General features: G+C 36.9%; 2 protein-coding genes across 2 annotated transcripts; both read right to left on the reverse strand.

Moving 5' to 3' along the window:
* Window positions 1-39,607: 39,607 nt before the first annotated feature.
* On the reverse strand, window positions 39,608-55,478 carry LOC142624372 (15-cis-phytoene desaturase, chloroplastic/chromoplastic). Its single transcript, XM_075797933.1, has 15 exons — window positions 55,260-55,478; window positions 54,490-54,807; window positions 54,268-54,400; window positions 53,316-53,404; window positions 49,934-49,991; window positions 49,282-49,437; window positions 48,501-48,649; window positions 47,443-47,562; window positions 43,115-43,328; window positions 42,926-43,028; window positions 42,435-42,482; window positions 41,676-41,721; window positions 41,146-41,333; window positions 40,704-40,866; window positions 39,608-39,968 (listed from the first exon to the last, which is right to left on the reverse strand). The coding sequence occupies exons 2-15, from the start codon at window positions 54,697-54,699 to the stop codon at window positions 39,909-39,911; spliced, it is 1,737 nt and encodes a 578-aa protein (XP_075654048.1). The 5' UTR covers window positions 54,700-54,807; window positions 55,260-55,478; the 3' UTR covers window positions 39,608-39,908.
* Window positions 55,479-83,488: 28,010 nt separating this feature from the next.
* On the reverse strand, window positions 83,489-92,565 carry LOC142624448 (coatomer subunit beta-1). Its single transcript, XM_075798016.1, has 6 exons — window positions 92,391-92,565; window positions 88,169-90,221; window positions 86,438-86,947; window positions 85,517-85,602; window positions 83,850-84,093; window positions 83,489-83,757 (listed from the first exon to the last, which is right to left on the reverse strand). Exons 2-5 carry the CDS (start codon window positions 90,212-90,214, stop codon window positions 83,889-83,891), a joined length of 2,847 nt encoding a protein of 948 aa, XP_075654131.1. The 5' UTR covers window positions 90,215-90,221; window positions 92,391-92,565; the 3' UTR covers window positions 83,489-83,757; window positions 83,850-83,888.
* Between the last annotated feature and the right edge of the window lie 40,271 nt (window positions 92,566-132,836).

The following is a 132,836-nucleotide window of genomic DNA, read 5'->3' on the forward strand; positions in this document are numbered from 1 at the left end:
AAATATGTTCCTATTCTTTCTTCTTTTTTCTTTCTCCAGACCAAATCAAGGAATCAGAAAATGCCCAAACCCAAAGGCTTGGCCATGGAAATTCAAAGAGCAGAGGTTGAGATTGGACCATCGTCGATGGTGGCGATGATTGTAAAATGAAGAGCCAATGAGGCTCAACCCTATAAGTTCACAGAGCAGAGGGAATGGAAGTTTAGCCGAGCCGATTTCCCTCACCTAGAGCCTTCACCACCGCTGCCTGGAGTCTTCACCAACGTCCAAATCGAGGGATTTGGGTTATGGAAATCTAGGTTCATGGGGGTTGCAGATATGGGTTTGTTGTTGCTTTGTTGTTTCTGGGTTGGTTGTTGCTTCATTGTTTTTCTTGCATTGTTGTTTTTGTGTTTTTGGGTTGTTGGTTTGCTTCGTTCTTTAGTTTTCTAGTTTGCTTTCTTGCTTTGTTCTTCAGGGAAATTTACGTTGTTAAGGAACTCGTGTCTGTAAGACTCGAGCTCTCGAGTTTGAGAAACTCGAGTTTTGACAATGAACTCAAGTATAAAAACTCGAAATGCTATTTTCTTAAATAAATTGAAAACCTTACTAACTAACGAAATTGTTTAAAAATTGGTGTTATTTTGAAAAAAGAAAAGAAAAAAAAAGGCAGTTAACTTATACTCAGTCACAGTATTCTTTGTGTATTTTATTAATGGTTGGAGCTCAAGGTTCCAAACATATTTAGATCCAAACATTTTCCATTATATATATATATATATATATATATATAATGCGTTTGAGTCATGTCATATTGGATCATTACCGAGATGTAACCCTTAAAATATTTAATTGAGAATGCCCGCCCTGAGTGGAAGATTGTCAAGATAGTTTGTTTTATTAGCTTAATTCAATTTGAAGAATGTGGCTAGGAAAACTATAAAATAAAAAAAAAATAAAAAAATAAAAAAAAAAGTGTTATATTAGATTTTTGTGTTGAAAACCCTGTAGAAGGTGGGTATTGTAAGAAAGAGTTCCCTGATTTGGATGTTTGAATATAGGGCAAGGAGGAGGATGTATTTCAATGTGGTGGTGGATTAATTCGAAACAACATAGGGATATTTTTTTATTACCCTTGACGGATCTCACATACGAACAATATGACCGAGTGTGAGGTTTTTATCACAAGATTAAAAGCTCTATGCACACTAGGGGCGAGAGAAGTAGAAGTTTATGGGGATTTAGCATTGGTTATTTCTCAAGCTGAGAAATTGTGGAAAATAAAAGAACATTTTAAGCCATACCAACAATATTGATACCATAGTTTGTCCATCCTTGATTAGCATGCCAAAATACCAGTTTAAGTCTTAAAAAGCAAAAATATTGTCTTTATATATAAGAAAATAAGGAATTTCATGGAAAAATTCCATTTATTCTAATAGGATGTTGGATAAACCATTTTAATGATCCAAGAGTTCAAAATCCCAAACTTGCCATTTTTGGCTAAGTTTAACCATTTTTTTTTTTTTGAGAAACAAGTTTAACCAACATTGACTAACCTTTACTGGGATTTGTCAAAAATTTGACCAAAAAATTCACTTCTCTAGGCACAAAAATTCCCTACCTTACCCAACCTCTCTAGGCCTCCGTTCTCTCTATTCTCTCTCTATAGTAGCTCTACACCCAGAAAATTTCACTTCTATTTTTCTCCTCTTCCACTCTAAAATCCATATATAAGCCTCCAAAGTTCTTCCTAGAGCTAGAGTAGAGTAGCTACTACCCTAGTTCCATCCCCCTTTTTTATTTTTGCATTATAAATACATTTTAAATATATAAAGCTTAATTTTTTCCCATGCTCTTTATCTTTAAATCATTTAATTTTTTCCTTCACATTATGTCATTTAATTTATGCACTTTACATTATATCATTTTTTTCTATTCTCTTTAAGGTTGTGTTTTCCTTTATACTATATGGGTATATATGCTATATGTGAACGTTTTCACCTTCTTTTGCACATAGACATACTAAATATCATGGTTTTAAAGGAAAAACTAACCTCACACCTTGGTAAATCTTCATATCCTAAACTAATACGGTGAGTGGAGGCTTGTCTGTGAGAGGCCGTGAAAATTGGGAGCTCTAAAAAAAGAGATTTGGGTGCTTTTTCAGGGCACCTTTCTTTTTGGGTAAGTGGTGTGGAGTTACTACTTATTTTTTATACAAAAAAAAGAAAAGAAAAAATAAGTACAAGTTACATGCTCAAAATATTTCATTGTCATTGATTGAATAAAGAAAAGTACAATCTTGGTAAATTAAACCTTACAAGGCTTTGAGTCCTAGTTACAATCTATGCAAAAAAATACAAAGCTTTTGGTCCTAGTTACAATCTACCCAAAATTAAAAAAGACAAAACACTAATCTTTCTATCCAAAAATCCTAAGCTCAGGGGCTAGATTACGAAATGGGAAAGTATTAGGCACTCATTCCGATCAAACAGAGTCCGATCTTCTAGACTCTAATGACCAATATACCTTTTTTTGCATGATGTGAATGATATGTTGTATATACATGACAGACACTTGACTAAAATTAATTCAAATAAATTTACCTTATGAATATGTCCTCTTTTTTTTTAAAAAAAAAAAATTCAGGTATGTTTTGAGGATAAAGAAAATTGGGTTTGGTTTGGAAAAAAAAAAAAAAAAGATCTATTTTTGTGTAGATAAAAAAATTAGATTTGTAAAGAAAATCATATATGTTTTGAAAAGTTTTTTAAAAAAAAGATTTTATTTAGAAAAATCAGATCTGTTTTTTAGTATAGTAAAAAAAAATAAAAAGTGATTTTATCCAGAAAAATCAAATCTATTTTGAAAAGTTAAAAAAAAGATTGATTTTTGGTTTTATAAAAAAAATCAGATCTGTGGTTCGAAACAAATAAAAAAAGACCTTTTGAAAGAGGATTCACACTCATGAGATAAATTTATTTTACATGCATCACATGTTAAGAAAAAGAAAAGACTTCAACCTAATTTTTAATTTCTTCTTTTAAATTTCAAAATCTGCAAATGTGTCACAAAGAAAACTTTTTCTAAAAAAATCATATCTGTATTTAATGAAAATAAAGATAAGTTTTTTGAATTAAAAAACTAGATCTGCATTTAATGAAAATACATATTAGTTTTAGAGTTAAAAAAAAAAATCAGATCTACATTTAATAAAAATACAGATCAAACCACCGCGCACCCTTGGTGCGATGGTCACTCCACAAGTATAAATGCTTGTGGAGTGTGGGAGGCAGGGGCCAGGGTTCAAGTCTCCAGGAGGAAGCTTTACACACATATACACTTAGATTAGGCTAGGCTAGAAATTCTATCTTGTATAAAAAAAAATACAGATCAATTTTTTTGGTTTAAAAAATCATATCTGAAAATTCAAATAAGTTTTTAGTTTAGAAAATCAGATCTGAAAAATTTAGATCAATTTTTTGAGTTTAAAGAAAATCAGATCTGAAAAATTTAGATCAGTTTTGAGTTTAAAGAAAATCAGATCTGAAAAATTCAGATCAGTTTTGTGTGTTTAAAGAAATCTATAATAGTCAGCAAATTTTGAAATTTAGGAAAGAAATCACAACAACAAAAAAATCATCTAAGAACATATTTAAAGAAAAAATTTAAACAAAACATGGCAATTATATCAAGAATCATTAATAATTAAACATCTTGAACCTATTCATGCATCATTAAACAAAATTAATAGAGAAGACTAGAAAAAATAAAAGAAATAGACTACCTCTTGCATGAGTGTACTCTTCTTAGTGAAAAGATATTTTAGGATTCAAAAAAATTTATTCAACTCTTTGAAACCTAAAATATTTCGCTTAAAGAAAAGAAATTCCTAAGACAAGAGCCTCTAGAATCTCTTTAACGTAAGGGGAAATTGAAGAGAAGAGAAGAGCCAGCAAGAGAGGGGTCAGAAAGAGTGAAAAAGTGTACTGAATTTTAAGAGGGATCCTCTATTTATAGAGGCTGGAATGTTTCGAAAAATTAGCTGAATGATTAGAAAACGAACTGGGATGCGTCATTATCTCTAAAAAATTGAAAAGGATAAGATTTATCTCAATTCAGGAGCTCTCGGGCCGAGTCTCGCATTTATGCCAATTGGCACTTGAAAAGTGCTAATTGGCACTCCAAGAGTGCCGAATGGCCCTCTTGGATGCTAGACCCACGTTTGAGTTTTGGTCCACTTTGGACTCCTTTTTTGAGGTTTTTTAAGTTGGGACTTGCACTTAGACGCATTTCTAATCAGTATTCTAAAAATTAAACCCCTTTTATGATGATTTAGGTCTTTACTGTAATGATTATCTTGTAGATAAACACTTCAAAAAGTTTTGATTATCCACAATTTTGTTGTTATCTGATTATCCTCTTTATTCCCATGTAAACAAGCCTATTTTTGACACTAACTAACAACCAACCACGAAATTATTCAATTAATTTTAATTGTCTAGCCAATCAGAATTAATTTAAATTAATCATGTGTGGTTGGTTCCACCTAAACAAAATGCATGCAAACTGTGCAAATTTGATCATGTGATATCTTTCAATCCGACGGTCTGATTTGAAAATCGGGCATATCGACGCGACTATTAAAACTTCAAAATCATTTTTATGATATGCAATGAATGAATTAATATATGTATTGGGATCATGAATTTTGGGTATATGAATGGTCACTCTAGCCATCTTCCTTGATTAAATTATGAGTGCAAAATTGAGTGTTTACATTGTCCTTGTGCACAACCATTTTTAGTTTACCATGGGTATAAAGATTTAACTAAGGTGAGTCTTCCTAGTCTAAACCCTATACCCTAAATCAATATGGTGAGTGAAGGATTAACCTTGTGCAGGATCATATTTGATTTCCATGAGTATAGTGGTTCACTCAAGGAAGATTTCATTTACTTTATATCTTTAAATTCATGTATTGCCTTTAGTCTTTTATATATATACCTATTCTCTTGTCTTTACATTCTTTTGTTGCTTTAAGTCTTTAATTTATTCCTTCACTTTCCATTTGCTTTAAAGTCTTTACTTTATGCATTTACATTTAGATTAATTTATCCCCCTTGTTTCCTTCTCATGGGTGCAAAGGTTCATAGGTGCACTAGCACCATGAACCCTAAGCGGTAAGAAGCTAGATTTAAGCAAGCCCCTTAAAAATATGTGTTGTTAAGATTTTTTTTTTAAATGGATCCAATGGCCTTCCCTTTTAAAATGAGTCTTTCTAAGTAAATAAAGAATGCAAACTTTCAAGTTTATCCTCAATCAAAAAGCCTTCCAATGGAGTATTTTTCAATCTTCAGTAAATGCCTTTTTCAAACCCCTTTTTCAAATTAAGTCTTAAGAAGTTCAAATATAACATTTTTTTTCTTTAAAAGATGAAACAAAAAAACCATGACTTTCACTTCCAAAACCATCATTCTTTTTACTAAAACCTTGAAAATCATTTTCATAAAATAAAACCCTCTTCTTACATAGTTTTGGTTTTAATCTTGAATATGGTTTTCTAGGGTGCATAAAATCCATTTTTCTCAAAATTGCTTTCTTTATGTGTTCCCCTCATTACCCCTTTTCATAAAAATCCAAGAGAAAAGTCTTTTTCAAAACTCTTCTCCCGAAAGTTTAAAGCCTTTATTTTAAGATGAGCCTTTTCCCAAAGGAAATTTTAAGAATCTAATGGAAAGTAGAGAAATTTGAATAGGTTACTTCAAGGGAACCCAAGCCTTCATAGCAAATGAGATATAAAGAGAGACTGAGAGAGAGAGAGAGAGAGAGTTACAAAGCAATGTTATTCACCACTGGTGCAGTTACAGATTGTTCATCTCTATTTATACAAGTCATTAGATGTGCTAACCAATAACCGATTCCCAAACTATCAGCTAACTAACCTTAATTGACTAACAGTGCCAACTATCACTATGGCTATGTAAACAATTTTGGTAATGGCTAAAATTGAGTAATGTATTTATAGGTGTCTATCATTATCCCCTTCTCTACATTCAAAACACCTTGCCCACAAGGTGAGGGAAAAAAGCTCAACTAATGCAAAGATTCTCAAGTGGTATCTTTTGGAGGAGAACCTATCCACTAAACTCATTGATATTTCGAGACCTCAAAGCCTTTTGTTCTGGTCTGCAAAACAACAACATGTTTATGAATTACTTGCCCTGCATCATCAATTGGTGACAGTGTGGGAAGAGGTGTGACACGTTGAGCCAACTTCAACTTTAAACAAGAAACTGTTAGAATCCCAATTCTAACTCCAAGCTATGTGACTGATTCAAGGCAGCTAGGCCTTATAGTGAGAGAAAGGTAGAGAAATAGGGGAAACAAGAGAGAGAGAGAGAGAGAGAGAGAGAGAAGATTAAAAGGGCATAAGTTGGTTATTCTCATTCATGTCTCTACTCATTGCTTGATTACACTTATATCCATATTCCAACTATTAATGCAATCACACTAACCAACAGGTCTAACAACTTAACAACTTGTTGTACCTGTAACTAATTTCTAACAACTATCTCTAACTATCTAAAGCACATACAACAATTCTAATATGTTACAATGAGCTAATTACACTTGTTGTTGACAAGGCTAGTGACTTGGACTCTTAAAATACTCTCCTCCTTTAAAGAACCTTGCACACAAGGTGAGGGTATAGATTCTGTAACGGGTGTAGTGATTCCCAAGTAGAATCTTCAGTGGCGATTCCATGCCATTGAACCAAAACTTCAGTTATAACCCTATTCCTTAGCTGCTTAGATCTCTGCTGCAACATAGCTATAGGCTCAGGTGACAAAAGACCTTCTGCATCAATAGGAGGAAGAGTAGGCACAAGAGAAGTATGTTAGCCCAATTTGGGTTTGAGCAATGAAACATGGAATACAAAATACAACTTAGACTCTAAAGGAAGGTCCAATTGATAAGCAACTTGGCCAATCTTCTTAATCACCTTAAAAGGGCCATAGAATTTGGGAGACAACTTCCAACTCTTTTGATGGGCAAAGACTATTGCCTATAAGGCTGAAGTTTTAAGAAAACACAATCCGCCACTTCAAATGACCTCTCACTTCTGTGTTTATTAGCCTTAAATGTCATTCTCTCTTGAGCAATGATTAGGTTCTGCTTCAACACTTCTAGAACTCGAGCTCTAGTGCTCATGTAAGACTCCACAGCCTCAGCCTTAGTTAAGTCAAGAATGTAATCAATGAGCTTAGGAGGAGGAATGCCATAAAGAGCCTTATAAGGTGTAAGTTTGATGGTAGTGTGAAAATTGGTATTAAACCAAAATTCTGCTAAAGCCAACCATTCACTCCACCTATGTGGTTTGTCACTAACAAAGGATCTTAAATATTGTTCCAGGAATCTATTTACAACTTCTGTTTGATTATCGGATTGAGGGTGGTAGGTAAAGGACATAGCCGACGTAATACCTTGTAATTTGAACAGCTTAGTCTAGAAAGTGGAAGTAAATGTAGCATCTCTGTCACTCACTATGCTTTCTGGCATACTATAAAACTTAAACACTTGCTGCATAAATACATTGGCAACTTTGCTGGCAATATAAGGATGTGTCAAAGGTAGGAAATGAACATACTTATGGTCTGTTTAGATACCGCTTATTTTACTGAAACTGAAAACTTATTGCTGAAAATATTGTGGATAAAGGTAAAAGTTAGTTGAAATAGTACAGTGGGGCCCATGAATAGTGACAAAAAGTGCAGTGAGATCCATGAATAGTAGTAAAAATAAGTTGAATAGTTAAACAATATATAATTTTAATCCACATCTAAACGCACACTTAATTAGGCAATCTACCACCACCAAAATGACATCAAATCCTTTAGATTTTGGTAACCCCTTTATGAAATCCAAACTAATATCAGACCAAGGCTTGGATGGTATTGATAGAAGTTGTAGCAAACCTGCAGGAGAGATGGTTTTAGCTTTCATCCTTTGACACACCTCACATTCTTGAATATGTCTCTTAAGATATCCCTCATACCATGCCAATGGAAATCTTGTTTCAGTCTACATAATGACTTCAAATACCCTGAGTGTCCAGCAGAAGGGCTATTATGACTGTGGTTAAGGATTAGAGATTTAATTTGAGGATTATCACCCATAAAAACTCTTCCTTTATAGAGAATTACACCATTTTGCAGTCGAAACTTGTTGTCACTAAGACTATTATCTTGCAAGGACTGCAATAGGAGCTGCAATTTAGGATCTTGAGTGTAACTAGCTTTTATGTCATCATGCCAGCTAGGCACAGGAAAAGAGATTAAACACAAGATGCCTTACTTCTCTTCTCCCCGTATAGAAAGAGCATCAGCAACCCTATTGTCTTTACCTTTCTTGTATTCAACCACAAAAGAATAACCTATAAGCTTGGATATCCACTTCTACTGAGCTAGTGTACCAACCCTTTGTTCTAATAAAAACTTGAGAGCTTGTTGATCAGTCTTTATCACAAAAGCTCTTCCTACCAATTAAGCTCTCAATTTTTTGACTACTGCCACCTAGGCTAGAAGTTCTCTTTCATATGTAGAAAGATGCAAAGCTCTACCCTTCAATACTTGACTATGAAAAACAATCAGCCTTTGATCTTGCATCAATACAACACCTAAACCAACCCCTGATTCTATCACAAAATCTTTAGTAAAGTCAGGCAAGGCTAAGACTAGAAGCTTAGTCACTGCAGATTTAAGTGAATCAACGGCTAGCTAAGCCTTGTCATGCCAACTGAAGGCATCTATTTTAAGCAAATCAGTGAGTGGGGCTGCAATTTGACCATATCCCTTTATGAATTTCCTATAGTATCTTGTAAGACCTAAAAATCCCCTTAAGGCCTTAACTGAAGTAGGTACAAGCCATTGTACTATAGCTGCAGTCTTCTTTGGATTAGCTTTAACCCTTTGACCAGAAATCAAATGGCCTAAATATTCTACCTCAACACACCCAAAACTATATTTAGATCTCTTTGCATATTAGTGTTTGTTTTGCAGCACCTTTAAGACCTTCCTCAAATGTTGTAAATGAGTATTAAGATCCTTACCAAAGACTAGAATGTCATCAAAGAAGACAAGCACAAATTTCCTCAAATAAGGTCTAAACACTTCATTCATTAAAATTTGGAATGTAGATGGTGCATTAGTTAATCCAAAGGGCATTACTAAAAACTCATAATGTCCCTCATGAGTTCGAAATGTTGTTTTATGCACATCAAATTCTTTCATCCTGATTTGATGATAGCCTGACTTTAAATCAAGCTTAGAAAAAATGGTAGAACCACTTAATTCATCTAACAGTTCATCCACCACAGGAATAGGATACTTATCTTTGATTATTTCTCTATTAAGGCTCTATAATTGACACATATACGCCAACTACCATTTGCCTTTCGCACCAATAAAACAGGAAAAGAGAAAGGACTTTGACTAGGCCTAACAGAACCTACTTCAAGTAGTTCCTTAACTATATTTTCTATTTCAGAGTTTTGATAGTAAGGGTACATGTATGGTCTGTTGGAAAAATACATATTTGTATCTCATACAAAGCATACACAGCGGAAAATAACAGATTTAGTTCATTCGCAATTGATAACATGCACTATGTAAGTTTCAAAATTTAAGAATAAGAGAGTGTATCTTGGTGCGGTGAATTTCAAAAACGAAGATCAGAAGCACTTGGGAACACTTTTAATCTTCACTCCAATTCCACTAACGCCCAAAAAGTGTGGTCTCTCAATCAGTTTCCAAGGGAGAATTAGAGAGAGTGGCATGCATTCATACATACACCATTTCACAAGAGAGTTGTTCCTTAATAAAAATTTTGTATGTTTCTCCCTTTATATCTAACTGATTATCTAATTGGGCTAGCCTCTTGGGCCTTTCCAATTGAGTTTAAGTGTGTAGCTTGAAGTGGGACCAAAAGGGACCAATAAGACACTAGCTCCAATGGGCCTTGGGCTTTTCTGTCAACTTTTGACAAGTCCAAAGTTATCATTAACTATATTTAATACCACTATATAAATATAGTTGCACTCTAGGCCTTATTTATAAATTATACCCCAAGACTTTATTATACATGCAACCCCTTCATAAAATATTCATAGTAATACAAAGTCATGAATATAGAATGCTACTTTGAAGATTACTACATCTTAATTCCTTGAATACCAAATTTAATCATTTAAGTTATTTATCATATATTTATGAAATCCAATTCAATAAATATATACTTTAGTAATTCCTTACTAAAGTGGTTAGGCCTAACACTCTGAATTATCAAACCCATTAAACTTATCTCAAGGGAATATTTTGTATCTCCATGAAGAAATTATGAATTCTATCTTGAGAATATATATTCCATTAACACTAAATATGGTTGCCCAACATATTGAGGTTTTGATCGTGACTTTAGACCTCACTCTTGATACATCAAAGCAACCTATACTTCATGATCAAGTCCATTATCCTTTCAGAATTAAGAGTTCATGTAAATAGAAGTCGTGAGTTTATTATCCATTTGACAGTCGTTAAGAGAATAATAAATCTCACAGCAGTCCAGTTCAATATGTTTTAACTCTTAAAACATATCAACATACCAATTAGAAGTCTCCACTTCCATGATTAATACAAATCATCTTAGTTGATATGCTATAGTTTTCGCAGATGAAATGCCCAATTTCATCACCGACTATGAACTAAAATTCTGAATTTACAAAGAACTTGTGATTTATATCTTCTGTGACTGAATCACATAAATCACATACTATGCATCTCATGAACTATATGATAATGTCCAAATATTCATGTTACCATTATTTTTTGATAATAATAAAACAACTTTATTAATCACAACATAATGTCATTCATAATGTTATACATGGTATCATACAATAGGATTTAAGGGTACACATCCTAACATGGCCTTTCACAGATGGGTTGCGTCTCATCCTTCAAATTGATTTGATGCTTAAGCCCTCTAGAAGGTGGCAATTCCATTGGAGTCTCAAAAACTTGTGCAAATTCTTGCAGTAGATGAGTAATGTTTGCAAACTGATGGTCTTGATTAGCTGCAGTATCTAGTACAGTAATCTGTATAACCAAGCCTTTCCTAATTGAAGACTTGAGGAACTTATTACTCTCTTGCAGGGAAGAGCTAGGGGGTCTTAACCCTTGTAAAAGAACCTGTTTGCCTATATACACAAATTGCATTGTCAAGGATTTGAAGTCCCATTGAATGAGGCCAAGGGAGCTAAGCCATTGAGTACCAAGTACTATATCACAACCTCCCAAGGAAATTAAATGCAACTCCAAGACAAAAGAATTTCCTTGCATCTTGATTGGCACATCAACACAAGTTCCTTGAGTCATGATCACATCTCCATTTGCAACCTTGACAGCAAACCCTGTTCTTGATGACACTGGAAGCTACAAAGCTTCCAAGAGTGAGGAATCAAGGAAATTGTGGGTACTTCCAGTATCAATAAGGATGGCGACCTAATGATTGTTGATTCGAGCAAGGACTCTCATGGTCTTTGGTGATGGTTGACCAATTAATGCATACAAAGTGATTTCTATTGTTTGGCTAGTAATTCTTGAATCAATATTAGACACAGAATTATCAGCTGCATCGAACTCAATTATTTCTTTGAGATGACACCCTTGCAAATGCTCTAGACAAGGTTGCAAACACTCCATTAGAAAGAGCTTAGGAGATGTACACTTATGCCCTGGCTTCCACTATTCATCACAATTATAACACAATCCTTTTTTCCTTCTTTCATCCATCTACACTAAGGTAATCTTGTGAATTTGAATCTTGGGTTTATGCTGCTCTGATAGAAAATCTCCCTTGGGCATTCCTAAAATTGATGGAGGTGATCCCAGAATTGAAGGTCTTCCAACTTCTTGGATCCTTTAAGACTTTTCTTCCTAGTTAAGAGATACTCTTCATGTATTTTGGCTAACCCAAATGCTGCATTAAGATTCATTGGATTAAACATTCAAATAGGGAGTCTCACTTCATCTTTCAATCCACTTAAGAAATAGATTAACTTGTGCTTTTCAGATAAACCTTTGATTAGATTTGAGAGTGATTCAAATTGACCCTTGTAAGCTACAATTGAACTATTCTTCCTTAACATAGTGAGAGCTTCAATGGGATCATCATATGTTGTATTGCCAAATATGATCTGCAATGCTTTCACAACACTTCCCAACTTGTGAACAACCTTGCCTCCTCTGCATCCTAGAACCATATCAAGGTTCGCCATCCATATGGTACAAAGCCATTAAGATTTTTTGATGTGCTGGCGTATTACAAAAGCTAAAGAATTAATTAGCTTTATACACCCAGCAAGAAGGCTCTCCACCTGCAAATTTGGGAAATTCCAATTTCACAGGTTTATGAGGGTTGTTGAAAAAAGATTCCCTATTTGCCATATCTGCTTGGTGCTCCCTAGAACTCTGTACTGATAGGTCTTTATCTTCAGATTCAAAAAGCTTCTTTAAGACTTCAAAGACCTACCCCATTTGCTCATTGATACGATTCATTTGTTGATTCAGAACCTCCAAGGCTTTGGCATGTTGATCTTTATCCTCCTGCAATTGGTGAATTGATTTGTCCACTTGAGCACTATGATTTGATCCCACCATCTCAAGATTAGATTGCTTCTGATACCAAAGGTTAGAATCCCAATTCTAACTCTAAGCTATGTGACTGATTAAAGGTAGCTATACCTTAAAGTGAGAGAATGGTAGAGAAATAGGGGGAAACAAAGGAAATAATTAGAGAGAGAGAGAGAGAGAGAGAGAGAGAGAGAACAATTTTAAGAGGGTTTAGCATAAGCTGGTTATTCTCATTCATGTCTCTACTCATTGCTTGATTACACTTATATTCATATTCCAACTGTTAATGCAATCACACTAACTAACAGGTCTAACAGCTTAACAACTTGTTGTACTCGTAACTAACTTCTAACAACTATCTCTAACTGTCTAAAGCACATACAACAATTCTAATCTGTTACAATGAGCTAATTACGCTTGTTGCTGACAAGGCCAGTAACTTGGACTCTTAACAAAAACATGAAAGACAGGGTAAAGCTTGTGTTAGGATGTGTGCCCTTAAATCCTATTGTATGATGCTAAATATGACATTATGTATGACTTAATGTTATGATTAATAAAATTGTTTTATTATTATCTAAAATAATGGTAACATGAATATTTGGACATTATCATATAGTCCATGAGATGCATAGTTTATAATTTATGTGAAAAGTCACAGAAGATATAAATCACAAGTTCTTTGTAAACTCAGAATTATAGTTCGTAGTCGGTGATGAAATTGGGCATTTCATCTGCGAAGACTATAACATATTAACTAAGATGATTTATCTTGATCATGAAAGTGAAGACTTCTAGTTGATATGTTGATATGTTTAAGGAGTTAAGACATATTGAACTGGACCACTGTGAGATTTATTATTCTCCTAATAACTGTCAAATGAATAATAAATCTCACGACTTCTATTTGCATGAACTTTTAATCCTGAGAAAATAATGGACCTGATCATGAGGTGTAGATTGCTTTGATATATCAGGAGTGAGATCTAAAATTACGATCAAAATTTCAGTACGTTGGGTAGTTACATTTAGTGTTGATTAGACATATATTCTCAAAATGGAATTCATAATTTCTTAACGGAGATATAAAATATTCCCTTGAGATAAGTTTAATGGATTTTGTTATTCAGAGTGTTAGGCTTAACCGCTTTAGTAAAGAGATACTAAAGTATATATTTATGAAATTGGATTTCATAAATATATGATGAATAACTTAGAGGATTAAACTGGGTACTCAAGGATTAAGATGTAGTAATCTTCAAAGTGGCAGTCTACATTCATGACTTTGTATTACTACAAATATTTTATGAAGGGGTTGCATGTATAATAAAGTCTTGAGATATAATTTATTAATAAGACCTAAAGTGCAATTATATTTATATAGTGGTATTAAATATCATTAATGGTAACTTTGGACTTGTCAAGAGTTGACAGAAAAGCCCAAGGCCCATTGGAGCTAGTGCCTTATTGGTCCGTTTTGGTCCCACTCCGAGCCACACACTAAAGCCCAATTGGAAATGCCCAATAGGCCAATCTAATTAGATAATCAATTAAATATAAATGGATAAACATACATAATTTTATTATTAGAAAGACGCATCATTGTAAAATGGTGTGTGTGTGTATGTGTGTGTGTGTGTGTGTGTGTGTGTGTGTGTTTGAGTGAAGCCACTCAATTATTCTCCCTTGGAAATTAATTAAGAGACCACACTTCTTGGGTGTAAAGTAGAATTGGAGTGAAGATTAAAAGTGTTCCCAAGTACTTCTAATCTTTTGTTTTGAATTTTACCACACCAAGGTACGCTATCTTGTTCTTAAATTCTGAAATTTACATAGTGCATGTTATCAATCATGAATGAAATAGATTCATTTTTGTTACTTCCGTTGTATGTTTTGTATGAGATACAAAACAAGATTTTCCAACAGCTTGGACTCAAGAGGCAATGCCAACTTATAAGAGACTTGACCAATCTGCTGTAGCACTTGGAAAAGATTAAAATACCTCGGTGAATGCTTCCACTTTCCTTTATAAGCTAAAGTCCTAAGTCTTTATGGTTGCAACTATTAGGTTCTAAGAAATTAGGAAATAATGTATTAGAACTTCAATATGCATATGTTGACAAATCATAATCAAAACGTTTAGTCTAGATTTAGGCTATTTAAAGTATGTGTTTATATAAAGTTGGAATCGAGTAATTGCAGAAAATTACTATTCAATTTCTGTAAGGCTCGATCGATCGAAGCTCATGAAGATTGTTTTTTTGCAGAATTTTCCAACTCAACCCAATCTCGTTTGACGTGTAGTGTTTTATGTTTTATGTCTCATATAGATAGAAAAACCCTAGCCACATTTTAGTTGTTGTTGATATGTTGTATGTGTGAGTCTCTTGTGAGATCTAGATGTGTTCACCTTCATCCATACTTAGGGTTATCAAGATCAAGATTGATGTCAAGAGCTTGATGATTACTTCAATTGCTTCATAAAGAGCTTAATGAAAAACAAGTGGTATACTTGTGGATATAAGAAAGGAGTAGTCCGTGGACTCAGAGCTGTCACGTGATCATGGTTGTAAGTTTTCTACTCGAGGTAGCAATAGGATGTTAGTGGTCTAAATCGCTATTGTAAAATTTCAATTCTTTCATAGCGGATCTTGTTTTACTTTGAGGATAGCTAAGTTAAATCCTCCTCAGGTTTTTTACCGGTTTGGTTTTCCTAGGTTATTATATCATTGTGTTCTTTAATTTCCGCATTATTTACTTGATATGATTTACTTGTGTTAGCCTAGATCTGAATAATTTACCTAAGTAATCACTTGGCTAAATAACTAGGTTAAACAACTGGTTTTTAAGGGGTTTAAAACGTACAGCAACTTTAGATAAACCTAATCTCCAATTAGAAAAGACTTGGTAACTCAATGATTATCTGCTAGAAGCTTCATCCTTTCCTATGCAGCCACAAGGTGACTCTTTAGAGTGGTTAGAACCTCCTATCCTTGATTAAGTAAGAAGTCTAAAGCATCCACTCTAGTAGTACCAAGGACATAAGCTTGAAGCTTAGGAGGGGAAAACCCATAGAGTGCCTCAGAGGGGGTAAGCCTCGAGCTAGTGTGATAGTTGGTGTTAAACCAAAACTTAGCCAATGGAAGTCATTCAGCCCACTGATGAGGTCTATCACTAGCGAATGCTCTTAAGTACTGCTCTAAGCTTTTATTCACAATATTAGTTTGTCTAAGCTGTGGACATGACCAAATAAGTTCCTTGTAGTCTAAACAACTCAGTCCAAAACAGAGAGGTAAATGTTGCATCTTTATCTCTTACCATAGACACAAGCATGCCATGCAATTTAAAGATGAATTGCATGTATAAAGAAGCAATCTTAGTAGCTAGTATAAGGATGTGAGATAGGAATAAAATGAACACACTTTGTTAACCTATCCACCACCACCAATATTACCTCCAATCCTGGTGACTTAGGTAGCTCCTCCACAAAATCAAGGTTGACATTAGTCTAGGGAGTAGTTAGAATGGGCAAAGGCTGAAGCAAACCAACAGGAGTAGTACTTTTTGACTTCACTCTCTTACACACATCACATTCCTTAATGAGGTGCTTAAGATCAATTTTCATGCTATGCCAAAGGAATTTCCTCTTAGCCCTCTGATAGGATTTGAGAAATCCGAAATGACCAACCAAAGGGCTACTATGCACATGATGCAAAATTGGGTTTTCAAAGGACACATGGAACCAAGGTAAAATCTACCTTTGTATCAAAGCAAATCATTTTGGAAGGTTAAGCCTTTAGGGGATGCACTAGATTGATTAGAGTGGATAATCTGTAGGATCACAACATCTTGAGAACAACTATCCTTGAGAATTGACACCCAAGTAGGGTCTGGGACTAATGAAAGGCACAAACAACCAGTAATGGCAGTATTGTCAATCAATTGGTCAAAAAGAATCTTAGGAGTAGAATCAATTTTTTTGGAAAGGGCATCAATAACTTTGTTATCCACCCCATTCTTATATTCAACCACAAAGACATATCCCAAAAATTTGGCTAACCATTTCTGCTACGTTGGTGTGGCAATCCTCTGCTTGAGCAAGAATTTTGGACTTTGATGGTTAGTCTTCACTATAAAAGGTCTCCCTAACAAGTAAGAGCTAGTAACTCAATTTCATAAGTAGACATATGAAGATTCTTGCCCTTCAAAGCTTGGCTGTGGAATGCAATTAATCAATTGTGTTGCATCAAAACTACCTTTAACTCATTACTAGAGGCATCACTCAATAGCAAAGTGTTGTGAAAAATCTTGAAGAACTAGAACTGGTGGATGAGCCACAACATCCTTGAGATGGTTAAAAGCCTATAGAGCCTAATCACTCCATTAACAAGAATCTTTTCTTAAAAAGTCAGTTGAAGATTGAGAAATAGAGCCATAACCTTTGATAAACTTTCTATAATATCCTGTAAAGCCTAAAAAGCCCTTTAGAGCCATAATAGTTGTAGGAGTAGGCCACAACTGCATAGCAGCAATCTTTTTTTTGTCAGCTTTAATATTATTCGCTAAGATGATATGACCAAGGTATTCAATCTCAATGCAACTAAACACACATTTGGACTTTTTTTGCATATAACTGATGAGTAAATAATGTATTCAAAACAATTTTCAAATGAGCCAAATGAGCAATTAAGCAAAGGGCTAAAGACCAAGAAATCATAAATAAATAAAAAAACTAATACAAACTTTCTCAAATAGGGTTTGAAGATAGAGTTCATTAGTGCTTAAAATGTAGATGGAACATTGATTGAATCAATGGACATCACTAGGAACTCATAGTGGCCCTCGTGGGTCCTAAAGGCTATCTTGGGAATATCTTTGGTCCTCAATCTTATTTGGTGATATCCAGATCTTAAGTCCAACTTAGAAAATATTGAAGCATTTGCCAATTCATCTAATAGCTCATCCACAATAGGAATTGGAAACTTGTCTTTAATAGTAGCTTTATTTAAAGCATTATAATATATGCACATTCTCCAACTATCATCAGCATTCCTTACTAACAAGATAGGTGAAGAGAAAGGGCTCTAGCTTGGTTGAATAGACCCAACCTCAAGTAATTCATTGACTAGTTTTTCAATTTCAGATTTTTGGAAGTGGGGGTACTTGTAAGGTCTTTCACACACTAGTTGAGAACCCTCCTTTAAGGGTAATGTTATAGTCATGCCCTCTAAATGGTGGTAAGCTAGAAGGAATCTCAAAGACTTTGTCTTACTCCTCCAATAAGTTAGATAAGATTGCTGGGATCTGTGACTAGGTTGCTGTAGCAAAATTGACAGAGGAGATTTGAAGGACCAGTCCCTTTCTAGCTAAGATTTTACATAATTTTTGTTGGTGATGGAGTAGAATAAGCCGTCTTACACAAGAATCCGACTATTTTTACTATCATTATGATCACGATAATAGAGTACTTCCCTCACACGCTGACGTTGGGTTAGCAAGCTCTGAAGGTATCTTTTTCAGGCACACGATATCACTGTGTTGGATTTACTTTTGACTAATTAAACTATTGTTTGGTTACTAAACAGAGAAAGGAAAATAATTTGGGTTCATTTTTTTGCAATATTTGAAATTGACTGCTAAATGTTTTGAAAGTCATTGCACATTCAAGCAATGGTTTATTTATCAAGTTGTAACTCAAAAGACAAGTGCAATTCGTGCAATTAATGGTATAATTTCATAATCAATTTAAGATTTTATAAAATTCTTTTAATCTATTACTAAATAAGTAGGTTTCTGTGTATTGCACGGTTTTTCTAACTAATTTTTTTTGTATAGCATAGTTATTTATTATTTTAATGTACTCCATGTTAAACCGCCATCATTTATAGTTCTTTAAGACCATTTAGAATACGATAAGCTCTCTCTCTAAATTAAAAAAAAAATGATATGATGCTCTTTGACTTCTAATAACCTATTGTTGAAATCTTTTGGCTTGTAATCATCTTATGAGATTCTAATTTATTATTTGGATTTGGAGATGTACACTTCGTATCGATAACTTGAATTCATAGACTTACTAGGACATTTTTATGCATTTTAACGGAGAGTAGGAATTGAACTTGGGTCTTGGGAGTTCGATTTGTTGAATATTGCAGCTTGATATGTTTTTGAGAGCTGTTGTAGTTCTCACACTATCTCGCAGGATAAAATATTCTAAATACGTAAAGAGTCGATATTGTTTTGAATGTTAGACTTTTTTGAAATGAGACAAGAAGCATCACAAATCTATGTGAATGTGAATATTATTTTTTGAATTTATTTAACAATTTCAATCCCAATTTTGGAATTTGAATTTTGGATTGAATATTGATATATAACTCTGAGTCCCCTTTAGAAAACACCAAACTAGTCAAAAGAATAAAAAGGCATTTGTATATAATAATAAAAAAAAAAGGCACATACTAAGTGAATCAACATTAAATTTTTTTTATTACTAACATATCGGAAATAACATTTCAATCCATATTATCTGCTCCCAGATGATTGTGTTTCACCATCTAAGCAAAACATCTGTTGTCAACTACAAGTTTTTGACTGAAACTTGTTAAATGATAATATAAACTCTTAATTTCACGAAAGAAAAAAAGAGTGCAGCAACTTTTATTTATCAACTCCTTTTTCCTTCAAGATTTACAAGTATATCAAGAGTACAAATTAGATGCTGACCCTTTATTAAATACAAGAAAAGATTAGATAAACACATTATTTTGGATGATGCTTTTTGTAACAAATAAGGAAATGATTATTTAATCATGATTTTCAGACTTTGACCATTCAAAGAACCGGTAAAGAGAGAGATTTAAAGTTTTAATAGTTCGACCGAGGTTCGAACCATGATGATATCATAATTAATTTAATAATTAATTAAAATTAAAATTAAGGTATTAAACTTGTAAAATATTAGCAAAAAATTGACTAAAATATCTTACAACTTTGAAACACAAACTTTCAAATAAAAGATTATTACTTATTCTTATTATACCTAAATTATATAAATTAATGAATTACCTATAATGTTTTTTAAAAATTCCAAATAAGACTAGAAATGGTGAGATTTATAAAAAAAGAATAAAGTAAAAACTCAATTATAGACTGTTAAAGCATTCGCATCCGGTTTTTTCAAAAACTTCCATTTTATCATCTCAAAAGCTATTTTATTTATTATATATAATATACTATTTTACAATACACCCAACATTTCAACTTTTATTTTCCTATTCAACTCATTAAAATAATATATATACTACCCAATAAAATAATATAATCAAATCTCTTTCTCACTCTTCTCCCTCACCTGTTTATCTTTTCCTCACTATTTCTCTCTCAACCACCCCTCACCACCACCTCTGTCACAAGAATCCCACCACCACCACCATGAAAAAACCCATCAGATACACCACCATGGCAACAAACCACCCCACCACCACCATGCATAGAAACCCACAAAAAAATCAAAGCAAAAATCCACACAAATGAAACCCACATCTGCAACCATGAAACCCACATCTGCCACCACAACTAGAGACAACTCCACGAAAACAACACACCCACCACCACCATGCACAGAAACTCATAAAAAATCAAAGAAAAATCCATTCAGAACCCCATCAAAACCCATTGAAAGCTGATCTCCACTCTTCCACCGGCGTTGTCTCCATAACCATGGCCCTACGCCACCACAACAACCCAAAACCCACTCCCACATAAATTAAAACCCCACACCCACACCACCGAACCACATTACAGACCACCCCACAACTCAGATCAACCCAGACCAAGCAAACCCATGTAAGCCCAAATTAACCCACCATCATAGACCACCACAAAACCACCAACCTAGACCCACGCCGCCATTGACCATCGACCCAGACCCATTCCGCCACGATCGATACCACTCCACGACGCTAACCACCCCACAACCCAAATCAACCGAGACCAAGCAAACCCACACAAACCCAAATTAACTCACCATCATAGACCACCCGAAAACCACCAACCTAGACCCATGCCGCCATTGACCATCGACCCAGACCCATTCCGCCACGATCGATACCACTCCATGTCACTGCATCGCTCATCAACCTAGACCCACACCGCCAATATCAAGACCAACCCACGCTGCCACCATTGATCACCAACCCAAACCACGCCTACCTCTGCCGCTACCACCACCACACAAGGGTTTCAAGTTTAAGGAGAGGAGAGAACAAAACAAGAGAGAGAGAAGAGAAGGAAAACAAAAGAAAATGTGTGTGTGTGTGAGAGAGAGAGAGAGAGAGAGAGAGAGAGAGAGAGAGGTAATGAATATGAGAGAGAATAAAATATAATTTAAAATTATACAATCCTGCTATAGTGCCATCTTAGATATAAAATGGCACTGCAGCAAGATTGTAAAATTTTTTACAATTACAAGATCAGGTAAAGTAGGTTTTTTGTTTTTTGATGCTAAAATATACCAACATATGGCATATAGTGTTGGAAAAATACATGTTTGTATCGTATACAAAACATACGTAGCGGAAAATTAATAGATCTACTTCATTTGTAATTGATAACATGTGCTATGTAAGTTTCAGAATTTAATAACAAGAAAGTGTACCTTGGTGCAGTGAAATTCAAAACAAAATATTAGAAGTACTTGGGAATACTCTTAATCTTCACTCTAATTCCACCTAATGCCCAAGAAGTGTGGTCTCTCAATCAGTTTCCAAGGAGAAAATAAGAGAGTGTCCAACACCCACATACAAACCATTTCATTCCTTATATGATTTTAATGAAAGACCCTTATAAAAAGTCTTATAAAATTCTGTATGTTTCTCTTCTTATATATAGCTGATTATTTAATTGGGCTAACCTTTTGGACTATTCCAATTAGGCACTAGTATGTGGCTTGGAGTAGGACCAAAAGGGAACAAATAAAACTCTAGCTCCAATGGGCCTTGGGCTTTTCTGTCAACTCTTGACAAGTCAAAACTGGATTGAACATGGAACTGAAGGAAAATATGGTTTTGCCCTCGGTTCGGTTTTTAAAACCATGATATTTTCATCCACCCGAATTTTTTAGGTCAAGTCCGAGTTAAGCACAAACGACTCAACCTGTGGACAATCCACTTACACTACTTAGAGATAAAATCCTGAAATACCTTTTTCCATTTTAGTGGTTGATTTGGTCAACTAGCTAGCCAGATTGTCAACTAACCGCCATTTACTTCCCAAAGCTTATAAATAAGACACTCTACCTTCATTTCAAGGGATCAAGAAATCCCTATACCTAAACTATTGGTTAAACTATAGGCCTAATCCCAAAGTGGTAAGGAAGGACTTTTAAGAGCTTGGCTGATATTTCTTGTTAGGGTTGTCCATGGGTCGGTTTAGATCGGATGGGGAAAATCAAAACCAGTAGCCGATTTGGAAGGAGCATTGGATCAGCTAAGTCGGGTCTCATCGAGTGTCGGGTGAGTATCGGTCTGAGTCGGGTTGCAGACAAGGGCCAATATGTTGTTGGATCTGGTTGAAATCTAGCTAGATTTGGTCAAGATCTTGCTGGATCTAGCTAAGATTCTAGTGAATCTGGCCGAGATCTCCATATATCAATGGAGATAAAGTTCAAGCCTATTGGATTTTTAGCCGAAATTCACAATTTGTGACGAGGAGAGAACCAATTTTAGGGCGAGTTGGATTTGTCAATTTTTTAGACGGCCAAATCACAACTCGAAACAAAGGGATTGGGTCCTAACATCAACGATCCACAATCTATCTAATTACCACTCGAATCGGGTAGTTATCAGGTCAGAGAGCATCGAATGCAGGTTGGTGGTGGACAGCCCTAGTTCTTCTCTCTTCGAAAATGCTAACCCTATTTGGCCCTCTCTAGATTCCATTCCCACCACGTCAATAACTTTCTGTAATTCAAAGTTCTGCCTTATTAATTGTCTTTCTTAAGCAAAGAAATGAACTGTTTTTTAAATTTCTTGGATCACAAAAAAGCTTTCCAATGAAATTTTGGAATAAGAATGTTGTCCGAGGAAGACAGTGTATTGTCGTGTTTTCCATTTCATTATTCTTCCTGCTCCAAAAAAGAAAAGAGATTAGTCCCTTTCCTATTTTTCATCTGTTTTTATTTTATTTATGATAACATTTTCATTTTTTTATTAAGTTAGAAAAGAAACTCTTAACCCTTAAAAAAAAAAAAAGTATTTGAAAAATGCAAACACGACTGAAAGGCTTAGGCAAAATAATTAACAACAGAAGAAATTTTTTCAACAACAAAATCTTACCGCATTTTCATTACACTATTGTTTCTAATTATAATAAATTTAATCTAGTGTTTTATTATTTTATCTTGACCTAAGAAAAGTTAACACGGTAATTGTTGTGAAAATATTGTAACAGTTATGTCTCTGGCAGTACTCAACATCACTGGCATCATTGAAAGATTAATCCTATAATGCACGCACGCACGCACCTGGCTTAAACCGAACAATTGGTTTAACTGTTTAATTAAGGTTGTACATCAAGTTCGACAAAACAAATTCCACGTGCACTGCCCTTTAAAAAAAAATTAACTGTTTAATTATGGTAGTACATCAAGTACGACAAAACAAATTCCACGTGCACTCCCCCCTAAAAAAAAAAAAGTAAGAATTATCCCAGAAAACCTGTGCTGAATCTACGTACAGCTTAATTTCCAAGAAATTGTCTTTCCCGATTTTCAACTTGGCCATGTTCAGTCCCTGACTTCAAAAGCAAGCCAACCTTTCTCGTTTTCAGTAAAGTAAGTTAGATTACAACCCTATTTTTTATATTGACCATGTTCATTCCCCCACTTTCTGAAGCCAGCTAATTAATCTTGGATAATAATATATAATAGTTGTATAAATACACCAGATCTTAGCTTATTCCCACATAAATTTTTTTTTTTTCCTTAGCTGGTTGTGAGCTAGGTAGCTCTCTTGGTATACTTTCAAAATTAATTTTCCTCTCTATCATTATTATTATTATTATAAACCATGGTTGAGGTTCAGTTAAGCAATAAGATCATGGCTAGTAGAAATAGAATCCCTTCATCAAAGAGCTTCACGAGAAAGTGTTCCTCCTTGGTTAAGGAACAACGAGCCAGAATTTACGTTCTCCGACGCTGTGCCACCATGCTGTTGTGCTGGTATATTCATGGAGATGACTAGCTTCGCATTCGTTACTTTCTCTTTTTCTTTTTCTTTTTCTTTTCTTCCCCCCAAAATATAAAATTAAAAAAAAAAAAAAAAAAAAAACCCTTCCTACGGACACAACTTTTTCTGCAACAATTTCACAGTTGTCAACTGTGAGCGGTGGATACTCCCCAACACTTATAAATCCACCGCTTTTTATTCATCGCTTACTATTGATCACTATTTGTGAAATTTGTCTCGGAAAACAAAAGTTGTGTACGTAGATAGCATATTATTGTTTCGTTTCAGCTTTGTCCATGCCAGTTCGGTTTGCTTTGGTTTTATTGGCAGTGGGCGTGGCCTTAATTACCCTCGATCATGTGCTATTCACTTTTTGACCCAAATGGTGACATCCCAATGGGTTTACATTACAGGGCACAAGAGATCTCTGGGTCTCGCTGCATTCTTGCTTTTTAATCAAACCATTCAATTCATAAATTACGAGGATATATATATATATATATATATATATTTGGTGAAGCTGACGCAGTGGGCTTAATTTTTGTGTCTTCAAAGTTTCAAGTCGTGGTGGAATGTGTCACAGAGTATGTAAAGGTTGATTATATGTAAACTTGTTCTTCACTCTTTTTATTCCTCTCCACTTCCGGGACTAAAATAAAACCGATTCATGTGCTCGGTTATATGTGGTGTACTTAATTGAATGTTAAATTTTTCTTTTTCTTTTTCTTTTTTTGGAGAAAAAATGTCGTTTGTATGTAAAGTTTCTTCAAGTCGTGATTCATAATAAATAAAATGGTATTGGACATATTAATTGTCCCAACTGAGATTGGATCTGGCCTCCTTTCTTCGTCATTTTAATTATTTTGTTATTTTCCAAATATTTTTTGGTTATATTAATTACTATCCAGCTATATTTGTAGATGAACTTGTGTTTTGTTGTACCCGACGTTTATTACTGTTAAGCGTTTTAACTATTTATTTTGATCATTGGACTTGATCAGGTAAACTCACAAAATAGTCAATCAACCTTTTTCTTGTAGTAACTTGGCTATTGAATTGACCTACATCTACCGACTGTTTTAAAGGGAGGGGCAAATTGCCTTTCATGTTAGGAGCAATGCTCTGTTTCTTGGTCCAGAAACAGAGTGTTTTTTAAGCCAGTCAAAACGTTTTGTTAGATGATATTCCTCTCAGGTTAATGAATTTAGTTTAAGCTAATATATGTCCAATACTCGTAATGCCAGCAATCAAGGAGTACACCACGCGTCAGTTCAAAGTTAACATGCAATGGGATTAATGTGGCCACGTTGAAAGGGTTCTTACTAATTCATATACTTAGAGTTTCTCAACCAAAAAAAAAAAATTCATATACTTATTGTACCATTATTATTAAGCTAACAATGAACTGAAAATTTTCAGATTAAAAAAATATACTATTATCTATTAAAATTTATAAAGTGTTTTCTGTATTTAAGAAAATAGATACATAAAAATTGACTCACAACACTTGATCTTTCACAATAATTAAAATTGATTTTTCTCATATCACTTCATTTCTTAATTAAGTCATTTTTTAATTAACATAATCTTCTACTAAACCAAGTTTAAAATTTCTCACCACTTCAGCTTAAAGTAGTAGGTCTATAGCCGCTGCCCCAATGAGTCATTATACAACATTTTAAATATATTGTTATACATTTGATACTTTTATATTGAGTTAATCCCGTAGTTTATTTTGAGTACATTGATTATTTTCTTGAATTGTAGATAAATACATTGATTAATCTCTTCAATTAAATTTTATTTAATATTAATTTATTATCTTTAAATATTATATAGTTATTTATTTATTTTTATTAATGCAGACTAATATTTTTTAGATTAATTTTGTTTTCAATCATAACCTTGCCACCCCTAAACTAAAATCTTGGTTTCGCCACTGATTTCGATAGTTCAAAGGATAAAATATAAAATGGGGTATAGTTTAGGGTAAAAAAATATAATTTTTTTCTATAAACTCTTAATAAGATTAATTAGAACAAACATATGAGAAATAATAAAGTATTACAACATCAACAATACATCATGTAATTATTATTTTTTTTAAATTAAAAATGACATTATGTAAGTTACGAGTATTAGTAAACAAAAAGGTTCCAAGTAATAACCACAATCATTAATCATTAAGGTAACAAAAATAATATCAAAACATTTCTATTAAAAGATTACAGCAATAATATAAGGCAAAATTGATAAAGGCGAAAATACTCTTTTGATCCTTACATTTTTAGTCAATTTTTGTTTTGGTCCCTACTATTTTGAAGCACCCTATTATAGTCCCTGAAAATTAATTGAAAACCGTTACTAATTTGGTCTCTGTCATTATCTCTGTAAGGGGACAAATTGACCCAAAGCCCAACGAATATGAACAGTGGCCCAATAAGTCCACGACAATAGATTTGTTAGAGAATGAGTTTGATAAATGAATACTTAACGAGTCAAATGTGAATCATAGTGAGTTGGTTTAGTATGGAAATGCTTAAGAAGAACAATTTGAAGAGAAAAACAATCCTTGGTCAAGTTCGAGGATGGTACGTTCTAATATATATCTCAGATTTATACAAAATATACCGAGTTCTGTGTTTCCAGTAGTTCCTCTTTTTCCTCAGATGATCCCCTGTGTAATGGAATCCTTTCCCTTTTATACTCTGTCTCCTTCCCTTATCTTAGCCTTCCACTTGTTAATTAAATAACTAATCTTCTTGATACTTGTCCCATCAGAACCTTCTTGAAGTTTTTGTGAGTAGCTGTAAGGCTAAAAGTCACTGTTCAAGCATCACCTCTACATTAATGTAGTCAGTTGGTTAGGTGCAAAGCATTCAATGTGGTGGTAGCAGTTTTCTTCCCAGATACTTCTCAATCTTCTGTTGACTTATCTCTTTGAAGCTTATCCTCCCTAGCACGGTGGCCCCTTGCGCAGTATTGATTGGGTGGTTAGACTTTAGACCTCCATTCTGTTTTTCGAGGAAGTTTGGATCCTCGGACAACATCACCTACTTGTTGTGATCAACCCTCGTTCTCGGCCCAGTAACCTACTTGCTTTTATTAATACTTGTTTGTCCTCAGGCTCTTTGGCATCCTCGGGTGTGGCCCATGGCCCAATATTCTTATCCAAGCCCTTTATACCCACAATAGCCCCTTGAAAGTCTGTTCTTTCTTTCCCTTGAGAAAAATGGAGTTTCGATTTTATGTTACTGTACTTCCCACACTTATGACGTTTCCTCATGTGTGAGTGTCTTTTCACCTACAATGAGCACACTCCTGATGCTTTGGCATCTGGGACGCTTCAGCAATTACTTCGCACAGAGCCCTATACCCCATGTTCTACGATGTGATGAAAATCTTGTGGTAGAGGTTTTCCATAAGGATTCGAGTGGAAACTTTCTTGCTCCCTCTCTCGCCCTATATAAAACGCTCGAAGACCCATATCTCCCATTTTTTGAATCTTCAACTTTCAAGAAACTGTCCGAGGTGATCTTTTCCTATTCTTTTGTAAGTAACCTTTAGCCTACCTACTGATTATTAGGACATTTTCTTCCTCGGCCCTTTATTTTTCACTTTACTCTTCTAACATCTCTTGTTCACTTCCAAAAATGGGTAGATTTGCTAGCTTGGTAGATACCCCTAAGGGTATAGAGAACTTTAAGGCCCGATATAACATACCAGCTAGGGTTTCTATTTGGCATTGCCTTCAAGGAGAGTGGCATGCCTTAAGATCAAAGGGAGAAGTGGTGATCCCTATATATGATTGCCTTTATAGAAAGAGGGATGAGGATCCCTATGGGTAGAGTAACTAGGGATTTCTTAATTGCCCACTAACTTTGCTCGACCCAGTGTTCTCCAAACGTATTTAGGATATTAGGTAGTGTAGACGCCCTCAACGAAAAGATAGGTGTAAATCTCACCCATTACGATGGTAACTGGGTATATAAACTGCCAGCTTCTTAAAAGTACAGGGTACTATCTTAAGACTAGGGTCCCTGAAGTCAAACTCATTTTGTGTCTCCCCGAATCTAACAAGGGCATGGACCAAGATTTTCTAATTATCTCAGGTGCATGGCATGATGGACTTCATTGCCCGACGCAAGAGGGGAAACCAAGTGGGGTACTTAGATTTAGGTTCCTTATTATAACCATACACATTCTAAACTCATAATCTTTTGTTCTTCTTTTTGTAATTCAAAATTTGGTTTTTCTTTATTTAACGAACTTCTTTTCTAACGATGCTTTTATTTTTGAGATTTTTGCAAATAAGAACTTCACAACCCCCAACCTCAACTTTGTCAACGAACCAGATTTGACAAGGATTCTTAAATCCGAAATCTTTCTTCATACCAACGAGCAATTACGGGCTGCTCATGTCATCCTTGGGTACAAGCCAATTTCCACCAGCTTTCAAACCCCTAAATACGTCATAAAGGCAAAAGATCCTCAGCTACATCAAATCAATATCGCCATACTCGGCTTCCTCAGCGGTCTTCCACCCAAGGGCACTCATCCAATTAAACTACTTGCCCAACGAGCTTCCAAAGAAGAAGCAGCTCCTTCAAGTCCAACCCCTGAAGAAGAAGCAACCAAAGTAATAGAGGTCTTAGATTCCAACGAGGATTCCTACGAAGACTTTGGAGTTTTTGACCAATCCTTTCCTATAGAGTCCTCACCCACTACCTTTTCCCATTTACCCTCTACATAAGTGAGTAGTAGTCAGGAGCCATCCAGTATCCCCGAAGTCATGGTACTCCATTGCAAGCAAAAGACTAACCTCCCCGAGCTTCTCGAATCACATGCTAGGGGATCCACTCCCGAGGTGGCTATCCAAACTCGACCTCGAACTCCCATCCCTGCCCACACTTCCTCTTTTGAGCCAGCAGATAGGAAGAGGAAACGAGACAAAAAAAGGCAAAGAGGTGCTTGAGGACGGTGAAGTGATTCCTAACAAAGACCTTGAGCCCCAAAAAGGGGCCAAAATTGCCAAAGGGGTACAAAGGAAGTTCTCGGCTGAAGGGACGATCATTGAAAAGGTGCCTAATCATTGCCCTAGGGTTTAGATCTAGAACCCTCCCCTAGAGTTGGATGGAGCCCCACTCCCTCTAGATTCCTCCATTAAAGACTTTCAAAAGGGGAAAGCTGGCTACGTGGCCAATGCACTAGAGCAGCCCCTACTTTTGCCTCAAGACATGGTTGACTTTAGGACACTAAAGAAGCACGAAGTTTTTCTAACTTTGAAAGAGATTTGGCCATGGTAAGCTTTTCAACCTGTCACCTTTCCCAAGTATACATGTTCTTTTTGCTCCTAGAGGATTCATTTTAATACTTTTTTTTAAAGGTAATCCAAACAACAAATATTGCCAAACAATGGATAGATGATGCCCATAAACAATGGAAGGACAAGGAGGGACTACGTATAGTTGCTGTCAAAACTCTCGTTGTGGCCAAAAAAAGAATCAAAGACCTCAACACTAAATTAATTGAGGCAGATAAGGATAGGAAGAGTGCCAAAGCTGCACTGGCTGGGGCTAAGAAGCAAGTTGAGGATCAATGCTAACAACTGCATAGAACCAAGGATCAATTTGCCATTGCCAAGGAGTAGATAGAGGCTCAAAAGAAAAAGTTGGAGAAGGCAGAAGAGGTTGCAGTGCGAGCCGAGCAGGAAGGCTATGACATAAGGGTGAAAGAAATGGAAGAAAATCTAAGAGCCCAAGTCACTGGAGTTTGCTGAGGTTATTGCCTCTAGGAATGGACTGAGGCACTGAACTTGGCCGGGGTAGATGCGTCTTCAGAGCTTAGAAAGACAGAGAACATTTTCTATCCTCCAGCTCTACACATAACATCCCCTTCTAGCTCCCGAGCAAACACTGTTTCCAAATCGCCTGAGTCTAGCTAGGCTACCCCTGCTAGTACTCTTCCAGCCACTTCCGAGACCTCTAAAGAGGCTGACCAAGCAAGCACCATGGATAAGGAGAAGGAGCCAACCAAAGAGAAAGTATCTAAGCTAGCTAAACCTCCATCTGTGCCTAAAGAAAATTCAAAGGAAAAGGGAGCAACCCAAGGCCAAACACTTGGGCAAGCCAAACTTCCTTCAACAACCTAGGAGATGTCCAAGGAGAAAGGTGCAGCTCAAGTCAAAGAGCCTAAACCTTTTGCACTACTAGCAGTGAAGACCAACCCCTCTCCATCCAAAACCAATTAGGATTTTATCCCCCTTCTGCATGTATCTCTTCTTTTTTTTTTTTTTTTTAAATATGTATCTCCCTTGCCTTTCCAAGGCTTTATGTAACGGATGATGCCAATTATCTTTATATCACTAATGTTTCTTTGTAAATTATGATAGTATTTATTTATTATTAAACATGGTCTAATTGTCTAACTATAAAACCAAATTACGAGTTTCTCCAATTGAAGCACCACGTTACCATTAACATTGATAAACATCTACCTAAGTAATAATCAAACAAATTAACTCATAAATAGGATTAGTGTACCTTAGGTGTTCAGTTCAAAAGGCCACATATGATTAAGGCTCCATTCACAATTTCAAATAGATGTGGAGCATTAGTTAGAGATACCAGACATGGTTAGGGCTTTGTTCACCACTTAGCTATGTAATGTGGTCCGAGGAACCAAACATGACCAAGATTTTGTTTAACACTTAGAGAAATAAAAAAGTATTAATTTACCTAAGAAATGTGGTCCGAGGAACTAGGCATGACCGAGGTTCCGTTTAACACTTAGAGAAATAAAAAGTATTAAATTAACCAAGGAATGTGGTCTGAGGAACCAAGCATAAACGAGGTTTTGTTTAACACTTAGAGAAATAAAAAGTATTAATTTACACAAGGTATGTAGTCTGAGGAACCAGACATGACCGAGGTTTTGTATAACACTTAGAGAAATAAAAAAAGTATTAATTTACCTAATGAATGTGGTCCAAGGAGGAACCAGGCATGACCGAGATTCTGTTTAACACTTAGAAAAATAAAAAGTACTAATTTACCCAAGGTATATGATCTGAGGAACCAAACATGACCGAGATTCTGTATAACAGTTAGAGAAATAAAAAAGTATTAATTTACCCAATGAATGTGGTCCGAGGAGGAACCAAACATGACCGAGATTCTGTTTAACACTTAAAAAAATAAAAAGTATTAATTTACCTAAAGTATGTGGTCCGAGGAACTAGACATAACCGAGATTTTGTTTAACACTTAGAAAAATAAAAAGTATTAATTTAGCCAAGGTATGTGGTCCGAGAAACCAGACATGACCGAGGTTCTATTTAACACTTAGAGAAATAAAAAGTATTAAATTAACCAAGGAATGTGGAGGAACCAAGCATAATCGAGGTTCTGTTTAACACTTAGAGAAATAAAAAGTATTAATTTACCCAAGGAATGTGGTCTGAGGAACTAGACATGACCGAGATTTTGTTTAACACTTAGAGAAATAAAAAGTATTAATTTACCTAAGGTATGTGGTCTGAGGAACCAAATATAACCGAGGTTCTGTATAACACTTAGATGAATAAAAAGTATTAATTTACCCAAGGAATGTGGTTCGAGGAACTAGGCATGACCGAGATTTTGTTTAACATTTAGAGAAATAAAAAGTATTAATTTACCCAAGGTATGTGGTCCGAGGAACCAAACATGACCGAGGTTCTGTTTAACACTTAAATGAATAAGAATAAAACACATAATAGCAAAACAGAAGATGGCAAGATTGCTTTTCATTAATAATAATACCTTTGTAGATTGTTTACATTCCACTTGTTTACATTCCATGGACGTGGTACAACATTTTCATCTAAATCTTCTAGGAAATAAGCTTCTATACCAGCTATCGAGGTGATGCGATATGGCCCCTCCCAATTGGGCCTTAGTTTTCCCCAAGATGGGTTCTTTGCAATACCCACTACTTTTCTTAACGCCAAGTCACCTGGTACTAATGGTCTGGCCCTCACATGTATCATACCCGTGCTTAAGCTTATGCTGATAATGCGCCAATTGTACCATAGCTACTTCTCTTCGTTCATCAACCAAATTGAAACTTATTTCCAAAAATTGATCATTATTGTCTAGGGTGAACAAGCTTGTCCTTAGAGTCGGAAATCCAGTCTCTAAAGGGATCACAGCCTCGGACCCATATGTCATTGAAAAAGGTGTTTCCCTCGTTGATCAACGAGGAGTTGTCCGATATGTCCAAAGACCATATGGTAACTCTTCAACCCATTTACCCTTTGCTTCTTCTAACCTCTTCTTAAGCCCATTAACAATGACTTTGTTGACTGCTTCAGCCTGCCCATTCTATGTTCCTAATACCCAGCTCATAGCAATATCTCCTAAAGACATTACTATCAAACTGAAGCCCATTATAAAAAATGAGGGTATGAGGAATCCCAAATCGGGTAACAATCTTCTTCGAAACGAACTTCTTTCCATCTACATCCCTAATATTAGACAATGGTTCAGCCTCAACCCACTTTGTGAAGTAATCGGTTTCGATCAAAAGCCATCTTCAGTTTCCCATAGCCCTAAGGAATGGTCCTACAATATCCAGGCCCCACTAAGCAAATGGCCATGGACTAGACAAAGGATTGAGCACACCCCCAGGTTGACGAATGTTTGGAGCAAATCTTAAACACTGATCACACTTTTTAACATACTCTTGCGCTTCTTTTTGCATGTTGGGCCACCAGTAACCTTGAGTGAGAGCTCTGTGAGACAATGATTTGCCCCCTGTATGACTTCCACATATCCCTTCATGCAATTCTTCCAAAAGTGGCTCCACTGCCTCAGGATGGACGCAAAGCAAGTATGGTTTTGAGAATGAACGTTTGTACAACTTATGCTCCTCGGACAACCAGAAACGAGGAGCTTTCCTCCGTATTTTCTCTACTTCCCCAGTCCAACCTTGATTTGGAGTGCCTAGACCTTTACCACCTCCTTCTCAGCAAGTCTATTTAGATCTTTAATGAGGACGACTCGAGGAAAGTCTTGTCCAGAAGAAGTTGCCAGAGTTGCCAAAGAGTCTACATGTGCATTTCTACCCCTCGGGATTTGCTGTATGGAGAAGAATTTAAAATTTAATCACAAACTCTGAGCTTTGTTCAAATCCCCTTGCGTTCTTAGATCCCTAGCCTCCACCTCCCTCTTCACTTGCCAAACGACCAGCCTTGAATCTGAAAAAAAAAAAAAAAAAAAAAAAACTTCAACAGTTTTTCTTCCCATCTTCCTAACCATAGTTATCTTGGCCAACAAAGCTTTATACTCTGCCTCATTGTTCGTGGCCGAGAAACCCAACCTCAAGGATTTCTCAATGGTGATTCTGTTTAGAGACATTATTACCACTCCTACCCTAGATCCTTTTTGATTTGCCGCTCCATCAACGTATAGCCTCCAGGGTGAGTGCCCATGTATAGAAATTGTTGAAACTTGTTTTTCCCCAAATTTATACTCCTCGGCCTCAACTTCTATTGGGGACTTGGTAAATCCTGCCACCAGATCCGAAAGAAATTGCCCTTTAATTAAGGTACGAGGCAAGTACTTTATATCATATGCTCCCAAAATCGTCCCTCATTTGACGATTCTCCCCATATAATCAGACTTTCGAAGCAATAACTGCAAAGGAAGTTGAGTTAAAACCACCACTGTATATGCCTGGAAGTAATGAGGGAGTTTCCGTGTAGCATGCACTACCGCCAAAATGGTTTTTTCCAAGGGCAAGTATTGAACTTCAGCTTTTTGCAGCGATTTTCTCACATAATAGACTGGTCTCTGTATCCCATCATCTACTCTTATCAAAACCAAACTGACAGTATAAGAGGCCACAATAATATAGGCAAAAAGTACCTATTCCTTTTCAGGTCTAGATATAATGGGTGGCCGAGAAAGGTAATCCTTCAATTGTTGGAAAGCAAGAGCACATTCCTCATTCCACTCAAACCTTTTCCACTTGTGCAACAGTTGGAAGAATGGCCTACATATGTCTGCTGACCGAGAGATAAGTCTATTTAAGGCTGTAGTCATCCCGGTTAACTTTTGCACCTCTTTAGGATTCCGAGGAGGTTGTAAATCATTGATCTTTTTAATCTAATCAGGATTAACTTCAATTCCACGATGGGTGACCATGTAACCTAAAAACTTGCCTGAACTAATGCCAAAAGAATATTTAGAAGCATTGAGACACAATTTATGTTTCCTTAATACTTCAAAGACACTTTTGAGGTCCCTCAAATGCTCGACCACCACCTTACTTTTCACAACCATATCATCCAGTGGCGACTCTAGGAATTTTGTTCAGGGTGTTCCTATTCCACTTTGAAAAAAATTTGGGTCATTTCGGTTTATTTTGGGTGTTTCAGGACATTTTGGTAAATACCGGCCAAAATTCAAAATTTGGCAAGTATGAAGTTTGTACTTTAAAAAACAAATTCTTAAAACCAAAACAAATTTGCATTTTGTACACCGAAAAACCTCAAAAGGAAAAAAAAAATAAAAAGAAAAGAAATTAATGAACAAAGGTACCGGTACAATAAACTATAAGTTCATTTGAAATATTAATAAAATTATTAATTATTGTTGTTTAGTTGTTTCATAAATTTGTTTGTCTTTTATAAACTATAATTTGTTGTATTGTTGTTTCATTAATTATTAAATTATTAATTGTTGTTTAGCCTAACATAATTTAATTTGTTTGTCTTTTATAATGTATTAGTTAATTAAATTATTAATTATTGGTGTTTAGTTGCTTCATTCATTTTTTTTACTAATTATTAAAAGTCTAGCACACACCCCACTGTGCGTTAGCACACACCTCATGTGTGCACACACCCCTACCTTTGCATGCCTTTTAGCTCAAAATTTGTTTGGCATAAAAATTTTGAGGGTGTTCCCGATATTGTTTGAGGGTGTTCCTATTTTTTTTAAAGGGTAAACAAATAAAAAAAAATTTAAATTATTATATATAAATAAATAAAAAAATTCAAGCCAGGGTGTTCCCAGGAACACCCTGGCTTCTGAGTGGCATCGCCACTGATATCATCAATGTAGACCTTAATATTCTTACCAAGCTAGGATTCAAACATTCTTATCATCATCCTTTGGTAAGTAGACCCTGCATTCTTCAATTCAAAAGGCATCACTCGGTAATGATAGTTCCCCGTTGGCGTTACAAAAACACTTTTCTCTTGGTCAGCTAGAGCTAATGGTATCTAGTGGTATCTGGTAGTATCCTTGAAATGCATCCAAAAAACTCATCCAAGGGTGACACATCCACTAATTGATCTATTCGAGGTATCGGGAAAAGGTCCTTGGGGCAAGATTTGTTTAAATCCGTAAAATCTACACAAACTCCCCACTTTCTTTTCTTTTTTTTTCACCACCACCGTGTTAGCCAACCAATCGGGATAGAAAACCTCCTTAATTGCCCCTGCATGCTTAAGCTTTATCACTTCTTCTTTAACTGCCTCGACATGTTCCTTAGAAGAGCGTCGAGGTGGTTACTTCTTCGGGACAATGTTTGGGTTGACATTCAAATGATGGTAGATGAAATCTGGATCCACTCCGGGAGCTTCATAAGCACTCCAAGCAAAGACGTCCACATTCTTTCGAAGGAAGGTAGCAATTCCTCTCTCTCCTGAAGAGGCAACTGTACTCCAATTTGGAAATATTTTTCTTCATCAACATCTATTATGACTCTCTCTAACTCTTCACACTTCACTCTTTCATCCATGACATCCAAGGGTACCTCCACCTCCATTAATTGCTACAAGGCCTTGTCTGAGGATCTCACGAACCGCAGCAACCAAGCACTGCCTTGCCATAACCTGGCTTTTGATCAATTCTTTAACGTGATCCCCAGAGGGATACTTCACCTTCAAATACAGAGTTGAAGATACAACTTCTATAGCATGAAGCCACTGTCTCACCAAAATGGTAGTATAAGGTGAATACGCGTCCACTACGATGAAATTGACCTCTACTACCCTAGAGCCAACGTAAATGGGTAGTCTAATCATACCCTTTGGGACAACAATCTTCCCATCAAATCCTACCAGAGGGGAATCATAACTATCCAAATCCTCAGGCCTTAGCTTGAGTCCCATATACAGATCAGGGTACATGATTTCAACACCACTACCTTGATCTACCAGAACCCTCCTCACATCATAACCTCCTATCTGAATGGTAACTACTAAAGCATCACCATGTGACTGATGGGTTCCGACCTTATCCTCATAAAAAAAACTCAAAACTGGTTAGGCTTACATCTTCATCCACTTGATCGCAAGAGCTGGATCCTCGGTGTGTGAATTTGACACAGACATCACCTCGGATTGATGTAAGCTTATCCGACCTGGGGCTGCCAGAATAACATTAATTGTTCCCAATGATGGTCTTAAAGAATTCTCTTGCAAGGAACTGACCCAGCTTGGCCTCCCTAAGAAGATGATTGGAATAGAAATTGCTTCAATTTTTTTGGGTTTCAGTGTTTTGATCATTTGATGGGTTTGGTTGCTAAGAAAATACAAGAATAAAAAAAAATCTTGATTTTTAAATTTTCTAAGCAACCAAACATGTTATTTGGATAAGAACATGAAGAACATGAACAGTGAAAAGTCATGTTGGGGAAGAACATGAAATCTTCCCAAAAAATAATGAAAATAATTTTATTTTTCTAATTTCATTATTTTATTTTATTTTATTTGTTAAAAAATCAGAAGTTTATAATTATGTTTTTATTATTTTTCGGACATTTATTTTTCATTAATTAAAATGCTAATGTGGCATTTTTAAATACCCAAATAAATTTTTTAATATTTTTTATTAGCCACGTCTGGGTTATGTTAGCGAGCAAGGCACTCCGTCTGTCACGTAAGATATTTCCATTACTGAGATGACGACATGGACTAAAATGGTAACAGTTTTCAATTTTCAAGGACTAAAATAGGTGTTTCAAAAAGTAGGAACCAAAACAAGAATTTATCCAAAATGTAAGGACCAAAAGTGGATTTTTGCCATTAATAAAAGAATAGTTATATATATTTACACTTCGTTTGTTTTGATAGAAACCTATTGTGAAGATAGTTTTCTGTGTTTTTTTTGTGTTTTATAACACTAGAAAAAAAAAAGTAAAAAAAAAAAATATCATTGTTTAACAAAAAATTATACTAAAAATATAAATTATTTTTAGAGGTTAATTTCTACTAATTTTTTTCAAAAAACAATTCTATTTAATGTCACGCTCTATAAAGAAAGATAAGAAGAAATACGTAAATTATTAATAACAACTACTCTCCCCTCAAAATTTTTTTTTTTTAATAACAACTACTCTGTCCCATTTTAAGCTTACTACTAAATATGGAAAATAAGATAATTTTAAAATATATATATACTTTAAGAAATCAATAAAATTTTTTTTAAAATAAATTAATGTGAAAACAAACTGATCATAAAAAAAACATAGAAAGTATCAAAGTACTAAAGCTAAACCAATACCATTAACCATGGATGACAATTATAAAAAGTAAAAGGCAGAAGAATCATGGATTACACTACTAACTAAACGACCCTATAATTGATAGTGATATATCAAAGTGGAGCAATGGAACTTGAGTTTCAGCAAGCCAACCTAAGTTCGAGTGAGGAGGAAGCAGAGTTAGAGAGGAGCATGAAGAAGTTCAAAGATAACCTCAAAGAAAAACCTTTCATGCCACCTCGTTCACAGGTGAGCTATAAGGATATTTTACTTAGGGACATCCCTGGAGCATATGCTCAAGCATTTAGGTTTGATAGGGTGGAAGAGTTGGAGGTGGAGTCAGACACAGCTTGACGACTTAGTTGAAGGTATGGTGGATGTTAAGCTCTCTAAGAAGACTAAGTCTCGGATCAGGGCACTTTGGACTAAGGCCTTGATAGTATGGGGAAACTGTGGGATACAGTTACCTCACTTTTAAAATCAATACCTTATGAAAGCCTGTGGCAAAAATGGATTGTGTTGACCTTGGGAAAGATTTTTTTCTCATCAAGTTTAGTGATGATACAGACTATGAAAAAGTACTACGCGGAAGACCCTAGTTCATCGGGGAACATTTCCTAGCGATTAAGCCGTGGGAACCGTATTTTAAAGCATTCGAAGCTACTTTTTCTTCTGTTGCTGTTTGGGTCAGGTTTCCTGAGCTCCCAATAGAGTTTTATGACCCCTCGGTGCTCCGTGAAATCGGTTCAGCCATTGGGCCCGTGCTGAGAATTGACTTGTATACAGCCTTCAGGTCAAGAGCTAGTTATGCACGGTTATGTTTACAAATTGATCTCACCTAGCCACTGATCAACACGATTAGAGTGGGACGCCTCAGACAAAAAGTGATGTACGAGGGCATTTTGTCAACGTGTTTTTGTTGTGGTAGAATCGGACATAAACAAGAAAATTGCTGCCATCATATCAGACCTTTTGAGAAGGCATCTAATGAAGAACCTTCCCAGAGGCAAGAGACGCAGCAAGCTAGGCAAACTGAACCAAACTTTGGAGGATGGATGTTAGTTACAAGGAAGAAAAATTAAGTCAGAACTAGACAAAACCGTGGGGCCAAATTACCTGAACTCTACTCCGTTAGGTTCCGTAACCCAACTCTTCATTTGTAGTTAGAAAAACACATTTTAAGGAAAAACCATGAATGTTTAAGTTAATCATTTTGGACGTAGAATGTGTTAGTCCTCCAATACATCTAATATATAGACCCCAGTAAAACGGAAATATTGTGGTTGGGAAAATCTTTTCATTTTGTGGGGGCACCACATCCACATGGGTAATTATTTAATGGTGCTCTTGGAATGAAAGATTTTTTAGGGATCATTTGGTACGGATCTTCACCTACCCAATTCTCGCTAACTTTTATATTATTTTGATGACCTTATTGATCAAAATTTTAATGTATGCACTCGGTAATAGAAGCAAAATCAATGAAATTTTTTCCCAAGAGAGATTCTATAGGGCATGCATTAAGTTTTGAAAAAAAAATTGTATACCATGATATCTATGATTTATACTGCTGCAAGTTTGTAAATCTGATTAATCTGCTGCAGAATGGAATGGTCTCCATGGCAGTGTGGCTGAAGGAAGAACTGTGGGATATGGCAGGTTCCGCGGTACTGCCAAGAGGCCTAAAAGAAATCTTTCAATGACAACCGAGGGTTGTAATACAATCATGGTTTCATCAATGAAGAATTCTTGATGGTTTCATGAAATGAAGAATTCCTGATTTATAATAAACACAAGTACTCCCATAATTTCCAAGGAGATCATAATATTCAATGGAACCGGGACAGATGAAAATCTAGCTAACTACCAATGTTTCTACTGTTCCAAGCCTTGGCCACTATAAAGGTGGTTCAATTGGATCCATTAACCCTTATAAAACAAACTAGCTTAAGAAGATTTTTTTCATTTTTTAGTTTACCTTTAACAACTGGCCTGAAAATAGTCACAGCCAAAAATTTTACATCTATCACAAAAAATGTTCCAATATTCCACCTCTTTTTACTGAAGGTTCTCAGTTCAGTTGAAGTTTCTTTTTCTTTTCCATCAAGAAAGGTCATTTTTCATATTGACTCATATACAGTGCATTACATTGCACATAAGGTACACCAGTTTAAGTACACAAACTGAATCGAATTTATTTACTCTCCTTAATTTCTTTGTCTTTTAGATAGTGGAGAAAATTATGTACACTTACAGCAAGATGAGCATCATATGAGGAACAAAAAGAAGATCCTATATCCAGAAAAGCTATAGAAATAGACAGCTCAATATGCTATCATCAGGTATAGTACCCCAAGGGCTGAAAATATATCCTTAGTGTCGATATATCATTGATCCATGAGCCATAACTATTATTTAAATGATCCTCTCGAACCAAGGAAAAATTTACCTCCATTTGCGAAGATTTTTGTCAATAAACACTTGCTTGAGCCAACCTTGTTTGCCCCCGAGCTATAAGCAACTCATAATCCTGAGTATTTCAACATGAGGATGAAGTAGTTCATATAAGAACATTTAAAAAAAAAAAACAATTTTGTATTAATCCTTCCTTTTCTTTTAATTGTAAATGCATTTTCCTGGTTTTTAATATTTACTTTTTTGCGTACAGGGTGGGGGGGGGGGGTGTTGAGGGACCAATGTGAAAATAAAGTTTTAGCATTATGGAGAAGGTTTGAAAGAAACCCTTCAAACTCTTCATATATTTTTTTATTCGATGTGAATTTTGAAAATCTAATTGTTAGATTACATGTTCTTAACAGGCATGTCGAATTTCGTTCAAATCGGATGTCATTTATTGTTCGATCAATAAATTTATTTTTTATGTTAGTTTTAAACCGCAAAAACTTGAAATCTAAACATTTGATTGATGACATAACTATTGATCTTTGATCTTCTTGAAATTTTGCAAGCATGATAGATGTAATAAAAACATGCAATCCAATGTTTTTCAAAATTTACATCCAATAAAATGATATAGGAGGAGTTTGAAGGGTTTCTCTCCAAACTAGTTTAGAGAAAAACCTTTTCCATTATAATGAAGTCTAGCTATACAGCTGGGTCTTGTTAGGAAAACATGGTTCATGAACCCCACCCCACCCCCACCCCCCTCTTTTTTCTAACTACTATCATAATAAGCTAAAATCACCATTTCTCCATGAAGGATAACTAGAACACATTACCTCAAATCATACATATAAGAAATTACCTGTACAATAGCCTGTGCACAAAGCTTTCCTGACAGAACAGCACCTTCCATTGAAGCCAAATATTTTTGTTTAGTGTAGTCACCAGCTAAGTAAAACCCCTCAATAGGAGATCTTTGTAAGGGACGGCAAGGTTCACAGTCTGGGACAATTTTGTAAACAGACCTGAGACAATTATCATTTAGGTTACAGAAGGGAATGACTTATAGGTAATAATGAATATCATACTAAAAAATTCAAATAAATAGTCTTTAGAAAACATGTCAAAAATTCAAATAAAATATTCTTTATACAACATGTCACATACAACATGTCACTAGTTTAATAATATTACTAGGTGCATTGCTTTAACCATATAAAAGGTACTGAATTCTCACTTCTATAATTTTCCATTACTTGTTTAAGAGAACCAAAAGATTCAAGTGTCAGGCCATGTATTCAAACCTTGGTGTTTTAACAACATGGTACTTCACAATCTTTGCTTTGCTTTGATCCGTGGAAATTTCATCGGGAAAGAGTCTTGCAAGTTCATTCATTGTAGCGTCAATAATGTCTGAGTCACTGCATGAAATCCATTCTTCTGCAGGTGCAAAAACCAACTCCAGCATAGATTGGTTTGGGTTGTAATATTCCTATATACAACTAAAAATCATGAACTACAGAGTTTCCACATAGTAATGGAGGAGAATCAAAGAAATCACAAAGCTTATAATTATGTCTCTGTCTGATCAATTCAGTGAAGGATACTGGTGAATTTTGAAAATTTTAAGATACATATAGAGACCTATTTAATTGTTTTAATGGCCACTATGCCATATAGGCATGCTCATGTACTTCATTCATGTGGTACAAATTAACCAACCCAACACTTGACAGAAGCTAACCGACTGTCCCATAATTTACCAAATATTCAAGGACATAAAAATCAGAGAAATAAGGGGGGGGCGGGGGAGAACAAAAGTACCAGCTTTTACCTTACATGTTAGTGACATGTCAGCATACACACTGAGAAGTGGACTTCTGCAAGGGGAAAAAGAAAAGAAAATAGACAGAAATGAGATGCAGAAGAAACAATGACAAAATAATTAGCCTAATGGAAGTCTGAGTATGTTTTGGAGGGGCAGAGCGCTGCCCCAGGGGGGACCCTCCTCTCCCAACTCAGGCAACAGGGTAAAAGAGGGAAAACAAGATATCTATATCTAAATTATTATAAACAGTTTATCCAATTACAGAATATTTTGCAAGTCCTATCATAACTAAGCAATCCTACCAAATTTTAAATTACCCAATGATAAATGTCCACCATACCAAAAAAAAATTAAATAATTAAATGAAAAAGATATTTTAGCTCTGGTAGTCAAGAATAACAGTAATACTGATTCCACATTTCTATGAGGAAAAAGAAACTTTTCATTATGCAACCTATATTAAATATTCTGAATTCCTCTATATTTTCTTTTCTCCATTTTGATCAGGAACATGCACTCAATAGTTCTTGAAGCCACGGCCTTATCATTCACAGTTTGTGTATATGGGAAGGTGTGATTTGAGCTTGAGAACATTAGCAATATTCTAAAACCTCAAAAGAACGATTCAAAGAGATTGCACAAATCATTGTAAGACTAAGCTGTTCAGTAGAAAGGCCGGCAAAATCTGTGAGAGAAAAATTAAGCAGAAAAGAAAGTATTCTCTCCACTAGACAACAAAATTGATGTAACAAGTATGAGCAGGACCTGCTAAACAGTAGGTGATCATAGGTGTTCTTCAGTTTTCTGTCAAACCTGCAATTGGTGAAACCATTGAGATAACACATTAATTATTACTGGCTGTGACATAAAGAGGATATGAATTGTCTCCAACCCAAAAAGCAACAGATTCATAGCATAACAAGGATTAATACATTTGTTAAACTTATTAAAAGAAAGTATAAAAATATCCAATTCAAATAATTTCATTATTGCAGTAAAATTCATAAATAAAATACAATATTTCCTTACCCAGCCGCATCAAACAACATCTTCAAAAATTGAGAAATAAATCCCATTTCAGGAATTTGTTTCCCAAATCAGTTTTATATAAAACCAAATATACACTATATTTTCAACTGGGACCTTCTAACTCTAACCATGCATTATAGGGACTCAACACTTTTTAAGTGAATAAAATGGAATTGGAGAGAGCAACCTTTTTCTTTTAATTGACAATGGTAGAATCTGTCACTAACCATATGTGGACATTAATAACTGGAACTCCAACTAATTTCTTTAATCTCTGAAAATATGGAATCTCTTTCCAGTTTTCCGGCAAAAGAAGCTTCAGGATATCAACTGATTGGAACGAATAACAATATTAGGGAAGCTGGTATTAAAGCATGACAAAAATTATACGACTCAATATGAAGTTAGTAGTATACCTGGAGTAGCAAATACATAAGCATCTCCTTCAATCATGTTCCCATTATTCAGTAAAAAGCTTTTCACTGTTCCATCATTATTTAGCTCGATTTTTTGTATTCTCGAATTCAGTCTTACTTCACCACCGAGTGATTGAATATGATCAACAATTGGCATACAGAGTCTCTCTGGGGGATTACCATCCAAGAAAGCCATCTTGGAACCATTCTTCTCCTATAAATGCGTTTTTATAATTCATGAAGCAGCTAGTGTCAAGTTGTAAGTTGTTTATTTCAATATCTACTACTTGTATTTTTAACATTATATATATTGATAGTACTCACCCAAATGATTACAATTCATCTATAAAATGCTAATAAATATTGCCTCTAATATATCAGAATTAGCATTTCCCAATAAAGTCTAAGATTTATGTCCCAAAGCAGTTAGTGTATGTTCACTTAAAAAGCCATTGGATTGATCTTTCTAAAATTGAAAAGGAAATGAAAATGAATTGTTCACTGCATCCAGGCCATGAGAAGATAAGTTTAGAGGTTTCCATAATGGTTTTGGAATCTTATTTTGATTTGAAGAATAATAAAAAGGTGTCATAATTCCCATTACGAGTGGTAATCCCACATTGATAAGAAAAGAAGTAGACAGGTGTAATTAGTCCCTATAAATCAAGGATGAAGCTAGGATTTTTTATTTGGGGGGGCCAAATTGTGCTAGTAATATTCGTCAAAACAAACTCCCACGCACATGCGTAAGCACAAATAAAAATAAACCTTAATATTTTAGTACTAGAGTATGTCATAATTTATAAATACGTTGTGTACAAACTTTTCATCTTCAAAACTTTAATGAGTATACAAAAGTTGTTTAGTTTGATATTAGACAAAAAAATACCAACAAAAAGAACTTAGTATCTCCAATAAAAATTATGCTCATTGTTGATCTTCCATGTAATAAAATTATTATACCATTTTCATAGTTAAATGTTTAAAATTTTCATTTTCAATAAAGATTACAAAATTGTCTAGCAAAATTAATAAAAAAAATTTATTGGCCCCCCAAATGGTGGCTGTAGCTCCGCCCCTGCTATAAATAGTGATGATATAGCTTTTGTTGTGAGAGTGGGAGCAAGAAGAAAAAATTTTTGTCTACTGTATTTGTGTGAGGGTGTGGGAGTAAGAAGAAAAAGTTTTTGTCTACTGTATTTGTGTGAGAATGCCTATGGGTGTATTAGGGATTTGGGTTGGTTTGCATTTGAGAGAGTTTGTGTGTGTAATTGTAATGCATATTGTTACTAGTGGACTTTGATTGGTTTTGTCCATAGATGTAAGTATAAAATTTGCCAAACTAGATGAAATTATGTTCCTCATGGTGTTTACCTTTTATTGTTTTTGATATTTTTTTTCACAACATATTGGTATTAGAACTATTGTTTAAGGATCCTAGAGATGAAAAGCACAAAGTTTGTGGTGGATCTCTTTAATGGGGATAATAAATTTAGTTTGGCAAAGCAATGTCCATGATACCTGTGTGCAGCAAGGATTGATTATGGAGTTATATGAAAAGTCAAAGAAGCTACAATACTTTGTCAGATAATGAATGAGAAGAAACTAAATGAAAGCACTGTGCAACATATTTTGAGACTTCCTACAGGTGAAGTATGACTTCTTCATTGAGATTTTTCCCTAAGAATCATGGAAAAAGATAGAAAATGTACATATTTCAAAGTCATACGAAACTGATTGTACTTGAATAAAGAGCCATATCACTTGTATATGGAAGAAAGTACAGATGTTAAGAATCATCTTAACGATTTTAATAAAATCACTTCTTAGTTACCAAGCATGGAAGCCAAGATTGAGGAGAATCAACTCCTTTTTTTTGTAACCTCACTTCCACCTTTGTATAATACCATGGTGATTACTGTGTTAGTTGGAAAGGAGACACTCAAGTTAGAAGAGGCACAACAATTATGTTGGAACCAGAGAAGTTCAAGAAGACAACGAAAATTCTAAAGTTGAGATATTTGTGGTGAAGTATGAATCAAGTCACAATAGGAATACATCAAATCTCTCTCTCTCTCTCTCTCTCTCTCTCTCTCTCTCTCTCTATATATATATATATATATATATATATATATATATAAATTGGAATTGAACTCTTGACTTTCCACTTCCATATACTTCCAAAAATAACCCTATAATCTAATTAAAAATGATTTTATAATAAGGAAAATTAAGGATATAATGATAAATTGAGATATTTAAAATTCAAATTCCATAAAAATAGAACACATTTTACACTTAAACTATAACTAAATAACTAATTGGCAATATAACTTAAAATTGTCCTCTCTCTCTCTCTCTCTCTCTCTCTCTCTCTCTCTCTCAATATATATATATATATATATATAATAAACATATAAGAGCCTACGAACAAGCGCATAGCATGTGCAAAAGGCTAGTAGGAAGAATTTGAAAGGGAGAAGTCCATAACAAAGTCTAGACCAAGGAAAAATATTAATGATGTAGAGTATTATTAGTGCCATGAGATAGGATGTTATCTGTACTAATGCAAGAAGTTGAGACCTATGTTAAAAGAGTTTATGACATGAACTAATTGCCATAAATATGCAAATGCAATGATTGTTAATTTGTTACAACAAAAAGTGGAGCAAGATAGTGTTGATGTTTTTTTTGGTTAGAAAAGTTACATATTCGATTAAAAGTTCATGGATTTTAGAAATAAAGATTGGTTTGACACGTAAAAAAAGTTTAGATGTTTGATGGGTGTTAGAATTATGGTTAATTGATTAAATCTACCGTTTCCTAATTTACACTTTTGGGACAATCGACAATCTATCATGGTATCATAATAGGTGGTTGAGTTCGAACCTGGTCTTCACTCTAATTCCCATTTAAAAGTAAAAATCCTATGTGTGGGACCTCATTTATTAAGGGAGATTTTTGGCCCACACGTCAAAGGGAGTGTTAAGAGTATAAATTATTAAATTCACCCTTTCCAATCGGCTAAAGCATTTGGGACAATCAGTAATTTATCAATGGGATAGTGAAGATTTTAGGTATTGTGAAACTTGTACCAAAGTTGGAAAAAATTTCATGTCTTTAGGTCAGTTGGATTCTTTGGACTTTTACAAGAGGCAGAGTTATGAAAGTTAGCAAAATTTCTTTGATGGTAAAGAAGGGGGAGAAAAACTCCAAGAATTTGTATCGGTGACATGGTCAAAGATGGAGCACATGGTGAAGAAAACAACAGAGGTGAAGCAAAAGACAGAGAGGAGTCTTTGATCAAAACACCGTAGAGAGAAAGATAATCATGGATGGAAGAAATTGAAATTTATGGATAGTATAAAAGATATTCTTTCTTTTTGACAAGTAGATAGTATAACAGATATATTAATGAATCCAAGTTCGACCAAGAAGTTCACAAATTGCTTGAATTCAATTGATCGCATCACTCGTTGACATGGTGAAGCACCCCTACCCATAAAAGGCTCCTGCAAAGGAAGTAGCCAAAAAGGTACTAGTGAAGACATCTCATGAGTTGGATGTGGAGATTTATGTTTGGAGCTTCCATGTTGGTTTTTGAATCCCACATCAACTAGAAAGGATAATGAGTTACGAGAATTCCTACTAGCTTCCTCAGAGAGGCATTCCTCTTCATTTTTTAAGAGAGACATTGTTTCCCTCTTGAAAAATGAAAAAGAATGATTAAAAATTATTTTAAAAAGCAATTCTTGAAACCACTGGTAATCACAAGTAGTTATGTAGTTAGTATATAGAATGTTGTTGCAAATTTTGTTGTAAATGTAAGAGTTAGAAGACAGTTTTGTCTAGTATGTTAATGTGATAGCACCTTAGATGTAGTGAGGATTTGAGTTAATTCTTGTTTATGAGAGTTTGTAAGCATGATTGTAATCTCTGTCATTAATAGTAGAATTTGGTTGGCATTGTATGTAGATTTAGACAAAGTTTGCCAAACTACATTAAATTTAATGTCCTGCAATGTTTACATTCTATTGTTTTGCGTAATTTCACAACATGAAGGAAACAGAAAATAACAGTTCTAGCATGCTTGGAGAAAAGAAAATGTTTCATTAGAAAGAGCTAACATATACATTTATATGTATGCACCTAAGTGATACCACTATCACTTCAATCAGGGAAAATTTATATACAATTTTGGATCTGGCAAAGGATGTATGAGTATGCCAAGAGTATTAACGCATGAATGCATGTGCATACCTATCTTGCATCTAATAAGATATTATAGTTTTGCAGTACCTAATTAAGAGTAAAAAAAATGTGAATACCTGAAGAAACCTATTCAAAGCAATCAATATGCATTGCATTGAAAGTTCATCAGGGTTAATGAAGTTTAGCGCCTTTGACATGGCTACAAACACCTCATCAGTTACACGATCAGGTACTCCCTGAAATTAGGAAAAAACCATTACATAGGCTTCTTTTTTAAGAAGCTCTTGCCCCATGGAGAGAAAAGAAAGATTCAAAACAATGATTCTAATTTTTCTTATTCCCCATTTTAAAGAAAAATTTATATGATTTTCTTTGGGTTTGAATTTTCTAGAAGCTTAGGGCACTCTATTATTTTGTCACCAACCAGTATCTCCTATCCTAAGATTTCATTTCAGTATAAACAAATGGAACATCAAGCTAAAATTTGCAGACAGACATATAACATATATGTGAATATAGATATGGGGTACTGAACACAGCAGCTCCAAAAATGTCTAGCATAACATTTACCGGCATCAAAATGGTTCATATACATGTTACTTTTCAGAGTAATGGAAGTTTCAACTTTTAAACCTATGTGTGTGTGTGTGTTAAAAATAAAAAATAAATAAAAGACAACAGGTAGTAAAAGTCCCGCCTATAATAGTCTCAGCATTGATTTGCAGACCCAAAAACAACACTGCCTACAATTATTCTTCTCAGTAGTATATATTTAATTGTCCATTTGGGAACAATTTATTTAGCTTTTTGCTGAAATTTTTTTGCTCAAAGTGTGCTAAAGTGAACTTGTACTTTAAAAAAGTGAGATTTTAAAAAGCTGTATATAAAAGCTAAAAAGCAAAAAGCTAGCTTATAAGCTAGTCTCAAACACATATTCATAATAGCATTGAGATTAATCCACTTGTCTCAGTTCAATCCTTTGCAATTAAAGGACCATAGACTAGGTTTGGTCTAAGGAAGCTGATAAGAGATGAACGAAACAACATCAGCATTGACATGTGAAATTGTGTTGAGGAATGAGGAGATGAAAGGAAGTCCAGCATAGTTACGGGAGAGAGTCCAGAAAAATGTGGACTACAGTCATTAACCCCAAAACAGTGTAAGATTTGTATACCTGCTTTCTCATCCACTCTTTAACAGTTAAACCATCTTGTGCTTCAACATAAGCCTGTCCACCAAGCATTGCTGGCAAGAGTCCAATTGCAAACTTGACTTTATCTGGCCAAGTCAGCATCTCATTGTTCTTCAAAATAGCCCATATTCCTGGCCATTACATTCAGAATAAATATTCAACAAACTTATAGTTGATATGACATAGATTATTACAGAAAATACTTTTAGCAACTAATTAAGAGAATAAATAATTTCTTACTATTTGGGGTCATCTCACAACAATGTGGGTCCCATGCAACAAAATCAAGAAATGAGATTCACCATCCAATGAGCGATCATTATTGCATATATTCGCCACCAAAATATGTAATAATTATTGCACAATATTTTAAGTCCTCTTATGTGAAAAATACGTGGAGTCCAACGGTTGCATCAGAGCATCATTTTAATTTACAAACTCCAAATATGAATTAGACTTCATAATTTTTAATCCTCATATACAAAGTAGAATGCATTGCTTGAATATCCTAATGGTTGTTCATCACCTCTGAACTTCATTACACTCAAGTTGTAAGTTAGTGATATATCAGGGATTAATATAATAACAGCTGAAATACGTGCTATGTTTCCAATTATGAGTTTACCAAACTAACTGACATTTGCATTACATATATGGGAATACAAGCTTTTTGATTAATTCAAAAGCATGGGGTAATCATCATATAATGAAAACAACAATTTTTCATGACCTAAACCCTTATAAATGGAAATAAAATGCTTACCATTTAATGGTGCAGGAAGAACTTCAGGAAAATCAAATCGGCTGAACTCTCCCGGCTTATTTGGCATTGCAAAAATCATAGAATGTTCCTTCCATTGCAACCGATCATCAATACCAAGTTCTCCAAAAAGATTCTGCACATTTGGGTAAGCCCCAACTAGCCCACAAGGAAAAATAAAAAACCTAATTTTGTAATGATATATAAGGTTAATTTTAGAACATCTAAGTGGAAGATGGACAAAATGAGTTAAATAATTGAAAAATTATCATAAAGGCAAACATCTAAAAAATCATAACGATGATACTGAAGTAATAACTTATTACTACTTCACATCATTAATTATGATGTTTGTTGTTACAAATGATATTTTTACTACCTATAAAAAAATTGATATTGAAGTAAGAACCAACAACAACAACAGGCATTAATCCCAACTTTTGGGGTTAGCTATGGATCCTCAACAAATAGTTAGGATTGGCCCCATGTATTCTTTTCCTCCATTTTATTTTATCCAAAGTAAGAACTATAAAGTAAAAATGCAGAAACACTCAGGAAAGCATTCAAACTTGGTGGTTTCCTCCTAGTTAAAAAGTATTGAAACAAAAATAGATTTACAGTCACAAATTGCAAACTAAAAAGTACTAGAACTTACAGAATATATGTAATCCAGTCTCATACCAGTCTCCATCGTCATCTTTCCATGCAGCCACCTATAGGAAAAAGGTCAAACTTTGATACGCTAAAGCATATCCTTAAACTAGAGATGAACAGTCAAGTTGGAAGCTATAAATTATTTTATAGCAACCCTGCAAATTAGTTCTGATTGCTTATACCTAAGAATTAATAACAACAATCTACTTCAGTAAGAGTTTTATTACTAAATTTAGACATAAAAAATAACTTGTTAAACCCAATAACATTTTAATCTTGAGAGAGAGAGAGAGAGGAGTAGGGAGTGGACGAAGAGGAGAGAAGAGGTTAAAATAATTGGTTAATATAATTATATAACCTTTACTTATTTAATGGTCTATGTTACATGCCAACCAAAGATAATGAAGCCAAGATTTGGTGTAAGCCTTTGTACAGAATATATGGCAAGCAATGCATAACTTTTCAGATTTCATAAATTAGACAGAATTGCCAGATGTCAAAAGCAATGCTAATTTTTCATATTTCAATAATGAACTTAAGCGCCGGATTTTCCATTGCAAAGATGTTCTTATACATGGCCATAGTCAAGATCAGCCAGCTATCTTGCATGTTGATCAATTTTTAGCCTCAACGCAGTGGGAAGTGCATTAACCTCATGTAATCCAAAGGGTACTACCACAAAGTGGTTTCAGACCACCATCATATTTTTCTGGACTATGGGAGATTACAAAAGGAAAATCCCCATTCCAATTTGAAAATATTTGGCAAAAGGGTCCAGCCTTCATTGATAGGGTGAGGGATTAGTGGAGCAGTTATAGGATGATGGGGCCAACCAGCTTTATAACGGCCAAGGATCACATCAGTTGAAGGAAGAATAGAAGAAATGGATCAAGGAGAGTTTTGGTTACATAAGGATACAAAAAAGTAGAGCCTCGGCTGACTTATCAAAACTAGATACGAAGGAGGAGGAAGGTAGCTTAAGTATGAAGGATAGGAGGAGAAGAGAGCCAGATCAAAAAAAATAAATAAATAATAAAAATTGCACTTTTGGAGAAACTAGCTGGAGACAAAAATCTAGGGCAATATGGCTTAAGAGGGAGGCGAGAATACAAAGTTTTCACTGGGCACTAGGCATTCAAACTTTAATGTGAATGTTAAACTGGATGGAAGATGCTAAGGGAGGATAATGAGATTAAAGATGGCATCATCATAGTCTACCATTTTAGTGCGAGAAATCTGCTGACTGGAGATTGTGTGGATGGTGTTGAGTTTGCTACATTTGAGGGGAAGATAGAGAGTAGCACAAGACTCAAGTCGTAGTTTGACTAAGCAGTTCTTTTTGCTATAAAGAATATGAACAAGGCTAAGGCGGGGGTACCAGGTGGCATCACCATAGCTTTCTATCAAAGATGTTGGAACATGGTTAAAGAGGATGTGCTCAAATATGCTCAATTGAGTTAGCAATCTTCATTTGTTAGAAAAATGTTGGACATGGATAGAATTATTCATTTCTTCAGTCAAACGCTTCATTCTCATAAATGGCAGCCTCGGTAGAAGGGGCAGTTTAAGCCAAGGAGATTCATGATGACCATGTTTGTTCATTCTTGTTGTGGAGGTGCTTAACGATAAAAAGAATAGTTATGAGAGGGCATTTGTTGGGGTTTACCAAAGATAGGAGCAATGGAGATACTTTAACGATATATTATTAATTATTTATAAATGATAGGATTATTTTTTGTGGTGAAGATATGGAGAAATTAGAATGTGAGGGCATACTGTTACTTTTTTTAAGCAATGACAGGGTTAAGGGTGAATTTGACTAAGAATGAGTTAGTATTGACAGAGATGATATCTACAATGGAAGGTTAACATTGGCTATGGGATTCAAACTCATTACCTAAGACTTATCTGGGCTTTTAGGATCTCACGTTAAGGCCACAGTTTGTGTGGAATGGCATTAGAAAGAAAATGGAGAGATGTTTAGCAGGATGGAAAAGATTATACCTCTCAAAAGGGGGCAAATTACTCTAGCAAAAAGTGCTTCGTCAAAGTTGCCTATTTATTTTTATGTCACTTTTCACTATGTCAATGAATGTTGCTAGTAGACTGGTGAAATTACAGTGGAGTTTCTCTAGGGGAGGAAGGGGGAGGAGGAAAAAAAAACCATCCTGTAGAATTGGAAAATTTCTACTACCCCATTATGTGCAGGGGGGTTGGGTATCAAGTTGTCTACTTTCAATCAAGCATCATTAGGAAAGTGGTTATAGAGATTCACTCAAGAGAAGAAGCATTTTTGGAGGAAATTGGTGAGAGCGAAATATGGGAAATGTGTGGGGAGATGTTCTTCATAGCCTATTCAGCACTCATATGGGTTAGAATTTTTGAAAGGCAATTAAAGCTGGATGAGACTCATTCATTAGATTAGTTGGATATGTTGTTGGCAATAATAAAAGGATAAGGTTCTGGTGTGATTCTTGGTGTGCAGATAGGGACCTGGCAACATTATTTCCATAGCTATTTTAGTTAGCTATTAATAAAAGATGATATGGTCTTGAGACACATGATGGGGAAGTCACTGAATCCTCTTTTTTTGAGGTTAGCCCAAGACTGGGAGCTGGAAGCATTTGCAATTTTTTTAATTGCTTTATGCAACCCAGATCCAAGAGGCCACAGGTGTTAAGAGGCCACAGGTGCTGCCTGTACAAATATTCCTTAAAAGGCTTTTTGGAGGGTAAAGAAAAGGTAGCTTTGTTTGAGTGGAGTGCAACACGCAGGAAATTTTTTACAATAGATAATCTAATTAGAAGAGGTATGGTGTTGGAAAACATGTGTATTATGTGAAACACTAGTAAAAACGTGGATCAGTTGCTATCACATTGTCCAGCAGCATTGGAGTTATGGAATTTTATATTTGTAGCTTTGGGTGATACCAACGATGGCAGAAAGATTGCTTCAGCATCGGCATTGAAATTCCAAGACTTTCAAGAAAAGAGATTGGAACATTACATCTGGTGCTTAACATGGGATGCATGGAGGGACAGGAATGGGAGTACATTTGAAGAGTAAGAACCATATAAAGGGATTTCAATCTCAGTTTGTAGGATCTTTATTGTATTGGCTATTCTTGGATGCAAGTAGACCACCAACTGTTTATGATTTTTTTGATACATTGCATTTGTAATTTTTAGTATGGAAACTTTGGGTATGCATCCTTTACCAATTGTTTCCATCAATATTTCTCTCATAATTTAATGAAATTTTTATTACCTATCAAAAAATATTCTCGTTTTTGAAAGTGACAATCAAGGCAAAAATGAAGAACAAGCACCAGTTTGGTGTCAGCTGATTGAAAAAGTGGGACAAAAACAGAGCAGCATGAAAACCTTTCCTCCTAGCACATCTCTTGACTCCAATAGTATAGGTTTGTGACCAGCATCTGCCAAATACTTTGCAGTAGACAAACCAGCCAAACCTGCAATAATTTGTAAAATTATAGTCTACAGTGCACCAATTAAGGGAAATTAAAAAAAGAATTCTAATCATTTATTAAGCTAGCATTATTGATCTCCCAAGAGTAATGTAACTATATTTATGAAAGCTTACCAATCACAGAAAAATGTCAAAAAGGAGGAAAACATTTTGCAGAAAAAGAGGAAAACTTTTATAACTTTAGACAAAACTCAACCCTAATCAAATAAGGTTGAAATAATATATCCCAACCAGCCAGAAATTCAGCATGCAAAGACTCACACTTATGTCAACCCAAAAGGTATTTCCACACCTGACAGCTTTTACTACAAAACATTCCAGATATCAAGCTCGAAACAATCAGAATCTATTTCTACAAATATTTTGTGAGGTGTTCTAGAGGCTACCCTTAAAAAAATAATAATAATAAATAAATAAAACACAAATGATATCACAGGCATAAAATTAATCACTTGATAACATGAAAATTTATTATCCATGTACTATGGATTTACATCAAGATAGCAAGCAACAACATAAGCCCAACAACCCCCTTTAGCACATACATGTTCATGTGCCTGAGTAAAAGAAGGAGAGAGCATTAATTCAGGATGACAACAAACAACCAAAATCTGAAAGATGAAAATAAAAACAAAATCCATTCACTACCAAAAAGACAAGAACGTGTTATGATGATTGAACACCGATAATATAAGATATTGCAAAACCTAGATCAATAAAAGCAAAAATTAGGTAGATTCAACTAGAATAAGAACAAAGAGTATTCCAATTTAACAGATACAAGTTTGATATTCTAAACTAAAGTGTCAAAAAGAATATATCCAGACCAATATATATATTCCTCACCTGCACCAGCAATTACAACTGTTAGGGGTTTAGATGGACGAGCAGATGCACGGAGGGAAGAAGACAAATAAGCAGCCTCTAAGAAATTAACAGTATTCTCAAGCTCTGGTCTTGGAAAGTCCATACATACTACCTGCATCATTAACAAATAACTAATTTTCTCTGGCAACTTAGTGAGGTGAGAAGTATTTTGAAACCAAACCTCCGAATCACAAAACGAACCTGCAAAGGAGAGACACCCTTCCTCGGCCTCAATCTAATAGCCTTTGTATGTGGAATTCTCAAAATATGACCCATGGATTCACAACCTCCAAATGCTAATGCATTGGTTTTCACCGAATTATTAAGAAACCCACATCTCAGAGTTTGATTTCCTGTCAAAGTACTTTGGCAGCTCAAGTTTGCAGCCGAAACAAACCCACCAATGGTCATTTCACCAAACCCAATTTCCGAATTAGTTTTTTTTTTTTTTTTTTTTTAATAATGTATTTAACACAAAATTCAACAAACAAATAGTTTCCAACTTCAACTGTGAAGACCCTGCAAAATAACCATACCAAGGAATTAAATTTCACGCAAATAAAATATTCAAATAATCTAGTAAAAGCGATGAAGGCAACCCATAATCATTATCAATGTTTAGTATATATATCAAGTACTGTTTGGATAGAATTTTCAAAGACGCTTAATTAAGCATCATTTCTCAGCAAACCAAATACCCAAAAAGAGAAAACAAACAAACAAGTATTGCATACGAAGAAGACCCAAAAAAGAAAATAATAATAATTCAAGTACTAGATAAATAAAAAACCACAATCAAAATTTTAGAAGTTATGCTCAGGCTCTTTCTGATTGGCCAGAGTTTTGAAAAAGTACTTTATTTATTTTTTCTTGACTTGACAAGTTCAACCAATTGAAGATAATTAACAATCCAATGAAAGAAAGTGAAAGAAGAATGGAAATGAAGATTAAATAAAGTGAGCTTCGGTTACCTTGAACAAAAGGGATAGTACTAGTGTCTAGTAGCCCAGAAGGGAGAGAGAGAGAGAGTAGTTAGTTTGTGGTGATAAGTAGTGATAACTGGTGAATTAGAGTGCTTTAGGACATAAGTTAAGTTCACACATGGTCCACTAGGTAAGTGGAATTTGCACTTCTTTTGTATCGGGAGGTGGAGGTTTGGCTGTTTCCATTTTCATTTGGATTTGGTCACCATTAAGAATATTCTTCAATGGACAAATTATAGATGCATCAGTCCATGTGTCAAACACTCAGCGCTCTTGCTTCTTGTCCTACCGTAATAATCTTTCTAAGAAAATGGACCGGTCAATTACTATAACTTTTTATATTTTCTAGGCTAACGCTTTACCCACTAAGTACGAACAATAATTAGTCTCTCTAGTTAAAAATTTTGAGGAAACACGGTAGGAAATAAAATAAAAAACTTTTTATTAAAAATAATTAGGAAATACATATATTTTGAAAATCTAACTATTGTATTGCATGCTCTTTATATCCCTAACACGCATTTTAAATTTTGTATTAATCAAATGTTATTTACTATTTAATCCATACACTTATTTTTTATGCATAATATTAGCCTACAAAAACTTGAAATTTAAATATTTTATTGATAACAAAATTATTTGTTTTTTTATCTTCTAAAAATTTTGCCAAGTATAAAGAATATAAAAAAAAATGAAATCTAATAGTAGATGTGGGGAGTAAAAGAACCCAAGCGGGCATTTGCTTGGAGCTCTAACAGAAGGAGGGCGAATCATTCTTGGCTAAGAATTTGTTAGTACCGCGAATCGGCCCATACGCCGAGGTCAGGGGACATATCCGAGTGTGAGTTTCTCCTCGAACGGACAAGAAAACTCGTAGATTCACTACGAAGGTCGAGAGAACTGGAAAGACCGTTGGTTAAGAGGGGAAACCACGAACCTTCTAGATACACCAATGTTAGAAAAATATCATAAGCAAAGGTACCTCCAGCATTAAAGGCTACGCACCTACCTCCTGTGGCATTAATGGGGAAGTGACACTTGAAGCAGTAGTGAAACTTCGTCCTTATTCAGCGCACTAAGGGAAGAAATATCCAGGGGGAGGGGGTTTGAGCGACACGTAGATAAAGCATCAGGAAAAGAAGTATTTAGGGGGGGCCCCGTTTGTAACAAAGGGAGGAAAAAAAAGAATTGTAATCTTTAAGAAAGAAAGAGAAATAATATAGCAGTAGTCCTCGGCTCACGTCCGAGGAGGTCCATCAGCAATTAAAATTCATTATTTACAAGTGTTTGCACGCGAAGTACATTATCGAAGTTCTCGGTACCTTTGGGCCTGATTTGCCACGCTCTACAAATTTCATTGTTTAAGGCTCGTTGGGCCCGAGCCCGTAATTCTTTTTGGGTCCCGAGGCACGGTTGTGCACTTACAATTGGCGCCGTCTGTGGGAATCTAGTCGAGAGGAGCTAGGATACTATGGCGAGGCCTAGGCTCGCACCATGCGGAGTCTCAAGGGATCACAACCGGAGGATCTTTTCGAGCGTCTTGAGCGTCGAAGGGATCGTGAGGGAAGTATCCATACGAGAATACCCTAGGGCTAGCCATACTCACGGCGGGCGGCGCCACCCCGAGGATGGTGCTAAAGCCATGCGAAGGAGATTAATCGTTTGAAAAGAAAGCGCCGCGCCGAAACGTAAGCCTTCACCATCCTCGTCTAATCCTTCTTCGGTGGAGGTCGGAGAGGTAGTTACGGCTCGAGGTCATGCTCGCCCCCCGGCCGCAATGTCCCCTTGTGAGGAGGACGACCCGCGGCTCAGACACGAGAAACTTCCTTCTAAGGGCTTGGGGAACGATGCTATGAGTCGGGCATTGCACCAACTCTCCAAATCTCCATTTTCGAGAGGATTGAGAAAGGGAGGCTTCCCGGGGAGGTTTACCCGGCCCACCTTTACCATCACAATGGCGGACCGATCCGGTGGAGCACGTGAGTCACTTTAACTAGAGGATGGCGGTGCTGCTCTCATAACGAGACCACGATGTGTAAAGTTTTCCCTACAGCTTGGGACTGTTGCTATGAGGTGGTTCAACGGCCTTAAATCGGGGTACGTAGGTTCGTTCGGGGAGCTTACTAGAGCATTCGCTTCGCGGTTTATCACGTGTAGCGAGTGCCTCGGCCATTGGACTTCTTTGTTATCCATGACCATGAGGGAAGGGGAGACGTTAAAAGCATACTCCGGCCGTGCGGGAGATGTTTAACGAGATAGATGGTGATTTTGATGAGGTGGCGCTCGATACCTTTAAGGTAGGTCTTCCTACGATCACGATTTGAGGAAGTCCTTGACCAAAAGTCCGTCCGCCGGCGTACGTCGCCTCATGGATCGTATTGATGAATACAAAGAGTAGAGGAAGACCGGCGACAAGGAAAGGGTAAGGAGAAGGTTATCCGCCGGGGAGAGAAGGGATTTCGTGTCGGACAGATACCACAACAACAAGCCGAGGAGAGATTACATTGGGCAGTCCGGCTCGGCAGTACCTCAGGCCATGAACACTGTGTTCCAAGAACCAGTATACCAATTATTGGAGAAAGTTCGTAATGAGCCCTTCTTTAGATGGCCTAGTAAGATGGCAGGAGACCTCGCGAAGAGGAATCAAAACCTCTTTTGTCGGTACCATCAGGACGTGGGCCACACTACCGAGAACTGTCGGACCCTTTGGAACCACTTGGAGCAGCTTGTCAGTGAAGGAAAACTGAAGCAGCACCTATGTCAACCTAATGGGCAGGGTAGTCAATCTGGCTCAAACAATCAGAAGAATAATCCATCTCGGCCGGCATTGGGAACAATTAATGTTATCTTTGCTGCACTTGGCAGGACCAGCTCAGGTCCCACTAGGGTGATGGCGGTTTCCCATTCTCAGGCCGAAGAGGCAGGCTCCAGGCCGAAGAGGTTGAAGGTGAATTTACCCGTCTTAGGATTTTCGGAGGAGGATAAGGTTGGTACCATTCAACCCCATGACGATGCTCTTGTGGTCACTCTCAAGATAGGGAATTATGACGTGAAGAGAGTGATGATTGATCAGGGCAGTGGTGCAGATATCATGTACCCTAATTTATTTAAGAGGCTAAGGTTGAAGCTGGAAGATCTTACTCCTTATGACTCGCCACTCATAAGCTTTGAAGGAAAGGTCGTTGTGCCGAAGGGACAGATTCATTTGCTCGTTCAATCCGGCTCGGAAATGGTTGAGGTGGATTTCATTGTGGTTGACGCGTACTCCCCATATACAGCCATCCTCGCTAGGCCATGGCTGCACGCTCTGGGAGCCGTCTCCTCTACCTTTCATGTTAAGGTTAAGTTCCCCTCTGGGGAATATGTTGAAGAGATCCTCGGTAGCCAATCGGTGGCCAGGCAATGCATATCGGCAGCAGTGCTTCATCAGACAGAAGCCGAGTCATCGGCTTTGCTCATCCAAGACTCATAGCAATTAACAGCTCCGGATGCACCTAGAGCGGTGACAGGAGAGGAGGCTGTTTGTGAGGAGTTAGAGAAGTTTTTGATAGCGGATGACCCAGAGAGGTTCTTCCAATTCGGCATACGTTTGCCGCACCAGGAGAAGATGGAGTTGTTGGAATTTCTGAAAGGCAATATTGATGTTTTTGCGTGGGACCCTTATGAGGCTCCCGGCGTAGATCCGAGCTTTATTTGTCATCATTTAAATGTCAACCCCGCCATTGTTCCGAGAAGGCAGCCACCTCGGCGTTCTTCCAAGGAACATTCCGATGCTGTCAAGGAAGAGGTGCTCAAACTCAAGAGGGTTGGGGCTATTAAAGAGGTTTTCTACCCCGAATGGTTGGCGCATACGGTCGTGGTCAAAAAGAAGAATGGAACGTGGAGAGTATGTGTGGACTTCACGGATTTGAATAAGGCCTGCCCCAAGGATTTGTTCCCAATGTCGCGTATTGACCAGCTTGTGGACGCCACTGTCGGACATCCTCGTATGAGTTTTTTGGATGCCTTCCAGGGTTACCATCAGATTCCATTGGCATTGGAGGATCAAGAGAAGACTGCTTTCATTACTCCAACAGGGAACTACCACTATATAAGGTCATGCCGTTTGGGTTGAAGAATCTTTGGGCTACCTACCAAAGAATGATGACGGAATGTTCGAACAAAGAACTAGAGAAGACCATTGAGGTATATGTGGATGATATGGTGGTGAAGAGTAAAACAATACCTTCACATGTTAAAGATTTGAGTGACACCTTCCGGAGTGCTAAGAAAGTACAAGTTGCGCCTTAATGCCTCAAAGTGCTCTTTTGGCGTGGGATCTGGAAAGTTCTTGGGATATATGATTACTCATAGAGACATAGAGGTAAACCCAGCGCAGGTCAAGGCTATTCAGGATTTGCAGCCACCTCGGAACCCAAAACAAATCCAGAAATTGACCGGAATGATTGCCGCACTGAGCAGATTTATCTCTCGGTCAGCTGACCGGTGCCGTCCTTTCTTCCAATTGTTGAATAAATGGAAGGGGTTTCAATGGACCGAGGACTGCGTGTTAGCCTTCCAACAGCTTAAGCATTATCTTTCTCGGCCACCCATTTTGTCTCGCCCTGAAGCGGACGAGGTGTTGTTTGCTTATCTGGCAGTGGCCGTCCACGCGGTCAGCCTGGTCCTCATAAGGGATGAAAGCGGGGTGCAAAGACCGGTCTACTACGTTAGTAAGTCTTTGAGTGAGGCCGAGGTGCGCTATCTACTCTTGGAGAAAGCACTTCTGGCCATAGTTCATGCCACGCGGAAACTTCCTCATTATTTCCAGTCTCACACTGTGGTGGTTCTGACCCAATTGCCTCTCAAGGCGGTGTTACGCAGCGCCGATTACTCTGGTAGGGTGGCAAAATGGGGAACCATTTTGGGAGCCTTTGACGTTAAATACAAGCCTCGCACCTCCGTGAAGGGCCAGGTCCTTGCTGACTTGGTGGCAGAGTTTACCGAACCATTGCTAGAAGAAACTCTGAAAGAAGCACACATGGATGGAAAATCAGTTGGTGTGATCACAGCCGCAGCACCTCCAACTTGGAAAATGTATGTGGATGTGGCAGCTAATCAGAGAGGGTCTAGTGTCGGACTTGTCCTGATATCCCCTGAGGGAATTATCTTCGAAAAATCTCTAAGGTTGTCATTCTCGGCTACTAATAATGAAGCCGAGTACGAAGCAGTCTTGGTGGCATGAACATGGTACATAGGATGGGTGGAAAGGAAGTCCATGCATTCTCGGACTCTCAGTTAGTGGTCGGCCAGGTCACGGGGACCATGGAGGCTAGGGACCCAAGAATGCAGGAATATTTGGCCCAGGTCAAGCGTCAGCAAGCCGAATTTGACTCCTTCGTCTTAGCTCACAATTCTAGGAGTGGAAACACCCACGCAGATTCTTTGGCCACATTGGCAACGTCTTCGGCTCAGGATTTGCCCAGGATTATCCTCGTAGAGGATTTGCTAGAGCCAACTCTTACCGCTGTCAATGCGGCTCGCATCCATCTAATAAGGCCTGGACCTAGTTGGATTGACTCGGTCATATCTTTTCTTAAGAACGACATTCTTCCTAAAGACGAGTCTGAAGCAGATAAGATACGTCGAAAGGCGTCACGTTCGGTTGTCGAGGGATCGAAGCTGTATAAACGATCCTTCTCGGGACCGTACTTGTTATGTGTACACCGGAATCAACGGAAACGCTTTTGGAAGAACTGCATGAAGGGATTTGTGGAAGCCACACTGGGGGAAGGTCCTTAGCCCATAGAGCTCTGACTCAGGGTTATTGGTGGCCCAATATGCAAAGGGAGGCTCAGGACTATGCCAGAAAGTGCGACCAATGCCAGAGGTTCGCCCTTAATATTCATCAACCTGGAGGGGTTCTAAATCCTCTCTCCAGTCCCTGGCCTTTTGCACAATGGGGATTAATCATCGTGGGGCCATTTCCGAGGGCTGCAAGAAACAAAAGATGGCTGCTCGTAGGGACGGACTACTTCAGTAAATGGGTTGAGGCCGAGCCCTTAGCAAATATCATGGACGTTGATTCCAAGACGTTTATCTGGAAAAACATCATCACTAGATTTGGTATACCACACACGCTTATTTCGGACAATGGCGTTCAATTCGACAACAAGGCTTTTAGGAAGTATTGTGGTGATATGGGCATCATAAATAGATACTCCACCCTAGCTTATCCTCAGGGAAATGGGCAAGCCGAGGCCGTTAACAAGGTCATAGTCAGTGGGCTCAAGAAAAGGTTGGACGATGCGAAAGGCAGATGGGTAGAAGAACTCCCACATGTTCTGTGGACGTACCGGACTACACCGCGCAGGTCCACGAGAGAAACTCCATTCGCTATGACTTATGGAGCCAAGACGGTGATACCTCTGGAATCTGGCTTTCCCACTCTAAAGACGAGTTCTTTTAGCCCGGAGAATAACGATGGCCTCTTGGGGAAAGGCCTGGATTTAGTTGAGGAACGGTGCAAGGCAACTATGGTCCAAATGGCTTACTATCAACAAAAGCTTAAACGGGGATATGATGCCCACGTGAAGCTAAGGCCACTCGCACCTAGGGATCTTGTACTAAGAAAAGTTGTGGGCGCTTCTAAGAACCCAGCTTGGGGTAAGCTAGGACCAAACTGGGAAGGCCCCTATCGCATTGTTTCAGTAGCAGGCATAGGGTCGTATCGGCTAGTTGACCTAGATGAAAGAATTGTACCACGCCCATGGAATGTAAATAACCTTCGAAGGTATTATTATTAATAAAATGTGCTTTTGTTAGTTAACAGTTCAAAGTTATAAATACCTCGGGGGCTTACAGTTACTATTCTTAAGTGTCAAACAGAAACTTGGTTAAGTATGGTCCTTGGACCACAAACCTTGTGAAAATTGATATCTTATCATTTGTTAAACAGAACCTTAGTTATGCCAGGTCCTCGGACCTCCTACTTTGGGAAAATTAACATTTGAAGTTACTATTCTTAAGTGTCAAACAGAAACTTGGTTAAGTATGGTCCTCGGACCACAAACCTTGTGGAAATTGATATCTTATCATTTGTTAAACAGAACCTTAGTTATGCCGGGTCCTCGAACCTCCTACTTTGGGAAAATTAACATTTGAAGTTACTATTCTTAAGTGTCAAACAGAAACTTGGTTAAGTATGGTCCTCGGACCACAAACCTTGTGGAATTGATATCTTATCATTTGTTAAACAGAACCTTAGTTATGCCGGGTCCTCGGACCTCCTACTTTGGGAAAATTAACATTTGAAGTTACTATTCTTAAGTGTCAAACAAAAACTTGGTTAAGTATGGTCCTCGGACCACAAACCTTGTAAAAATTGATATCTTATCATTTGTTAAACAGAACCTTAGTTATGCCGGGTCCTCGGACCTCCTACTTTGTAAAAATTAACATTTGAAGTTACTATTCTTAAGTGTCAAACAGAAACTTGGTTAAGTATGGTCCTCGGACCACGAACCTTGTGGAAATTGATATCTTATCATTTGTTAAACAGAACCTTAGTTATGCCGAGTCCTCGGACCTCCTACTTTGGGAAAATTAACATTTGAAGTTACTATTCTTAAGTGTCAAACAGAAACTTGGTTAAGTATGGTCATCGGACTATGAACCTTGTGAAAATTGATATCTTATCATTTGTTAAACAGAATATGTAAATAGAGTTTTAAGTCATACATCTTTAAGTACTAAGCACAAATTTGGTAAGGTAGGATCCTCGGACCCCACACTTTACTATTATTAGCGTTCAGAGTTACAAATTCTAAGTATACCTTAGGGTTTGCAAAGTGTGGCACTATTTACCATCTAATCCAAGTTTGTTTTTGGTAGATTCTTGAACACTTTACTTTTCAAATGTTTGTAAATAGTTAAGTTAGTCTGTTAGGCATTCGTTATTACATCGTGCTTTATGTACTCATGAAATATAGCTTGAGAGGAATTCTTATGGCAAACACAAAGATTAAATAAATATAAGTCAAATGAAAATCAAACAAAATTGTCTTTCATTAATTATTCTGACATACATTATATGCTAAATCTTAATTACAAAGAAAGAGAAGTCCTAGGCTAGGTCCTAAACTCTTGGAGGGGGTCTTGCTGAGAAGTGCCGGTTGCCTCGGTGTTTCTTAGCTCCAACTCAAAGGAAGACAGAACTTGCTTCCCTTTGTCTGTTGTAGTTATTGGAGGGACAATGGACTCCACACTTTGGCTCAAGCCCTTCTCGGCATTCCCACCCCCTTCCTTCTCTTTATTGGAACCTGAAGGTTCTGTAGGATCTGGAACGAGCTCTGAGACCATAGGAGGAAGAGCAGGAGGAGCTGCCTCAGGGGCAGGAGCAACAGCAGGAGCCTCTTCTATCTCCTGTATGTCAAGAGGAAGCCAAACGTTCTCGGACTTCCTCAGCTCCGAGGCTGAAGGAACCCCTGCTACGTTTAGAGCTTCATCCCAGACCTGCTGACAGTATTCTCGGCACAAGGTCGCGAAAGCCTCTGTCAGCTGCTCTTCTGTTGCCGCTACCCCTTCCTCATAACTCGCCTGTTTGGCGGCCTCTAGAGAGCGTTTGAATGCGCCGGCTTCCTCCTTCATCCGCGCGAGCTCCTTCTCCAAGTCAGAGCGCTCCTTCTACTTGGGTCCTTATGGTCCTCAGGCTGGCCTCGGCACCATCTCTTTCTCTTTTCAGATCAGCCAGCTGAGAGGTGAGTTTCTCATTTTCTGCGAGGGCTTGACCTAGGGACTTCTCAGTCTCCATCCGAATGTCAGCCTCCATTCTGGCCTTCTTCCGAGAGTCCTCTATAAACTTCTCGGCTACAAAGACTTCTTGAACAGCCTACGACAAAGTGTTAGAGAATTAGATATAACAGAACACTCATTAATTATCCGATATTATGGAAAATGGAATATTCACAAAAGGTTAAACTTACAAAGGCTAATTCCCTTTTTAAAGACAGGAACAGTTAAGGTTGGCTCATTTTTTCTAAGGTTTCCATATCCTTGGGCAGCAGAAGAGGGCGTTCCAACGCGTCAGCCAAGTGGTGGGCGTGGCCTTGTTGGATTGCCCTAATACTGGAGTGGCAGGAGATTAGTGTGCTGTCCAGTCTTAAGTCAGGAGACCAGGTAGCCGGTGCTCGGCGCACTTCGGCCATGTCTCTGATCTCCCCGGCTCTCGGCGAGTGAGCACGACCTTTGCCCTTGTCCGGCCTGTCGCCCCGAGAGGCTGGTTGTGGTTGTGGTCGTGGCTTCTTTTGTATCTCGCATCCCGTCGCCTCGGCCTCCCCCGAGCTTGTCTTTTTAGGCTCCTCAGCTGGAAGTTTGGGTTCGACTGGAGGAGGGGGAGGTGGCAAAGATGGAAGAGCTTGGGACCCTCCCGCCCTCTTCTGAGCAACTTTCTCGCCTCTCTTGGTTAGAAGGCCTTGAAGCTTGTCCATGTCCTCCTCGGAGTCGTCTTCTGGGTGGGCAACAACGAACCCTGCAATTCCGGAGGCCTCAGTGGGCTCTTCTTCCTCGTCAGAAAGTACGACAAATTGGTTTCCTCGGGGTCTTTCGACGTCCTCGAGCTGAAACTTATCTATTTCGTCGTCTAATGTGTGCGAAGAGGACACTTGCTCCTCCGGGACAACAGTTGCTTGGCAGTGTGTCGAGAGGGGGATCGCCGCAATAGGATGACTGTACAGAATGGTGTTGGGGTCGTCAGGAATGTCGTGGTCGGCTAAGAAGTGCGGTCTGGCTACGTGAATCCTTCTTCGCCTCCGGTCACCCGCAACGATGGCGTTCTCAATCTCTTGGAAGTCCGAGGAGATAGGGTCGTACCCTAATATCAAATGAGCCGCCCTAAGTTGTAAGTCTTCACTCACGAACACCTCTGAGCGTAGCACTCGGTTCAGATCCGCAACGTTACAATGGCTCAAGCGAGGGCGCACGTGTTGTTTATCTGCAAAGAAAGACGCCAAAACAAACAAACATGGTCAGATTTGTGGGACATGTAATAAACTAGAGTTAGACGCTTAAGTAAATGCAAATGCACATTTTTAGATGTTAGGTGGAGTTATGGGGTGCGAAGTTAGATCCTAAGGAGTCGCACCTGGATCTCCCCACTTAACTAGGCAGTGGAGGTCGTCGTGCTAGTTGCCTGAGATGATGAGGTAGTCGTCCTTCATGCCTTTATTGGACTTGGGCAGACAGGAGATCAACCTAACTACACTAGAGCGGGATTTGATATAATAGCCTACCCTAGTGAGTTTGTGGCATTCGTACATAAAGGCGACGTCATGCCAAGTAAGGTTCAGACCCATCTGCTCATTTAGAGCATCGACACTTCCTAAGACTCTAAAGACGTTGGAAGCACACTGGTCAGGACACAACCGGTGGTTGCGAAGGTATTCCCTGGTCACGCTTCTCACAGGGAGGGTCATCCCACCTTCTATGAAGGCAATCATGGGGATGATAACCTCTTCCGTTTTCCTAGACCCAGCTACGGCTTCCGCCGGACAGTATCTTAAACCTACGTCGCTGGGAATGTGGTATTTGGCTCTGAAACCTTCCATCCCAGCGGCAGTGTCAACTAAACACTTAAATCTACCCATTAGGAAGGAATGAAAGACTAAGTTTTAAGAGGGAGAACGGTTAAAATGGAAGCCGAGGACAAGATCCGAGGAGAATGGAGTAAAGAAAAAGAATAGGAACTTACAAGTTTGAAGTTGTGCGAGTTTCCACGGATTTCTGCAGAGAAAAGGTGATTACTGATGTTTTGATGGGATTGGCCTCTGAAGAAATAAATGAAGGCGCAGGTTCCCAAAGCATCACGACGCGCGAGAAGCGGCCTCGAAATTGTATTCGTCCCGCCCAAATTTTCAGGGGGTAATAAGGGCCGTTGGATGCTCATCTCACCATTGAACGTGGGGGACAAGGTGTAACTTACGGTAATAAATGCGCGCGTTTTTGAAATTAAAACCGCCAAGTGGCATCCTCTGGAACGCGAAACGATCTCCACACGCGTAGTTTATTTACAAAACGTGTAGGGTAAGTTCTTGTTGGATCAAAACCCTATTTTTCTCCTCGGATGCTGAAAAATAGAGTTTTGAGGGGCTATTGTGGGGAGTAAAAGAACCCAAGCGGGCATTTGGGCCCTTGGGCTCTAGCAAGGAGGGTCAATCTGTTCTTGAGCTAAGAATTTGTTAGTACTGCAAATCGGCCCATACGCCGAGGGTCCGAGGACACATCCGAGGGTGAGTTTCTCCTCGGACAGACCCAAGAAAACTCGTAGATTCACTACGAAGGTCAAGGCAGAACTCTGGAAAGACTGTTGGTTAAGAAGGGGAAACCCTGAACCTTCTAGATACACCGATGTTAGAAAAATATCATAAGCAAAGGCTGCCACCTCCACATTAAAGACTCTGCACCTACCTCCCTGGCTGCATTAATGGGGAAGTGACCCCTGAACAGTAGAGCTGAAACTTCTAATCACTATTCAAAGGCACTAAGGGAAGAAATATCCAGGGGGAGGGGGTTTGAGCGTAATCTTTAAGAAAGAAAGAGAAATAATATAGCAGTAGTTCTCGGCTCACATCCGAAGAGGTCCATCGGTAATTATCATTCATTATTTACAAGTGTTTGCACGCCAAAGCCTGTTATCAAGTTCTCAGTACCTTTAGTCCAGATTTCAAGCCTACGCTCTACAAATTTCATTGTTTAAGGCTTATTGGGCCTAAGCCCATAATTCTTTTTAGGTCCAGGTGCAATTGTGCACTTACAGTAGATTTCTCAAAATTCATATCAAATAAAAAGATACGTGGAATTATATTCAAACTTTGTCCAAAGAAAATTATGTCTTAAAATTTTTATTTTTATTTTTATTTTTATTTTTGCCGGTTAAAGTGTTAAATTTATGAAATTGTTTTCATTTACAGCCTCTACCCATTTAGTATTCGTTTTGTGTGTGTATATACACACATATTAAAATTTAAACTTAGGGTATGTTTGGTAAACTATAATAGACACTGTAATGTAATAGTTATTCCTATGGTTTAGCTATTCAATAGTTTGGTTATATGTTTTATTACATGGAATATTCATTCCTTATAAATAACTATTCTTTAAAATGAGAAATAACTATTCATCTACAAGGGTTGTAATAGCTATTCCTTAGTATGCATATTAATTTCTAAAATTAATATATTTCTAAATAAAAAAAACTTTCCATATGCACGTAACAATAATTATGAAAATAAAAAATCATAAAAGAATAACTAATCTCTCTTTCAAGTTTAAAAATTATTCTTTTTTAGGAAATATAATTATATGAGTATAATATTTCCTAAAATATATTTTATGTTTGATTTAAAATGTTTTTATTCTATTATCTTCAAGGTTTTATTATTATGTTGTCACCAAACAAATAAATAGTAATAAGTATTACATTACAACATCTATTATTCCTTATAATACCTATTCATATTCGTATGTAATTACCATTAGATGGTGTTTGATACAGGAGAATCCACATTACCCCCGGCATTCAGATTTCTTGGAATGTGATGTCATGCAATTTGGATGTCTTGAAATGTAACTATTCCTATATTTGGTTTATTCTTAGAAATCTTAAGAGAACTATTTATTTTTCCCATACTATCCTTATATTTATAAACCCAATATCAATTTTTGTTTTTTAAAAATTCCCTCCAAATAAATAATGACAAACAAAATATAAACTATAAAGTTTGACTGATAGGCCAAGAATGTATTGACCCATTGTGATAAATAAATTAATTAATTAGCCAAGGTAATTAATTAATCCAATTAACATGCAATATGCATGGTAGCACAAACAAATCACCAACTAAGTTAATATGCAGCGGAAAATAAAGTTGACACGGTGATTGGTTTACGAATGGGGAAAACCTCCAAGGCAAAAACTCCACCGGATGATTTTAAGGTTACCACTCTCGAGAATCCACTATTATCACAACAAGCGGTTATAAGTAAAGGAATCTTAGTACCTTATACCAACCTACAGTTGAACCCTTACCCCAATACACAATTGGACTTGTCTGTAGTAACAATCTCTCATTTTCAATGCATGGCTCCCAGTACGTGACTAATCAATAGATGCGCGGTTCCCAGTATGCAACTTAATCACCAACTTGAGAAAGATGTTGGCTGCAAAGTTCATTAGTTCATCAACATGATGAAGATCACGAAACTCCTTGGTCACAAAATCCAACGATGTACAAACACAATAGTTTCTTCAAGACAAAGATGAGTTAGGGCAATTCTGTCTTCGGTCACAATTTGCATGAACAACACTTTTCTCCATACTCGTGCAACAGTGCCACCATAGACGACCCTTAAAATAATTCTTATATATGTTTAAGATTGTGAGAAAAGAAAGCCTAAACATATACATGCGGATTGGAGTGAAATTAGATCTGAAAAATTAATTTTCATAAATTTCAATAGATAAAGTATCTATCGAGCAGCTGTCGAGCATCGGGCTAAACTGCTTTTTAAGCCTCGATAGATGCTATCTGTCGAGCTTTAAAATCTAGTACTTCTTCACTTGTTTCTTGGACAGATTTGCATAGCTTCAATACTTGGACTTGAACTTTTTTTCCTTGAAGTATTAAATACATTCTAGATCTACCCAATTGCAAGTAAAGTACGTTTTGTCAAATGATTAGCCAATGCTAAATAACATATGTTCTTAACATGAATTACATATGTCCTGACAATCTCCTCCTTTGGAAATCCATGACAAAACTACAACAAACAAATGAACATATGAGAGAAGTCATAAATCACTCAACTCATACTCATTTGTTGAATAAAATAAAATCTATCTTAACACAAACTCTTGAAAAAACTTTGCAAGAAGAAAGTTCATGGCAAGAAGATTTTGACAACCTGTATTTTTGAAACACTTTAGACAAAACTCATCACGGCATCTTAGTGTGAAACAAAAATAAAAGATTGCATATAAGTAATAAGAAGCATGTGAATAAAGAGTAAAAAGAAACAACACATGAAGAGATATGTGAAAATCTAATAACAACCTCAATATATATATATATATATATATATATATATATATATATATATATCAATAATGAGTACAAGGTTTGCTATCACAATGTAAGAACAATGTATCTATAAAAGATAGAAAAGAAAAGAATACATAAGTCCTTACTACATCCCTCAACAAGTATAGACACTCCCACTAACAAAAATCTCCTAAACTAACTCTCCTCATAAATACATGACTACTTTCATATCTAAAACTATTCCCCATTTTTGTCACGAATGACAAAGGGCAAGTAACTCAAGCAGTCATTGCATCATCAGTAGAAGAGCTAGCACCATTATCCTCATCACCATCGCCATCAGAGCCACTATCGTCATCCTCGCCCTTAGAAGTCTCTGGAGAAGGAGTAGGAGACTTAACGAAGCCACCAAGGCGAGCCTATCGTCATACAATACGACCTACACGGGTGTTCACCTGACACAACTCATCGTTAAGAGTGTCAAGGTGAGCATCCATGTGCTGAAGCTGCGCCATAATCGCCTCTAGAATCACACCATCCGCGGAAGAAGAAGGAGCGGATGTGGATGGAGCTGAAGTAGCTGGAGGAGTCGTCGTCTCGGTCCATGGCTGCTTCGGTCGAAGCTGGACCTCACTTCGTCTAACTGTAGTCGCATCGATGGCACACATGACAGGGAAAGGATCTGATACGGGAAAGGAGACAGAAAAATGGTGAAGGATCCTCATGATAGCTGAAGGAAAGATAAGCTTATCACGGGTCTCTGTATCCTTATATACTTTTATGAGAGAGAGGATGAAGTGAGAATGAAAGTCTATAGTAAGGTGCTCTAGGAGGGATAAAAAAAATCGAGCACGAGGCTCTGTGATAAAGTTATAGTGAGATAAAGGATGGAGAATGAATGTCATCACCATGTAAAGAAACCTCGGACCTTTAGCAAAGGCCAAGCAACGAGTGTTCTAACAATCACCCCAGACAGAAGGAGTCTCACAAAATAGAGACATGAGCTCGTCTTTGGACACAGTCCCAAGACGATCACAACTAGGGTAGTCAGGATGCGCTACCCTTGGAACATGGAGCACCTCAGATACAATATCCGGAGTGACCATTATGCGCATACCTCGAACGCGAGTGACAAAAAGACGTACTGAATAATCAAATCTGTGCATGTTGGAGTAAAACTCTTGAATGATCACAGAAAGATAAGTGACCGGGATGTCACACAGTGACTCTTATCCCCTACTATGGATGACAGTGGGAAGGTCAGTGTTGGAAAAATCCGATAAGATGACTTGGCGTTTCAAATGAATGCCTCTTCGAGAAAAGTTCTCCGAGAATTCCCTGTAGGCTTTCTCATCACGGAACCGAAGATGAGAAATGATAGAATCAGAGGAAGATACTGCAAAATGAAGAGGATTCCAGGACGGAGTGGATTTACGCTTAAGTGCCATGATGCAGATTGAAAGACGGAGAGAGAGGGAGACAAGCAAAAAAGCACCAAACACTTTAATATCAATATGATAAAAAATAGAAGGTACGTATGCATGAAAAATGCATGAACATGTGACATGCAACAATAAAAATATCATGGGCTCAGCCTAATCCAAACCTACCAGCACACAAGCTTGCAACAAAATAAATACACATCTAAAATGCATGAAACATTGTTAAAATGCAATTTGATGCAATGCATGATGATTTAAACTCATTAAAACAAAAACCCATCCCAAAAATTTGGCAACAACCTCAACAATTTTGAAAAACCCCAAAAATTTTCAAAAACCCCAAAAGTTAGGTAAAAAATGCATGAAATGTATGATAAAGAGATGAAAGGATATCATACCAGTGAAAAATGCAAGTAAAAGACCAAATATTAAGTGGGGAAGATGAAGAGGTTGAGTTTAAGGTGTTTGGGAGAGGGAGAGACACTTTTCTGTCGAGAGAGATCGGGGAGAAATGAGAAAAAATTCGCGCTGACCCTATGTATAGACATATACACAGCTCGATGAATCGAGAGGTGTCGAAAGGTGTCGAGAATTAAAATGTGACAGAAAGAGCTATCAAGAGGTGTCCACAACATAAGAACCTTGATGGATCGAGCTGCTATCGAGGAGATAGAAACTTTCTCAATGGATCGAGAAGCTGTTGAGAAGCTATCGAGACAAATTCTCAAAAACTTCGATGGATCAAAATTACGATAGCAGTTGTCGAGGAAGGAAGATCAAGAGCTCAATAGATAGCTTAGCTGTCGAGAGGTATCGAGAAGCTGTCAAGATTGCTTAAAACATTTTTTCAAAGAAGAGAAAAACACAGACATGAATGCAATTAAGCATGCTACTCAATCAAAGATCCAAACAACATTTTAATATCTTAAAAACATCTCTCAACAAGAAAAATGTCAAGCATATAGATTTAAAACGCACACACATACTAAACAAGTCTAATAAATTTTATATTTCAAAACAAGTTAAGACAGTTAGTGATCATACATTAACACAAGTATTTCTTGTGATGGTCAAATCACATTGTACCTGCACATGTATCAAAAAGAGCAAAGAATATTGCGTGTTGTGTGTAAAAAACATCACAAGATTGCATTAGTGTCTACATGTTATGTCGATTTGAGATATGAGCAAATCAATTTAACTCACACATGATCATAACTGCTTAATGGAGACTATCACCTTCGAGGTACATTCTATAACTTCCACGTCTCCTAGAAGACACGCTTGCAATCATATATAAAGCATTCTAATTCCTTTTGCTTTTAATTTTCTTTGCATATTTTTTTTAAGCATATCATGCATGGGCATATAAGAGAGAGAAAAGAAATACCCAATTATGTTTAGCTTTTGACATTGCACTTTTGCTATGCCAAAGCATACAAATGTCATTTCATGATTAGCGGGTAATAGTGGTGAGATGGTTATTTATATCTTTCTCTTAGGATTTCTAGTCCTACCCATCAAAAAGAGTGATACGAGTATTAAATACAAAAGATTACTTAATCTTACTCATCACAAACACGAGCCACAAAGCTCACTTACTTAGTTGTGCATAGAGATGCTCATCTAAGCTACAAGAGATACAAAGTTAGAAAACTTTATTTCAAAGGTCATTTAAGGTACACAAGTACCAATGTACACAAACACACACTATTTTTGTATTTTTCTGTTTTTTTTTATGAAAAACAAAATAAAGCAAAACTGAAAACAAATAAACAAAAACATGTTAAATAAAGCAATGCATAAAACTAGACTCAAATGCATGAGGAAGGAGGAGGAGAAGAGAGGATTAATACATGGAGATAACACCGATGTTTTGACGAAGGAATTCAAACCGTTTGCTATCAAGAGGTTTGGTGAACAATCAGCCTTCCGATCATCAGTGTGAATAAATTCAAGAGTAAGTGTACCATCTTCAACAAGCTCATGAATGAAGTGATGTCGAATCTCTATGTGTTTAGTTCGAGAATGTTGAACAGGATTTTCAGAGATATTCATGGCACTGGTATTGTCACAATAGATAGTGAGGTGTCCTTGACGGATATCATAATCAATGAGGAGTTTTTGCATCCATAAAAGTTGGGTGCAACAGTTATCGGCAGCGATGTATTCAGCCTCTACAATGGATAATGAGATGGAATTCTGCTTTTTGCTCATCCATGAGACAAGATTATTACCCACATAAAAAGAACCCCCCGAAGTACTCTTTCTATCATCAGCATTCCCAGCCCAGTCAGTATCAAAATACCCAGCTAAGACATCATTTGTGTCCTTGCTGTACCACACACCAAAATCGGCAATGGTTTTGGCATACTTTATGATTCTTTTCAAAGCAGTCATATGGGACTCTGGGATTAGCCTGATATCTAGCATACACTCCCATACTATAACTAATGTCAGGTCTACTAGCAGTAAGGTAAAGAAGACTACCTATCATGCTTCTATAGAGAGATGGATCAACACTTTTTCCTAACAAATCAACAATGAGTTTAACATTTGGGCTCATAGGGGTTCTAATAGAACTAGCAAATTCCAAGCCAAGCTTTTTCACAAGATTTTTAGCAGATTTAGATTGAGATATAAATATACCTGACTCTTACTGACGAATCTGCAATCTAAGGAAGTGATTTAACTCTCCAATCATGCTCATCTCAAACTCGACTTGCATGAGTTTGGAGAAACCATGAGCAAGTTCATCCTTTGTTGACCCAAAGATGATATCATCAACATAGACTTGAGCAAGTGTCAACTTGTCGTCTTCCTTTTTGATGAGGAGTGTTTGATTAGTTTTTCCTTTTGTGAACCCATGTGACACCAAGTATTGTATGAGCCGATCATACCAAGCTCTGGGGGCTTGCTTTAAACTGTAGAGTGCCTTCTTGAGGTATAGCACATGATCCGAAAAGTAGGGATCAATGAATCCTTTTGGTTGAGCCACATAGACATCTTCTTTAAGAAACCCATTAAAGAAGATAGTCTTGACATCCATTTGGTAAAGCTTAAACTTCAAATGGCATGCAAGGGCTAGGAGAATCTTGATGGACTCTATACAAGCTACTGGAGAAAATGTCTCATCATAGTCCACTCCTTCCATTTGAGAGTATCCTTGAGCTACAAGACGAGCCTTGTTGTAGATCACGTTACCCTCCTCATCAGTCTTATTGAGGAAAATCCACTTTGTGCTAATGATGTGCTCACCCTTCGGTCTAGGTACTAGAGTCCAGACATCATTCCTTTGAAATTGAAACAGTTCATCATGCATAGCTTCCACCAAGCTTTCATCCTAAAGAGCTTCCTAAACCTTGGTGGGTTCAACCTACGACAAATAGCAAGAATATGACACAAATTTAGCAACACATTTATCAACTGTGCGTTTCCTTAGTGTGAGTTCATTCATATTTCCCACAATGACTTCAGGAGGATGATTCAACTTAATTCTGGAGGAGGGTTCCTTCTCTTTATGAGATTCAGAATCAGGTGAAGTAGATATGCCTGTTGAACCTTCTACAACACTTGGAGTACTGGGAGTACTTGGAGATGCAGGCTCTTGATCAACAAGTTCTTGAATAACCTTGGGCTCAGGAGGAAGAATTTCTTTGGAAATTTCCTCACTAATTTTCTCAAAACTGGCCTTCAAAGCTTCATCGATAACAACATTTACAGTTTCCATCACCTTTTTGGTTCTTTTGTTGTATACCCGATAAGCCTTACTTGTAGAGGAGTATCCCAAAAATATTCCTTCATCGATTCGAGAGTCAAATTTTATCACATTCTCCCTATCTTTGAGAATGAAAAGTACTTCCAAAGATTCTGAAATACTTAACATTCGGCTTTCTTCCCTTCCATAGCTCATAGGGAGTCTTTATGGTACCGGGTCTGAAATACACTTTGTTAACCATATGACATGCAGTGTTGACGGCTTCTTCCAACAAATTTCTAGCCACATCCTTGTTGTGCCACATGGCTCTAGCCATCTCCTGAATAACCCTGTTTTTTCTTTCTACTACACCATTCTGCTGAGGAGTAATAGGAGTAGAGAATTCTTGAGATATACCTAATCTAGAGCAAAAGGACTCCATGTATGAGTTTTCAAATTCTTTACCGTGATCACTTCGAATTCGATCAATCTTTACGCTCTTCTCATTTTACAATCTTGTGCACAAGGCTTCGATGTGCTCAGGAGCACCTGACTTGGATCTTAGAAGAATGACCCAATAGTACCTAGTTAAGTCATTTACCACAACCATGATGTATCTCTTCCCACCAAGAGACTCGGTTTGAGTTGGACCCATGAGATCCAGATGTAGTAGCTCTAATGGTCTAGATGTAGCAGATGTTTGAGTGCTTGGATGTTTAGCTTTTGTCTGTTTCCCAAGCTGGTACGATCCACACACAATATTGTTCACTCTACTGAGCTTTGGCATCCCCAACACTAATTCATGCTTAGATACAATTCAAAGATGTTTGTAACTTGCATGTCCCATCCTTTGGTGCCATAGATCTTCATTTGGCAAACGAATACTATTGCACACAATATCAGCATTAGGGACCAGACCATAACAATTGTCAAGGGTGCAAACACCACTTATGAGTTTCTTTCTAAATTCATCCAGCACACGGCACTTTCCTTTAAAGAACAACACCATAAAGTCTTGACCACATATCTGACTTATGCTCAACAGGTTCACTCTCAGACCTTTTACATATAGCACATTTGCAATGTCTGGCAATCCAGGTAGAGAGATGGTTCCATTTCCCTTAATCTGTGATTTGCTCCCATCATCGAAAGTGACATTATCACCTTTCTTAGAATTGGAGACCTTAAAGGGAGAGCGGTCTCCAGTCATGTGTCATGAGCATCCACTGTCAAGGTACCACAAACATGTGTCCATTACCTTGAACGCAGACTTCATCATAAAGCACACCTTATGCTTTGATGACAGATCTATAGGAATGGTGTTCTCTTTCATCTGCCATTTACAGACAAAGCATGTAACCTTCACTCTTCTTAGATGAACTCCTCTGCACATTTTCATTTTGAGGCAGTCTAGTTTCTTCTTTGTGATGTTAAGATCTTTCTCAATCATCATCATGATAGGTTTTAAATAACTTTTAGACTTGCATTTTTTAAGACACTCAATCAAATAGAGATTAGAAAACCAAGATGTATTTGAAATAAAAGATCTTTTCTTGTCAATGGCAGCCATGACAACAAGGGTCAATGGATCACACAGTAAAGATTAATCTTAATCAGAGTGTGCCTGCTCTGATACCACTTGATAAGCCAAGAATGTATTGACCCCTTGTGATAAATTAATTGATTAATTAGCCAATGTAATTAATTAATACAATTAACATGCAATATGCGTGGTAGCACAAACAAATCACCAACTACGTTAATGTGCAGCGGAAAATAAAGTTGACATGGTGATTTGTTTACGAATGAGGGAAACCTCCAAGGCAAAAACTCCACCGAGTGATTTTAAAGTCACCACTCCTGAGAATCCACTATTATCACAACAAGCGGTTACAAGTAAAAGAATCTCATTACCTTATACCAACCTACAGTTGAACCCTTACCCCAATACACAATTGAACTTGTTTTGTAGTGACAATCTCTCATTTTCAATGCACGGCTCCCAGTACGTGACTAACCAATAGATGCGCGAATCCCAATACATGACTTAATCACTAACTTGAGAAAGATGTTGGTTGCAAAATTCTTCAGTTCATCAGTTCATCAACACGATGAAGATCACGAAGCTCGTTGGTCACAAAACCCAACGGCGTACGAACGCAGTAGCTTCTTCAAGACAAAGATGAACTAGGGCAAATTCTGTCTTCGACCACAATTTATATGAACAACACTTTGCTCCACACTCGTGCAATTATGCCACCTTTGACGGCCCTTAAAATAATCCTTATATATGTTTAGGGTTGTGAGAAAAGAAAGCCTAAACATGTACACACAGATTGGAGTGAAATCAGATCTGAAAAACTGATTTTCATAAATCTCGATAAATGCTAAAATGCCTTTTAAACCTCAGTAAATGTTATCTGTCGAGCTTTAAAATTTAGCACTTCTTCACTTGTTTCTTAGACAGATTTGCATGGCTCCAATACTTGGACTTGAACTCTTATTCCTTGAAATATTAAAAACATCCTAGATTTAGCCAATTACAAGTAAAATGCGATTTATCAAAGGATTAGCCAAATCTAAATGACATATGTTCCTAACATGAATCACATATGTCCTAAAAATGAAAAGTTCATTAAAACTATAGTCTAAATTTTCAAAATGATATGTATAATACAAAAATAACTATTTAAATTCTTGTTTTTATGGAAATCAAGACATTATGTTTTATTAATAAAGATAAATATTTTATTTTATTATCAGAAGCGGATGTCATAGGTGGAAACTCTCTTAGAATAAGAGATATAAATATTTTATTTCATTTTTACATTTAAGTTGATGTGGTGGGAAGAGATAAAAATAAGGGAATAAATATTGATAACTTGTTTTATGTTTTATATTTTATCTCTATTGGTTAAATGATAAGTGAAAAATGGTAAAATTGTCAATTTATAACAAATGCAATTTTTTTAAAACTTGGGAATCTGAATACCCACTTGTTTTAAAAGGAATTCACATTCCTAAAAGAAGGGGGTTGAGTGGGAATTCAGGTAGCCCTAGCATTTGATTCTCTTATGTGATTTGCAACCAAACATAGGAATCTTTCAACATTCTTGGGATTCCTAAAACTTTACTCCATACTAAACACCACTTTACAGTCTACCAAACTGATTTTATAATGTCCACTTCATGATGTAATATCATTATGCTAAGACACCATTTGGCTTCTTCTTTTTTCCCAACCAATATAGTGTTCAATTTCACTATTCAGAGCAATAACTAAGTAGAACAATAGAGAACCATTAATTAAACTTTGGGTCTCAAGTATGACTGATTTATAATTTTATAAATCAATATAGCAGTCATTGAAGAGTTTGGGGAGAGAGATAAAACTTTGTTTTAATAGAGAAAACTTTGCTTAGAGTGAGAATATAAATGAATCTTCTATTCAAAAATTAGAAGTTAGTTCTCTAAGTAAAACACAGTTTTGTTAATAGTTGTGTAATTTTCTCAGCTGCGTTACTTTCCAGAATAACAAAAAAATAAAACTAAGATAGACTAAGATTTCAAATTGAAATGGTCTACAACTTTTATTTTTAATTCAATTGATAAAGTTTTTGATAGTTGAATAAGATATCTGAGGTTTAATTTTCGTCTACATCAAAAATTGATTAATGTCTTTTTTTTATAAAGAATACTAAGTATTTTTAATGCACACAAAAAGAGAGGAGAACTAATTAATATCTTGATTTGATAATAAAAAATTATCGTCAAAACACCATAATACTAAGTATTTTTAATGTACACAAAAAGAGAGGAGAACTAATTAATATATTGATTTGATAATAAAAAATTATCGTCAAAACACTATAAGTTAAAACTCTCTTAAAAAAAAAAAAAAAAAAAGGTTTGAGACTTTGGACCATATTTAAATTTATAACCCGAACTCTAAATAAGCCAAAGTCACCCAGCAGTCAGCACATGCCAAGACAAAAGAAAGGAAAAAAAAAAAAAATTCACGTAATTCTCTAGCCACGTCATACAAAACAGAGTGTCAAGTCAAATAAAACATTAGTTGAATACATATGCTGGACGAAACAAAAAAAGTCACCTAATAGTGAAGTGGTCCAAACCTCACCATGTCATCCAGAAGTAGTGTGTGTATATATATATATATATATATATATTATTATTATTTTTTTTTTTTTTGAGAGTCAGTATGTATATAGTTCCTAAAAGGGATAAATGGAAATTGTATAGAAATGATGAGAATTACCCAAGACCGGCCCAACCTAATTTGGGGTCTAAAGTGAAAGATTTATGTGAGGCCTTTTATATGTATATATCAATTAAATAAAATTATTTAATGTTAATCAAATTGAGGTTAATCTGATGTATGAGATACATAATTTAATGAATGATACTAACTAAAACTAAGGTTAGTCTCTCCCAACCACAACTCATCTTTTTGTTTCTCACCTTCATGCTCCTCCATAGTGAAGAGAACCCATAAATTATCTGATTTTATTGGAGGTAAATGATAGTTATCTGTATTGCTATTTAAGGAGATTTGTCAATTCTGGATGAATGTTTCGTTGGTTCAAAAATACCCCTACAACCTTAAGTTTAAGTAGAGACAAAACTAAAAGGCACTTCTGTAAAAATACATCTCTCACTCCCACTAAATATTTCCTACAAAATAGGGCTATTCTCTATTCCAACTCCCCATTTTCCTTCAATCACTAAACCCACATCTTCATTTTTTTTTTTTTTGTGACCTTTGTAAAGTTGTGATTTACAACTATTTTGTGTTGACTTTAATTTCATGCCAAATTTGATTGTAATTTTATTCAATCTTTTATAACCTGTATTTATTGTGGGTTTTTATTATAAGGGTTGTGTGATAGAAAGAGAGAGTGTGAAGACTCAAGCATTTGAAGATACAAGAGTTTTTGCGGGTAGCTCACGACTAAGCATCTTGCGAAGTGATGAATGTGTCTTGCACATGACTGGAATGCGAAGAGTCATGACAGACGGTGACAACTGGTTTTCGTGAGTGTTTAGTGGGTATGGCTTTCCCGCGAGATACCCACGAAACAGTCTGTTCTGCTATTTTGTCCTATCTGTTCCACTACATCCTCATACACACTATATATACCATCATTACCCACATATTGAGTAGAGAGCTTTTCAGAAGAGAAAACCCTAGCCTTAAACCCTTGAGAGTGTGAGATTATCATACCCACAATTCTACACACCATCCATTGTGGTTTTCCTCTACTCCTACCTCTTCATTTCTAAATCTTTGAGAAGTTGATAACTCAAACACTTACCACACTCATACTGAGTGTTTAGTGAGTTTTTTGGTGCTGCTGGTAAGCATTGGAAGAAGCCAAACTTTGGCGGATGCAATCAAGCGCATTGCGGGATCCGGAAAGTTAAACAAGACACGATTTCCAGAAGCCTTGTTAGAGTAGGAGCTTGGGGGGCTTAGATGCACTGGGTAGACTAGGCTTGAAGGGTCTTTTGCTATTCGTGTATCCCAACTTGTTGTCTAGTAGATCGATTTACTACTTGGAGGGCAGCGGAGAGGTTTTTCGCCGAGTTTTTTGGATTCCTCTTCGACAACACATTGGAGTGTTATCTTGTGTTTGCATCTCTCTTCCTTACTCTTTTAGCTTTCATTTTACTGTTGTGCTTTAATGAATATGGCTTAGAGTAGTTGTTTTGTTTGTTCGCTCGTATTTACTTTATTCCGCACTTAATTTAAGTTAGAGTAAAATCAACCGAGCCGTAATTTTTTAATTTGAGGTCTAAATAGTTCTTGTGTTTTTAACACAAATCCAAACTTTCAACCTTTATCAAGTCTTAACAGTTTCTTCCCCCCCCCCCCTTTTTTTTGAATATGTGGTTTCCTTACCCCAATCTCACTTTTTTGTTTTTATTTTATTTTGTTTTGTTTTTATTTTTTCAATTCTCTTCTTCTTTATTTTGAATATTTTTTGAAAAAAAAAAAAGACTTTTTAAATACTAATATTTAAGGAGTTTTCTTTGTTTGAGATGGACATTTCGTTGGTTAAAATACTCCTACATTTTCAAGTTTAAGTAAAGACAAAACTAAAGGGCACTCCGTTAAAATTACATCTCCAACTCCCACTAAATATTTCCTACAAAATAAGATTATTTTCTATTCCAACTCCCCATTTTCCTTCAATCACTAAGCCCAAATCTTTTTTTTTTTTTTGGTAGCCATTATCAAGTCTTAATAACTTTTTTTTTTCTTTTTTTGAATATGTGGTTTCCTTACACCTAATCTCACCCTTTTTTTTTGTTTTTATTTATTTTTCAATTCTCTTCTTCTTTATTTTGAATATTTAAAAAAAAAAGACTTTTTAAATACTAGTATTTAAGGAGTTTTCTTTGTTTGAGATGGAAATTTCATTGGTCAAAATACCCCTACATCCTCAAGTTTAAGTAAAGACAAAACTAAAAGGCACTTCAGTAAAAATACATTTTTAACTCCCACTAAATCATTACCTACAAAATAGGACAATTCTCTATTCCAACTCCCTATTTTCCTTCATTCACTAAGCCATGTCTTCATTTTTTTTTTTTTTACCTTTATCAAGTCTTAACTGTTTCTTTTTTCTTTTCTTTTTTTTTTTTTTTTTTTTGAATCTGTGGTTTCCTTACACCCAATCTCTCTTTTTATTTTTTGTGTTTTGTTTTTATTTTTTCAATTCTCTTCTTCTTTATTTTGAATTAAAAAAGAAAAAAAAAAGACACTTCTATTATAAAACTGTTACTATAACTTCTCATCCATAAATTTAGGTACTACTATATATCTTCTTCTTTTTTTGAGCTACAAACCAAAAACATAAATAAATGTCTATTCCTCAACAAAAAAAAAAAAACCATAAATAAATGTCTTCTCTTCCCTTCCTTCTATTTCTCTTTGAGTTATAAGCATAGGTAATTTTCTTAATAATCAATCTTTTTTATGTTTTCTTCCTCACATGTTTGTATGTTTCTCTTTCTTTTTTTTCTTTTTATTTATTTTATTTACAGAAGCTTATATTTCTTTACAAAGATTTTTCTTAACTCTCTTTTGGAGTCCAAACTTGAAACATTATTCTACACTAGAATAAATATAAATTTCAAATGGTCATTAAGTATATAAAAATATAAAGAAGGAATAGTTGATGCAATATAGAAATACAAATAATCTTTTAATTAAAAAAAAGAAAAAAAGAGAGAGCCTATGTTGCTTACTATTAACAGAGGCCAGAATCAATTAAACATGTTTTGTGTTTATCTATTCTATTTACTCTGTGTCGGGGACGTTTTGCGACAAGGGACAAAAACGTGAGAATGACTCAAATCTCCCATTGGGTTCTTTAGAAGTGTTTATTGTGGAGAATCAAGCCCAAAATTCCAAATGTATAATGAACAAAAGGCTAATGGTGCTTTTACAAGAGAAAATCAAAATGCTAAAAACAAAAGTGTAGAAAAGTATAAAAACATAATAGGTCTGAAACTTCTACCCACAGTCACTGAGAAGAGGAAAATGAGGGAGGTTGTGAGGAAGAGAGGGAAGGTTCCCCTGTATCCCTATTTCCAACCCTAAGGTTCGGAATTGTGAGAATGTTTACCGGCTCAGTGAATTTTTGCTCTCAAGTTTCAGCTCTATAGGGAAAACATGGTTCAATAGGTCTAAAACTTTGACCCACAGTCATCGAGAAGAGGAAATTGAGGGAGGTTGTGAGGAAGGGAGGGAAGGTTCCCCTTTACCCATATTTCCACCCCTAAGGTTCAGAATTCTGAGGATGTTGACTGGCTGAATGAGTTTTGGCTCTGAAATTTCAGGTCTATAGGTAGAATGTGGCCCCCTTTTTAATGAGCTGAAGAGAGAGTTTTATATAGAGTTTGGGGTGTTGCTCTTGATTGGTTTTTGAGTAGTGGAAGAGGTTTTTATCCCCTATGATACTATTTTGGTGTTTTGGCTTGGGTAACTTTTGTTTAGGGAAGAGTTTTGTATGCTTTTAGCATGATTTTGGAAATAAAGTGGGTTTTTTTTAATTGGTTGCCTTTGGTAAGAAATTTCAGACCATTGGGAGGCTCACCTAAGTGAGGGCTAGCATGAAGTTGGCCAATGGGAGCCAACTATGTTTAAAGGAAAAAAAAAAGGTTTGGGTAGAAACTTTGGGTCACAGTCACCCAGAGTATAAAAACGGTTTTGGGGTGGAAATTTTGGATACAAGACCTCCTCCATGAGCCTGAAGTGCTACCAGCGTCCCTTGCCAAGTTGGTAGCATGCGTGGGCTGGGCTCATGCAAAAGGTCCGAAAGGAACCGTCCCATACCCTCCAAATCACAATTCCTCAATTTCCCCCAATAAGTCGCATGGGCTTGGGCCATGCTTAAAAGAATAAAATATAATATAATACATGAATTGAACCCATAAGGAAGTTGGGCTTGGTTGAATCGGGCTTGTAGAAAAATGTGTCGCAAAAATGGGTATCAATACTTTGTTACCTATTTTTCAAATTCTACAAAATACTCACAAATTTTCAACCATTTTAAAATTTTTACTCACAAATTAATATATATATATATATATATATATAGACACACATTTTATATCTTCTACTCACAAATTTTAAAATTGTAACCGCTCCAGACTACTCATACGTAACTGGGTTTTCTTTCCTATTTTTCCTACTTTTAGTGGAATTCAAACGTGAGATGCAAAACTGGCTACAAATCACTAAAAGAAGAAAATTCCTGAAAGGAAAGGCAAAAGGAGTAGCGAAGAATAGAGCTTTTCACATGGCTTGCCGTGTCGTTACGGTTATGGGAGAGGCAATGGTGATTGGTTTTAGTACTTACTATGCCTGATCACGCGAGGCTACTTGGAACAGCATGTAGACATTGCTTAACATTACTAGTAACTTTCAAGTTTTTATCCACACACAATTGGTTGAAAATACCAATACAAGAGCCGGGGTAGAAATCGGTTTATAGTAATAAACTATTGTAATAGTTTGTACAATATTGTGAATCGACCTTTAAGTTACAAACTAGCTACAATTAAATTTTTATGGAGAAATAGAAAAAGAATATTCCGAGCAAAACTCCTGTCTAGAGGGAACTCAAAAGAAATGCTGCAATTGTTGCTGCAACTGCTTAAAAGTATTTTGGTATAGCTACAAAAATGATGATGTGATGAAAACTGAAGGCCAGACATAATCCTTCTACACTGAGAGCAAGAACCTACAAAAATCACAATTACAGATACAAAATCAGAGATTAGGAAGAAATAAAAGGAACAAATCTTGGCCCTCTTAGAAGAGTAACATAAATACCAGTGATGACACAGAAAGGTGACACTAATGTTGACTGCATTAACTTCCACCCTTCTGCTTGAGAGTAATCTTATCCCCCAAACTGAGAGCAATGCCTTGGGTCTTGCTTCTTATCCTGATGTAGCCACTCAGCTTACCATCTGCCTGCTTCTCTATGCTCACATTCACCAAAGCATCCTCTCCAAACACACTCTTAGCATACAAGTTGGCTGCCAGGAACCCACACTCACCATCTAGTGCAGACCTGAAACTCAACCACCAAAGAAAAGATTGTAGGAAAAATAGATTGATAGGATATGAAGGGATATTATTACTGAGAAGGAGAAAAATAGCGCATATGGAAAATTGTCTCTGGACAGCACTTAAAAGCAATTTGAGCACTTTTTTCCATGAAAACATTATAGGCTTTCATTCTGGTTTTTGGCTTTTCATTCCCTTTTTATTGTTTTGATTTTATTTGATCGAACTTTCTTTAACCATTGAGATAGGAGGGCTGCAACTTTCAGTGGGAACCCAAAGCCAATTCTACCCAACCAAGGGATAAGCTAGGGCTCAAAAATAAGAAAAAAAAGCTCAGATTTCATTGGACACAAATTCATGAGACCTAAATTGGCTTGAGCACCTTTGGAGGTCAGACAAACCCAATGCAAGCCTGACCATATGTTCGGTAGTAGTCTAATAAATGTAACTTTATCTCATATTATACTCATCATGCATATTGATTGAAAAAGTGAGGTTGAATTACTAATCATAGGCTGCAGTACCACAAGCATTGTAGGTATGTTTTGTCATTTTTCACTGTAATTTTTATCAGCATGTTCCATGCACCTAGTGCAGTGGGGAAGCCAGGGAATTTTGCTTGGGGAGGCTGATCTATGATTCAACCCATGGTCACATCCTAAACTTATTATTGATGGGGAGGAGGTGCCTTTGATCTAGAGCTCATTGGCAAATGTAATGAGCTGTAATTATGCAAAGCATGTTTTATGACGTTCATCCAAGGATTATTTGCAGAAGTTCATTGTGGATTATGTTTACATTCTTTATTTTTTCTTAATGGTAATGCACACCCGGAGGGTCTAAAACCATGAACTCACCCTCTAGACCATTATTCTTTTTTTCTTTTTCTTTTTCTTTTTTTTTTTTAATTTTTAATTTTTTTTTATAACACAGGACAACTTTACTCAAATTAGTTGCACGTCGCAGAGCATATTGTACAACAATTCTCACTGTTAATCAAAATCCTATGGGCAATTGACTCCATCTGCCAAAACCGGGCTTTTCACCCTTGATGGGCAACTGACCTCACCCTCTAGAAAATTATTATGGGAGAAAGAAGTGTCATTTGAGCTATAGATCATTAACAAGACAATAATTGCCATCTTTCTTCCTAGAAAAATCTTGCCACTTCCAACCATTTCTTAGCAAAGACAGTGGTAATGTTAATGTGAAGCACTAAAGCCATGACCAGTCACACCAGAGTGAGGAATTAAGTTAACTACTTATGTTCCCAACATCTTTGAAAATGGCAACTATTTGCATTTCAACCTATATGTTGAATTTGATATCTCTAAACCAGCACATAACACATGCATTAACTTCATTGACAGTAAGAAAAGTAATTGAGAAGGAATATTTTAGCTAAGAAACAAGGAGAAATAACTTACGGTGCAGTGAGGCACTTCATGTTGGTTGATTTGATAATATGGTCAAGGAATTCCTTCTCTTCTTGAATTACAGTGTTGACAGCAACCTGCAGCATAACACATTCAAATGCACTTTCATTCTTGATCGAACAATCACATGTGCGCATAGATTATTGGAGGCCTAATGCTCATACATCATAACTGTAACCTCCTGACCATGAAGCAAAAAGCTAATACAGCCCTTTTTCTCCATTTAACCTAATATTGTGGAACCTATTTTAACCTAATATTGTGACACTTATCAAAAAGCCTAATATCATGGAATAAACAAAATAGTAAAGCAAGAATGATTGTGTCATAAATGTCATAAATTTAGCAGTTGAATCTAGAATAAATCCTTCGCATCAAGAAAAAAAAAATTACAAATTACAAATCTTTGGCATCAATCTCAAATTGTTAGAACAATGGGTTTTCACAACTATAATGGCTTTGCTTCAACATTGTTTCACATTTGCTAATGTAGAGGCTGGTTAATTTCCAAGCGAAACATGGGACCAAAGGTCGTGAGAGATTCAAGATCAAATCATAAACATGTGGGAGAAGGGCAGGTTTGGTTTTAATAGAAATAATCAAGGACATTCAATAGATGTGAGACTAGTTTGAAAACATTTCAGTTCATATTGGATTAAAAAAAATCCTTTCGCAAGATACATGTAACTTATAGAAATGGTAACAAACTACCAAGCAAAAAGGAAAAAAGCACACATGCACACATATAATGCAACTGATTCAGGTTGAATTGATTTGCTGAAAGAGCTGCAAATAAACACACCTTCACAAATTTTTAGTAAAGAGTTCATTTTCAGTCCCAATAACTGCATTAAGTATGCAGAATATTTACAGCATTACAGCATAAGTTAAAAAAAGGAATTTAATGCATACCTTGTTTTCCCACTCAAACTCTGCCCACATGGTTCTAAAAGCAGAATCACTACAAACTGCAGGAGAGATGTAGTCCATTATGTCTACATGAATGTCATTGAGGACAACAACTGTTCGCTCATGCACATTTGAAGTCTCATAAACAATGTTCCCAAATATGACTCCAGTCTCAGTCGAGGAAACCTTGATATTGGCCTTTATTTGTTTGCTAGATTCAGGAGCTAGTGTATAATTCTGTGGACGATCAACAAGTTTAAGATCACCCATGGTTGCTAACTCCAGGCACAAATTCTGTAAGGTCTCCTTAGTTCGATTAATAACAGTAACATCAAGGACAATATCATAATGGTGAACAGTCACATATGCTTCAGCATACACTGGATCACTAAATCCAGTGAGTTGGAGAATGCGGTTAAGCTTATTTGCATCATCCCCCTCCTTAATGAACTCTCCAGTTGCACGCTTTAAATCATCTTGGACCTCATCTTCTAGCTCCAGTTGGCTCATACCCTGGCAGTTACATGTTGTTAGGACATTGATATACGGCCATGATAATTCAAAAACACCGATAGACTCACAGGAATCAGATTAGCTAAATAGATAGGGAAGAATATTTCTACCAAGAAAAGAAAGACCCCCTTAAATTTTAAGCATCTAATACTAAATACCAAACTCTGTTAATATCGCCTGAAAAAAAAAAAAAAAAAATTGGAAGGAAATGGTCCACATGTTGAGAATACACTAAATTTTTTTTTTTTTATAATTATAGGCAAGGAAAAAAAAATTTGATAAAAAAGGATGACTACATTCAGAAGGATGAAGTAGACAAAATAATTATGTACAAACAACAGAAAAAGGAAACAGAGAAAAAGGAAATTATTTACAAGAGAAGAGAGTCTAAAAACATTGGAATGGAATCACTAGAAGTGAGTTGGTCCCCTGAAAGATCTAAATCCTCAAATATACAATTATTGTGCTCCCTCCCTTCAAGTACACAGGATGCACTCCAGATGATCACAACTAAGCTCTATAATTACAATGATCAATAAATTCAAATAAGTTTGAAAAGGAGAAGCATCATGACACTGGCAACTACTCAAATGAAGTTCTGAGAAAATTCAAATTCAGGACTAAAATTTTCCACTCACACCCCTCAAAGTTTCTAGCATATCTTTCCCGCCAAAGGCACCACATCAAGCAATGAGGGATGCCCTTCCAGATCTTATTGTTCTGAAGTTTCCAAAATCGGCATTGCCAACAAGCTAGTCAGTCTATCACCTCTCTAGGCATCATCCACTAAACCCCAAAAAGGGCAAAACCAATATCCCAGAACTCTCTGGCCCCAAAACCAATAAAATTTATTTTATTAAAAAAACATATACAAAGGAGATTTTTAAAAACTGGCAAAAGAAAAGGAAGAAAGAAAGAAAGAGAGAAAATACATAAGAGCTGGCCCAACAGGGTTGCACTAACAAGTTTCTGGACTTGTTCAAAATTACCCAAGATCATTAGGAATAGACTGGCTTCAGCCAAAATTACAAATCGTAGTAGAAAATACACTGGCCTCAACCTTTTATATTTATGCTAAGACCCAAACCAAAATCCAAACAACACCTGGGAACTCAAGTTATAAAATATCCACAATGAATCGATCAACACAGCAAATAAATGACAAGAAAAACAGCAGAAGATGTTCAACAAAACTTCACAATCAATGCAGGAATTTTTTACCTTCCTGCTCTTTAAATGGTAGAAGTTGATTAGGTCATCTGGTTGTGCATGAGAAATCTGAGCCTTCGCTTTAATTTCCTCTGTTTCCTGTAATTGTTTTTCTGAGAGCATTTTAACAAAACTCTGGCGGCAAGATTGCAACCATATTTTTCTAATCTCATCACCAGTATTGCATAACAATCTTATGCAGAGGACAATCCTATCATAAGAGTCATTGTCAATTGGGTGCTGAAGAACCAAAGATTGTCCTAATTGCAGCATGGAGACCATGATCAACAATGCCTGTGAAGATGCCTTATTCACTTCAACTTTAGATGGCTGGACCTCTTCCAATCTTAGAATAAGCTTTGTCAGCGTGCAAGCCACAACTGCCCCAAGGAAAAAGTCACCAGTGAGAAGCAGGGATCTCAGATTCCCAGATGCCAAGGATCCTTGAACAAGGGTAGGAGGGGAAAAAGCAGTTTCAGAGGCAGCACTCTGTGTAGCATAGGTGCCATCAGAAAGAACAGCTGGTCTTCTGGAAGAAACAGCAATGGAGTTTACTTGCTGAGCCTTCTTTGAAGAATCAGTATCTTCCCCTTCTTCTGAAACTGAGTAAAAAGGTAGCTCTCCAAGACACTGTTTAATGGTTGCAATGCCACTCTCAACTTCAGAGAGTGACAGGCAATACTCTCCAATGATCCAGAGAGCACATGAACAGACACGTGCAGCTCGGATCTGGTAGAAAGTGTCCAATAGTCTAGTTATTATTGAAACCCTTAGTTTAGGGTTGGTTTCAATTATCTCTCGAACAAAAATAACAACATCAACAGCTGAACCAACATTGCTGTCTCCCAAGAAATCCATCAACATATGTACTACTGTACTTGCAACTTCTGGGAACTTAATTGCACAAGAATGAATGGCTTGAATAAGAATCTGCCTGTATTCACCATTCTTCTCAAGCTCTCCACCCTGTGTTTTAACAACTTCCTTCTTCAAAGTAAGAATCACCTCATTGATGTTCCGGGGAGTAATAAGTTCAAGAACAATGTCAAGTGTCTTCCTCCGGATGTCAAGATTTGGGCTAGAAATTGCCCTAAGCACATCCATGATCAAATCAACCATAATATCCCTATGAGAAGACTTGAGCTCATTCAGCTGATCAAGCACAATAAGCTTCACATTGTGGTCACTTTGAGAAAGAAGAAGCTGACAATAAGTGTTTGCAGCAGCTCTAATGGCAGTGGGAGCAGATGACAAAGAAACGAGAGTTCCGGCACATTCAAAAACAACTGCGGTCGAAGGAGCATTCAATAAGGATATAATGATCTTAATGTACTTCCCCTTCTCACGTCGATTTGTTCTGCACACCTTTCGGATCAACTCCAACACAACCATCTGAAGCAATTCGCCCCATTCCAAGACCCTGTCAACATGGGTCAACAGGTAATTAACCGCATGATCCTGGGCACAAGTAAATAGCATAAGAAAGGCATTCCGCTTGGCCGATTGATCCTGCTCTGTTGAAAGAACCTTCTCGATCATTTCAGGTGCATCAACTAAAAGCTGCTCACCATGTGGAAGCTTATAGATCGACATCACAGCTAATATAGCATTCCTCCTAATAAACGGGTGCCGATGCTCCAAATTTTGCAAAACAGACGGAATTAATGGCTCAATTATTTCTGTCTCATTCAAGCGGCAAAGAAACCTCAAAGTTACACCACGAATATACTCATTCGGGTGCTGGAGGTTGTTCCTCAAATTTTGGCATATTAAAATCATTTCAGGCAAGACCCTTCCCTTTGCATCGGTTTTATCAATAATCTCCAAATAAAGCAGCAGTAGTTTTTGGATTGTGTGATCCTCAGAGGGTAAAACATATCTAACAATTGTAATGAAAAGCTGAGGCAAGGTTTCGCCATTCAATAAAAGCATGACTGCTTTCTTCATTGCATCAATTTTTGCAGGCACATCATTGCCTTCGAGAGCTTCCCTAATCTCATTTGCAATTGCAGGCGTTCCTTTGTCAAAGTGAACGAGCAGAGTACAAGATTTCTCCATTTCTTAACTGCCTCAAATAAGCACAATGGACTCGTTAATTGATATCAAGAAGTAAAATACAAGCCACTTCACTGTAGAATAACCATAGAACATGACATGCTTTGTTTAGACATTGAAAAAAAGAAAGAAAAGTGATATATAATGTCATATAAGCAAAGTTGTGTTCATATTCATAATAAGTAACTAAGTGTTAAGCTGAGTGTGAAACATGTGCAATCCTCCTCCTTTGTTTGGGCTTGAGACCAGCTACATAAAAGCATTCAGAAATAACCATGACAGGGACAGGATATAGCTGAGTTGTGGCCAACCCATTTATTTGGGATTGTGGCCAAGTTGAGTTTATTTGATTTATATAACCGAAGTAAAGATTTTTTTTTTCCTTTAATTCACAATGATTCAACTGAATTTCAAAATTTTATAGGGAAGAAAATGAAAAATAAACAAATCAAGATGTAAGTTGATAGTTTACAAATTCTAACATATTCATCAATTTTTTTTGTAATAAATATTTGACCAATATGTTTCATGACCATCCCCTCAAACTTTCTCCAGCCCAGAGGCACAACCATCAGGCCTCACAAACCATATCAACAAGCAACTCTATGCTATCAAGAAGTGGTGGAGCCAGGAATTTTTGTTTAAAGGGCAATAGTTAATCTCGTTTAGATAAAAATACCCATTAGACATTATTTTTCAATCAAGAAAATAAAAAATTGATGCCATAGTATAGTTTATTTTGGTTTTCTGAAAAGTTAAATATATATATATATATATATATATATATTTTTTAGTAAAAAAGACAAAGCATTTAGTATATGCTTATTCCTTACAAAATATGTTTCACTCCTAAAAGAAATCATTTAAGGAATAACAGTTTAATATTTTCTTGAAAAGTCATTCCTAAGTAACACTTTAATGGAAAAATGTGGGGATACATAAAGGGAGTATAGAAAACTAGAATGAAAGAAAGATTCTTGTTTTCCTTCATGAGTGTTTGGTAGAGGGGATAGAAAAGTGGGAGCATAAAAGATGTATATAACATATCTTTGTTTATTTGAAGGGGAAAATGAAGGAAAGAAATACTAATTTTGTGTTAATTTTTAGTATAACTCATTATATAAGAAACTTATTATTCATAGTGCTTAAAATTTTATTACAATAATATATCGTATTAACAAATGATATTGCCAAGAGCCCTAAAGCTCAATGGCATTGCCCAGTCTCCTTTATAAGGAGAAAAAGGATTCAAATCCCCCCTCCCCCACCTGTAACAATTGAATTATAAACAAATAAATAAAAAATATATGTATAAGGATCACATCAGGGGCAATTGTGCTCTCTCTCTCTCTCCCTATTTTCCTTCCTCTATACTCTTCCAAGTGGACCAATTAAATTATGTGGGCATGGATGGAAAATGCTACCCATTCATGAGTTCTCCTCATAGAGAAGACAAGATGATGCCATTTGGCCACCCATCCTAGTTTTCATTAGTACAAAAAAGGACGAAAATCTCTAACTCTCCCTCATTTTCCATCATCTCTAAAATATCCCAACCAAACAGACCCTAAATGACTTGCTACTACTGCCATTATGTATTCAATTGTAGCTGATGACAAAACCATCAGATCTAAAGTTAAAATTCCAAACAAAAACTAAAATGAGCTTTAAGCATAGAATGAGAAATCGAAAGAAAATAACTCATCTGATTGGTTGCTAAGAAAAAATCATGTAGGAAAAGATATATATATATTTATATAGAAAGAAAAAGAATATGTGGCTACAAGCACTATACAAGGCAATTCTTAGTGTCTCAATTCAGATCACGAACAAAACAATGCAATCCTGAAAAACGAACATGTAACGCTAATTCAACAACTTCAACTCTGGCAAACAATGAAAAGAGACGTTGACCGTACATGCTTGGTTGCCGAGAAAAAAATGTAATCGATTAAATTCATATATAAGAGAGAGAGAGAGAGAGAGAGAGAGAGAGAGAGAGAGAGGGAAAGCAATTAACAAACATGAAAGTAAAATGAGAGAGTAGATTTCAAATTGAATCACTTCCTTTTTGTTCCTATCTAGAATTTTCTCGCCAACCAAACATAAAGGGAATAAAAAATCTACAAAAGCTTTTAAGCTTATAGTGAGAGAGAGAGAGAGAGAGAAAGAGAGGAACCTGATGAGATGAGAAGGGAGAGTGCAGAGATGAAATTAGGATTTAGGAGATCTGAACTGAAATGTGTTATTCGCTATTTATTTATTTATATAATATTAACATCCGAAGGGAAGGGCAAAGGGTCAGTGCAGAGTTAACGAAGTCATTAGTGTAGATCTGATCTGAAATCTTTTTCGGATTATATTTATTTATATCATGTAATGTTATACACTTACACTCACCCACCAAAATTGCTTTCTAAATTTTTGTACTATTTAAACGGTAAACAGTAGTATTTAGTTTTTACTAACCTATTTTTTTAAATATACTTTTTAATAAATTCTCTATTTTTTTTTCATCTTATTTAAATATTATTTCTTCATTCGTTCTTTATTTTTTTTTAACAACTACGCATCTTTTAATATTTTTTTATTTAATACCTTATCATTATAATAGAAAAAAAAAACATTTGAAGTATAAATACTAAAAACTACAATGTTCTCTATTTGTAGAAAAGCACTTTAGTAATTCTAATCTAAAAAATTGAGATGAAAAATTTGGAGGGTAAACAGTGGTGTTTTTGTTCCAAAAAATAGATATAGAGAGATCATCTATCAAGAATTATGTGCTAAAGAAAATATGAAAACATTTTTTTAATTTAAATAAAATTAAATAATAAAATAAATAAAACAATATATCATCAAATTTATATCAACACATGCTTAATAATCATTTTTTTTTTAAATACTAAATATTTTTAACACACACGGGAAGAGGGAGAAGGTTTTAAAAAAACTTACGGTGTATATCCAAAAGGACCTAACTCTTGAATATACAGCACAGACTTTAAACCTCTTTTAACTCACACTCATTTTTCAATGTGGGATTAACTCACTATTTTTTCTTTTGAGAATATTAAATATTTTTAACACATACACGGGAAGAGAGGAGAAAATTTTAAAGAAACTTACAGTAGTGTATATCCAAAAGGATTTAACTCTTGAATATACAGCACAAATTTTAATAATAAGCTAAAAATAAGATTATTCTATAAATCAAAATTAAGGGATGGAAGCAACATATATATCAGCATTGGAACCTCATGTCATAGACGTGTAATTCATATGTGATATGCAATATAATAGAAAAATATGTCTAATCATATTAAGCATATATGTGTAACAACATATCACCATTGCAACTCATATCATAAACTTTTAATTGATATATGATACAAAATAATAATAAAATAACGTTTAAGCATATTTACTAATTGATTCTCAAACTATAACCATATAAATTGGATAAAACTTAATAAAATTAGGTTAAACAAAAGACAAAAAGTACACAAAACTTATTCAATTTGATGTTAAAATAAATTAGAGTAAACAAATACATACTTACAACGTTATCGGTAAAAGAAGAGAAGAATAAAGAAAAAGAACAGTATTGTAGGTATTCATTATGAATTATTATATATATACACACACACATGCACTTCACGTTTAAGAAGTTAATATAAACAAAAAGTTTAATGTTAATCTAATATTAGTTGAATAAAATTTTATAATAGACTCTTTTTCTTTTTCTTTTTTTATAATACACTACATTGCTGCATTTTTAATATAATATATTATGTTGCTAAAAGCATTAGACTTTTTTTTTTAAAATGTTTTCTTTTTACGCGTAGTGTAGTAATTAAAAAAAAAAATAGATTACTCTACGTTGCTGCAATTTAAGATGCATTAGACATTTTTTTTAGTGTAGTAATTAAACAAATAAGAAGGATTAGATTACACTATATGCCGACGTTGTTGCAATTCAAGATGCATTAAACCTCTTTTTTTTTTAGTGTAGTATATGCTTGCTCCAATTTAAAATGCATTAGACATTTTTTATAGTAATTATAATATAAGAAGAATTAGATTACACTATCTTTACGTTGTTGCAATTCAAGATGCATTAGACCTCTTTTTTATTAGTATATTACATGTTGCTGTAATTTAATATGCATTACACCCTTTTTTTTAGTGTAGTAATTAACAAATAAGAAGAATTAGATTACACTACGTCTACATTGCTGCAATTTTAAATGTATTAAACTTTTTTTTTCTATATATAAATGTTTTATTTTTAAAATCTAAAAATCTAAAAAAATTTATGCAATATAGTGAAACCACTTGGCACAACCACGGCATCTAAGCCCAATTTATAGAATATATATTTTGTTTGATAAAAAATAACGAAATAAAAAATTATTATAATAAAAAAGAAATAAATTGTATTGGTAAAATAACTATCAAATATAAAATGATAGCACCTAAATAAAAAATATATATTATTTTGTAACATACTAATTGTGCTCTAATCAGAATTTTGTATCATTGGGAGATTGTTGATTCATTGAATACCTCTTTGTAGAATATATTTTTAGTGTATCCTTGTTCTTGTTTGTTAATGTTCTTCATTAGAAAATTTAACGATTGATAAAAATCATGTCAAACCATATTAAGTATTTTTAAAACTAAAAAAATAAAAAACTAAATCGACAGACGGCCTTCTTTTATAGGTAAAAGTGTACAACTATAATAGTTAGCCAAAGCTATTTCAATCCAGAAAAAAAAAAAAATCAAATTGTTATGAAAATTTTTTCATCAAATTTATATCAAGACATGCTTAATAATAAGCTAAAAAGAAGGTTGTTCTCTAAATCAAAATTAAGAGGATGAAAGCAACATATCACCATTGGAACCCATGTCATAAAACACAAAATAATTTTAAAAAATCATGTCTAAGAATATTTAATAATTGATTCTCAAACCATAATCATATAAATTGGGTAAGACTTAAGCAAATTAGGTTAACGAAAAGACAAATAATGCACAAAACTTATTCAATTTAATGGAAAAATAATTAGAGTAAACAAATACATACTCGCAAGGTTGTAGGTAGAAGAAGAGAAAAATAGAGAAAAAGAACCGTATGGTAGGTATTCATTTGAATTATTTTACACACACACACACACACACACACACACACACACACACACACACACACACACTATACATTAAAGAAGTTGATATGAACAGAAAGTCTAATGTTAGTTGATGATAATGGTATTTTTGTAATAAGACCAGGATTCTTAAATAACAAGAGCCCGTCAAGGAAAATGTATCATACCGACAGTAAAGTCGACGGCCTCAAGAGAACCATGGACCCTAAAGGAACCATCGGTCTTAAAAGAATCCGTCTGAGCCCTCGTACGCTACACCAGCAAGAGGTCGACAGTTATGCGGACAGATCCACATGAAATTGATGGATACACCTCCCTACCAGGCAGACGGATGACCCCGACAAATGGGGAAGCATACCAACGGGTCCTACGTGGCCTTATGGTCTACACGCATATTCTTATATGGAAACATTTTGCGCACCATGCACAAAGACCCTACCATACGATTTTCACCTTCCCAGAGTAGAGAGTATCCCTAAGATCTTGGTGGCATTAACTCCACCTTCTCCTTATAAGGAAAATCCCTGTATTCTCGGGATTTAGGTCTCCTCCACATCACTATATAAGCAACAGGCCTCCTCTTTTCCCAAGTAAGCAGAAAATCTCTGGCTCTCTCACTATAGAGTTTTTAGAGATTTCTCATTCACTAACTTAACATTCAGAGGGTTTTTGGCCAGTACCCACTGGTATCTTCTGTTTGGTTCTTATTTTCTTATTCTTCAGATACCAATCGATGCGATCAAGGCCATCAACTTACTAAGGATTTTCGTACATCATCAGTTGGCCCCATCTATAGGAATCAAGTGATTAGCCATATCTATGCTTCTAAGACAAAGAGTTGCATGGTCCAGGGGTGATCGATGACCACCATCAACTAGGAGATAAGGAATCCTTCCAACGCCATAGAGAGACAAATGGAGTTGGAGCAACAAGTAAACTAGAGGAACGAGTGACGTTCGAAGATCAACAAGACGAACGAGACAACAACGAGCAGAACGAAGTCATCTCCCGAAGGGAGACCGACAAGAGAGGGAGGATGGAGGAAAGCAACGTCCCCAACAGGCGAGACAGACCGGAGGACACCAACCGCCTATCAGAATTGGAAATCAGTGCGATGCACATGGCCTAGGACATGCAGATGATGGAGGAGAAGGTGGACATGATGAACGCAATGAAAGGATGGGTATCCACCAACTTGCACAAGGAACTTCTTTTCCCCTCCCTGCCAAGTTCCAGATGCCACAAGTGGAAACATACGATAGGTCACATGACCCGCGCAACCATCTGGAGTCATTTAAGACCTTTATGCACCTACAAAGGGTTCCAGATGAGATTATGTGCAGGACATTTTCCACTACACTCAAGCGACCAGTAAGGGTGTGGTTTAGCAAACTGATCCCCAATACTGTCTCCACCTTTAAGGAGTTAAGCGAACACTTCGTCACCCATTTTATTAAAGGGCAGAGGTAAAAAAGGTCATCGGCAAGCCTGTTGAACATTAAGCAATGAGAAGATGAGAGCTTGAGGTTATACATGATACATTTCAACAAGGAGGCCTTATTGATTGATGAAATCGACGACAAAGTTTTGGTCACTGCATTCACCAATGGGCTGTAGTTTGGAGAGTTTCTCTTCTCCATGTACAAGAATGACTCAAAGACAATGGCCAATATGCTATACAGGGCCACAAAGTATATGAATGTCGAAGACGCCATGATTGCCTGAAGGGGCAGGCCAAAGAATAGAGAAAGACAAGATAATCCACGTCCTAACAAAGGAAGAAAGTCGGTTCGAATGAGTGAATGAAAGGATGATAGGAGATCAAGACCTCCGCCTGGGAGGAATGTCAACTTCACACCACTGAATACCCGGCTAGATCAAGTCCTCATGTAGATAAGGGATGACGCAGCACTAACTTAGCTGAACAAGCTGAAGGACAATCCGAACAAAAGGTCTAGAAATAAGGACTGCTGCTTCCACCATTACTATGGGTACAACACTTTCGAGTGTTATGACCTAAAGTAGCATATTGAAGCCCTCATTAAGCAAGGAAAGTTACAACAATTCGTCAAGGGTGAACAGAACCCGTCAAGGGACCCTGAACCTAACCGACGGGTCAAAGAAAGACCAAGGGCCACACTTGGAGAGATAAGGGTGATAATAGGAGGAAGTATAATGAATGGCTCATCTAAAAAGGCGAGGAAGACATACTTACGGATGGTGCAAAGTATCTAGATTTTTGGCCGACTACCTAAAATAACTAAGGTCGACAACCCAGTCGTTAGCTTCACTAAGGAGAACGCCCGACAACTCCACCACCCTCATGATGATGCCTTATTCATCAACCTATTGATAGCAGACTTCAACACTTGACGAGTGCTAGTGGTCAATGGGAGTTTGGCAGACATCCTTTACTACCCCGCATTCCAACAGATGAGGATTGACAAGAAGCATCTCTTGCCCTTGGACACACTACTAGTCGGATTTGGCCATACCAAGTGTTACGATATGTGCTCTTTAAATTATATTGTATGATACTATGTATGACATTATGTATGATATTATGTTGTGATTAATAAAGTTGCTTTATTGTTATTTAAAATAATGGTAACATGAATATTTGGACATTATCATATAGTCCATAAGATGCATAGTATGTGATTTATGGGATTTAGTAACAGAAGATATAAATCACAAGTTCTTTGTAAACTCAGAATTTTAGTTCGTAGTTGGTGATGAAATTTGGCATTTTATCTACGAAGACTATATCATATCAACTAAGATGATTTGTCTTGATCATGAAAGTGAAAACTTCTAGTTGATATGTTGGTATGTTTTAAGTGTTAAGACATATTGAACTGGACCGCTGTGAGATTTATTATTTTACTAACGATTACCAAATGAATAATAAATCTCACAACTTCTATTTACATGAACTCTCAATCCTGAGAGAATAATGAACATGATCATGAAGTGTAAGTTGCTTTGATATATCAGGAGTGAGATTTAAAGTCACGATCAAAACTTAATATGTTGGGTAACCACATTTAATGTTAAAGGAACATATATTCTTAAGATGGAATTCATAATCTCTTAATAAAGATATAAAGTATTCCCTTGAGATAAATTTAATGAGTTTGGTTATTTAGAGTGTTAGGCCTAACCATTTTAGTAAGAAGTTACTAAAGTATATATTTATAAAATTAGATTTCATAAACATATGAAGTTACTAAGGATTAAGATGTAGTAATCTTCAAAGTGGCAGCCAACATTCATGACTTTGTATTACTACGAATATTTTAATGAAGGGGTTGAATGTATAATAAAGTCTCGGGATATAATTTATTAATAAGGCTTAGAGTGCAATTATATTTATATTGTGGTATTAAATATAAATAATGGTAATTTTGAGCTTGTCAAGAGTTGATAGAAAGGTCAAAAATCCATTGGAGTTAGTGTTTTATTTGTTCATTTTGGTCTCACTCCAAGCAACATACTAAAACCCAATTGGAATGGCCCAAAAGGCTAGCTTAATTATATAATCAATTATATATAAGAAGAGAAATATACAGAATTTTGTATGTATGAAAATGGTGTATATGTTGTAGAGAGGGAAAATTCCCGACCTATCACAAGCTGACACATCATACTACCAAGTCCACAAAATACAACCAATTACATAGCGCCACGTATTGCTGCTAGGTTTTGCCATCACTATTCGGATTCCAATAGAAATTTGCCAAGTGTCATTGAAATAAAGGCATGAAACTGCATCAGCATGTGTAAGCGATGACACAAGCAGCCCTGCACGTGTAAGCAATGACATAAGCGGACCAATTAGGTGGTAACATGTGTCACCAATCAAACTCTGCCACGTGTCGCTCACCTACCCCTAAACTCCTATAAATAGAAGCCTTCCTAAGACATTTAGGACACATAGACAGAGAAGGAAGAAGATATCTTGAGTTCAGAAATCCAGAAGCTCTGCCGGAATCAAACCCCAAAGCCTTCAAGAATTTCAAGAACTTCAACCTCGAATACAGACTTCAACCTCGAATACAGACAACATTCGAAGCAAAATCATCCAAACTGCTCGTCCAAATCTCAAAGTTCACTGGAATCAAGCTCAAAAGCCTCTAGAAACCTCAACAAACCATAAATCAACGAAGCTCTACGGAATCAAGCCTCTAAAGAACCGAAGAACTTCCACCACAAACCTTCAAATACAAAGAACACACGAAGAACACACGAAGAACACGAAGAACACACGAAGAACATGAAGAACACGAAGAACAAGGAATTTCTAACAAGCTCATAACCAGAGATTCATTGTAATTTCGTTTCAAAGATCTTCGATCCATTCCTCAGCCGAATTGAAGAATATCTTATGTTTAAATCAAAATCACATTACCACAATTCCAATCAATAAATCTTTCAAGGAGATCGAATCAGAGGATCACTCTTTTGTAATTACAGAGAATTGTACCACACATTTATCAATACAAATTCGTATTTGTGAAACTATTTTACTTGTTTGATTTATTTCATACTAAGAAATTTAGTCGTCTACAAATTCTGGCACGCCCAGTGGGACCTCTCTGCCTCTTATCTCTTTCTCCTTCAAAAGAAAAGAAATTCGATCTGCTACTAGCTTCGATGGCTTCTAACAAGAATGCTCAAAAATCGGTGATGGATGCTTCCGCTGCGGATGATTATGTCGGCCCAATCACTCGTAGTCAATCCAAAGCTCTTGATCAACCGCAACCCCAATCAACCAAAGAAAGCAAGCTTTATAATATCATCTCTCTAGACTTTCTTGCAAAAAGGAAAGCCACCGCTAAGGATTCATCTGTCTCGAAGGATCTTGAGATCAATGATGAATCATCCTCAACAAAGACCTTTTCTATCAACTCTTCACCCGTGATGAGAAGCCTAAGGAACAAAATGCCTTTGACTCATCCTGTCTCATCGTTTTCTCCATCATATCTAGAGGTCATGCCAGTAATGATGACCAACACCTCTACTGTGGAAGAAAAGATGGCTGAAATGGAACAAAGGGTCACCCTTCTCACAAAAGCACTTCAAGATAAGGATGTCCAAATTGCAACCCTGATGAACAAACTGGGAGTCCAAGATTCGGGTGAATCAAATCCAGACCTTGAGCACCCTCCTGGCTTTACCTTGAAGGGAGAAAACGCTAGGGGTGATAAGGGAAAAGGAGGTGAAGGCACTTCTCAACAAGGACACTCCACCTCAATGGCCTCGATATCTGTCCAACAACTGCAGGACATGATAACAAACACCATACGAGCACAATATGGAGGTTCTTCTACACATTCTCTCATATATTCAAAACCTTATACAAAGCGCATTGACAATATGAGAATGCCAAATGGGTATCAACCCCCCAAGTTCTTGCAATTCGATGGCAAGGGAAACCCTAAGCAACACGTTACGCACTTTGTAGAAACCTGTGAGAACGCAGGGACTCAATGAGGCCTCTTTGTAAAGCAATTTGTTCGTTCTCTGAAAGGGAATGCATTTGATTGGTATACAGATTTAAAACCTGAGTCAATTGATAGTTGTGATCAGTTGGAAAGGGAATTCCTTAACTGGTTTTACAGCACGCGCTGCATGGTGAGCATGATGGAGCTTACCAATACTAAGCAGTGGAAAGACGAACCCGTTGTTGACTATATCAGTCGGTGGCGTTCTTTGAGTTTAGATTGTAAGGATAGACTGTCTGAAATATCTGCTGTAGAAATGTGCATCCAAGGCATGCATTGGGGACTTCTGTACATCCTACAAGGGGTAAAGCCCCGAACATTCGAAGAATTGGCAACTCGTGCGCATGACATGGAATTGAGTATCTCTTGCCATGAAAATATGAAACCTCCCGTACCTGAAGAAAAGAAAGAAAGGCGAGAAATAAGGAGAAATGACAGGAATACAAAAAGTAATGTCAAACACTCCATGAATGTCAACCCTGCCCCAGTCAAAATTTCAACGGGAAATGTAAAGGCTAACGAGAAGAGGCCTAAGGGAGGCCAATGACGCGAGACGCGTCGCTCATCACTCAAGGAATGGGAACAGAAGGTGTATCCTTTCCTTGATGCAGATATACCCGAAATGCTAGAACAACTGCTCAACTTGAAATTAATTGAATTGCCAGAATGCAAACGACCTGAAGAAATAGGAAAGGTTGATGACCCGAACTATTGTAGGTATCATCGCATCATAAGTCATCCGATCCAAAAATGCTTTGTTCTTAAAGAACTCATCATGAAGCTAGCCAAGGAAAGGAAAATCGACTTAGATGTTAATGATGTTGCTCAGTCAAACCTTGTAACATTTGCTTACGGGTCGCCTAGTTGCAAGTCTCCGACTACTAAGCAGAGGGTGAATACCACGTTCATCCGATTTGGTTCTTTGAAATCTGTTCAAGTTCAGCTCTCACAAAAAGTATCTGATTATGACTCAAATGATGATAAAAAGTCAACAATGGATGAGGAAGAGGGTTGGACGTTGGTTACTTGTAAGAGATGGAAGAAGAGACGAGTATTCCCTCTTCATTTGATCACCCAAGAGTCCAGAAGAGCACAAAACCAAATTCAGCCGCAGTCAAGAAGAAAGAATTATAAAAGAAAAGAAAGACTAAGAACGGAAATGTGTGATGATTCGGCACAAACCCAAAAATTTTGAAGTCTTGTCACATTGGAAGAATTTTTCCCCATGAAATTCTTTCAAAGCAAGTCAGCGGAGGCTGTTCACACGGTCTCTCATTGTGAAGTTGATGAAAAACAAAAAGGTGTTGACCATGGTAGTTCGAATGAGACTTTGTCGTCTTTAGAACAACTCAAATCTCAGGTTGATAAAGTGGAACCCTCGTAATCCTCCACCACACCGAAAGAAGGGATCATCCAAGCTCTTAAAGAGCCAAAGATTTACACTCCTTGTACCAATACACTTCAACAAACACAGGAATGTTTCGTGTGCTCTCCAGACTTGACTTTCACTGACGAGGATCTATTGTTAGGCCCTAAGCCTCATAATCGTCCACTTTATGTCTCTGGTTATGCTCATGAACAAAAGATTGATCGCATTCTCATTGATGGAGGTTCAGCTATTAATATACTACCGAAAATGACAATGAGATGACTTGGTCTTGCTATGGAGGAATTATCACACAGTCGCTTGGTCATACAAGGTTTTAACCAAGGAGGACAACGCGCCATCGGCATGATACACTTGGAGTTAATTATTGGAGAATTAACAAGCAATGTTTTGTTCCATGTCATTGATGCCAAGACAACCTACAACATGTTGTTAGGACGTCCATGGATCCATGGGAACGGAATAGTGCCGTCAACTTTGCACCAATGTTTCAAGTATCTTCAAGGTGGAATAAAGAAAGTAGATGCCGACTTGAAGCCTTTTTCTGAAACTGAAGCTCACTTTGCTGACGCGAAGTTTTATGTAGAAGATGATATCCCTAATGAAGTTCTCCAAGTTGAAGTCCCGTCCATGAAAAGCAAGCAAGGTGAAAAGAAGCATGTTAAATTCATCACTAGAAAGGATATTTCTTCCCCAAAGGAAGATCCACGATATGGGAATAAACAATCTAGTGAGTCTACTAGCAATTCAGAGAGAGCGGATGAAAGTTCTACGCCTTCCAATAACCCTCCATTCCTCCGTTATGTACCATTGTCACGCCTCAAAAATGGACAATCACCATTCACGGAATGCCTTCAATCTACAATGGACATGCAAAGACCTCCTACAAAGCTTACAATGAAGGATGTAGCCATGTTGAAAGAAAATCATGTAATGCCTTTAACTTCATCCACAAATCCTTTGCCCTCAAAGCCACTAAATGGATTCATGAAGTCTTCACAAAGTTTGACAGAGCATGGTATTCTACCAAGTAAACGGACGAAAGAATGGTTTGACCCAAAGGCATATAGGCTATTAGCCAAAGCAGGCTATGATTTCTCAAAACAAAGCGGCCTAGGGAAACTAATTCCAGAAGCCACCAGAGAAAAGATGCATGGTCTTAGTAAAACGCAAGGGAAAATGCGACTTGAAGGGCATGAAATTCCTATCCCAAAGACCGGAATAGGTTATACTCCAGAACCACCGGCTCAAATATGGATCAATAAAAGAAGCAATGCTTCAAGTTCCCAATACATAACAGTAGAGGTTGATGAAAGTCCGAATCAAAGAAAAGATCACTCTTCATCACGCATCTCAGTATTCGATCGCATTAAGGCTTCATCATCACGAATTATAGTGTTCGACAGGTTGAATACGGCTTGTTTAACGCAAAGTCGGGACACTTTTGCGTGTGGATCAGTCTTTAATCGATTGGGGGCAACAAAAAGGCCCATTGATACTTGCTCTGAAAGTTTAATAAACCCTGAGGACCAAAAGGAGGAGAAAACTAATGATGAGATACGTAGTAGTATTCCTTCACGCATGAAGCGTAACTTTATCTTGGATATGAGCACTGAAGGAGCTCTCAAAGTCAAAAGGCGAATGATTGTACACACAAGTCAGTCACTCGTCCACAATGAGCAAAATGAAGAAGTATCATCCTCGTTTCACATTACAGTAGAAGAAGATACACTGTCAGATGATGAAGCTGCAAAGAATGAGGTCGATGAAGCTCCCCTAGCCTTGGAAGATGGAGTATAGGCTACAGTTGATGAACTTAAAGAGATCAATTTAGGAACTACTGAAGAACCTCGACCAACTTTCATCAGTGCCCTTCTCACCCCTGCAGAAGAAGAAGGATACACCCAGCTCCTGGTAGAATATAAAGATGTGTTTGCTTGGACTTACAAAGAAATGCCTGGGCTCAATCCAAGTATTGCTTTACACCATTTGGCAGTAAAGAAGGGCGTGCACCCAGTAAAACAAGCTCAAAGACGCTTTCGGCCGGAGCTTATCCCTCAAATAGAAACTGAGGTCAATAAGCTAACTGAGGCAGGCTTCATCCGTGAAGTACAATATCCAGAGTGGATCGCTAATATCGTCCCTGTTAAAAAGAAGAATGGACAAATCCGGGTGTGCGTTGACTTCCGTGATCTGAACAATGCATGTCCCAAGGATGATTTTTCGTTGCCTATCACTGAGATCATGGTTGACGCCACTACGGGTCATGAAGCCTTATCTTTCATGGATGGCTCTTCTGGTTACAACCAAATTCGAATGAATCCTAAGGATGAAGAGTTCACAGCTTTTCGTACCCCTAAAGGTATTTACTGTTACAAAGTGATGCCTTTTGGATTAAAGAACGCTGGTGCTACTTATCAACGAGCCATGCAAAAGATATTTGATAATGTACTTCATAAGTATGTGGAGTGTTATGTCGATGATCTGGTGGTTAAATCAAAAAGGAGGGAAGACCATCTGGTAGATTTGCAATCCGTGTTCAACCGCTTAAGAAAGTATCAGCTTAAAATGAACCCTCGCAAATGTGCTTTTGGTGTAACATCCGGGAAATTTCTTGGTTTCATTGTGAGGCACCGCGGTATTGAAATCGACCAGTCCAAAATTGAAGCTATCCAGAAAATGCCAGAGCCCAAGAACCTGCGAGAACTTAGAGGCTTGCAAGGAAAACTAGCTTACATACGACGATTTATTTCAAACCTGGCAGGTCGATGTCAACCTTTCAATAGATTAATGAAGAAGGATGCACACTTTCAATGGGATGAGGCTTGTAGCAATGCTTTTGGACGCATCAAAAGATACTTGCTTAATCCTCCAGTTTTAGGTGCTCCTATCCCGGGAAAGCCTTTGGTGTTGTACATCGCGGCACAAGAAAGGTCTCTAGGTGCTCTTATGGTACAAGAAAATAAAGAAGGGAAAGAAAGAGCCCTTTATTATTTAAGTCGGACTCTCAATGGAGCTGAATTAAATTATTCTCCTATTGAAAAGATGTGCCTCGCTCTTTTCTTTGCCGTAGACAAACTGGAGCACTACATGCAAGCACATACGGTCCGTTTGATAGCAAAGGTGGACCTAATTAAATATGTCCTCTCCAGGCCAGTGGTTTCGGGTGGCATAGCTCGATGGGCAGTCTTGCTGCAACAATACGACCTTGCATATGTTCCGTAAAAAGCTATCAAAGGACAAGTATTGGTAGATTTCTTAGCTGATCACCCAGTTCCATCTGATTGGGAGTTCTCTGATGATTTCCCAGACGAGGATGTGTTTTACATTGAAGTAATGCCACCATGAATGATGTTTTTCGATGGGGCTGCACGTCAAGAAGGAGCGGGGGCAGGTGTAGTGTTTGTTTCTCCACAACGACAAATACTTCTATATTCGTTCTCATTAAGTGAACTTTGCTCTAACAATGTAGCTGAATATCAAGCATTGATCATTGGTCTACAAATGGCCATTGAAATCGGCATATCGTAACTCGAGATCTTTGGGGATTCCAAATTAATTATCAACCAAATCTTGGAGCAGTATGATGTCAAGAAAGAGGACCTTGTCCCTTATTGCAAATATGCGAAGAAGTTGCTCACAAATTTTGAGGCAATTACATTGGAGCATATACCGAGGAAGGAGAATAGACAGGCTGATGCTTTAGCTAATTTGGCTACCACCTTAGCATTATCCCAAGAAGAGACCGCCAAAGTTGCTGTTTCCCAAAGGTGGGTGGTGCCTTTCGGGATTGAAGAAGAAAAAGAAGAAAAGCAAGCCAACGTCATCTCTGTATGCCTTGTCGAAAAAGAAGATTGGTGACAAACAATCATTGAGTACCTTCAACATGGAAGACTCCCAGATGATGTACGCCACAAGAACGAAGTTCGGCAAAGGGCTGCTCGATTCATTTACTATAAAGAAACCCTCTTCCGCCGTTCATTTGATGGTTTGTTTCTCCATTGCTTAGGAGAGGAAGAGGCTAAACAAGCCTTAGAAGAAGCTCATTCTGGAATATGAGGTGCACACCAATCAGGTCCTAAGTTACATTACAGGATCAAGCGAATGGGTTACTATTGGCCTACGATGGTGCAAGATTCCATGGAGTATGCTAAGAAGTGCGAAGCTTGCCAATATCATGCAAACTTCATCCATCAGCCACCAGAACCTCTACACCCAACTGTAGCTTCTTGGCCTTTTGATGCATGGGGGCTTGACGCAATAGGACCATTACCAAAATCATCTGGCGGTCATTTGTACATCTTGGCTGCAACTGATTACTTCTCGAAATGGGCAGAAGCTGTGCCTCTTAGGGAAGTAAAGAAAGAGACGGTGGTCAATTTTATCCGAACTCACTTGATCTATCGGTATGGTGTCCCTCGATATATCATAACCGATAATGGCAAACCGTTTCAGAATAGGTTGATGACAGAGTTGTGTGAGAAATTTGCATTCAAACAGTACAATTCTTCTATGTACAATGCCCCAGCGAATGGATTAGCCGAAGCCTTTAACAAAACTCTTGGCAGTTTGTTAAAGAAAGTGGTATCCAAAACTAAGCGAGACTGGCATGAAAGAATTGGAGAAGCATTATGGGCATATCGAACAACATTTCGAACGCCTACTCAAGCGACCTCGTATTCTCTCGTTTATGGAGTAGAAGCTATCCTTCCCTTGGAATGCCATATCCCATCACTACGGATCGCCATTCAAGAAGGGTTAACTAAAGAGGAAAATGCCAAGCTTAGGTTACAAGAGTTGGAGGCACTGGATGAGAAAAGGCTCGAGGCCCAACAACGCCTTGAGTGCTATCAAGCTCGTTTTTCAAGCGCATTCAATAAAAGAGTTAAACCACGATCATTCCAAGTTGGTGACTTAGTCCTCGCTGTTCGAAGACCTATCATCATGACTCATCGTACAGGCGATAAGTTCACCTCGAAATGGGATGGACCTTATGTTGTACAAGAAGTCTACACTAATGGAGCTTACAAGTTGATTGACCAGGAGGGTGTAAGGATCGGCCCCATCAATGGGAAGTTCCTCAAACGCTTCTATGCTTGAAAATCAAGAATTGCTCCTCGGTAAGAGCTTAAACTACCCACTGCAGCACTACAAGGGTATATGGTGTTTTCCCACTACCTTTGAAAGTGCACAAATAAAGAGAAATTAATCCCACTCTATGTCACCATTTGTGAGTGTGGCGTAGTGGTTGGATGCCCATGTCACCCTTGAGGCCAAGGTCTCGGGTTCAATTAGAGGTGATACCCACTATTGCACAATTGGTACCCATGAAATGCCGTGGGGTGTAGGGCGAGGATTACACACGTGAGCCCTCCCTTTTTGTAAAAAGAAACAACAACAAAAAAAAAAACAGAAAAAAAAAACAGAAAAAAAAACAACAACAAAACAAAAGAAAAACAAAAAAAAAAAAAAAAAAAATTATTGAACTACGTAATGACTTGATCCCTCTCGAGGGTACGTAGGCAACTTAGTACCTTTTTGCTAAGTTCAGTCACTCAAAAAAAAAAAAAAAGGTTTCATTGTTAAAACATGAAAAGAAAAGAGCAGGGAGTAAGTCTTCTTTATTGATTAAAGGAAAATGGTACAGGGGAAAGCATGATGACACGTATGAAAGGAATTGAAATACAAAAGATTACGACATCCATTTTAAGTCTTTCAAATTGGAACGACGATCTTCCAGCAAGGTTTGTATCCTCTCTAAAGCCTCCATATCTTGGTCTTCAAGAATGGGAGCGGATTTGACTTCTTCAAGTTGTTCCTCCAAAGCTTGCACAACGTCATCTTGTTCAACCTGATGAGATTCGATTTGAGATAATGATTGTTCTAATTGGCCAAGCTCGGTTTGCAAGTTAGCCATCCTCAAAGTAACAGTATCAAGCTCGGTCTTCAAAGATGCCTTCTTATGTAATGCCTCAGCAAGGAGGAATTCAACTTCAATCTCACGTTGAATTAAGACACCAGGACTTGGTCGTGTAGTCAGAGATTCTTTCATCTTCAAATAGTCTGCAACACCCTTGCAATATTTGTCAACATTTTCGCGCAGGTATTGAGGGTCCACTCCAAGAATGGCAATCTCACTATAAATTTCATGTGCTTCGGCTTGTGGGAGGATATTGTCTATAGAAAGATTCAAAAGCCTGTTTAAAAGAACATCTCCCAGCATAGAAGCTCCTGTCCTACGCACGGAAGAAATATGCACCTTGGCATGAAATATAGAGGCTTCTGGAAGGTCGATTGGTTGCAAGGGTGAGAGAGGTGTCATTTCTGTCTCAATCAAAAATTTGGATGACGTGCCAGCATCAGCAAACTTACGCCTCTTGAGATCTGAACTCTTCGTAGATGGCTTTGAGGTAGAAGACTGACTATGTGTAAGAAGATGTGCATGATCAGTAGAAGTCTCCGCATCAACACCTTTCATTGGATTCTTCGAATGTTTCCAACTGGGGTCGAAGTCGTCACACACCTCCTTTTCAAAAATTTTAATGGCATCCCTAACTGGTACAGCAAGCGAACCTTTGATGCTTTAACTTGGTGCAAACTTTGACAAGGGTTGTGGGATGTCTAAATCTTGAAGATCCCCCTTTCCCTTCTGAGGCTTGTTGGACATCACTGATTTAACAGAGGAGGCAACTTCAACTAGTAAATTTGTTCCGTTGGTAAAATCAGTTTTACATACTCCTTCCCACCATTGTTGGTAGCTATGTCTGACCCGGCTTCCAAAGTTTGACGCAAAAGCCAGAATGAGTACCTTAGAATCTGTGTTGCGGCAAGTGAAAGATTGGTAGAATTGGTACAGATCCTTTAAAGAACCTGTATGAATTTCTTCCTTTAAGTCACTTGGAATGTCTTGATGAAATCCAAAGCGCCGACTAAATCTGTGGGGGCTATATGCTTCTACAATGTGTTGGTCTTCACATCGAAATGTCAAATACCTTGAGCGAAGGCTCATAAAGTAGTCGAACCTCTGAATGGATAAACGATCATTGTCAACAAATGTCTGGTCATAGCTTTTACTAAAAGCAGTCCCTTGCCAAAAGAAGTCGGTGGCAGTTCGTATCTGCTTTCGTGCAGACAATTCACTGAATACAGAAGCAGAACCCACACCAGAGTATTTAGTCATCAAAGGATGGGATAGTTTGGCATGAATGATGCGGTTGCTTCTGAAAAAATGACCCACCCAGACGTAAACATAATGAATAGCAAAACTAGCTCCAGACTTGCTCGGAGTAGGAGAGGAAGAAATGGTGTTAAGCCCACGATAAATGCTAGCCAATACTGGGGGGGCAAGGCCAAATGAACGACCATTGGCCATAGAACTAGCAATCTTGAAAGTGTCGGGACGGATGCTATTCAGATCCTTGTTAGGAAAGACAAATATGCACAGCCAGCAGGAAAGGAGTGCCGATAGGTAAGTCTCCTCCTTTGAGTCACCCTCAATTTGAAGATCTGCAAAGACCCCGTGTTCTTTATCAGACCATGGTCCAGGCTCGTTTATCTCGCCAAAGGGATTCTGACTCCACTTAGGAATGGTTGCCCGTCTCGCTGGTTTTCTGGGAGCTGGGTACTTGCTGTTTCCTCTGTACCAAAAAGTAATCCAGTCACGAACACTCACTTTCCCTTGCCTTTTCATCCGGTTTTGAAGGTGATTATACGCCATGAAAAGGTAGCGGCAGCTGTGCGGTAGATAGGGTCGTCCTTTGTCATTTGTTCCATCTAGCTCTTGTGCATTGGGTACCACTTCATCATAAAATGCACCGGTGCAAGGAAGTCCGCCAAGAATGGAAAGATCCCATGGTGTGATAGAAATTTCCCCAACTGAGGTGTGGAGGGTATTGGTAGACGGACTCCAACATTCACACAACGCCTTCATGAGATTCTCATCATAATCATATGTGAATAGAGAGGCAAAGACAGCGTTGTAAAGGTGGACCGCATCAAGAAGGTGCTTACACCGACCAAGCACATCTTCTAGCCAATCCCAATAAAGAAAAAAATAGGAAAACCCTCCATTCGTGCTAAAGGAAGAATCCCAATTGGCGCGTTTTGCGATTATCTCTCGTCCCAAAGTGTTGTACGGCTTTGACTTGGCAACATTTTTGTGATGCGAAGGAAGAAGAGTAACTATCTCCGGATTAGAGCCGCCATCAGAGTGGATAACTTGTGACCATTTTGGCAAATTGAGAGGATAAGAGTTACGGCCCCATCTCTCTGAAAATCTTCCAATTATGGGCGGACGAACAATCAAAGTTGTAGCCTTTGCATCCTTGTCATCTTTCTCTTTACAAATAAATAAGGCTGGTTCTTGCCCAATCTTCGAATCCTTGAAATAAAGCATCATGATTCCCTGGAAAAAAAAAATCAGTGAAAATTTTAATAATAATAACAAATAAATAATGAATTAAAAAAAAAATCTCTACACTTTTATTCAGAAGATTACACTTTGAATAAATGTATGCATGCCCGTATGGCTTTATATAGAAAATTTCTGGGATAAACAGACAAAAAAAAAAGGAGGAGAAGTAACAAAGTTCAACAATCAAAGCTTCTCTTCCAAAATTTTCAAATCTTCTGACAGGAGGCCATAAAAATCTTCAGAGGACTTCAAACAAATAAGGAGGAGTCCAACAATGCTGCTTCTCTTCCAAATTTTCAAAGTTCTCTGACAAAGATGACCCAAAGAATCAACATTTAGCGGCCACCATAATGTCTTCATCCTGTCAGGGCAGCCACCATAATGTCTTCATCCTGTCAGGGCGGCCACCAAATTTTCTGCATCCTGTCAGGGCGGCCACCACAAAATTAGACTAGAAAAAAAAAAAAAAAAAAGTCATAAGTCCAACAAAGACCCATGACTTTCTCGTCCAAGTTTGTGAAAATCCAGACCTTATTTCACAAATCTGACACCACAGGAGTCTTCTACAGCCTTCGATCCGCCAAACCTGAAAATTACAGGCCCAGATACCCGGCCACGCGCCACCACGCGCCGCCACAAATTCTCAGTGACCCGCGGGTTTCTCATTCAAAATTGTGCAAATCTATGCACAATTTCACAAAACTGACCATATAGCAGTCTTCTACGGCCTTATAACTACAATATGTGAAAATTTCAAGCCCAAACAATGAGCCACGCGCCGCCACGAGCCGCCAGAAGGTCCGACAATCCCAACTTCATATGCATGTGCTCCCACGCGCCGCTAGCAGAGTCCACACGCTCCCACGCGCCGGTAATCTCTCACGCGCGTGCACGCGCCACGCGTGACACGCGCTCCACGTCGATGACGTCATCCTCCTCGGCCCGGTTCGACCCACTTAGACCCGGTTCGACCTGGAAAACCCGACCCGGATCCGGACCGCCTGAAAAAAAAAAAAAAAAAAAACTTTGACAAATTAAGACTTTGACTTTGACCAAAAAGTCAAAATTTTCAAAACGGACCTGTCCCACTCAATTTTTTGCGTACTTTCCAATTTTGGGGTCTGTTTCTTCAACCGAGGCTCAAAAATTGCACAACAGTCCAATTTCTAAAAAAATTGACTTTTGCACAAATTTTGACCAAAAGTCAAAATTTTTAAGATTGACCTATCTTGCTCAATTTTTCGCATACTTTTCAATTTTGGGGTCTATTTATTCATTTGAGAATCCAAAATTGCTCAAATAGTGTGAGTCTACAACTAGTGGCTTTGGTGTAAACTTTGACCGAAGATCAAGATATTCAAGCAAAACTTGTCCTATCAAGTTTTCGCAAAAATTTTGATTTTGAAATCCAGGTATTTGTTTTGGACTTAAAAACTACACCCACTTCTCCAAAGTACTAGCGGTGTCCAAAATTTAAGCTCTCAAGATCATAATTTGAGATCCATCCATTTGGTCTGGATTCCCTCAAAATTATCCTCCAGACTTGATCAAGGCTCCCCTTTCAAAAACAGACGAACTCTCACAAGTATATCTCAAAATTGAAATTACATTGGGTCACTACTTCAACCTATTATTTTCGTCGGTGCCTACCAGTCTCCAACCTAACGTTCCCATTCGGCGCCTACCATTCTTATCCACCGTTCCCATTCGGCGTCTACCATTCTTATCCACCGTTCCCACCGAAAAGTCTCATCCGCCATTCTTAACTACCCAGCTACCATTCTTCATCTCTTCGCTATAAATAGAAGGGCCGGATCCGCTAAATCCATCAAGAAAAAAAAAAACACATACACTGAGTCATGAAATGAAAATTTGCTTCTTTCAAATTTTCAAATCCTCCTTCTCACAGCCAGTTCTCACTATGGTCTCGTCATTCTCAATACCTAGCAACCAAGATCACTTCATGATCAGTTTGAAATCAACCCCTTCATGGTTCAGTAGTAACCCTTCTCACAACATCATCACTGTTTTAGGATTCAAACAAATTTTGTTTCCTCACATAATGACCACGTTTGTTCATAGAGTTATTCATAACAAGGTCTGCATCGACCTTCCATGCCTCCGTGGAATTGGTTGGCCAGGAAATCCAAGTCCAGCAGAGACACCTGTAGTCTCTCTTCAACTGTTTGGTCTCCCATTAGAAGCAGTGGTTCGGAACAAACAGCAGCTTGGCTAGTCTCTAAAACCAGGATCACAAAGTTAGCTCCATCTTTCATTTGTTGTGCTTTCCCAACAAAGTTGCATCAGGTGAAGATGGTAAAAAGTGTTGGGGTATCCTACAAATTGTCTCCCATCCAACACTTGTGATGACCTCCAAGGTACCAGCTCATCAGAAATTAGCCTTTGGTGTCGGTGAAGGGTTACCAAAGCCTCATCCCATGTTTCCGCCATCATGGGGTCCAAAGGTCATCATTGCTAGTACCACAAAACACACTTTCTGGAATTACTCCAACTTAAGATCAGCTTGAAAATTTCAGAAAATATACTTCTGAAATTACTTCAACTTAATGTCCGTCAGTATGGTCCAGTCACACATGCACATTCAATGACTTGCCGTCGGACTTCATTCAGCATGCAGCCAGTCCCACATCTGAAGGTGTACTTCCCAGAGACATCTACGCCAGAGAGTCCCCAACATGCAGGGTCAGGGCCATGGTGTCGTATGCCTCACCCATCCACTTTGCTTCATCACCATCTTTTTCACCATCAACAACAACATGCCCAGAATCCCTTCTGAAATTACCTCAACTTAACCAGAGTGATGCGATAACACAAGCACATTCAACCACACTCCCACATGTTCTCTCTGTAATCCGAAGTATACCCTTCAGATATAACTTCACCAGAAGTCCTTAAAAATAAGAGGCTAGCTCCAGAGCTCTGCATGCTATACCCAGCCAACATTCTCACCTCTTTTCCATCTTCAACATCTTGTGATCGCCACCAACGATCCAAAATACTCTTCTGAAATTACTTTGACTTAACCTTTGCTGAGAAAGCTCGGTCACACGAGCACATTCAAATACTGGCAGACCCCTTTTCGGTCTCATCAAAGCCTTTCATATGAGTGGGTCTACTCTTCTGCAATTACTTCATCCTGTTAAAAGCTCCACCACCTTCAACTATTTCACTAGAAGAGTCAAGTATAAAAAGAAATCCACTTTCTTTCAAGACTCATTCATTCACTACACTCTAAAAACTGTGTGCATGAACGAGTCTCGGGGGGGCATTTGTAGAGAGGGAAAATTCCCGACCTATCACAAGCTGACACATCATACTACCAAGTCCACAAAATACAACCAATTACATAGCGCCACGTACTGCTGCTAGGTTTTGCCATCACTATTCGGATTTCAATAGAAATTTGCCAAGTGTCATTGAAATAAAGGCATGAAACTGCATCAGCATGTGTAAGCGATGACACAAGCAGCCCTGCACGTGTAAGCAATACCACAAGCAGCCCTGCATGTGTAAGCGATGACACAAGCAATCAGCACGTGTAAGCGATGACACAAGCGGACCAATTAGGTGGTGACATGTGTCACCAATCAGACTCCGCCACGTGTCGCTCACCTACCCCTAAACTCCTATAAATAGAAGCCTTCCTAAGACATTTAGGACACACAGACAGAGAAGGAAGAAGATATCTTGAGTTTAGAAATCCACAAGCTCTGCCGGAATCAAACCCCAAAGCCTTCAAGAATTTCAAGAACTTCAACCTCAAATACAGACTTCAACCTCGAATACAGACAACATTCGAAGCAAAATCATCCAAACTGCTCGTCCAAATCTCAAAGTTCACTGGAATTAAGCTCAAAAGCCTCCAGAAACCTCAACAAACCATAAATCAACGAAGCTCTACGGAATCAAGCCTCTAAAGCACCGAAGAACTTCCACCACAAACCTTCAAATACAAAGAACACACGAAGAACACATGAAGAACAAGGAATTTCTAACAAGCTCATAGCCAGAGATTCATTGTAATTCCGTTTCAAAGATCTTCGATCCATTCCTCAGCCAAATTGAAGAATATCTTATGTTCAAATCAAAATCACATTACCACAATTCCAATCAATAAATCTTTCAAGGAGATCGAATCAGAGGATCACTCTTTTGTAATTACAGAGAATTGTACCACACATTTATCAATACAAATTCGTATTTGTGAAACTATTTTACTTGTTTGATTTATTTCGAACTAAGAAATTTAGTCGTCTACATATGTGAGTGTAAGCCACTCTCTTATTCTCCGTTGAACACATACGTATAAACTGATTGAGAGACCACACTTTTGGGGCATAAGTGGAATTGGAGTGAAGATTAAAAGTGTTCCCAAGTACTTCTAATCTTTGGTTTTGAATTTCATCACACCAAGGTACGCTCTCTTATTCTGAAATTCTGAAATTTACACAGTGCATGTTATCAATTGCGAATGAAGTAGATTCGTTAATTTTTCGCTGTGTATGTTTTGTATGCGATACAAAATATGTTTTTCCTACAATTGGTATCAGAACGGTCTACAACTTCGAATTTGTATAACATGTTTTGTGAGTTTTGGAATCAAAGATAGTAATTTCATGATGTTAGAAGATTCTACAATCAAATTTCTGCATGGTTATTAAAATTATTGTTTGATAAAAACTGATATTGATGTTATGATGTTGTTTAAGTTTGATATTAAGTATATTAGATTGAACTTTAAGGCTATAACATCAATGGAATTCAATTTTTGATCACAATCTCAATCGTTTATGTTCACACCAAGAAGTTCATTCATGAAAACCATTGAAAACTGCTTCAAAAAAATTATGGCAAAAATTCAGTTTCACAAGTTTCGATCGGTCGAGAATCATCTTCGATCGATCGAGTGAGACGGAAACCTCCTAGAAAATTTCATCACATGTTTCAATCTATCGAATGTTCCTTTTCGATCGATCGACCAGCAATCGAGAGTCGATCGAATTGGATAGAACCTATGTGATGATTTTCTTTATATTTTCGATTGATCGAAAATTGCTTCCGATCGATCGAATGTTCTTTTTCGATCGCTCTATCGAGTAGCGATCGAGTATCAATCGAGTTAGGCAGATGGTTTGGTACGAATTTCTTCACTTTTTCGACTGATCGAGAAAAAGGTTCGATCGATTGAATGCTGTGAATTTTGAATTTTTCTAAGTGTTTTCACACTTTAAAAGTGCAAGGCTATGTGTGATGAGATTACACATGATTTCTAATTAAAAACCTTTCTTTTTAAAATATCTAGTGGGAGAGAGATACAAGGGTTGGATCTTATGGCCTCTATTATCGGTTCATAGTAGTGTGGGTAAGCACCTCATCTTGGCGTATATGCCTTGTGATCCCAAAGGAGAGTGTTTACTTCATAGTACTACAAGATTAAACTTACCCATTTAAAGTAGCGTAAACAAGCACCTTGTCTTGGCGTATATACCTCGTGATCCCAAAGGAGGGTGTTTTGTTTCATGGTACTACAAGTTTAAACGCTATGAGGGAGATGAAATGTGGCTATACATGATTCTAGATAATGGTGTACATTAGACTAGGTGTAATGTTAACCTCTCAAATGAGCTATGTCATTATTTACTTAGAGGCTAAAGTTAATACGACATATTATTAGTGTTTGATAAGAGTTATCATGATAGCACTAATAATGAAAATAGTTCTCAATCAATCACGATGTTTATAATATACTTGCTACCAATGAATTATAGACATGGATTGGGTTGTCGTTGCATATTTTATATTATGGTTTTATTAAGGTTCCATGCTATATGTTTATATGCTAAATTGATAATGTCCGGTTTACTTATTATATTCATGTTTGTTATTTTTAGAATTAAATCATGGCATCTTTTATCCCACTTATTGCTATTCTTAATCAAAACAAACTGACTAGATCCAACTATGTTGACTGGAAAACAAACTTGGACATTGTTCTCACTGTCGAAGAGCACAAATTCATGCTTTATGAACCTTGTCCTAACTTCCCATCATTAGATGCTCTTCCTAAGGAAAAACAGCGATATGATTGTTGGCAGAAATCTAATAAGATGATCAAGTGCTATATCCTAGTACCTATCTCAAATGTTCTATAGCATCAAATGCAGGATGTAAAACTAACTTTAGACATAGTGCTAAATCTAAAGGAGATGTTTGGTGAGCAAGGGCGTTCTGCTAGGCAAGAAACTATGAGACAGATTTATAGTACCAAAATACCTGAAGGTACTTCAATGAGGGAGCATTGTCTTAGGATGATCTCTCATTTGAATACATTGGAGGTTTTAGTTGCCGATATTGATGGAGAATCCCAAGTGGATATGATACTCCAATCACTACTAGAATCATTTAAGGAATTCAGACTTAATTATAACAGGAACAAAAAGATTTATACATTGTCTGAATTAATGAATGAATTTGTGGTGGCGGAAGGCATTCTTGGTACATCCAGTGTTGATGCTAATATGGTTAAAGCTTCTTTTTCTCAACCTAAGTCGAAAGGCAAAAGTAAAAAAAAGAAGAAGAAGGATTTTACCAAGCAAGATGGTAAACAAATTGCCTTAAGAGTTGCCAACAAGGGAAAGAAAAAAAGACTACGCCAAAGGAAAGTGTTTCCATTGTGGGGAGAAAGATCATTGGAAGAGGAATTGTCCAAAATTTAGAGCTGCCAAGAAAAAGGGTATGAAAAGTTCATTCCTTCTTAAAACATGTTTAGTACAAAATCCCACGGATTCCTAAAGTGTGGATTCAGGTTGTACTAATCATATCTGCAATTTTTCGCAGGGGTTCTAGGAGACCAGAAAGCTAAATGAAGGAGAAATGTTTCTTACTTTGGCTGATGGGAGCAGAATTTCAGTTATAGTTGTTGTAGTGTTTAATTTGTGTTTTGGTTCTAGAGTTTTAATATTGAAAGACAGTTTGTATGTATCTAATGTTCATAGGAATTTAATTTCTGCAACTTATTTAGATAGACATAGATATTATGTTATCTTGAAAAATAATGTTGTAATAAAGAAAGATAAAGTGTTTATCTGTTATGGCAATATTATTGATGGTCTTTATATTTTAACTCTTGATAAGCATGAATTATACAATTTTGAATTAGATAATAATTCTCATGTAAAATCATTAAAGAGAAAGTTTCATTCTACTAATGATGCATATCTTTGGCACTTGCGTTTGGGTCATATTAATTCAAACAGAATTCAAAGACTGATCAAAGATAGACTCTTAGAGCCATTGGATTTTGACAAATTTCCATTTTGTGAATCTTGTTTGGATGGCAAAATGGTCAAAAGTCCTTTTAATGCAAAAGGTAAAAGAGCCCAAGAGTTGTTTGAATTAGTTCATACGGATGTATGTGGTCCTATATCAACCCAAGCAAAAGGAGGTTATGAGTACTTCATCACTTTTATGGATGATTACTCAAGATATGGTTATGTGTACCTAATGAAACAAAAGTTTGAAACCTTTGAAAAGTTCAAAGAGTTTAATGCTGAAATTGAGAATCATTTGGGTAAACGCATAAAGGTCATTCGATCTGATCGAGGTGACTAATACCTTCTTGGGGATTTCAAGGATTACTTAACTCAAAATGGGTTTGTATCCCATTGACTGCACCTGGAATTCCTCAACAAAATGGTGTAGCAGAAAGAAGGAATAAGACTCTTTTAGAAATGGTTAGGTCCATGATGAGTTATTCAACTTTACCAATTTCCTTTTGGGGATATGCACTAAAAACTGCAGTGCATATTTTAAATTTAGTTCCATCAAAATCAGTTCCCAACACACCTAAGGAATTATGGAGTGGGTGTAAGTATAGTATGAAATGCCTCCACATTTGGGGATGTCAAGTACATGTGTTGAAAGGGAAGTTTGATAAGTTGAAAGGGAAGTCTGATAAGTTGAAAGCAATAACAGAAGTATGCATGTTTTTAGGGTATTCAAAGGAAACTAAGGGTTACTTATTCTATAATCATAAAGATAACAATGTGTTTGTTAGCACCAATGCCAAATTTTTGGAAGATGATTATGTGAATAATTTTAATCCTAGAAGTAAAGTTGTCTTGGTTGAAATAGATGAACCTGTAATTGAACAACCACTGGATAAAACTAAGAATGATGTGGCTATATTAGATACACCACAAGATTCTACTCATGAGATGACTAATACACAAGTGCCTCATCGTAGTGGGAGAATTGTTCGGCCACCTGTAAGATTTATAGGTCTAGGAGAAATTTATGAATCTATCTCAAAAGAGGCTAAATCTGATCCTTACACTTATGAAGAGGCAATGAAAGATATAGATGCACCTCATTGGATTAAAGCTATGAAATCTTAATTAGATTCTATGTATTCCAATCAAATTTGGGAACTTGTAAAGGCGCCTAATGGCATTAAACATGTTGGTTGCAAATGGATTTACAAGAGGAAGAGAGAGATAGATGAAAAGGTTGAAACCTTTAAAGCAAGGCTAGTGGCGAAAGGGTATACACAAAAAGAAGGCATTGATTATGAAGAAACCTTTTCACTAGTAGTAATGTTTAAATCTATCAGAATTCTCTTATCCATTGCTACTCATTATGATTATGAGATTTGACAAATGGATGTCAAGACTACATTTCTTAATGGCAATCTTGAAGAAGAAATCTATATGATGCAACCGGAAGGTTTCGTAGCAAAGAACCAAGAGCATATGGTATGCAAATTAAAAAAATTCATTTATGGACTTAGGTAAGCATCTCGATCATGGAATATCAGATTTGATCAACCAATCAAGTCATTTGGTTTCGAATAAAATCTAGATGAACCATATGTGTTCAAAAATCATCGAGATAAAGTAATAATGTTTCTAGTGCTTTATGTTGATGATATTCTACTCATTGAAAATGATGTAGGGGTAATGTCATTAGTAATAATTTGGTTGTCAAGCCAATTTGATATAAAGGACTTAGGCGAAGCTAGCTATATTCTAGGGAACAAGCTTTGGCGAGATCGAAAGAATATAATGTTAGACTTTTCACAAGTTGGATATATAAATAAGATTCTAGCAAGGTTTAGCATGCAAAACTCCAAAAAAGGATTACATGGAGTTCCTTTGTCTGATGACCAAAGGCCTAAGACTCTTGAAGAGAAAAAGACAATGAGACAAGTTCCTTATGCTTCTGCAGTAGAAAGTCTTATGTATGACATGCTTTGTACTAGACCAGATATCTGTTATTCAGTTGGCATGGTCAGCTAATATCAATCAAATCCAAGATTTGAACGTTGGCAAGCTATAAAGCATATTCTCAAGTATCGAAGGAGAACGAGAGATTATATGCTTGTTTACCATAGTAAGGATTTGATTCCCATTGGTTATACAGATTCAGATTTCAGAAAATCTACTTCAGGTTGTATGTTTACCTTGGGAGGTGTAGCCATAAGTTGGAGTAGTGTTAAGCAATCTTGTATTACCGACTTCACCATGGAAGCTGGATATGTTGTTGCTTGTGAAGCATCAAATGAAGCTGTTTGGCTCAAGAAATTCCTTTTTGATCTTGGTGTTGTGAGAATGGAGCAAGTTCCAATCACATTGTTCTGTGACAATAGTGGAGCGGTTGCACAATCTAAGGATCCAAGAAATCACAAGAAAGGAAAGTATATTGAAAGAAAGTACCCCATCATTCGAGACATTGTTGCTCGAGAAGATGTAATAGTAGCAAAGATTGATAATGCAAATAATCTAACAGATCCCTTTACCAAAACCTTGCCCCAAAGGATTTTTGAGTCACATTTGGAGGGAATAGGAGTTAGATTAGTGCACAAAGTCTTTAGGGCAAGTGGGAAATTGTTATGATATGTGCCCTTTAAATCCTATTTTATGATGCCATGTATGATATTATATATAATTTTATATTGTGATTAATAAAGTTGGTTTATTATTATCTAAAATAATAGTAACATGAATATTTGGACATTATCATATAGTCTATGAGATGCATAGTAAGTGATTTATGTGATTTAATTACAGAAGATATAAATCACAAGTTCTTTGTAAACTTAGAATTTTAGTTCGTAGTTGGTGATGAAATTAGGCATTTTATCTGCGAAGACTATATCATATCAACTAAGATGATTTGTCTTGATCATGGAAGTGGAAACTTCTAGTTGATATGTTGATATGTTTTAAGAGTTAAGACATATTGAACTAGACCGCTATGAGGTTTATTATTTTACTAACGACTTTCAAATGAATAATAAATCTCACAACTTCTATTTACACGATCTCTCAATCCTTAGAGAATAATGAGCCTAATCATGAAGTGTAGGTTGTTTTAATATATCAAGAGTGAGATCTAAAGTCACGATCAAAACTCAGTATGTTCGGCAGCCAAATTTAATGTTGAAGGAAAATATACTCTCAAGATGGAATTCATAATCTCTTAAAAGAAATATAAAATATTCTCTTGAGATGAATTTAATGAGTTTGGTTATTCAGAGTATTAGACCTAACCACTTTAATAAGAAGTTACTAAAGTATATATTTATGAAATTGGATTTCATAAATATGTGATGAATAACTTAAAAGTTTAAACCGGGTACTCAAGAATTAAGATGCAGTAATCTCCAAAGTGGCAGTCAACATTCATGATTTTGTATTACTACGAATATTTTTATGAATGTGTTGAATGTATAATAAAGTCTTAGGATATAATTTATTAATAAAGCCTAGAGTGCAATTATATTTATATAGTGGTATTAAATATAATTAATGGTAATTTTGGGCTTGTCAAGAGTTGATAGAAAGGTCCAAAACCCATTGGTTTTGGTCCCACTCCAAGCCACATACTAAAACCCAATTGAAATGGCCTAAAAGGCTAGCCTAATTAGATAATCAGTTATATATAAGAAGAGAAACATACAAAATTTTGTATGTATGAAAATGGTGTGTATGTGAGCGTAAGCCACTCTCTTATTCTCCCATGAACACATACGTATAAACTGATTGAGAAATCATACTTCTTGGGCATAAGTGGAATTGAAGTGAAGATTAGAAGTGTTCCTAAGTACTTCTAATCTTTGATTTTGATTTTCACCGCACTAAGGTACGCTCTCTTATTCGTAAATTTTGAAATTTACACAATATATGTTATCAATTGCAAATGAAGTAGATCTATTAATTTTTCCTTGCGTATGTTTTGTATGCGATACAAACTATGTCTTTCCTAAACCAAGGTCTTCCTTGTTTGGACTATCACCCTACCAGTAACCATTGGAACATACCCTTAGTAGCTCACTAAGGAGCTCGGTTTCCTAGTCGTCGATTGCTCCTCCGCCTACAATGCCATCATCGGGTGACCTACGCTCAACGCATAGAGAGCAGCCGCATCTACATACCACTTATTGGTGAAGTTCTCAACAGAGTACAAGATAAGAGAAGCACGTGGAGACTAAATGACTGCTTGTGAATGCAACATATCCATGTTAGAAATGGACGATCATTTGAAGGCATTAAGCATCGAGGAGTGACAAGTTGTAGTAGAACCAACGAAAGGCCTAAAGGAGATCTCCTTGGACGACAACATCCCGAGTCGGATCACCTGTGTTAGCAGGCAAGCCGATCCTTCAATCTGCAAGGAGCTCACCATCTTCCTAAAGAATAATCAGGACATCTTCCCTTGGAGCCATGAGGACATGCCAACGATTAATCCAAGTGTCATGGTCAACAAGCTCAATGTGTGCCCATCCTTCCCTCCCGTTTGATAGAAGAAGAGAGTCTTTGCCTAAAAAAGGAACAAAGTCATAGTAAAAGAAGTCCACAAACTACTAGCAGCAAACTTCATCATGGAGGTGTATTATCCTGAATGGTTGGCCAACATGGTGATGGTAAAAAAAGAGAATGGCAAGTGGAGGATGTGCATGGACTTTACTACCCTGAACAAAGCCTGCCCGAAGGACAGTTACCCACTCCCTCTTATTGACCTCCTCGTGGACTCGACGGCTGGACACCAACTATTGAGTTTCATAGATGCTTTCTCCGGGTATAACCAAATCAGGTTGGACGAAGTTGACCATGAGAAAATCTCATTCATCACGAGCCAAAGGCTCTTTTGTTACAAGGTCATGCCGTCCGGATTAAAGAATGCAAGGGCAACATACCAAAGGCTTGTGAATAAAATGTTCGTCCAGCAAATTGGGTAGAACATCGAGGTATATGTAGAAGATATGCTTGTGAAGAGCATGAAGGAGCATCATCACCTGGACGACCTTCGGGAGACATTCGAAACTCTACGCCTCTACGACATGAAACTCAATCCCAAAAAATGCAAGTTTAGGATATCATTAAGAAAGTTTTTAGGCTTAATGGTGTCACAGCGAGGTGTGGAGGCCAACCCCGACAAAATTCAGCCATATCGTCTTCAAAGAACATTAAGGAGGTGTAAAGCTTGAACGGTAGGGTTGCAACTCTTAATAAGTTCGTCTCTAGAGCGACGTACAAGTGCTTACCATTCTTCAAAACACTAAAGAAGGCCTTCGAGTGGACCGATGAATGCTAGAAGGCCTTCGAGGAACTGAAGGCATACCTTGCGTCCCCACCACTACTTAGTCCATCTAAACTCAGTGAAAAGCTTTCCCTCTACTTGGTTGTATCCCTAACGGACGTTAGCTTAACTCTTATTCGAGAAGAGGATCACATATAGTTACCCATCTACTACACCAGCCGAGCGCTTTAGGGGGTGGAAGGAAGTTATCCTCCTATGGAAAAGCTAGCCTTTGCCTTGGTCATGGCTGCCCAAAAACTCAGGCCGTACTTCCAAGTACACACTATAGTGGTCCAGACAGACAAGCCATTATAAGGAGTAATGAACAATCTAGAGGCAGCTAGACAATTGGTCTTGTGGGCAATAGAGCTCGGCGAGTTCGACATACTGTACTGACCAAGAATTGCGATCAAAGCCTAGGCCTTGGCTGACTTCATTGCTGAATTCACAGCAAAGGAAGATGAAGACGAAGGACCAGCGACATGGATGATATGGACAGATGGTTCATCCAACCAATGTGCTATAAGAGTCAGGGTCATCCTGCAATCACCAGAAGGAGATTTACTAGAATGTGCGATCCATCTCTAGTTTTTGACAACCAACAATGATGCCGAGTATGAAGTGGTCCTCTCAGGTCTCGACCTGGCTAAAGCAGCAATGGCCTCGTCAGTAGTCATACACAGCGACTTGTAAGTTATCGTCGGGCATATCAACGAAGACTACGAGGCCAAAGGAGAATGGATGAAGGAATATCTAAGCATGGTCAAAGGAAGGGTGAGCGAGAAGCTCTTGTCCAAATTTGTGCAAATTATAAGGGAAGAAAATGAGCAAGTTGGCCGTCTAGCCAAGGCTGCATTCACGGAGCACATGGACATCACCAGTCAGGTACTATCCTTCGTCCAATACTATCCTTCGTCCAAAATAGATGTATAGGTGATTCCCATAGGAGCCAACTAGACAACACCCATCGTCTTCTATTGTTGACACCCCATTTTGCAACCACATTTAACCTCACATGAAGGGTAAAATGGTAATTTCACCTTGAAAATAGGCATCTTAATTGTAGCCATTAGATCCTTAATTTCATTTCATCAAAATGATCTTGATGTTGTAATGAACAAATCGATTGGTCAGAACCCTTAATCGGACCATTAGATTAAAAGTTATCATCAAATCAAGTTTTAATGGCCGAGATGCGCTATCACAAATTGAGTCCGACTATATGTGATTCTGAACAGTTGATTTCAATTAGTTATAATTATAACTAATTTGAGATTAATGACATGTCATAATTTGATTGGATAGGACTACATTTTATGGTAAGGTTGCACATAGACTTCATATTTCCCCATTATTATTATATAAACCACCCCCCTCCTCCATTCCAAAGCATACAGAAATACCCTATCTTCTCCTCTCTTGAACTCTAGTGAAGTTGAGTAGTCGTGCCATATCTTGGTCTTCCTGAGACTCAAGATATTGAGTGAGACTTACTCTCCCTCTCCTAATTCTTTTCTACTCCATCCTTAGACCTTCCACCAAAAGCCTCCTCCTCCACCGTGAGGATCTTGCATGCAAGTATAATCTCTATCCTTAACTCATTTTTCATGTTGCTATAATGTTAATTTAAGATTAGAGCATGCTAGTGTTTATTTAAATTCCTTGAATATGTTTGAATGTTCTTAAATGTTCTTCACATGTTCTTGGTTGTTCATCACATGTTTATGCATAACACTAGCTTTGATCTTAAATCTACATAAAAAATATGAAAAAGATGTTTATTTCATAATTCTTTTAAATCCTCGAATCTAGGATATCACCATCCACACACATTCACTAGAATTTATTTTTTTAATCCAAATGCAATACTTAATAAATTGAATTAGGGTTTATCACATGCACACACATTAAATTCAACATACAAATTGATTGACATATTGGATGATATGATATGAATGTTGGCCAGCATCGTCTAGAAGACCGGTTTCACCAAGCAAGATAGGTGTCTAACACCTTCCCATCTTATAACATAGCCTCCGAGCTTAGATCAAGAGTTGATAGATCAATACTTATCCATGTAATTTTCAATTTCTAGATTGTAACTAGGAAACAAAGTCATGTACTTTATCTTAGATTATATCTAGGACCAAGCCATGTAATTTCTCATGATCAATGTAAATTCATTTGCAAATCAATAAAATGAGGAATTTTTCAATTTTAGTTTTCTTATGTATTCCAATAATTAAATAAGTGGCGATTCCATTGTAAAACCCTTAATTTAAAGGGGAAAATATAATCAGTCGAACCTCCATTTTGAGAGGCAATAACACAACTCCATCCATTCACGTGGTTTTGACCCAACACCCACAAAAACGGGCTAGGGGAGTGGTCTCTCACACTTACCTTAGGGACGGGACACTCCCGGAAGAGCACAAAGACTTCAGTAGGTTGAAGGTGTAGTCGTCACATTTCGTACTAATTGGGGATGTCCTTTATAAAAGGGGTTTCTCTTGTCCGTACCTAAGATGCCTGGTCCCTAATGAAGTAGACTACATCATGAGGGAAGTCCATAAGGGAGTATACAGAAACCATTTGGGAGCATGATCGTTAGTTCATAAGCTCATACTAGTAGGGTACTATTGACCCACGATGTAGAAGGATACCCAATCCTACATAAAGGCATGCGATAAATGCCAACACTTTAGCAATATCGTACGGTAGTTGTTAGAATAGATGAACACAATGAGCGCTCCCTGGCCATTCGCTCAGTAAAGGCTTGACATAATGGAACCTTTTCCCATGGTAATGCAGCAACTCAAGTTTCTCATCGTGAGGATCGACTTCTTCACTAAGTGGGTCGAGACAGAACCCTTGGCCACCATTACGGAGGCGAATGTTTGAGACTTCATAGGGAAAAGCATCATTTGCTGCTTTAGTATCCCTAGAGTCTTCGTTCCGAATAATTGCAAACAATTCGACAACGACACATTTAGAGAATTCTGCCAACAGTTGGGAATCAAAAACTACTATTCATCACCCACCCACCCACAAGCCTATGGTTAGGTTGAGTCACAAATCGATCCTTGGTCAAGATGATCAAGACTAGGCTTGAGGGGGCAAAGGGAATATGGCTGAACGAACTACCAAATGTATTATGGGCATACCAAACAACGGCTTGCACGCCTATAGGCAAAACACCCTTTTGCCTTGCATTTGGAGGTGAAGTTGTCATCCTGGTAGAAGTTGGGTTAACTAGCTACAAGGTGGTGCACCCTTCCTCTTGGGAGTAGCTTTAGAAGAGAGCGTCACCTTAGGAGCAAAGGCCGACCTTTCCCTTTGCTACTTAAGGCGAGCAGTAGCAGACTTCCTCACCAAGGCCTTCTGCCTACCAGCATCCATCTCTAAGAAGTATCAACAAGAGGAGTTAGTAAACCGACAGATTAAAATAAGTAACCCAATAGGCAGAAGGGCAGGGAGAACAACTTACGTCGATGGGCGTAAGTGTCTAGTCGTCGGGCTTCAATTGTTGGCTCCGGACCACCACAAGAAGCGTGGAGAGTGTCAAGCGTGACCAGGTCCTTCTACTTCCTCTGCCCGGATGGAATTGCCCAAATACGATTAACGAAACTCTCCTGCTCCTCGGTTATCTCCGGACGGGCTTGGGCTGAAAGAAGTTAAAAGCAGTAGGTTAGTCACATAATCAAGGCTGACGGGATGAATAAGAAAACAAACACCAACGACTCACCAGACTTTTTTGAAGCACCCCAAGTGTTATCGAACCCGTTGGGCATGCTATCCTCAGGTTCACACACCCAGTTTATCCCTTGCATGAAGAAGTATCTATTTTTCCAATTCCTATTAGAGTCATGCATGTCTGACATTGTAGACACCACATTTTATACCCTTTATGACTCGGGCCTGTTCTCCAATGATGCTCAAACTCTAAGGCCCAAGGCCAATTTAGAGCCCAATCAGATATCAAATTAACTTAAGGAGTGTTAAAATGGAAAATATTACCTTTTAAATGAGCAAAAATCTATTTTTAGAAATAAAATGACTAAAGTGGCCCTCGGCCCACGTACGTGGGCAGCGACCTGTATCACGCGTACGCAGGATGCAGGCACATTCCTGTGTACACAGCTAGGGTTTCAAAAGTATGAAAAAGACAAATTTTTTACAATAATGGCTGAGATTTGGAATGAATCCCACATCTTCTAGGAGCCATTTTAAACCCCATTTTTTCCACTATAAAAGTCCTTACATTGTACATTTTCAAGACACACAGAAATCCTATGGGAAAAATGTAAGATTCACTTTCTAGTGAATCAAATAGGAGTTTTTCAGAAAACACCCTTAATTCAATTTTATTTGATTGAGACCTTTTCTGACCTCAATTCTTTGAGTTTAAGATTACTAATCACGTGTTTATTGACTGTGATATATTTGACTGAGGGGAACAGTTAAAATCAAAGCTTGGGAACTCCTTTTTGAGATATCAAGCTCAACCCTTTCTTTTGATTTTCTGCTTTTCTTTTTGTGTTTTAATCTTTTTTTTGTTGATTAGTTTATGTTTATACATGTCTACTTATGTCACTTTTATAGTTCTTTTTATGTTCTGAGCATGCTAGGCTGTTAGAATTAGGGATTCTTGTTTGTACTTTGTTTTCTACTTTGTGTTTCTGGGTAAGGGTTGTTGAACAAGTCCTGCGCACACATGTCATGAGCATGCATATGTAGGTTAAATCCTGTGTACGCAGGTACTTGCCTAGAAACCCTAATCCGAATTTCCTATATTGTTTGGTTTGCTTGTTTCACATGTTTTGTCTCTTTTTAAACACTTTTCACATGTTTGCACGTACACAAGTTTTTCTTTTGCATGCTTGTTTGTCTTTAACATGCTTAGATTAGGGTTTACGCTTGTTTCTATCTTTGATGCCAAGAACATACATTCACATGCCCATTTATGATGCCATAGGTGTTGTGTTGCTAAAAGGTAAGTGAAAGTAAGTCATACATAGGTATGAACATGCATTTGATGATGTATGTCGTTTGAATGCTTGTTTTATGTCCAATTGTATGCCTTATATGATTTTGTGTTTGCCATGATATGCTTGCTACCATACTCGAGTTGCTGCCTTGTTTACGTGCTAAATGAATGTTAGGTTTCTTTTGTGTTTGGCACTTTATTTCTTAACGAATAGATATGTTTTTTTTTTGGGATGAAAGATGTCATGTTGTATGCTTAGATGTATGCTAGTGTATGTGTGAGCTAGAATACAAGTGTTAAACATGTTTTTAATAAGGTTAAGATGTAAGACACAATGATGGGAGGCCAACCATAGAGTTGGGCGATCTTGGGTACCTAACACCTTCCTAAGAGCGTACCTTAATTTTGAACTCATACTTTGGTAGTAAGATCAAAGGTCCTTTCTCAAAGGGACACTATATATATGGTTCCTAGACCATTGCAAAAGCTAGGTTGCGACTCCAAAAAAGATCCCTTACGTCCACAGATACCAACCTAAACGACAGCTTCCTTACCAAAAAATTGTAGATACCCTTTAACGAGTATATCTTGTAAGACCTATGGTAGTAGAAAAATTCTCCAAGTGTAAGGTGACGGTTGCCTCCACTCTACTGGCACCATATCACCTCAGTCCCGATAAAGATCCTTCATGCATTTGGGGAAATCTAGTTGACGGATAGACCTAAGTAATTAGCAAGTTGACGATGTAGTTCCGTCAACAGCAACCTCAACCCGGCTATGAATATAGCATCATACATGCCGACGTCTGCTGTCTTGCCTGAATAAAATTTCTCAAATTTCCTTGACATATGCATAGGGATGTGGTCGAGGATTTGGTAACAGGCACGAAGGGTGTTGAAAACCTTCGAAGACATAGTAAGGTAGAAGTCATTCACCATCCGTATTAAGGGAAGGATGAAGGGCCTATGATCATCGCCTTCTACCTTGCCTACAACCTCGTCTCCTTCACCATGACCATCCCCCTCCTCACCGTACTCTTCCTCATCATATTCATCCTCATCCTTCTCGTCTTCCTCCTCAGCAAGAGAATGGGTAGATAGTTCCTTTTCTGGAGGCTAGGTCAAATCCTCCATGGGCTCGTGACCTGACGAATAGATTTTGTCGTAGCCCGCACCCTCACGAACTGACGATGACTGTTCACTTGTTGCTTCTCTATCACCTGATATTTATTCACCTACAAGCGACAGATGTATACTAAGAATCTATTTGTATGACGGGTCTCTAAAAGCGACGACTAACTAGAAAAAAAAAATTGAAATTGAGTAAAGAAAACTTACGTAGAAGGAAGTCCATGGTTGTTCAAAGGTTAAGTTGACGGATGTAGACAAGTATGAGAACAACAATGGAATGGCTTGAAATCACAAGCAAGCAAGAGATGAAAATAAAGCAAAGAGAGAAAACCACGGAAGAAGAACTATTTATAGGGCGAAGAAGCGCAGTATACAAAGTGACGCTTCTAATTAGAAATGAGACGAATCAATGAATGTCACGTGCCACCCAGCATTCATTGCAAAAGTTACCTACCCCCAATAATGACACACTTTTCAATAAAGCAGTTAATGCCCATTAATAACCCTTATTACTCCAAGATCCATCGGGCATAGCCGACGAGCCACAGAGTAGGGGGCAGCTAATAAAGGTATTTTTGTATTAAGATAGGATTCTTAAATGACAAGAGCCCGTCAAGGAAAAGGTATCAAACTGAGAGTAAAGCCGACAACCTCAAGAGAACCGTCAGCCCTAAAGGAATTGTCGGTCTCAAAAGAATTCGTCTGAGCCCTCGTACCCTAGACCAGCAAGAGGCCGATAGCTACGCGGATGGATCCATGTGAAGTTGATGGATACATCTACTTACTAGGACGACGGATGACCCCGACAAACGGGGAAGTATACCGACGGGTCCTACGTGGCCTTACGTGGTCCACACGCATATTCTTATATGGAAATGTCTTGTGCACCATGCATAAAGATCCTACCACACGATTTTCACCTTCCCAGAGTGGAAAGATCCCCAGGATCTTGGTGGCATTAACTCCGCCTTCTCCTTATAAGGAAAATCCCTGTATTCCTAGGATCTAGGTCTCCTCCATATCACTATATAAGCAATAGGCCTCCTCCTTTCCTCGGTACGTAGAAAATCCCTGGCTATCTCTCTATAGAGTTCTTAGAGATTTCCCAAACACTGAATTAACCTTCGGAGGGCCTTTGGCCAGTACCTCACCAGTACCTTCTGTTTGGTTCTTATTTTCTTATTTTTCACGTACCCATCGGTGTGATCAAGGGCCATCAACTTAATGAAGATTTTCATGCATCATTAGTTGACTAGAATTTTATATGGATAAAGTTAGGTTGAGTTTAACTTCTTCTTCTTTGGACAACTTTAAACTTCTAAGCTGATTATAACTTTTTTTTTATAATTTTTAAATCTATCCTATTTTCTAATTGCCATCATTCACGTTTACTTATTTCTTTTTTAGTTTGAATTAACTTATCGTTAGTGTTTTGGATAAAAATAAATCTTTTTGTTTTTCTCATTACAAAGTTAAATACCCTTAATTCTCTTTACATTACCAAATGTTCGCATATATGAAAATAAACATATTAGTATTACACAGAAATTAAACAATCCAAAAGAATGGAAAGGCCAAGGAGTAAATACCGGCACTCCAAGCCAATGTATGCAGTAATGCAAGCCAACCAAATTAAGTAGCACATTGCACTTAGGTTTGAACAGGAGCATTTGGACATTTGCTGTTTTTTTATGTGTACAAAGTTTTTTATTTTTTATTTTTTATTTATGTGCAGTAATATAATTTAAATAAAAATAAGGATTAGTTGAAGATTTTGGATTGTAATCAAATTGATATTTTTTTTTTATCAATTTATAAATTATAATTAAAAAAAGGATTAGATCAAGAATTTGGATTGTAATCAAATTAAGATTTTATCAACTTAGAAATTATAAGAGAAGAAGATAAGAACAAAAAAAATATATATATATATATATATATATCTATTTTTTTAAATCTAATTTTTTTTTTTTTTTTTTGCATTTTGGTAAAGCCACTTGGCACAACCTCGGTTTATAATCCCAACTTTTATTATATACTTGCATTACTCTTGTGCGTTGCACAGTTATGATTATAAACTTTTGGAATAATTTTATTGAAAAATAAAAAATTAATAATCACTTGAGTCTAGATCATATAAATTGTATATAAAGTATTGTTCTTTGGATTCAAACAATCACACAACATATTTATATGAAAAAAATTCCTAAATTTAATAATTAAAAACCTAAGGAAACTTAACTAGAGGTTTGCCAGAATATTTGTAGTACATCTAAAATGTGTTATGCACTTGAAGAGTATAGACTACATGGTATTTTGTTTTTCAAACCTTTATTTATAGTTACATTTTGATACACTAATGGCCTCTTTTATCTAAACGGGATCTCCTTAAAAAGGAGTGGAGAGTCATGAAGATTTAATATTAAAGGAGTCTTAATGGATAAAAGGATAAAGACAATTGTTAGAAAAAATTATTAGTTCAAGAAAATAGTTGCATGATCATATTAAGATGTGAATTCCCTTTCATGGTGTAGATTTAATATTACTTGCTAATAGCAATCTTGTGAAGGAATATGTTGTTGATATTTATAACATTGCTATGTTAAAAAAAAAAAAAAAATTCATGAATACTATTTAAATGTGTTGTGGGCGATAAATATAGGTATGGATATTGATATTTGTAAAAATCAAAATAAAAATTAATTACATTGAAATTAAAAAAAAAAAAAAAGTTACATGCTCATAATGTTAGACAATTTCTTTCGCACACATATAATATCATTAACAACAAAAAAAAAAAAGAGAAATAGTAACATAAATATTTTACTTCTCAAGAAAATTAATTTAATCTAATAACACACATATAAACATAACACAAATACAAATAGAACCCTTGTTGTAGGAGAGAATACAAAATTTGATAATTCTTAAATAATATTTATAGAGGTTTATATAATAGATTTCATGGATTTAAAATTGCATTTATGACTCATAAGCAAAACCTTAAAAAAAAAAAACAAAGAAGATAAATACATACCTGTAATAGTTTGGATGGTAGGTTTGATAAAGACTTTTACTATGGATTTCACAAACATCAAATTGCCTAAGTAATAATAATAAAATAAAGGAGAGTTAGATTTCTAAACAACATAGAAATTGTAAGAGAAGGGGGAGAGAAAAGAAGAAGAGGAAGAAGAAGAAGAAGAAGAAGAAGTTGTGCCTAAGAATATATAAAAATACATTGAAAAACATTATATATAGAGAGAGAATTTTCAATTGTGAGGAACTTAGATTTCTAATCGTTCTAGAAATTATAAGAGAAGAAGAATCAACTTAGGATGTATGTTTATCCAAAAAAAAAAAAAAAAGTCATATAGTCATTGAAAAAAAAAAAAAAAAAAAAAAGAAGAAAGAAAGTAAGTAATCATGA

Source organism: Castanea sativa, chromosome 2, assembly GCF_040712315.1.
Source record: "Castanea sativa cultivar Marrone di Chiusa Pesio chromosome 2, ASM4071231v1".
In the NCBI taxonomy this organism is placed as follows: Eukaryota; Viridiplantae; Streptophyta; class Magnoliopsida; order Fagales; family Fagaceae; genus Castanea; species Castanea sativa.

Coding starts and splice junctions, on each gene's coding strand:
- LOC142624448 (XM_075798016.1), bottom strand. CDS start 90,214: ATGGAGAAATCTTGTACTCTGCTCGTTCACTTTGACAAAGGAACGCCT. Junction 86,948..88,168: donor ACCATTTAAAGAGCAGGAAG/GTAAAAAATTCC, acceptor TGTAACTGCCAG/GGTATGAGCCAACTGGAGCT. Junction 85,603..86,437: donor AGTTTGAGTGGGAAAACAAG/GTATGCATTAAA, acceptor GTTATGCTGCAG/GTTGCTGTCAACACTGTAAT.
- LOC142624372 (XM_075797933.1), bottom strand. CDS start 54,699: ATGACCATTGGTGGGTTTGTTTCGGCTGCAAACTTGAGCTGCCAAAGT. Junction 54,401..54,489: donor AGGGTGTCTCTCCTTTGCAG/GTTCGTTTTGTG, acceptor TTAATGATGCAG/GTAGTATGTATGGACTTTCC. Junction 48,650..49,281: donor TCTTCCTGCACCATTAAATG/GTAAGCATTTTA, acceptor TGTAATGGCCAG/GAATATGGGCTATTTTGAAG.